Raw genomic sequence first — 144,179 nt, forward strand, 5'->3', positions numbered from 1 at the left:
TCAGAGCCCACGTCATTAGCTGTATGATGTGTTTCCTTACTTGGACAATATATCGATGGGTACTGTCAAAGATAACAATCCACTTGGTTGTAAGGCAGCTCTGTTTTACTGAGCATAATACAGCCATATGGAGAAAGTCCTACAGACAAAGAACTTCTCAACTGGCAGTGTGAAAAGCAGGTATATTTATACATAGTAGCATCTTAGCCAATTAGCAGTTAGCAAAGTTCTAAAGCAAAACAAAGACAGATCAAAGAAAACTTCAATAAACCTTATCAAAAGATGGCCCATAACTCTTCTGGAAATGTCAGGTTGACCTGGATTATCAAGCTAGTTTGCTTGTCTTCTACTATATCAAGAGGTCTTGACAGTTAGAAATTCCAGTTAAGCATTTCCTGGTGATATAACAGTTTTAGCATTTACAGCACATTCAGGCACATATAGTACATTATTCCAATCCCATCATGCAGTTCACTTGAACCAAACTACATACAAAGGCCTACATACAGAGCAGGTATATCAAGCCTTTCTGGCCTTGTTTTCTCAGTACAGATTTCAAAAACGCAAACACTGTGTAGACAAAAGGCCATGAAATGCAAGATGTACAGTCTATGACATTTTTATGCAACGCTCAAAGGTCTACAAAATGAGTAAAGTAACCATTTACCACAGTGGTAATGGACAATAACTCAATCTATTTAGCTTTCCTATGTTACTTTTCTAAATACAGCTGAAGTCTGAATGTGAAATTTCAAGTGATTTGACTCCCTTATCTTGCAAAATGTTTTATAGGAAGCCTGAAATGTGTTGAAAAAATTCTTAAGCCATTTATGGGACAGACTCTCTGCTATGCCTTGGGATGGGATAGAGTTACAACATTGCAGTCAATGGAAATTTGGATGCCTGCCAGTGTCATAAAAATCAAAGAGCTCCCCACTGAGCATATGTTATAGCTTGTTCACTCAATCTCTTCAGTGCACATTCTTAGGCCACAGAGTATGTTGTCACTCTAGAGCCGCCTTCCCAACTCGGTGCCCTCCATATGTTTTGGACTACAACTCCCATCAGCCGTAGCAGCATAGCCAATAGTCCACATTAAGAAAGGCTGCTCTCAAAGTTATTTCAGCATAAAATAGCCACCTTTCTCACCAGAAGAAAGAGGAAGGGTGTTTTAGGGCATGTCTAGACCCAGGAAGGGGATGGGCGTAGAGATGTGAAGGCCCAGAAAAAAAATGAAGAAAAAACGGATTATGGGATGTTTTATTTTAGCATGATGAATAAAATGTTTAAGACAAGGTGTTCAGATATTTACTTCTCCAAATGATTTCTAAAAACTGTACAGTATCAGATTATTACAATGTCTGTGCACCAAGGACAAGCAAGTCCTAGGTTGCAAACTGAGACTACAACTCTCAAATGCAAGAGGAAGATGCATTTCTGCCTCTAGGGGGCACTTCCATAGAAGCAGAGACTGAAACTAATAGTGATAGCTATAGGTCAGAAAATGAGTCTGATTAAATTTCATGCATATTCATTGAACCTTGGTGTGTGTCGTCCCCCCCAATTTTTCTCAGTTCTTTTTATGGGAATGGGGGCTTTATGTCTTGACACTGAAGGACTAGCGGAGACATAAATAATTTTCTTTGTTACTAATGTTGGTGGTTTCTTCTGTTGTTTTTTAAAATTGTTTTTTGCCTGCTCCTCATAAACTGGCAGAACCAAAGAGGTTCCTTACAGTTCAAGTGTTAACAGTTCAGGAGCTTGTAGCTCCATTTGTTACCAAAAAAAAAAAAAAAAAAAGTAAAAAAAGTAAATTAAATTTGTAATAATTGCTTGAACACACTACTTTTAATACCATATTTCTTCGATTCTAAGACGCCATCGATTCTAAGATGCACCCCATTTTTAGAGATGTTTATTTGGGGAAAAAGGGCATCTTAGAATCAAAGAAATACTTCCCTCACCGCCCAGCCAACCTCCTCCCCCCCCTCCGCGCTTTCTTCTAATGGTTGTGTCCTTTTCTTTTTTCCCTCTGTGAGAGAAGAAACTGCCGTTTTCACGGGAAGAAGGGGGGCGTTGAAACAAAGAGCAAACTTAACTCTCCAGTCCCGCTCTTTACTTGTCTGTGCACCAGGGGACGACGGCACGTGAGTAAGTCCCATGGAAATCAATGGGACTTACGAATAAATTTGCCTAACAAAAAACCAGGCGCTTACCCAACCAGCTCCTCGCTCGCATGGCTCAAGGCTGCTGCAGGAGCTTCCTCTTTTCCTCTTACCGTATTGCTTCGATTCTAAGATGCCATCGATTCTAAGATGCAGTCCATTTTTAGAGCTGTTTATTTAGGGAAAAAAGAGCGTCTTAGAAACGAAGAAATACGGTATACCAAATGCAATAATTTTATGCCAAACCAACTTTGACATAATTACATTTTATGTTCCTAAAGTAACAAAGTGACTTTCAATCTGTAAAAAGTGCTTTATTTCAATTTTTCCGAAAATTTTCATTTTTTTCTGGGAGAAAAGGGGGGGGGGACATTTTTTTTCCATGGCTTCAAAATTTCCGGAAACTTTACATCTCTAGATGGGAGGGGGAGAATCTTGCGATATGGTGACTGCGAGATCCTCCTCCTCAGTCTACATGCAGCGCGCGACATCCTGGGAGGAAGAGGACCTTGCGACTGCCATTTTGGGGGTGTGTTTTTTATCGAAAATGAGTGCTCCATCACTAAAGGTAGGTTTATTATTTTTTTAAAAAACAATATCCCGCTCCCCCTCCCACCCCTGGCTCCTCACGTGTACTTGTGAGGAGCCAGGAAGAAACTGGGATGGCTGCCCACACCTCCTGCGGTCTTGGGATGATCCTGAGACTGTGGGAAAAGTCAGGATTAAAGCCGTCCTGGCTATCCTGAGGAAAGGGAGGGATCATCCATCCCTGCCCCTGGGATAGTGCCCCATCTAGACATGCCCTTAGAATACAGGCAGTTTGTGCTGTTCCTTTGATATTAACGATCTCATCCTTGGTGCTGAATCATTAAGGACATTTCCTCATTCAACAATCTGTGTTGATGTAGTTGAGTTGGCAACAATCATTTTGCCAAATGGGGCATAGCAACATCATAAGATGCTCATTATGTGGCACTGTAGGGATTGCTTTATTGGATCAGATGAATCGAAGGTCCATGTAAACCAACACTTGGCCTGTTCAGACAAAACACTAAGCGATGGTTAGGCCGCTAAACCCTATTGTAGCAAATGGTTATGAGTGTGTTTAAACTGTGGTTATGTAGCCACCATGGTTAGGAATGGTTTGCACAACACACTAAGTCATGGTTCATATGACATCCTAAGCCATAATATTTACTTCAAAATGCTTACAAATAAATTGTTCAAAGTTAGAAACGATGTTGTTTAATTACAGCAAAGTAGAAGAGAAAGAATGGGGGGAAAGGAAATAAAAATTAAATTAAAAGAAACAATTAAATATTTAGGAATTAAGATTACAAAAAATTGGGAAGATATGGAAGAGAAAAAATTTAATAGTTTAAAGTAAGAAGTAAGAGGAAAGTTAGAGGAATATAAAAAGATAAAATTATCTTGGTTTGGGAGAATAGCGTTGATAAAAATGAGGATTTTACCAAAAATTATTTTTTTGTTTAGAATGTTACCAATTAAGATATCGGAAAAGGAAATAAAGAGCTGGCAAATTATGGGTAACAATTTTTGTAATGGAGATAGAAAAGCAAGAATTAATAAGAAAATATGGTACAAAATGCAGAGAACAGGGGGATTAGGGCTCCCAAACATTAAATTATATTATGTAGCAAATCAGTTGAGATATGTAATAGAGAGTATAATAGGAATAGGAGATTTAAATTGGTTAGAGGAAAAAAAGGGAAAAGAGTTAGATTGGAAGTTAGAAATAAGGACCATAATTCAAAGTGGAGGAGGAGAATTGAGAACCCTCTTTTAAAGAATGTGTTAGAAATATGGCGAATATATAAAAGGAAATTGTTTCCAGTAATTTCCCCAATAACACTGGTGGTGGTAATGAGAGAGTTTCCTGAAAATTTAAAAGAGGGGTTGGTAAAGAAATTAAAAGATGAGAAAGTACTTAAAATAAGAGATTGGATGGAGAAGATGGGAACTAAGGAAGAAATAAAAGAAAAATTAAAAGGAGGAAATATATCATGGTTCAATTGTGTCCAAATGGAACAATGGACCAACAAATGGCTAAAGGATAATAGAGATTGCAGAAAGAATACTAAATTTGAGGATTTGATCTTACAAAAAGAGAAAGAAAAAGAAGAAAATAAATCAATAAAAGGATTAATGAGTGAAATATATAAGATATTATTGGAAATGGAAACTCAAGAAGAGTCTGTTAGGATGGTATGGGAAACAGATTTGAATGAGAAAATAGAGCAACAGGACTGGGGGAGGTGGAATGGAAACAAAGAGTGTTGAAAAATATGTCTGTAAGGATAAAAGAAAATTATTATAAGGTAATTTGGAGGTGGTATCTAACGCCAATAAAATTAAACTTAATAAATAAAGAGAACTCGATACTTTGTTGGAGAGGATGTCAGGAGAAAAGAACGTATATACATATGTGGTGGAATTGTGAACATGTACAAAAATTATGGAAAATGGTGTATAGAGAAATAAATGAAATAACTGGAATGGATTTAGAAGAAACACCAAGTGTAGCATTATTATCAATGTATGGAAATCTCAAATGTAATCAGAAGGAAAAAGAATTAATAACGAACCTGTTAACAGCTGCAAGGTTAACGATATCCAGAAACTGGAAGGTTCAAGAAGATTATGATATAGAAGATTGTTATAAAGAAATATGGGATATTGCTATAAATGATAAATTAACATGTAATATTAGATTTAGAAGGGGAATAACAAAAAACAATGATTTTGAAGAGATATGGAAATTGTTCCTAGAACATGTACTGTTGAAAGGGAGAGGAAGAACACCTCCAGAAGGCTCAATGCAATTTTGGAAACTAGAATAAGATCCCGAAGGTGATGTAAGTGAGTTAAGAAGTAGAATGTATAGCTAAGAAATAAGAGGAATGTTATGTTATGTATGTATATGATTTATTATGTGTTGTTAAATAATAATAATAATAATAATAATAATAATAATAATAATAATAATAATAATAATATTTTTAAAAAAGCAGGAGGACTTTGTTGACTCATGTCATACTTGTAGGTTTCCCATAGACAAGTGGTTGGCCACTGTGTGTGAGCAGAATGGTGGATTAGATAGGCCCCTGGTCTGATCCATCATGGCTCTTACGTTCTTATGTAACCTATCTAGGTCTGCAATTTATATCCATTACTGTTTTTAGACTCTGTAGCCAAATCAAGTTCTGTCTTGCTTTACACATTAGAAACATGTTTCCATATGTTCCTTCTCCACAGCACAGCCTTTTTTTTTTTTGGCTTGGCAGTAAAGTTACTTTTATTTCCTGTTTTAAAATAATAGGGTTTCATTCCTCTCGTCTTTCTTTTTTTCTTTCAGTTATGAACATCACATGGCTGATCTGTGGATGACAAAGGAATTCTTAAGGATCTGTGTAACCTAAAATATTATATTACAATTGCAACAAGTGGCCAAACTTTCCAAAACAGCACTGGGCTGGCACTCAGGAACATTTATAATTGAAATAACATCTTGGCTTCTCCATTCTGGACCTTGTGATTTCCTCCAGAGTTGGGCCTTCCTGTTCAACAAGTAATAGGTTATAGCAATGCCTATGAGTCTGTAATTTACATGCTTTGTTTTAGTTTTGGTCTTTGGTCTGTAAAAATGTATTTCTTCCACTCTGTAATGATAGGATAACTTTCCCCCTCTTCTCATCAGTAGCCAAAAAGTGACTTCTTTTTTTCCTCTGGGGTTCTACCACATTTGCTTGTAAAAGCCATTGTATGCAAAAAGTCAAACCTGCAGTGTGTTTTATGTCTTGCATATCCTAACTGCAAGACATAAAACTTCTCACTCAGCACTTTTATTTGATGACAATTCTCCTCTTTGAGGAGCCCCTAGGTCTTCCCAAAGAGCTCAAGTCTCTTCTCTATAGTTATTTAAATGAACAAAGTCAAAAGGAGTATGATTTAAATTCCACAGTGCCATGTGTGGAATTTAATCAATCAATCAATCAATCAATTTAATATCTATAGCACCCAATAGCTAAACCTCACCGGCTGGTTCACAAAACAAGACTTCAAACCATAAAATATAATAAAGCAATAAAGCATAAAGTATAAAAATGAATTATATTTAAATTATAAAAATTTAAACCAGAATAAAACTAGAGTAAAAAACATAGTAAAAGCCAGCAGTAGTGCAAAGAACTTAAAACATACTAAGAGCACAATTCTACCCATCCTGGAGCCTTCCAACTACCCTATGGTAGTTGATGGTCTTTCTAGTCACTCCAAACTCTTTTCTCTCTGAATCCTCTAGCTGATGCATGTGGGTGTGGATGGAGGTCAAGAGGCTTGTGGATCCAGCAGATCCACATCCTTTTACCTCCCTGCCCACAGTCCCACCACCCAAATTTCCATTTCCCCTCCTCCCGAGGTCATGACACTGACCTCAGGAAAGGCAGCCACTGTAGAGGTTTCTGTAGTGACCGGGAAGAGTGTGTGTTTTTCTATCAATGCCAAAATCCACACCCTTTGATACCAACTTCCAAAGGAATGTGGTTGGTCTTCCATAAACACCATTTCCTGTCACCAAGGAGAAAATCAGACCTTTATGCAGAATGTCCTTATTTTGGCCATCAAAAAAGATCAACAGCATCAATGGAGGAGCAAGAGTCCCTTGATGCTTTGTTATGAGAACAATCTCTACTAGCTCCCCCAAATTATTCACCAGTGTATAAACCCACCACATGTGTAACTATGACCCATGGTTCACACAATCTCTCCAACAAACAAATGAACTATTTTTTACAAATATAATGCAGCCTTAAGAACATAAGAAGAGCCCTGCAGAATCAGATCCAATGTCTATCTAGTCCAAAGTTCTGTTTCCATAATGGCCGAAAGCCACCATGACTACTACTGTTGTTTACACCTTGCTAAGCCAGGAGAGAAGGTAGTAATGCATTATTTGTTTACACCGTTGACAGGCAAATTAACAGAAGATATTATCTACACAATGTTGGTGACTTGAGGCAATCTACTTCTGTTTTGGCAGTGTTAATTGAACTCTGGTTTAAATTTATGTGCCCAGACTTTACATACCTTCTGATCCAACATGTTTAAATATGTGTGTGTGTACAAAGTACTTTAGTAGTTTTCCTATTTGCTTTAAATTCTTTGCTGGCCTGAGCATCTTAAGGTAAAGTGCACAAATCCAAACACATACGTAAGTGTACATCTTCTAGGGAATAGAAAACTCGCAGGCTGCTCGCCCCGTGAGTTTGCCGAGCCCTGCTCACCCGGCCCTGCTCCATTAGCGCAGTCGAGGGAATTGCACACTTTCTGGAGGACCCGAAAAGTACGCTTTGGCTCCCTCCCACACGCCAATCGAGGCTTTAAAGGCCTTCTTAATGCAAGGTTAAATGGGCCTTCAAGGCCCCAAATGGCGCGGAGGGGGGCGCCATTAAAGTGGAATGGAAAAGTGGATGCATGTCAGAGTGGAACCGCGTCTGACTGCTCTTGAGCCTGTCCTGGTGCTGGGCATGTACGCCTGGGCTTGTGAGGGCTGGACACGGAAGCGCCCGCTGTCCTTGAGGGCCCAGGCGGATTTTCACCCCAACGCTAATGTATTCTATCTTACTTTGGAGGCACATTTGAATAAAAATATTTTTATTGCAAAGTTCATTTCCTAGATGCTTACGGACAAGAACAAAATTACTGTGAAAAATAAAAGAGGAGTCTTATCTTTTGCTCATACTAAGGTCAAGCTACATGGTACACTGCATGTCCCGTCCCCCATCCACGCTTGGAGTTCTAAACCCATGCTTGGAAGGGAAACTGGTTTGGAGTACTGGTAAGGAGGAAAATCACGTAGGGAGGGAAAGACTTCTAGAGGGTCTGTATGCATAACAGCTGGGGCTTTGCATGTGTAATCCTGTTAAGGAAGCTGGAATTATGGTGAGCAGTAGTTCAGTAGAGAGGAACAATCCAGAGGGGTGTGTTCTCTTGCCCTATTTTGGTGAGATGCATTTCCTCTTTTTTGGAAATGAGTAAGTGGCCACCCTAGCTGTTGAGCTAATGTTATATTTGTCTGCAGTGTAACAGGTAGTTTAGCCATCAGGCTTGAATAAATCCCCATGACTATGGAACAGCTGTTGACAGCACTTTTTTATGTGACTTGGATCCAACTAGTCCAGCATTCTGTTCACACAGTGGCCAACCAACTGTCCATGAGAAACCGACAAGCAGGACATGAGTTCAACAGCACACTCCTACCCATCTTCCCCAGCAACTAGTGCACACAGGCTTACTGCCTCTGTTACTGGAGGTAGCACATAGCCATCAGGACTAGAAACCTTTGATAGCTTTATTTCCAGGAATTTGTCCAATCCCCTTCTAAACCCATCCACAGTAGTGGCATTCACTACATGTTGTGGTAGTGAATTCCATAGTTTAACCATGTGCTGTGTGAAGAAGTCCTTCCTTTCATCTGTCCCGAATCTCCCACTCATGCCCTCTCAGAGGTCAAGAGAGCCCCAGGCCACTTCCATAATGTCACTTTAGAATTTTAGAATTTTCAATAAAACAGAGTATTTTACCAGTTATGGTTTGAATGATTGAAATGACCCTGTTCAGACAGCACACAAAGCCACAGTGGTTAAGCATTTTGAGCTAAACTTTATGGCTTAGCATGTTGTGTGAACCATTCCTAACCATGGTGGCTACATAACCATTGTTTAAACACACTTAGGCCATTTCTTCATCTGGCTTTTTCCTGGGATCATCCCATGATCATCCCTGTGCATGCAAATGACACACAGGGGATCCTGGGAGCAGGCAAGGATGATCCCTCCATTTTCCTGGGATAATCCTTAGCTGTAGAAAGGGAATCACTAACCATTTACTGCAAAAGCATTAGCAGCCTAACCATGGCTTAGGGTGTTGTCTGAACAGGCCCAGTGTGTTACATGTAGTCTATAGACTTAATTCTGCTTTAAATGTTCCACCACAGATGGCAATGTCCTACAATATAATTGTGCTATTCACAAGATTATAAAAAACCAATTCATCGTGCACCCTGTAATAGGACACATGTTTAAAGTTGAATGATGAATGTCTTCTTTTTTCAGTCCTGTCAGTTTATATCAGTGTCTGTATGTATAACCTCATTTGTAGATAATGTCAAGTCTAAATTTGAGGTCCTCTGTGAATGTGAGGTCTGGGCCAAATGCCCCCTCACCCCCTATGATAGGTCCAGCTCCTACCAATCAGCTTCCTGGGATGACCCCAGGAAGTAGTATTATGAAAGAGGGAGAAAATGTTTCTCTATTCACTCTCTATTCACTTTCCCATACCATGGCAGTGCATTGGAATTACTGTCAAGTCAAGTAAGACTCACCAATCACAATGGGCAATAGAAAACAAGCTAGCTCTGCTAATAGTCTGCCTCAGAGGAGGCTGGTGGCTCTTATTTCAGTGGGGCTGTGAATTCGCTCTGGGTTTCAGTCAGAACCAGTCAGAATTCTAAAGGAGCTACCCAAAGTGCTGAGCCCTATTCCCAAAATGGGATCAGCAGCTTGGATAGCTCCTTTAGAGTTCTGATGGGTTCTCACTGAGTAGATTTATAGCCCCACTGAAATAAGAGTCACCAGTCTCCACTGGTCTTCATCCATAGCAGCTGGGGCTTTGCATGTGTAATACTATAAAAGAAGCTGGAATTATGGAGAACAATAGTTCAGTAGAGATAAACAATCCAGCACACTCACCTAGAAAGTGGATTGGGATGATTCACAGGCATTGGGGTGGTGATAAATAGTCAAAATTATAAAATCATGACGATCATGGGAGGATATCTACATACTGAAATTGCTCTTCATTCTGTTTATCAATTGTATATGTTTTTGTATTCTTTTAATACAATCATTATATTATATTATATTATATTATATAGGGTTTTTCATTTTCTTTTGTTATAACTCAGTCAGGCAACAAATACTGGTTAATTTTTCATAGTCCTACAAGGCCCTCTTGTGGGCAAAATCCAGGCAGCGGTATTAGGAGTTGTGTCCTGTCAGCAGCGGTGGCAAGGTTAATATTGCAAGGACATAAATGTAATAAAACGTGCAAAATAAAAAGAATGCTGGGTCCCCCCCCCCCAATTATGTTGCAGATATTGGAAAAGAAACGAACAAAGAGTTTCATTGTCAAGGTTCATCTCATTTCTAAAAATTGCAGAACTATTCAGGGGAACTGAAGTAAATGCATCATTTTAAGGACTAAAATAACCATGAGATGCCTTTCTATTGTTATAACTTGGGTAAAACGCATATAAAAAGACAATTACCTGGCCAATCAGATTAATGGCTTCAAAGCATAGCTTTACAGCAATTTAAATTTTGTGCGTGGGTGAATTCAGCGTGTCACTGTGTTAGTGTTGTTCCTGTTAAGAGCCTTGTGACATCTTAAAGACCCTCTTCAGACAACACGCTAAGCTACAGTGGCTAAACATTTTGAGCTAAATGTTATGACTTAGCGTGTCGTGTGAACCATTCCTAACCATGGTAGCTACATAACCACGGCTTAAATACGCTCATGAACCATTTGCTGCAAAAGGATTAGCAGCCTGACCACGGCTTAGCATGTTGTTTGAACAGGCCTATTGAGTAACAGGTTTTTCCTGGCTTGAGCCAGGGGTGGACAACACATGCCCTGTAGCCACCCCGGCCATTTTTTTGTGGGCATGGCTGGAAAATTTGCCACCAACATTCGACAACGTAGCGACTGAGGGCAGAAAAGAGCAGCTTCTGAATTTTGCTTCTGAATGAGGTGCATGGGGAACAACCACTTTGTTTGGAAGTAGCATCGCATCACGGAAGCCCTCTGGGAGCGCAAGTTTGCTTCCAAAGAAGGTGTGTGCTTTGCTTTGAAGTAAAATGGCTGCTTCTTGGCTGCCTTTCAGCAGCAAATTTGGCATCACAGTAGCAGCACTGGGGGTTAGTGGTCCAGCCCCTGGTGGGACCAACCATGGCATAAGCATTGGTGGGCATTAGTTTACAAAAACGTATGTGATAATAAATCATGCCAAGCACCTTGGATAGCTCCTTTAAAGTTCCAACTGAAACGCAGAGCTGATTCACACACGCCCCCACTGACATTGGAGTCACCAACCTCCACGATTAGTCTTTAAGGTGCCTTCCTTTTCTTGCCACAAACTAATAAGGCTGTCTCTCAGGAAATTGTTATTGCTTTGATTACTATTACCCTTAAAGGCAGCCTAAAAATAATTTTAAATAAATACATATTCGTTTATTATTTATATCATACCTTAAAATACACGGAGTACAGTTGCAGGAAGTCATGTACATTTTTAGTAAGGTATACAGAAGGAAATCAGGACACGATGAAATAAGATCCTTACTGGAGGGAACAAAGTAAATCTAGTCCAGCATTTTGATCTTTCAAAAAAAGCTTACAAGCAAGTCTTGAAGATTGTACCCTCTACAGTGATAAATTTTGATAGCTGCCATAGCCTTCTGGATAAGGAGAATCCAAAGATGATCCTATCTTTCTCTCTCACCTCATATATAACCACCCCCACATATAGATTGCACAAACGCAATACAAGAACTTCAATACCCAATTTATTAGGATCAGCTGTCAGGAATGGAATAGTGAGCTGCCCCCCTTCTCTGGCTTCGTCTATGCTAATGTCACCAATATTTATTTATTTATTACATTTATATACCACCCCACAGCTGAAGCTCTCTGGGCGGTTCACAAAAGTTAAAACAGTAAACATTAAAAAGTATACAAAATTTAAAAACCATCAGAGACATAAAAAACAACAGTATAAAAACAATAATAGTAAAGTCTGAAAGCTAGTTATCCCCCCCTCCCGCACACACACACATTTTACTTGCCAGAGTAAGGAGAATTTGTCAATTACCCCGGCACTGTGGCAGAAGATGTCATCACTCCTGCTCTGAAAAAATCCTGGAGCTGGGCTTCCCCCATGTTCCTTCTCCACTCCATCATTGCCCCTTTCCTGGATCTCAGTTGGCCCAACTTCTTTTCATTTCTTATATTTCTATACTACCCAATAACTAACGCTCTCTGGGTGGTTTACAAGGGTGATTTACATGCGAGGTGGTTTACACATTAAGCCATGGTGAGGGCTACTAATCCTTTTGCAGCAAGTGGTTAGCGAGCATGGTTAAATTGTGGTTATGTAGCCATCATGGTTAGGAAAACGCCATAATGACACACTAAGCCATTATGGTTAACTCAAAATCTTTAACTATCATGGCTTAGCTTGTTGTCTAAACAGGGCCACAGATTAAAACTGTAAAAATACAATATTGTACATAATCAAACACATATCCAAACAATTTTAATAATGGACAATAAAAAAATCCCATGACTTGATTAAAAAACTTATACTATCAAATATCTGAGAATAGAGGAAGGTCTCAGTGGTGCCCCCCCCCAATTATGAAATGATCTCCCCAATGAGGCTCTCCTGGCACCAACATTGTTATTCGGCCTCAGGTTAAGACTTTTCTCTTCTCCCAGGCACTTAACATATGCTGAGTTTTTTTTAACTGACCCCAGAATAGTTGTTTTAAATGGATATTGCTGTTTTTATGCTTGATGGTTTTGATGGTTTTAAATCTCTGTATATTTGTTTTTAATGTTCACTGTTTTTAACTTTTGTAAATCACCCAGAGAGCTTTGGCTATGGGGCGGTATATAAATGTAATAAATAAATAAATGCCATCTAGAACAGATAATAATATTGGTGCCAAATGATCCTCGTCGGAAAGATCATTCCATAATGGAGGGGGGGCACCACCGAGAAGGCCCTCTCCATTGTTGCTTTCATGGCTTATCACAACGTGCTGAGAAAGGTGCCCTTCCATACTTAATGCAATGGAGAGTATCTTATATCTCATATCTGTATCTGAGTAAAATGTGAGAAGCAGGCCATCTACGCTGGAGGTACACGGAACATAGGGTACATCTAGAGCAGCAGTTTCCCACACAATCTGCTATCAGTCATTACCTGAGGAGGTGGCACAGTCGGTCCTCAGCTCACCCTGGATCTGTCACTCCAGTGTTTATGTTCCATTATCATGCTCAAAGGCAGCACCCTGCCAAATACAAGGTGCTGGGCACAAATCTTGGAGTTGGTCTTCCTCATGCTCCCCCTCTACTCCATCACTGGTCCTTTTCTGTTATTTCCTTCAAGCAGGAGGAAAGTCAGATCCAAAAGCACTCCATTATTTATTTATTTATTTATTACATTTCTATACCGCCCAATAGCTGAAGCTCTCTGGGCGGTTCACAAAAATTAAAACCATAATAAAACAACCAACATGTTAAAAGCACAATTACAAAATACAGTATAAAAAGCACAACCAGGATAAAACCACCCAACAAAATTGATATAAGATTAAAATACAGAGTTAGAACAGTAAAATTTAAATTTAAGTTAAAATTAAGTGTTAAAATACTGAGAGAATAAAAAGGTCTTAAGCTGGCGACGAAAACAGTACAGTGTAGGTGCCAGGCGGACCTCTCTGGGGAGCTCATTCCACAACCGTGTGCCACAGCGGAGAAAGTGTTGTGCCATAATGCTATCTTTCAGGAGAGTTGGATCCTATCTAGAAAGGGTAAATCCACAACTTCCAGGGTTGCTTGGCCCTATTATTATTATTATTATTATTATTATTATTATTATTATCAATAATCATTCATGTTAGAAATATGGCAGGTTCTTGTCCCTGACCTTAGGTACGAAAGATGAGCGTAGAAAACACTGCAGAGGACACCACGTATCAGTATACTGAGGTGCGACTCGAACAGGGTCGGACCCCGATCGGAGCTTGCACACTACTTTTATTCACATAGGGTCAGCTGACAACAAACAGAAAAGGGGGTGGGATAAAGGGGGTGGGATACATTTACACAATCTGTGTACGAGAGGAGTGGGATACATTTCTAAACAGGATACCTTTACCTAGTCCCATCCCCCTTCCCTGCCATTCCACATCTCTCTGGAATGTGTAAGTCAGCTACTTCCTCTTGCAGGGTCTACAGAAAGCACAAAGGGCATCTTAAAACTCAATTAACCCTTTCATTTCTTACAATCCCCCCTTTGAGACTCACTTCCTCTTTAAAATGATGTGAAGTCTCACTTATTTCTTTTACTCTCACGGGGGTATTGCAGTGTATTCTTCTCATGTATTATTGTCTATAAGTACAGATTTTAAGCTTAGCCTTCTCAAGATGTTTCGAGGTATATGCTTTTTCTTTGCTGGCTTCTTGTGTGGGACCCCTGTCGGCTTCTGGTACTGCGGCAGGGGGACCTACGTTGGTGTCCTCAGGGATGTATGGTTTTAATCTATTACAATGTGTCTATTCATTTGACTCAATGAGTTTTACACAAGCATGTGTGACCAGTCCAACTACATATGGCCCTTCCCAAGACGACCCTAAAGTTGTTTTATTCCACTTTTTCAGCCACACTTGGTCTCCGGGCTGGAACCGATGCAGTGGGGCGTCTAAGGGAAGCGTCTGCCGGGTCACTGCGTATTCTCGAAGCTGTAAAAGACATAACTGAAGGCCAGTTAAATGTTCTCGTAATTGGCTGTCTCTTATCTCTTATGTAACTCTAAATGAATGTGGCTGGGGAATGGGGGTGGAAATCTAAAAAGCATCTCAAAGGGTGACACTCCAATTCTTCTTCGTGGCATAACCCGTGCTTTGGTGAGGGCTATAGGTAATGCATCTACCCAAGACATCTGAAGTTCTATTTGTAATTTTTGCAACGTGCTCTTCAGGGTCCTATTCATTCTCTCAACCTGCCCTGAGGCCTGAGGCCTCCAGGGTGCATGCAACTTCCACTCAATTTGCAAAGCTTGTGCAAAAGCCTGTGTTACTTCTGAAGTAAAATGAAACCTTAAGTCACTCTCTAAACATTCAGATACTCCATACCTGGGGACAATCTCTTGTAACAGTTTAACAACCACAATGTACAGTTTCTACAAGGAAATGCTTCTACCCACCCCGTAAGCTGGCAAACAATAACCAAAAGATATTTATATCCCTTGGAGGGCGGGAGCTCAGCAAAATCAATTTGCACTCGTTGGAAAGGGTAATATGCAAGCGGCTGACCACCTGGTGGCACTTCTTTTGCAGAAGGTCCAGCCTTCTGACATACTTGACAACTCTGGGTGACCCGCTTCGCTGCTATGGTGATCCCTGGGCAAAACATTTGCCTTTTAACATATTCAATCAGGGCTGTCATTCCCGGGTGCCTCAACTGGGCATGAATCATTACAGCAAGGGCGTGTACTAAGGCCTCTGGGATACAAATTCTTCTATCTGGGAGCCCCTTCCATCCTTCTGGGAGCTCCGTCACAGTCAGCTCTTTTTCTAGCGGCCTCCTGCGCCGCCTCATCTGCTAGCTGGTTTCCTTTTCGAAGGTATGGATCAGTGCTCTTCTCGTGTGCCTGCACATGCATTATGGAGACTTTTTCTGGAAGCTTAACAGCCAAAAGCAGTTGTTCCAGCAAACTCTGGTGTTGTACAGGCTGTCCATTTGAAGACACAAACCCCCGAGTGGACCAAAGTCTAGCATGGGCATGGCAAACCCCAAATACATACAAACTGTCTGTATAAATGTTCACTTCTTGCCCTTTTCCAAGTTCGAGGGCTTTCATTAATGCCACTAACTCAGCTGCTTGAGCTGAATATTTACTGGGCAATTTCTCCAGGTACCTTCGAGCGGGTTTAATCATGATTACAGCACATCTGGTATATCTCTGTCCATCTTTAACAAAGCTGGATCCATCCACAAACATCTCAAGATCTGGCTTCACAAGGGGTACGTCTGACAGGTCGGGGCGAAGTTTGGTATCTATCTCAAGGACTTCTTCACAATTCACCTGGTCCCTTCTTCTGCCCTTCTCCCTCCTTCTAAAATGCTGCTATAATCTTCACAGTTCTCTTCTCTCAGACACCCCCCTTGCTATCTCTAGTAAGGCCAGCAGGGGCAATCTCAGAGCTCCTGGAGTCTTTTGGAGCTTTCTCCAAATATCTGGGGCAGCCTGCCCGATAAATTGCATAGTCATTAAACGCAAATTCTCTGGTAAGCTCATATCAAGGTCCATATTCTTCTTCGAACCCTGTCTTCAGCCTTTCCAAAAAGGCAGCTGGAGTCTCATTCTTCTCCTGCCTGATATCAAGGGCCTTACTGAGATTCGGGGCTTTCCTGGCTGACTTTCGCATTCCTTCTAGTAGCAGAGAAAAATATCTCTGGTGCCTTTCTCTTCTTGCATCACTATTCACGTCCCAACCAAGGTCTTGTGTAGGAAGGGCAGCTGTAATTACATTTTCAGTGGCCCCAGGCTTCCCGGACAGAAACTGCACTCTTGCTCTTGCCAATATCGTGGACTTAATCTCCAGCAGGCAAGAATTAAGGAGCATTTGGGAGTCATGCCATGTGGGGCAGTGGGTACTAGCGAGAGATTCACTCTCCTGACGCGGATGCCATGGGGCCGTGGGCATGGTATATGGAGGAGGCACAAGATCATCATCTTCCCCTTGCTGAAACACTTCCTTTTTCACAGAATGTTTCAGTGATTCTTCCTGAGGTTTTATTCTACGGATCACCATGACAGGGTTGCAGGCAAACACCCATTTGGGTGGTGGCTTAGAGGTGACCACAGTCTGCCAAGGAAACTGATCTAATCTCTCTGTGTCTGTCACTATAACATGAACAGCGCTAACAAGGGGAGAAAGAACCCCCTTTTGGCCAAGATGTACTGTCCATTCTCTAGTACACAGTTGTTCTAACCTATCCTTTTTCATCTTTACTCCATAATCACCACACAAGTGCTTTAAAATTCTTCAAACAGCACTGTAAGGGCGTGGGTTCCCCTCCTTGACGGGACTGTGAACCACCCATCCTTTTATAGGGGTCCTAGAACTCACACAAACACTCACACAGAAGTGTCAATCACTTCGTTCTCTGCCGGCCTCAATCCGTCATTCAGCTTGTAATTGAGGAACCGCGGCTCGGAACTCCACCTTCAGGCGGACCGTGGGACTTTCTCCGAAAAGTCCTCCTTTTGTCCTTCATACACACACCACACAAGTGAGTTCCCCCCCTTCTCTAGGTGCTCTGGTGTTTCTAACCAAACACACTCACCGGGCATATTGTTCACTCCATCCATCTGGGACCGACCCTTAAGGTGCGTCTGCAGTGGCTCAAGCCTAGCCCATCTCCGACCAGCGGGTTCTACGGAGCTCCAAAGCACGGTCCCATGTTGGAGAGACAGCTGAACTCAGCGGGTCGCGACTTCTCTTCCACCGTGCCTTCGCAGCTTTGAACTACCGCAGCCCGCTCAGGGACGGAGATCCGAGTCACGGCACCAGAAATTGTTAGAAATATGGCAGGTTCTTGTCCCTGTCCTTAGGTATGAAAGACGAGCGTAGAAAACACTGCAGAGGACACCACGTATCAGTATACTGAGGTGCAACTCGAACAGGGTCGGACCCCGATCGAAGCTTGCACACCACTTTTATTCACATAGGGTCAGCTGACAACAAACAGAAAAGGGGGTGGGATACATTTACACAATCTGTGTACGAGAGGAGTGGGATACATTTCTAAACAGGATACCTTTACCTAGTCCCATCCCCCTTCCCTGCCATTCCACATCTCTCTGGAATGTGTGAGTCAGCTACTTCCTCTTGCAGGGTCTACAGAAAGCACAAAGGGCATCTTAAAACTCAATTAACCCTTTCATTTCTTACAATTCATATCCCACCTTTTTTCCTCCAAAGAACCCAAGGCGGTATGCATAATCCTCTTCCCCTCCATGTTATCCTCACAACAACAACCCTGTGAGGTAGGTTGGGCTGAGAGTCTGTGACTGGCCCAAAGTCACCCAGTGGGTTTCCATGGCCGACTGGGGACTAGAACCCAGATCACCTGACTCCCAGTCCAACACCTTAGCCACTACACCACACTGGCTCTCAGTGTGGGAGAGAACAGAAAAAGTCCATTCATACATCAAAGGTATCAGGCTGGCACAGTTGATGCTTACCTACCAAAAAATGGGAGGTTTGAGTTTCCTTAAATTTGGGCTTAGACATATTTATCCATATCTAAGAGAAGAGCAGAAGTTGATTTGCAGCTTCTTGACAGGGAATGGGAATGGCAAACACACACAGATCTCCTCCAATTTAAACCAACCCACTCTCCTTTATCCATATCTTTTTCTACCCCTGACTGACTTGCAAATAAGAAGGTAATGAGTGAAAGAAAAGTTTACATTTGCCATGCTATTAAAACTCATACTTTCATTTGGGGTTAATTTAATGTTTTATGTTTTGATCCTTTTTCTTTTCTTTTTTTTTAAAAAAATATCATTATGTCATTTGCATACAATAGATTACAATGGGAAAGTAACATGATCTTTTCAGGATTTGTTCCTCATAAAGCCTTGTTTTGAGCTTCAAGAGCAGGGCAGGCAATCTGTTGTCCTCCAGATGTTTTGGACTACAGCTCCCAGAATCCTTGACCATTGGTCATTCTGGCTGTGTTTATGGGAGTTGTCGTCCAAAACATCTGAAGGGCACTAGGTTGCCTGCCCTGTTCTGGAGTATTTGAATCCCAAAACAATGCTGCAGTTGTAACTGCAAGCCTTTAAGTGTCTACTTGGAAGGAAGTCCAATGAGTTCAATGGGACTTACTCCCAGGTAAATGCATATAGGATTGCAGCCATGCAGTGCAGGCCTGTACATGACTTATCATAAATAAGCCCTACTGAGGTATGATGTGCGTACAGGATTGCATGCAATTTCTCCCTACTCTTTTGTATGTGTAAAGTCTGGTCGGTGACTGCAATAAAGTTGATGATGATGACAACTGCAGCCTAAGGAAACTAAATTGTTCATCTTGTTTTTTCTTCCATGTTGAAAAAGGTAACACCAAAAATGTAAATAATAATAATTGCTGTAAAATAATTTGTACTTGCCACTTTTCCCCTTTCCATTTGTTGGAAATTGGTAATCTGTCAGTTTGATAGGATCTTGCCCTTGCACTCTCAAAAGTATCTGAATTGCCAATTGATGGTCTGTATAGATTTCTAAGATTAGGGATACTGTAGCCCTTTAAAAAATAGGAGAGAGAGAAGGAAGGAAGGAAGGGGGAGCTAGAGACTTTGCTGCATTAAATTAGTTTAGATAGGCTGAGGCTGCAGCAGCAGTGATCATGTCTGGCTCCACAAAAACAGCTGATTTTACCAAAGGCAGGCACTCCTCTTAAGTGGTAGATGCAGTCAAGTAGAAACCGCTGATGGAAGAAATGGTATAACTCTCTGGCCAGTGTGTGGATGCTGTTTAGAGAGAAATAGTCAGTGTGGCTGACCTGGGCTGGCTGTTCATCTGCTAATGTAAGTACCGGCTGGGTAGTAAACTGCTCAGTCACTGCAGTTGCTTGAGTGAGATTTTATAGGACGCACCATGCTGTTAGCTTCCATTGTCCTTAAGGCAATGACAATCGCTTTTGGTTCAAGCAAGCCATCCACTGATTTGTCTGCCCATCTTGGAGGATATTTTTTTTAAAGTCTGGGGGGGTATGTTTAGGGGTGGATGAAATATGTGTTTTGCTGGCTTGCTTTTGGTCTTTATTGCACTCTCAATTGGGGAAAATAGGAATGTTACTGCAGGCTTAGGAACAGGCTTGTTGTAGGACTGTGGGGCTCGACCCATCAGGCACCCCTAGCCCTGTGCAACCTCTATTAATTTTAGTGGGGCTTGGATGGAGACACAGTAGGGGTGTCTGAACAGCTGTGCCCTTGGACAGTAGCTCTTGAACACTGATTTCACGATGCGCCCTTTGTTTGAAATGACACTCACTGACATCATTAGAGGCTAAAAATATTCCTGATGCAGTTGGACAGAACTACAGGCATTTCTTCCACTGCTTTCAGTAACGAGTATTTTTTTTTCTTGCGCAGTGGAGCTATGAATCAGTTTATTTATTTATTTATTTTTACATCTTGGCAGATTTCTTAAAGTCTCCACAAAGCCAAGCAGATGTCAAGTATGACTGATGTGACAAGAGTGCCTGAGTCTTGGATCTTTAAAAAACATTATTTTAAAAGCTAATGGTTGTATTTTGGACAATAACCATTCTTCCTATGGCAACCTCGTACGGTGTATTTTGGCAGCTGCTTTTCAGTGAATGCATTTCCTCTGTCTGGATATAGGCATGAAATTAGGTGTTCTTGGTAACAGGTGAAAAACGGATAGGCTTTCTAGAGCATATGGAGACAATGGCTCGGTGATGAGTATTTTGATTGCAGCTTGACCCATTCATTCCCACACTGTGTCAAATTGATTGTTAAAGGATACAGATGGGCCAACAGCAAAGTTATTTAATAAGCAATGAAACAAAGGCCAGCATCTTTCATTCCCATGTAAGATTTTTATTTTTTTTAGTATCAGGAGCTCCATCTGGTCCTTGCTGAAATTTACTGGTAATTCTAGAGACAGAAAGATGAAGTTGATTCAGTTTTGCTATGTGCTTTTTCAATAGACATTATAGGTCTTTATGCAGAGTATTGGGAGGGCCTTATGTCCATTAACAATAGGTGTTGGGAAATGGCTGAATTCTAATACATTCACCTTATTCAAGGACACCACAGCTCCAAAAAACTTATTTAAAAGGCTGCTTCTCCAAAGAATTCTGTGGAACATCAAACCCTTGCAATTTAATTTAATTTATAGTTTGGCTGTCTGTCACTGTTCATTGACTTATGCTTCTTATGAGTAAACAATTGCAGAAGAAATTGGATTTCAGTAGAATATGCTTGACTACAGGTTGAGTATATATAAAGCGTCTTTGTGTTTTCTGATGTCTGTGAGTTCTGCTTCCAGCTAATTCCTTGTCACAGGAGTTCTTTGAGGAAGGTAGAAACCCAGATGCCAGCTCTGTAAGTCTGCCCTGATGAGGGATCCAGTATGGTGTAGTGGCTACAAAGCTGGCTTTTGATCAGATCTGAGTTCAAGTCTATACCCAGCCACAAAGCTGGGTCTGTCACTCTCTCAGCCTAGCCTTACCTCACAGGGTTGGTGTGAAGTTAAACAATTAATTTATTATCCAACTCTTTAATCTTTGGAGCTCCAGAGCAGCTTAGAGTTTAAAAACATAAATAGAATCAAACATAATTTAAAAGCAGCAGCAGCACAATCTCAGGAAATAAAATGCATAAAACTCTCATGTAAAAACAGGCCTTAAAAAGCTTGCATGAAGAGTGGGGTGGGTTTTTTTACTCCCCCATGAAAAATGACTGAAAAAGCCCTGTAATGAAATAAGGATGCAAGTAGTGTGAAAGTGTGATGAGTATATAGCAAAAGTACTAAATATTTTCATAGACTGAGCAATATAAATAAATTTTGAAATGCAGTATTTGGGGGGCCTGGGAGAAAACTTGGGTAAATATAAAAGTCTTTGCATGATGGGGGAACCTTAAGGTTTGTGTCAGACACACCTTCTTACCGAGATCAGTCCACAGTTAGGGTACAACAGAAAAGGTGCTTTTCCCAATTATCACCCACTCTGCCTTAGATGGCAGACAAACCTGTTAAAACACAGGTAGATCCGTGTGGGAGAAGATGTGTCATGTACTGGGGAGCTATGCCATTTAGGGCTTTTAAGAGGGGGTGGGGAGAGACGGAAACAGTCATGTCCATTGCCCTGAAACCATTGGAGGAAGGATGGGATAAAAAATATGAGTAATTTTTTTGTGGATGCATCTTATGTTTTGCTCCCAGGAGCACTTCAGTTCTCAGCATCCCTGTTTGCACAACACATATTTTCAGAGCCTCCTGTCAAAAACTATAGGAGAATGTTGCTCACAAATTCTAGAACTGTATAGCTGGAAGAGTCAGTCTAGCAGTAAGCCTGTGTGCACCAGTTGCTGGGGGAACATGGGTGTGAGGGTGCTGTTGCACTGTGTCCTGTTTGTGGGTCGACAGCTTGTTGGCCACTTGTGTGAACAGACTGCTGGATTAGATGGACCCTTGGTCTGATCCAGCAGGGCTCTACTTATGTTCTCCACCAACTCTGTACTGAAGCATTGTCCATACTTAAACACCCCTTGCCAGGCTTGCTGGTAGGGATACGCGCTGGGGAGCGCCATTTCTGAAGCCCTGCCAAGGAATGTTTTATGACCTTTGATGCAGAAATCTGTTCTAGATCACCTTGCTCATCTTGAGCGGGTTCCAGATTTAAGATAGATCAACTGCACTGGTGGGGGTTGATTTCCTCATAAGCTCCTTGCTTCAGCAGCCCCTCCAGGCTCCTGCAAATGCTACACAGAGGACCAGGAGATGCTGAATGAGGAGAAGGAGGGATCCTCAAAAATCAGATGGAGTAGAAGCCTTTCTCTTCAGGAAGGCAGTTCTTGGATCCAAGCCCTTATATAAATACGGGTGGGTGCTGCATATACTTCAATTTTAAGAATGGGTTTAAAGTTTTTCTATCCCAATTGTTACAAAGTACATTTCTAAAGGAACACACAGTTGTCATTTGTACTGCTCTTTTCCTTCCCCCATCCTTTCTCTACCCCCTCTTCCTGAAGTGCTGGCTGTGATCCTGTCCCTAACTTATTTAACTCACATTGTTCAGACTGGTTCTACAAAGAAGAGTCCTGTGGCATCTTAAAGACTAACAGATTTATTGTGGCATAAGACATAATAAACCTGCTGATCTTTAAAGTGCAATGGGACTCTTCTTTATGTCTCCTGTAGTGAACTGACACAGCTACCCCTCTGGTACTGTTCAGTGTTTAACAAAATGCAAGCCCAAAGAAGTTGAGGAGTGCCAGAGGGTTGTGCAAGATCAGGTAAGGAATAAGTGTTTTTGTTTCAACAAGTGGTAGCCTCTGAAAATCAAACGCAAAGCGAAGATAGCTGTGTTGGCCCTTAGGAAAATAAATACATCCAAAATCCATATTCATGCAATTCTTTGTTTTTTAGGCTTACCCAAAGGCCACCAAATAGTGTGCAAGCTTTTGAGTTCCCCAGAACTCTTTGTCAGGCTAGACAGTAATTTAAGCAAAAAAGTAGGAAGGATAGGAAAATGTTGGCTGATGTTGAAACTATAGAGTCTGCATTCAGTCACAGGCTTAAGGTGGAATGTGAGAAGAGGTCCCACACATTTAGATTAGCCCCCCGCCCCAGGTGCTCTTATGGTATCTGGTTGCACTTAGGATTGTCCTTATAGCTGTTGGGGGAGGGCAATGGTTGATTATTCCCCCGCCCATTTCTGAAAATATAAAATCCAGCTGTTACCAAGATCTGCCCATCTGTGTGTCACTTACATCTAAGGAACCATCCAGCAAGGACAACATTCTCTTACTTCCCAACTTCCATAACAGTCAGCATGTTCACATGATCCATGAGTCCATTATAGAGTCTTTGATTGGATCCCACTGGTGTTTCCAGACAGAGGGCTTGTAGCATTACCAATCAGGAGGTAGATCGTCTGCGGTAAGAGAAGAAGTGGAAGGTAGGAAAATATGGGAGGGTTACGAGTTGAAGATGGCAGTGTCTGCCTCTCGCCCCCATCTCTGGTAAAATTCTCTGAATGAGGCATGGTGATGGTGCCATAAAAGGTTCCTCTGGAAGGCTTTTCCCCAGGAAGAGAGACCTTACCAGTGTCTCTATGTTACGTTACCAAAGTTCTTACATAGGCCATATTACGTTACGTTGCTCCCAGCTCAACTGTTAATTCTGCATCCTCCTTGAACCTTGAAGGGGTCTAGGAAGCAGTCAAAAATATAAAGCTCAGTGTGAAAAAGCACATGCTTTGCATGCAGAAGGTCCCAGGTTCAATCCCCGGCTTCTCCAGGTAGGGAAAGGATCTTGCCTGAAACCCTGTAGAGCTGCTGCCGGTCAGTGTTGACAATACTGGACTAGATGGAGCAATTTATTTATTTATTTATTTATTTAAGTATTTTTATGCCGCCATTCAGCCAAAAGGCTCTCATGGCGGCTTACAAAAGTATTTCTTGACAGTCCCTGCCCACAGGCTTACAATCTAAAAGACATGACACAAAAGGAAAGGGGATTGGGAGGGAGGAGGAGGAGGGGGAAAAGGAAAGCAAATTCAGGCACTACAATCTTAGTTGGAAAGTTCAGCAGTTACAGGGGACAGCAGGAGGGAGGGGGCTCTCAGCTGGAGCTGGACCCAGGCACGGTGGAGAAATGCCTGGCTGCTGCTTCCTCCCTCATGGTGGCCTCTGCAGTGGCAGTTGGTAGCAGGAGGGAGGGGGCTCTCAGCTGGAGCTGGACCCAGGCACGGTGGAGAAATGCCTGGCTGCTGCTTCCTCCCTCATGGTGGCCTCTGCAGTGGCAGTTGGTAGCAGGAGGGAGGGGGCTCTCAGCTGGAGCTGGACCAATGGTCTGACTTGCTATAAGGCTGCTTCCTCAGTTCCTATATTCCAAAGCGTTTTGGATCTCTAAGAATGAGCCTCCATCATGCATCTCTAAGGTTTCAATCCTATGCATGTTAAGGCAGAAAAAAGCTCTTCAACTCCCAGGATGCCCCAGCTAGTTGGGAGTTGTAGGACTTTTTTTTCTGTCTACACATGCATAGGATTGCACCTTAAAGCTCTTTAAGAGGACGAGATACGAGTTTGCCTTTTCTTCTGGTTATAGAGTGAGTGCTGCATCTGCCCCACTGGTGGCCTTCCAGAGAGTAAATCATACGTTCTTAAATTGTTGGGCTTTTGGTGATTGTAATGGTTTGCCAGCACCAGGCACTGTGATTCTGTGTGCCTTCCATGCACAAAAGTGATTATAGTAGCTATGGCAAGCAGCCATCAAGAGAGTATTATTCTTAATCATTAAAAAAAATATTGGTGCCAAGTGCCATATTTGATGAGGTATTCTCTCCCTGGTGTGGAAGAAGGGAGAGAATGGGGTTTGCCATTCCTTCCTCTCAGAACGTCCACCAGAATGATGCCTCCTCATGGCATTGAGTCATTCCAGGGGCATTCTGCGAGGGGAAAGATGGTGGTTGGCATCTGCCGAGAATAGCTTTATTACTGCTCTCTGCCATAGGAAGAGTAAAAAATGAAGTGGGAAAGGGGGAGTGAAAAATACTGCTATTGCCAATGGTAATCCTGCCCCTTCCCCCACAAACTTGAAAAAATAGCTCCCCCTGAAAAATGGCTGAAAGGGCCCTGTATTTTCACAACCTGTGACGGGGCATTGACTGGCAAAGGTGGTAAAGCATTTTAATTCAGTCCTGTGCGTGAAGCCTGGAATGTTGAGGGGGTTCCTCACTCTCTTCTGTGAGAAAGGGGGACACTTTTAATATGTGGTGCTCATTTAGAATGTTTTCCTCTCAAGAGAATATGAAATAGATGGATACCAAGAGCTTCTTCAGACCGGGGTGGGGTGGGGAATCGCGTTTCCCTCCCATCACGTTGAATCATGCTTCTGTTCCACAATAGGATCGAGCAGCTTCCTCTTTCTTCAGATGCTGAAGAAAGAGAAAGTCAACAAAGGTCTCATAGCCCATTCAGTGGGCGGGGTTTTTTGCGCTGCTTTTCCTACACACAGCAGGAAATGGGAGCATGTTTCGCTACATGAAAAAAAAAAGGATTTTCCTGGGTCTTCTTTGAGATGGGAATACGTTCAGAAGGAGTGGGAGATGGGCGGGAGGCAGATGGCGTTGTGAATAGGACCTGCGAAAATCCATGAGTGCCCAGTAACGAGCGTGCTATAAAACGCTCGTCTGATAACGCTCCAAGAGATCTGGATTGCCGCCAATGTGTTTAAACACTAAATAAATGGATGCAGGATTGCACACTCTTTGTGATCACATACTCAGGTTTCCTCTAGCTTACCATGAGCAAGATGTATTTCTGTGTGAGAAAGAAAATAATATGCCAGAAACAGAAATAAGGTCATATTCTGGCCTTTTTTTTTCTTTTTAAAGCAACCCTTTTTAGAACTCCAAGGTAATGAGTTGAGAGCACACATACACAATTATCAATCAATTATTTATTCGCTGGCTGAAGAACAAAAGGAGATATGCACACTAATTTGTTAAATGGCCTTCCTCTGCTGGAGACTTGTCTACAAATTCTTCCCACCAGTTTATTTTTAGTGCTTTAATAATGCTAGTGCCTGACTGGCCTTCCCAAAGGGAGAAGAGTGAAGTTCAGTTCTTTCGCTTTTAACCAAGAAAGGCTAGCTTTAGTCCCCACATGCTACAGTTGTGTTAAAGGTAAATTTCAGCCACGTTCCAAAGATCTGGCCATGGTTGGAATGTGGCTTTTGGATTATGTGGGTGGCGGACCCACATACATCCTCATAAAAATAATGCAGAGGTAACTTGTGTGGTGGAACCCGAAACCACGGGTCCCTGTGGTTCGCTGAGTGGTGGTCACAGACTCTCAAGACACAATTTCTCTCTCTTTAGAAGGTTTATTACGAGCAGCCTGCAGTGCTGCAAGGTGACAGTCCCAGAAGACCTGAGGAACTGCCCAACAATTTCAGGAAAGGTTAACCTTTCCTGAAATTGTTGGGCAGTTCCTCAGACTGTCACCCTGCAGCACTGCTTGTAATAAATCTTCTAAGGAGAGAGAAATTGTGTCTTGAGGGTCTGTGACCACCACTCAGCGAACCACAGGGACCCGTGGTTTCGGGTTCCACCACAATTGGGGCTCTTCGCTCTTTTACCAGGGTGTTCAGATTAAAAAATGGTTATGCATTGTCTATCAGATAAGAACATAAGAGCTATGCTGGATCAGACCAAGGGTCCACCCTATAAAGCATTATGGTCACACAGTGGCCAAATGGCAGCCCATAGAAACTCACAGCAGGACATGAGTGATACAACATCCTCCCGTTCATGTTCCCCAGTAACTGGTATATATAAGCATACTGCTTCTGATACTGGAGGGGGCATTTAGCCATCAGGACGAATAGCCTTTGATAGCTTTATCCTCCATGAATTTGTCCAATCCCTTTTTGAAGCCATCCAAAGTGATGGCCATCACTGTATCTTGTGATAGTGAATTCCACAGTTTAACTATGCATTGTGTGAAGAAGTACTACCTTTCATCTGTCCTGAATCTCCTACCAATCAGCTGCATGGAATGGCCCCACTGGGTCCTAGTATTATGAGGGAGAAAAATAAATATCTCCCCCTATCCACTTCCTCTACACCTACATTGAGCATGGCGTCGGGCTCGACGGCCTTATAGGCCCCTTCCAACTCTGCTATTCTATGATTCTAATTTTGTACACCTCTATTATTTGCCATTTTTCTTAGCTAAACTATCCCACCTGTTGTAACCTTCCCTCATAAGGGAGTTTCTTCAGGCTCCTGATCATTTGAGTTGCCCCTTTCTGCACTTTTCCCAACACTACAAGTTCCCATACATTATGGAACAGGTGGTTATCTTCCCCCCACCGCCCTAACTAGGAGCTTAGCTGATTGAATGTATTAGTCAAACTGGATAAATTGTATTTTTGTTATTGTATTTTAACCTGAATGGGTCATAGGACCATAATAAAGACTGGTTGGTTTTTGCTGTCCTATGCTCTAAAGATGGTGCCGTATGGTGAGTCTAATCAGTATGTGAACACCTGAGCTTGGAGTACCTGACAAATCTCCATGCAATCATGTGATGCTCCACGGGATGCCCTTCAAATGTGTTAGATGATTACTCCCTGCATTCTCGACTACTGGCCATGGTGCCTAGGGTTATAGTCCAACAAATCATAGGAACATAGGAAGCTGCCTCATACTGTGTTAGACCATTGGTCCATCTAGCCCAGTATTGTCGACACTGACTGGCAGTGGCTCTCCAGGGTTTCAGGTAGAAATCTGTCCACACCCAGCCTGGAGAAGCCGGAGATTGAACCTGGGACCTACTGCATGCAAAGCAGGTGCTCTGTCACACTTAGCTACGACCTCAGAAGAACACCAGATTGGGTAAGGCTGATGTAGACTCTGATGCCCAGTCTCTTAGCACCATTGTATAATGAATTAAAAGTAAAATACTATGCCCTTATAATTAAATAGAAAAAATTAGAGACACGTGATCAGTTTCTATTGAGAGGTTGAAAACAGAGGCTTCTGGTTGTCAGAATGTAACATTGTGTAAAGCAGCATTCCCCAACCAGACGTGTTCGGCTAAAACAGGAAACATGCAACTAGAAGTAGAAACAGCAGGTTAGACAGCCTTGTCTAGAAAATCCTCTTAATCCCTGTGCCAGCTAATTATGGAAAACCAATGCCTCTGCTGCACTAAAGAACTCTAACATGTAAACAACCCAGAAAGATAGCATCTCTCTCAGTGGCCCCATTCAGGCAACACACTAAACCATGCTGCTTAACCACAAAATGGTTAACAGAATGCATTGACCTTAATGCATTCCGTTAACTATTTTGTGGTTAGCAGCATAGTTTAGCATGTTGTCTGAACCAGGCCCCCCTCTCGCTTTTTTTACAGCCATAACTTTTAAGACACCATTTCAGTTGCTGTCAGCAAATCCAAATTCTGCTGCATTTAAAGCTGCATGCAAAATTAATGTGCACCACTTTGAACATTTTTTCATTATTTATTTATGTTCATGCATCCTGGTATGGCTACATAGAAGAGATCTCAAAAAGGAACTGTAAATAAGTATGATCAAAACCAAGACCCTCTTTCTTTTGTCCTGGACAGGTGATTTCCTGGTTTGCTTATAATGTCTGTTTACCTATCTTCTGATTATTTTAACTGACGCAGCTTACACCATCCCAAACATCTAGTGCATCCAATAAAACATTTATAGCTTGCTCCTCTTTCCCTCTCCAAATTTAGGTTGAATGGTAAGCTTGAACTTACCCATAGATGAGTAAATGCAGCTCATTGGGATTGATGGCACTGAGTTCATAGAAAGGTGAGGAAGGAAGAGATGAACTAGTAACCTTAAGAGGAAGCATCTGGCTGGTGCATCTGGAGGAGGGGGAGGGGGAGGGGGAGGGGGAGGATGAGACCTCAATGGGACACAAAACACGACAGGCCCAGATATTTTTTGCTGGGTGTGACAGTTCTGCGATGTGGAGGCAGGGCTGGATTCTATCTAGACTGCCTAAGGGCGTAATCCTATGCTTATTGTCAATAATAATAATAATAACAACAACAACAATAAATCCTACAACTCCCAGCACTCCCTAGCCAGCATGGCTGGTTTGGGAATGCTGTGAGTTGTAGGACTTTTTCTGTCTAAACGTGCATAGGATTGAGCCCTGAATGACCTGTCTAGTTTTCTCCAACCTGACGTCCTCCAGATGAACTCCCATAATCCCTAGACAGCATGGCTGGATTTTGGGTACAAGGGGAAATAAGGGCTCATTACTTGCATATTTTTGAAATACTTGTGGAAAGCCCATGTCCCTCACTCCCACCGTGTCAGTCCTCCAGAAGCTGTATGGGGTTTACTTTCCTTTGACGCAACTGAGAACTTTTGGCCCTCACTTCCTCACGCTGAACAACATTCTCTTCTTCCACTCAGGCCTCAAGCCCAACTCCTTCCCTCTTCCCCCACATTTTAAAACCTGGCTTTTCCTAGGCTGCTCCTTTTCCTCTGCCACCATTTCCTCAGAAAGTTTGCCACCATCTCCACCACCAATATGGCCTCTCCCGCTGGCTTGACTCGCAAAGCCCAAGGCCTTCTCTCCATCCCCGCTTTTGTGTTTTTCTACTGCACCATCAAAGACATTTAAAGCTGACGCTAAGAGAGCAACTCTGGGAAGAGCACTCTGAACACAAGGTGCCACACCTGAGACAGCCTTAACCTCTGATGGTAAAAAAGGAAGGGTATGTGAGGATGACCATAAGATATGGTGGCCAATTATGAATCACCATAAAAAAAGGGGGGGAATGCATCACTAAACCAGAGTATAGTGATTTGCATAACACCAGCATATGCTAATTTGTATGTATAGATGCAACTTTAGAAATAATTCTAATTCAAATAGAAATACACTACTTCTCTCCATACTGTGGAAGACTGGCTAGGTGACAGGTGTGTTAACCGTTGAGGGGCAACAGACTGAACAGACTGCTGTTCAGTGTGATGTCCAGGTGCTAACCGTTGATGGGCAACAGTTCTTACAGTCTGTTATTTTTAAACCAGGTTTGGACTGGACAAGCCTTTAAATAGAGGCCAATCCTCTGGCAGCCCTTCAAACAGAGGATTGTTCTCTGTAAAAGAGGACTCTATTATTATTATTATTATTTATTTATTTATATAGCACCATCAATGTACATGGTGCTGACACATGGCCACATGGCTGACACATGGCCACCCTGCTATACGACTGAGGCAGATATGTGACAGATGGTGGCCTTTCAAGTAGCTAGATCCTTCTCACAATGGCCTTGTTCAGACAACACCTTAAACCATGATGGTTAAGTGTGATGGTCATAGCTTAGCGTGTCATATGAACCATGACTTAGTGTGTTTTGTGAACCATTCCTAACCATGGTGGCTACATAACCATGGTTTAAACATGCTCACTAACCACTTCCTGAAAAAGGGTTAACTTTTTAACCACTGCTTGGAGTGCTGTCTGAACAGGCTCTGGGAGGAGTAGGGTAGCCATGTGTCCTATTTTACAGAGGAAATTCCTCTATTTGAAGGGCTGTCAGAAGAAGAGAAGGAAACGGCCTGAAGTTGCTCAACAGCGCTGAACACCTGGGCAATAGACCGAGCAGGCACACAAGTTACCTGCTCATAATCTGCCCCATTATAGTGAGATGTATTGTATTTCTATTTAAATAATAGTAATTTCTTAATGTGCACATCTCTGTCTAAATTATGTAAATTTTATACTTAATGTTATTTTATTATTTATTACATTTATATCCCGCCTTTTTTCCTCCAAGGCGGCGTACATAATCCTCCTCCTCCTCTCTGTTTTATCCTCACAACAACAACCCTATGAGGTAGGTTGGGCTGAGAGGCTGTGACTGGCCCAAAGTCACCCAGTGGGTTCCCATGGCCAAGTGGGGACTAGAATCAGGATCTCCCGACTTCCAGTCCATCACCTTAGCTACTACACCAACACTGTTGTCCTCTCTTTTGACCATGCATAAGTAACGACCCTAATGCAGAGGGTGCCTGAGCATTTGAGGCCTGTTTCAGATCTCGGTGACTGTAGAATTCCGCGAAACAATGAACAACTGAACAGGCCTTGTGTCTCTATTTATTCATTTATTTATTGCATTTTTATACCTCACAATAGCCGAAGCCCTCTAAAAGTAATACCATCACCATTTACAAACCTAAAAAACAAAGCTCAAAGTGAGGCCCCATTGTACAGCCAGAGTTCCTTTAAGACTCTTGAAAATACCACACAGATTCAGTTGCTGTCATTAATACCATCTGTTCGACATGCAGCCTGACATTCTTGGGATGAGGCTTAATAACACAAGGAAATAAATTGAATAGTCTCGTCTTTGAGAGGGGGTAGTGGTCTCTCTTTAAAAAAATGCTTCTCAAGTGTACAGCAAAATCACAATCCTAATCTTCATTCTTTTGCAATATTCCTAGAGAGATTTTTTTTCCAACATGGTGTCAGTTTCAGATGGGATATGGAATTCATACATCAAAAGGAGAGAGCCACTCAGCTAAATTTCCTGGCTAAATATGTACACCCTGTGGTCACATCATGTTTCTTGCATGCCATACCCCTTACGTCGGCAAATGGTGTACAGCTGGGAATCTACTGGGCCCCATATGGCTTATTAAGATAGAGCAACTTTATATTGTACTTTCCTGAGTCCTACTTAATTATTTGCAAGCTTGGGGAAATTTTGATAAAATATGTGTTACCTCTGATTTGTAATATGCATCTTGAAGTACTCTGCGACTTTGTTTGAATGTTCATGGCAACCCAGGGTTTAAACAAACCCTGGGTACCTGTGAATGAGTGAGAACAAGGGAGGTTACGGGCTCCTAACTGTCTGTCCGCTTCTGCTGAGTTAAATAACCAGGAATACTCCATCTATGGGCTGCTTATTCTGATGTCTGAACCCAGAATTGGAGATTGTTGGAGGAAGAATAATCCAGGCTTCTAAACTTGGGTTACAAGTCTGGGTTATTCTTTTCCCCAACAATCTCCAATTCCAGGTTTGGACATCACAATGAACAACCCAAAAAACAGAGCATACCTGGGTTCTTTAACTCAGCAGAAGCAGCTAGGAACCAGTACAATTGCTAGCTCCTGCTTTACTACCAACAACCCATAGTTAACAAACTGTGGGTTGTTTTTCAGCATGCGAATCAGGTGTATTTCTTCACAGCAGTTAAGAATTGATCTTGTAGTATATTTAATCTGGCAACTGAAAAAGCTCTCAAATTTGTAAATAGGATGGATCCAGACAGGCAGCTTTCTCTGCTGCAGAACGTTTACAAGAGGAGATGGTCCAGTCGGCATTATGCACCGTGACCTGTCACCCATTGAACCTGTTTAGTCCTTCACTTTCTAGTTTTCTACTGTAAAAGCCTGTGCCTCATTCACTGTGAATGTACCTTTTTCACAACAGGTGGCTTACTGGGTCCATCCCCTTGGCCATTGCCCCTTATTTTCCCTTTGTCAAATCCTTTTGAAGATTGTTTTCTAATAGTGAATTTGTGTTATTGTGCCTGTGTTCCACCAACTTTTGCCACTGCTACTGTATTTTATAACAGAAGCTAAAGTTAATTATGTTCTAAGGAGCTGGCTACAATCCCTTCTCAGGGTTCTCTTGATGGGTTCTCTTGATATGTGCATAACTGCAGCAGCAGAGTGGTATATAAGCTATAAAACTTTCTTATGGTGCAGATGTGAGGGACTTGCAGATGTGAGCTCAGTTGCAAATCACATGCTTTGCATGGAAAAGGTCCCACGTTCAATCTCTGTGCATCTCTTATTTAAAGAAGCAAGTAGTAGGTTTTGGGAAAAACTTTTGCATGACACCCCAAAGGGCTTTTGCCAGTCACAGTAGAAATCACTGGCCTAGATCAGTTCATGGTTCCACTGGAGTCATCTTTGGAGAAGGAGCCAGAATCTTCAGAGAAGGAGCTAGAAACTTCAGAGCCAGTTGGTCCCTAAGAATATCTTGGCACTACTCAAGGTTGTCTGGGAGCCTCAGGGGTGATGCCTTTGCATATGCCTTTTGGAGAGGCAGAGGAGAATGTTGGGCCATCACCTAATCCCTGAGAATGCTGGTGCCTTATAATGTATACTAGGATGGTGGCCAGATGAAGGAGTGCTTGCTTATTGAAGATGGCTACTCATGAGACAGGCTCTCCACATGAGGAGGACATCTGACAAGCTTCTAACATGATGCAGCTGATCATTAAGTGGCGCTCTAATAGCTCTAGCTATGTCTGGTCTCACTTGTAAATTGAGAGCTGCTAGAAACAATGTCTGAATTTCAGATCTGTATTCTGTTTTCTCCCTAACTTTGCTGTGTGCTTGGACCTCCATGCTACTGACCTCTGGACTTATACTCGACTCTGCTTTTGGACTGTGTTTTTACTTGATTGATCACCTGGCATTTGACCTTGGCTGTGCCTCAGACCTCGCTCTGGAAAATGTGTCTGGTAAACCTATGCTTGGCCATTTGCCTGCTAAATTGAGTTCTCTACTGTATCCATCCCTGTAGTTGCTTAGCAAAGAGCCAGGACTCTGTTTAGAGCAGGACAATCAGGAGTGTTGAATCTCTTTCAGCCTGAGGGATGAATTAAATTTCAGAGGAGCTCTTGGAAGCTGCATTCCAGTGGTAGGTGGAGCTGAAGGCAAAACAGGGTGGGCCAAAGACGAAAGGGCTCAAAATGCCAAAAATAGCAGCATATTTTAGCTTAAAGCTCTTACTGCCAGTGACTAAGTCTTAGGAGAGGGTTCTCAACTTTGTACAATGGGGAGGGGGAGGAGGGGAAAAGCTGGGAAACTACCAAATGATTGGTGGGTTGTGGGGAGAAGGACTAAGGGGAGGGGTGTGGACATCTGAAGAATCCCTGAGAGAGCTGGATTGGGACACCAGAGAGAGCCGGATTGGGACCTCATGTGGGCCAGATCTAGCATGTGGACCTGAGGTTTGCACTGCTGGCCTAGATGGTCTGGCGCAGTATAATGCAGATTCCTATGTGTGGTCATTTATGCTTCCTGGAAGGTTATACAGAACTTATTTATTTTTAAATTCTATTGAAAATCAGTTGCAGGAAACCATCCAACTTGTGAATCTAATACCGGGTCTGTTCAGACAACACACTAAGCCATGGTTAGGCCGCTAACCCTTTTGCAGCAAATAGTTCATGAGTGTGTTTAAACCATGGTTACGTAGCCATGATGGTTAGGAATGGTTCACATGACATGCTAAGTCATGGGTCACATGACATGCTAAGACATAATGTTTAGCTCAAAATGCTTAACCACTGTGGCTTAACGTGTTGTCTGAACAGGGTCACAGTCTTTATACCAAACTGAATTGTGTAAAAGAGACAGCTTGCTTTTGTCTCCAGCCTTCTTTGTTCCTCTTGTCTTCAGTATGGCTCTTTCTTGATAAGTTTTATTTTAAATAGATTCCTCCGGAGGGAAATTATGGTAAAACAAATACATTTCTTACCCTCTCTAAAAACCTCATTTTGGTCTTCTCATTATTGGGTCATCTCTCTTTGGTGCATGCAGTAATAGAGAGTAAGGTTTCATTGCTAAAGGCTACTTGGCTGGTAGCCAGATCATTATGAGAGAGAGACATGGAGAGGTGATTCACCAGCCCATGAATGAATGGTATACTCATTACTGTTGGCAACTGTGTGAGTCCTATGTTTCTTTGGTCTGACCCAGGGGTTCTCGCGGAAGTTTTAATGAGCAGCGTAGTTTTATCCAAAGTTTCAGAAAATATATGAATTCTTAATGGCTGGTATAATTCTCTTTAAAGATTAAAAAAAAACCTTCAAAGACACACAATTATCTTCTTTTAAGACCATCCAATAAAATGTTTTTTTCCAACAGTGTTGTGAAGGTAGTGTGGCATATCAAACCTTTGGGCAAAATTATCTCTGGGCAACAGGCCACTCAAATGGTTCTAACACTTTTTGGTCTTCACAGGCTGGGGCAAGTGCATATCAGAAAGTTGTCAACCAACATTTCTCTAATTCGTGGTTCATATTTTCTCTCTAATTTAGCACACTTTCATTCCACACTTTCTCCAATGAAATCAGAGCGGTGTACACGGTCCATTATTTTCTCTGCACAACAACCATGTGAAGTAGAAAATATTATAGCACCATGTAAAGTAGGATAAGCTGAGAGATAGTGGGCCTGTTCAGAAAACACGCTAAGCCATGGTTAGGCCACTAACCCTTTTGCAGCAAGTGGTTAGTGAGCATGTTTAAAACATGGTTATGTAGCCACCATGGTTAGGAATGGTTCACACAACACAGTAATTCAAGCCATAATGTTTAGCTCAAAACACTTAACTATCACGGTTTAGTGTGTTGTCTGAACAATGCCACTGTTTCTTACAGAAAACTCTAGATTCATTTCAAACATAAGGCAGAAATGGATGACGCCAATCAGCAGCCTCACACAGAATTAACTCCTTTCATTTTTTTTTCTTTTTAAAGGAAAAGTGATTACAAACTTTAATCTAAACTACCTACAAGTGACAGAGCACTAAATAATGGGCTTGAGTTGTTTTGAAGGTAGATGAGAATTCCCTGGAAAGTGGTTTGGATGGTAAACTTACATCTTTTGTCTGCATGGCTGCTTAGCGCACCTCAAACCTGGCTCACATCATTTGTGCCACATTTTATCTCATCCTCTGCTATTCTGAATGCTGCTGAATTTGAAGTCAACCCTGTATTTATCTGGCACTTGGTAATCTTGATCCGAAAAGGCTGTCTGCAGGGTTTGTTTTTGTATAATCTGTGCATGGGTGTGGGTGTGTGGGTCCATGCATAAAAAGAAAATGAAGTTTCATCACTAAAGTTATTTAGCACAACATTATCTTATTGGGAGTCAGTTGTCTAAAAGCTGCTGTAATAAAAATGGCCTGAATTAATGCTTAGCAAACGTTTAGAATTTGTGTATGGTTTAGTATTTATTTTTCAATGCAATGGTGTTGAATAGATTGTATTTTCCTTGTTTAGGACTATAGTCTTAAGCATGCTCATTTGGGGCTTAACTTCCAAGTAGACAGGGTGCCATCAGGCTGGAAGTCTACAATCCATTTTCTTTCCTGCAAGAATATACTGTATATATATTCCTCCTCAAGAACTAATCTGCTCAAAGAATCTTTCAGCTAGGTAGCAGAACTTCAGCAAGGGTCTAACAGCCTATCTGGGACAATATGAAAGTGAAACTCTAGCTTTTGACTAATACAGATCCATTTTTACAGAAAGCAGATAGCTTACTTTGTCCTGTAATTTACTCCATAAGGGGAAAAGAAAAGTTCTTAACTCTTTTCTTGCTCTCCCTGTGCTTGCAAGCACAACAACGCACAGAGGAATTTATAATTAGAAACATGAGTCATAATAGCCAGCAAATGCAGCTATGTCTTCAGAGGAAATGACTTTTCCATACCCTTCAGTGCAGTTTCTCCTTGCATTCATGTCAGACCTCCTGCCTTATTCATTTTCTTTTTTTACCCTTTAGGAGCACAGATGTGATGTTAAGTTGTGGCAATTAGCAGATTCAGGGAAGAAAACAGGGTGGACTTGACCTCCAACGTTGCCCCTTGCATCCCAAGAAACAAGAAAATAACTTCCACATTTCCACTGGCTCTCGTTCACCTACAGAAAAGAGAAAATGGTGTGACTTTCTTTGAAGCTGCGGTGCCAATCCCTATCATGTTGCTGTTGTGGTACCGCTCTGTTAATCGGTAGCCAAAACCAAGAAAAGCCAAGCTCCCTGAAGAGATACAGACAAAGATTTGAAAGACGCCAGATAAGGAACCGGCAGTGAGAAATACAGCATTCTTTTCAAGATAAGAGATTAAGAAACGAGTGAGGTGTTCCAGATGGTCAGTGAGAGCTGGATTTTTTTTGAGATGAGAGGCTGAAATACAATCACAGAAGTTAAAACACACACACACACAAAACAGTTGCGGCATCTATGTCTGCTTCGTGTTCCTAGCAGGGAGAAATCACGACCACAAGAAGGATGGAGACCAAGGCTGACCTCAGGTAAATTAGTTAAGCAGCGTAATCATCAGGATGAAACTGTATTTTTGAGAATGACCTAATCTTTCTAGTGCTCCCCTGCTTTCAATGGGGAAGATATTAAAACAGCCCCACAAAAGTAACGTTTGAAGTGCAGATGTTCATCGTAATTGTCCCCAAAGCCACACCCCCAAGGAGAATCCAACATTCAGGCAACTGTGCTGATCCATATCAACAAACCGGTTTTAGTGGCTTTCATTTCCACTAGGAGCAGGTGTTTTGTAAGGCTATTAGGTCTAAATGGCCCATTGAAGACCAAGGCAGGATCTACACTACTGCTTTAAAGCGCTTTATAACAGTTTTGACAACTGTTGAGGCCCAGGACACACTGCATATACAGTTTTCAAAACGTTTTCAAAGTGCTTTAAAGCGCTTTAAAAGCAGTAGTGTAGATCCCCTCCAAGAGGCTGCCTTGATGGTGCTGGGTTGCCACCGCTTTTAGGAAACTCCTGTGCTGTCGCTGCTGTGGGGTGGCGGCAGGTAATCCCAACGCAGGAGGCAGCATGGGCTCTTCAGCAGCCATACAGCTTGCCATGCCTGCCCTCTGCATGGGCTTCCAGCAACCAATCAAGGGCCCAGGAATGCCTCTGCCTCAATGACGAAGCGAGGTCAAATGGCGGAAGAGCTGTGGTCACCTCGCTCCAGTGTAAAAAGTCAGGGTAAATGCCTGGCTTTTTAAATATGCAGCTTTGTGGGAAAGTCCTGCGGTGGCTGTGAGGTTGCTGCTGTGTTATGTAACCAACGCAGTGCCACTGCATGGCTTTTAAAATTTATAGACAGCCCCAAAGCGCTTTCCATTACAACAAGGAACACTATATTGTTGCTGGGAAATTCATTTCCCCCCAGCTACTGTGAGGATTGCAGCTAGGCTAAGAGGGTACATGGAAGTCTCTGACATTGTGCTAGTGTAAACAATCACGTGTGCAATGTAACTAGTGCTTGCTAGGGCAATGGGAAAAAGTGGTAGAAATCCATCATTAGCACTAGTGCCATATTGTTAGTGTTAGCACAGTTGGATTCTGTGCTATGGTTTGTTGTTTTTGTTGTTTTCCTTGCTAAACTTATGAAAAAAAATCTGTGGGAAAAGACTGGCTGGTGTCAAAGAGATTTGGGAGAAATGGTACCTTCCATGGCTATGTTGTTTTGTATGCAGAGGTCACCCTGCTATTTACTTTGAGCTGAAGTATGGTCCGCATGCGCAATGGCTAATGTTTGCACATATGCAGAATGTTTCTTTCAGAGAAGAAAACCCAAACCACGCATGAGCACAGACTTTGGGAAATCACACATGTGACTGTCCTGGGGGGAATCCGCACGTTGTTCTCAGGCCGCTTCTAAGCGACCCCAGTGCGCCCCCAAAGCGATAATGTAACTTACCTGGAGAAGAGCCGAGGAAGAGACGTCCTCGCCGCTACCACCACCCAACTCTCTCCTCGCCAGCCAGCGAGGAGAGCTCAGGGGAAGAAGGCTGGGTGGAGAGCTCTCCACTCCGCCTTCTTCCCCCGAGCTCTCCTCGCCGGCCAGCGAGGAGGGAGTTGGGTGGCGGCGGCGGCAAGGACGTCTCTTCCTCAGCTCTTCTCCAGGTAAGTTACATTATCGCTTTGGGGCCGCACTGGGGTCGCTTAGAAGCGGCCTGAGAACGACGTGCGGATTCCCCCCTGGAAGAAGTGGTCTACCCTGCAGTCAGTAGCCCCCACAGTAATGTCACTGTATAACTGGTGGGTATTGGTGTCTTCCCAGGTCCAGGAATGGCATAGCTACACTAGGAAGTCCTGTCTGTGTTGCTCTCAGCTTTCCAGCTCCAGCTTTCCTGTCCCACCTGAGCACAACCTGGCTCCTACATAAACCTAGGAGCTTCCATTATGGTAGTGGTGCAAGAGCATTCTTTGGTTTTTGTAGGCAAATACATCTTTTTAGGATTGTGGTGCTAGACATCTAACAGATGACAATGAACTGTCGCCTTCTATCATACATATTCTTCCCCTATTGCCTTTGCCTTTCTCTTTCCTCCCATCCCATTTGTCTCTTCCCCTTTGTCGCAATTTAGATTGTATGCAAACTCCTTGAGATAGGGACCTTTTGGCTTATGATGGCCTGCTTCCATCCATGCACATCGATGATACTATATCAATAAGAAGAATCGCTAATAATGGCAGTTCAACGTTTTCCATAAAAGTGCTGAATGCAAGACAAATCTATTACTCTGTCCATAGAGTTCTTTGCAAGATCTCTGGTCCAATGGCAATAACATCTTAGGGTGGTATCCAACTTATGTCCCTGTGGAAGGCATGTCTCAGTGGAATGAAAAGGGAGAGTCTTTTTGGTGGTTCTCCTTCCCTTGTAGCCTTTCTGACCCTCTCCCCTCAGTCTGCTCTGGAGAGTCCCCCAACCCTTTGGTGCAGATGGAGGGGGGCATAGGGGCTACAATGGGGAAGTGAAATCTCCAAAAGCCATCACCTCCCCATTTCAGATGCCTTCCATCAGCAGAGGGTCACTACTTGTAAGTTCCCTTGTTCTTTCCACACCATTTTTGTTATACAGAGCTGTGAACAGGGTACCTCAGCAAGCATTCCTTATAAACTTCAATAATTGGATTACTTGCAGCTTTATGCAGGATTTGAGTATTTCACCGTATCAGTAACTTTTTTGTTTTCCATGAACAAGAATCAGATAATCTTATTAGTACATTCTTATAAATTGTGTTCCCAAAGGCAGGTAAGCTGGAAAAATCTTTATAATACTTACTCTAGAGTAGCCACCTTAGACATCTGTGGGGCTGTGCGAAGACGTTTGATGAGAACACTTAAATTGTAAATAGCATTGCCTTGTTAAGAGGACCTTTTCTGGGGCTGCTCCTAGGCTGTGGAACTCACTCCCAAGGGAGGCTAGTTTTCCTCCCTCTCTGCTGTCCTTCTGCCAGCAGATAAAGACTGCTTTATTTAAGAAGGCCTTTACTCTGTAAATAGCCTCGTGTGGCGCAGAGTGGTAAGCGGCAGTTACTGCAGCCAAAACTCTCCCCACGGCCTGAGTTCGACCCCAGCGGAAGCTGGTTCTCAGGCAGCCGGCTCAGGTCGACTCAGCCTTCCATCCTTCCAAGGTCGGTAAAATGAGTACCCAGCTAGCTGGGGGAAAGGGAACTGCGACTGGGGAAGGCAATGGCAAACCACCCCGCTACAAAGTCTGCCAAGAAAACATCCGTGAAAGCAGGTGTCCCTCTAGGAGTCAGCAATGACTCAAGTGCTTGCACGAGAGGTTCCTTTCTTTACTCTGTCAATAGGTCTGTTGGGTTGGGTGCTGTTTTAAATATCTATCTATCTACCTATCATCTGTCTATTTCTGTAACTGTTGTGTTTTATTTTATTTTAATGTATTGTTTTCATTAATTTTATTTGTTCTGTAAGCCAATTGGTATAAAGGTGGGGTACAAATAAAATAAATAATAATATTAATCTGTTCTGTCTAGATGGCCATCCCCATTATGCTGCTATAGAGCAGGGATGTGGAATGTGTGGCCTTCACATGTTGCTGAACTGCAGTTCCCATCATCCCTCACTATTGGTTATGGTGGCTAGGGCTCATGGGAGTTGCAGTCCAACAACATCTAGAGCACCACACGTTCCTTACCATTGCTCTAGATGATATTGAATTGCTTGAAATTTTGAATGGAAATAAAGATTCAGATCACTGAGTCTTGGGCAAGTATCTCAGTCTAATCTTTGTTACTTGAATGACTCTGGCTTGGAATCAGGCAGGGTTTAGAGAAGAAATCTTGCACCTCATGAGCAGGATTATGCAGACAAACTCTAGGTAGACAGCAGAATTATAGGATATACAAACGCCGTCTCCCAAGGTTTCCTAGCTGGCTCCCTTAGGACTGTTTTGAAGATCTGTCTAATCTCAGGCACCTCTTCTTCACAACGAGGGTCTTCTTTTCCAATGTTTCATAAGTCAAGTGGTCTTCTGGAAAAGTGGCTCTGATTTATATGGCAAGATTCATTTCAATTCCCCTATGCACAGACAGGGCTTCTGTCTGGCTCCAAATAAGGCCCTGCCTACTGGTTAGCTCCTGATAGTTTGACCTCCAAACTTGGCCTTCCTTGACTTCTATGGCTAGGTAAGGCTTAGGCAACGTGTCCATCCAGATGGTTTGGGCTACAACTCCCATGATTCTTCACCATTGGCTAGGTTGGGTAGGGCTGATGGGAACTGTAGGACAAAACAAACAAACAAACCCTAGACGGCCACAAGTTTTCCACCCCTCCAAATTCTGCCACACCCTTGTTTTTTCCACTGTCCACTAGCTGTTCACCAGCATTATTGGTGGAGCATGGCACTGCTTCTTCTCCATGTTGGCAGTGTTGTCATACAGCATGACAGCAGAAAGAATGACAGAAGGTCAGTGCGTTATCTATACAAGCATTTCTCCTTCTAGAGAACACTCATATGAAGGTTGACTGGTTACCCAGAAAGAGGTTAATGAGGGAAACTGCAAACAAATCTAGGCCAGGCTACCACATGTGTGATGACATTGATCTGATTTTAGAAGGTATTGATCTCAAGCCCCGTCTCTTGTGCTGTGATTGGCCTGATTCCTCTGCAGTGAAACTACTACCTGCCCTATCCCGCCAAACAAGGATTTAATTTTCCTTGCACAAAAGCTTCATTGCATTAGAAATGTGTTCACTCTTTTAGCATCTTTAAGGATTCTCCAATTTGAGGGGATGGCTGAAAAGTATATTTGTGACTCCTGTTCCATTCAAAATCATGTTGCTGGCATATTTTTACATAATATATATCATGAATAACTCCATCCCTGTTGCCTGCCAGCCAAATATTCACATTGCTAATAATAGTAAATTTTATTCAAGGATTTGATGTATATAATGAAAACCAATAAACCAATAAATTACTATTGTGTTACCACGTCTGGATAGTGAGAAGTTTCAGGGCTTCCAGTGCTTACCCAGGTTTCTATTTCCTTAGAAAGAGGTCACTGGAGACTTACTTTTTCTGTGACGTGTGTGTGTGTGTGTGTGTGTGTATAGTGCCATAGGATTTCCTGCTAAGAGCAAATTCAGCTTTCTGCCTCCTTTTCAGATCCAGTTCCAGCACTACCTGACACAGACTTCACTCCTCCCTCTCCTTCACTAGTGGGGGAAAGGAAGATTTGGGACTGTTCTTTGATTTGGGAAATGGTACAAGGGGGAAAGGGTTAAACATCTCCCCCAGCATGGTGCTCTGATTAAACTGAGAGTGCCCCACAACTGCATGTGATTAAAAAGATAAATAATCTAATCACCGATCTCCCACATAATGTCTAGTTTAGCTCTTAGTCATTGACTAAAGTAGAAGCTGGGCGTGGAAACTGGAATCCATGGTGTAGGATCAAAGGAGAGAAACTGGGACCTGTGGAAAGGTCAGTGAGGTTTCTGAGGGTGGTTCACACAATGGAAACTTTCATTCCCCCCCTCCCTCCACCATGAGCACTAGAATGTTGTGGTACTTACCCCCTCCTTTCTGCCCATCCCACCCCCTTCGGCAGAACTGTGAGATTTTCAGGATTCCATTGGAACTATCTAATTTGGTTCATTATAGCCACATAGATTTAACACCTTCCTCATGAATAATCTGTGTAGCAAGTTTTGGCATCTGTGTAGCAAGTTTTGGCATCTGTGGAAACTGTAACCAAATATTTTTACTCTGCTCTTCAGCCAAAAAGTCTTCCAGAATGGTTTACATAAGATCAATAAAAAATAAGACAATCCCTGATTACAGCTATAAAAGGCACGACAGAAATGGAAAGGTGGATAAGGAGAGAAGAGTACAACAAGCAATTTCAGGCATCAGTTCTTAATGTTATCAAGATCTAGCCCAAAAGGAAACAGTTCAGGGAGAGGAGAAGGCTGAGAGAGTGGTCTCCCAGCCGAGCTGCTGGAAATGGCACCACTTCCCATTTCTCAGCCTACAGCAACCTTATGAAATGGCTGCTGCTAGGTGACAGTTAGTGGACATGGCTCATACCTTGACATACTGGAGCCATAAAATGAGAGTATGTGGATGGCAAATTGATTCCAGACCACTATCATATAATTTTGTGACATTATTGGGGAGTGGGGGGAACATGTTCATGAGCAAAACTTTTCTTATTGAACCAAAATGTTTTCCAAGTCTTCTAGAAAGTCTACATGCCACTTACATACAAAACTCCTGTTGTCTGGGACATAGATTGTCTCCTTAGTTTGTACATATGGTATGTATATAATGCATATGATTCATAGATAAATCATTATTTCTCTTATGTGAATATGATTATTCTGAACAGGTTTCCTAGTAGAAAACATGAAGGGTTTGCAGCCAGAATCTAGATCTATGTAATTCAATGAGTAGTGCAGGAAATTATTATAGGAAAACTTGGGCAGGATCTACACTACTGATTTATAATGATATTGACAACTGTTGGGGCCCAGTTGAAAACCATATAATGTTTTCAAAGTGTTATATCCTGCTTGGTGTAGCTCTGGCCAATGTCTATAAAGTGCGTTTAGTTGGCTCTGAGTCTTCAAATCAACCTGGGCAAATCAGATTTTGTCTCATACCATTTCACTGAAAAGATTGCATTGAAATCTAGCATGCATAAGTTAATTTCATTCATTCTGTGTTGCTCTGAAAGGCAACTGGTAGGTTTAAGAACATAAGAAAAGCTCCATGGGACAAGACCCATGGATCATCCATCTAGTATAGTATCCTGTTGTGACAGTGGCCAACGAGAGATGCTTATGGGACATTTAGTAGATAGTGCCTCTGAACCTGAAGGTTACACATAGCCATTCTATCCTTTGCTGACCAGTATGTACATGCTTTGTGATTCAAATAGTGACTTAAGTCATCAAAAATGTCTTCTACTCCTACGGACAGGAAATCTTAAAAATAGTGGCATTAAAAATCCATTAGAGTACATAAAGCACCTGGTTTCGATATAAAAGTCTGAAACGTATGCATTGCTTACTGTAGTACAAAAAGTTCCATAATAGCAGTGCATTGTCTCACATTTAAATGTGGTTGCTGAGTCATTGGCATTTTCCTGCCAGCACTGCAGAATCTTAGCAGCTGCAGTTGTAGGTCTCTTACTGCAGTAGATGTTCTGTTGCATTAGTAAGCCCCAATTGTTTGTTCATAATGCTCACATTTATGCAACTCTTCCCCTGGCCTTTTCCAATCTGTTTATTTGTAGGCATGTCCAGCAACATCTAAGATACAGCCGCTGATTATTACCATGCATGGTTGTCCCAGAAAATACAAATGACCCTAGTCATTCAGAATCAGAGTTATTACTAACTCCAACAAAAGGTCATTGGTCTCTTGGTTTTATGATAAAGGCCTAAAAATTGCACAGAACTCTATTCCTGCAGTTCTTGGTTGCGGTTCAAGAAAGCAATTCAAGACGGGTTTTTCCCCGCAATAGTTGCCAAACAGAATTTAATTCAAACCATTCCAGTCTTAAAAGAGCAGCTCACTAAATGGTTATTGGATTGGAATGTAGTGTTACTTTGAAAAAGGTATTCAGTAAAAGTGGCACAGAGTGTTGAAAAAAAGGGAAATCTTGCTATGAGAGTATTTGTGTGGAAGTTATTTTGCCCCTTAAATTCTAAATTTCTGCAAAATCACAATTCCACAGTGTTAAACTGGAGTATTAAATTCATTTTATAATGAGGGATGTCTGTCTTTTCAGCATTAAGGCTCCTGTACCTTTTAACAGTAGTGTTAATAAGGGAATTTTGGTACGTACTTTTTCACATCACACAGCACTATAATAATTTGCACCAGCTGAAATGCTGCTAAACAGCTGTTCAAGAGAATGGAACCTTAAAAATTTGGCCATCCTTGTAATAGTGTTTTCCATAGATTTCCAATCACTGTGAAGAATGTAGGACACAACCCATAGAAACTATGCGGATGTAGATGCCTGAACAGCTGAAGCTTTCATTGTAGCAGTAGTTCCTACTTCTGAAGTGCCACACTACAGTCCTTGAGATTAATCAGTTTGTTGTGGCATGAGATTTTAGAAGCAGCAACTGATTTTCTGTGGAAATTCATGCCACATTCCATTTAATCTGTAAGTACTTTTTGAGTTTGCATTTGAAATAATTATTTTTTAAAGATGCATTCTTTCATATTAATCACACTTGTATAAATTACTTTAGTTCAAGGAGTCTGTGTTCCTGGTACTTGAAAAAAAATTCTTTACAGCAAGAACAAACACATATTGTTTCAATAGCATTTAAAAAAAAACTCTTTAAGTAGGCTAAAAATTTCTGAATACAAGCAGTTATTCCATATAATCCATATGATGGCCTATCGTATCTTATTTTTGGCCTAAAATATTGAGTTATTTACAAGTTTCCAGCAAGTGTGATCTGCTAAAGCGCTCCTTGTGTGAGGCACTTGGGTTGTAACTATTTTGCTCGCACATTGTCTACAGCCAATCTGCTAGTCGGGGGTGGGGGGAACAGATGTCCAAGTCAGTTCAGATGCCCCTTCCCTACCTCTCCCTCGAATGCCTGGGTAATCAGCCCCATCCAAGCTGATAAGATCTTAGGTAAGGGGAGGAAGTGGGGCTCCATGAGAACATTGACAGGCAGGCTTACAGGGTATGGCTATGCCCTTGGTTTTGTCTTGATCAGGGACTTTGCACAGGAAGTTATACCATTTTCACTATGGCACAGGCTACTGGTGGTTGAGCTAAGAAGAGAAATTGTGGTCACTGACTCATTTATTCCTGAATGGGTAGATTAGCCTGTGTCACTTGTCCAAAGCTACAGAATAAGTTTCATGGCTGAACAGGGTTTGAAGTGTGACATGTTGCTCACTACATGACACTGAACATTCTAGGTTGCATCCAAAGCTCTTCTATCTTAAGTTCCATTCATTTCAATGGTTCTACTCTAAGTTGGACTAACATTGGCTATACTTTACTTAACGTAATAGAGTCCAGCTGGCCATTCTATTTAGAAAATTTCTTGGTCCACTTAATTCCCTTGTATCCTTTGAAACAGGGATGTGTCTTTGGTGGGGGGCAACCGGGGGGGCACCATGGGTGCCAAATTCTGGGGGTGTCAAAACAACCCCCTAAAGGTGGCAGTGGCATTCCCGCTCTTACACCGTGGCACTCTGTCTCCTCCCCCTTGCCGGCCACCCATCCAGCTGTGGTGTCTGGAGAGCCTGAATGCTTGCCCAGTCTCTTGCTCTGAGGACTCTCCCAGAATGAGAGATCCAGTAAGGCAGGTGGGCTTTCCGGGGAGCTGGCCAGGCTCATTCTAGGTGAGTTGGCTATGAAAATTGCTTATGCAGAGGCAGCCTCTAGGAGCACCTTTCCCAGAATGCCTCACTTTAAGGAAGGACCTCTCGAAGTGCGGCATAGAGGGGGAGGCAGGCAGTGATGAGAGTAAAGAAGAGGATAGTGGTGGCTGAAGAAGAAGAGGTTGGAGCGAGGGTGCTGGTGGTGGCAGTGGTTGAGGGGGAGAAAGAAGAGAAGGCAGCAGGGTTGGTGACATATCCACCAGGATCCCCAAATACCCAGAGATAGGCCTGCTTTGAAAGATTGCTTATGTACTGAAGAACTGGTTGATAACCTTTTTATAAAACATGAGTTTTACAACTGTGTTTATTCAAGACCACACTGAGATGCTTGGCTATTTTTGTTTATGGTAAACCCAGTGGCAATTTGTTTCCCTTTTATTTAGTAACTTGAAAAAATACCAGCTAAGGAAATCACATTCTACTTACTTAAATTCCCTTGAGGTTCCTGTTAGAATCTAATTTAAATTAGGCTTAAACTATTATTTTGTGAGAAGGTGCTTCACTGTAAAAACATACACAATTAAAAATAAATTTACAATCTGTTTCTAGGGCTATAAATAGATTTTGAAACTAGCCTGACTTTATTTGTGAAAAATAAAATGTTAGTAAAAAAAAGAAAAAGTAAGAAGAGCCTTAGTTGTTTTGTTTTTTAAAAAATGGAAACAAAAATAACGAAAGGATCAATACTGTAGTATTCTGTATCAGCATTGTTCTCATTCCATTCTGCTTGAGATGTTATTTTTTTTTAACAAATAAGGAATAACTTATTCCTTAGGGGGCATTCTGAGAGTTGTATGACTTTTTGCTGTCTACACATGCATGGGATTGCGCTGTAAAGAACAACCACATACTGCATTGAAACATCAGTCTTTTCCACTGAGGAATAGACTTGAAGTTCTCCCCTAAGATGAAAAAGAGGTATTGGTGAGATGCTAGTAGGATGAGCTATTTCTATGTGCTCCATGAAAAGTAGATAGTTTTTGGGTGCAATCCTATCCATATTTAGACAGAAAAAAGTCCCACATCTCCCAGCATAGCTGTCTGGGGCATGCTGGGACATGTAGAACTTGTATTGTGTATTTGTTGTGGTTAAGAGTTGTTAGACCGGGAGTGGGCAGATCTAGGATCTAGTCCCTGCTCAGCCATGAAGCTCACCTGTTGACTTTGGGCCACTGAGACTCTCAGCCCAGCCTACCTCACAGGGTTGTTGTTGTTGGGACTTGGGAGACGAAAATGGAGGAGGAATAGACACTTGTGAGAGGAACACGGGCAGAAAGTCTTAATTGAGCGCACTTAGGAAAACGTTCATGCTCTATGAGGGAAACGGGCATTTACACTTAAATTCAGGAACGATTAACGCGATGCAGCACAAGACGGTGATCTTGTATACCGCTGGCAGCGTTGGAGGGAGAATGGCCGCCTCACGACCGTGCCCGTGTGAAGCCATCCACGGCAGAGCGACGCAGCGACGGCTTGTGCGGCGTTTCGCACACCCCGAGCGGCTTGTGCCTACGCTGCAGTTGTTGCCGCAGTCGGAAAGAAGCGAGGGTTCGCCCTGCCTGCCTGCCTGCCTGCCTGCCTTCCACGCCGCCGGCCCCTTGACGCTTCGCGGGCTTGCGCTCGGCAGCCGCCGGCTTCCTCCCTCCCCTCCTTCGTCCCGCCCCCCGCTGCGGAGAATCGCCTCACGCCTCCCTCTGCCGTGGGCAGCGCTGACCGGCTTCCTCAGGGCAGCCCCACCCCTTCCCCATGTGCGGAACCGGCCGCGCGCCGGGTGCTGCTGGGTGGGTTGGTGGGAGGAGGAGAGCGCTGAGGCGAGGCCTGGCGGGTGCCGCAGCTAACGGTCTTTTTTTAATCTGTCGGGCGGGAGCGCGCGGCGGCGGCGGCGGCTTCGAACTGCCTGTCACGGAGAGGGGGCTTGGCCCGTGGCGGGGGCTTCTGGAAGGGCATGTGAGTGAGGTCGTGGGGGGGGGGGGGAGCGCCGGCGGCGGCGGGGTGGTGGTGGTGGAAAGGGCGGGCTGTGCAACGCGGGGAGGGATGCCCTGGGAGGGGTCTTGAATACGGCTGGCTACGGCCCACTCCCCTCCTCCCCTCCCCAGAATGAGCGGTCTTGCTAAGCTGTAATTCCAGCCCCACAGAACTCTGTTGAGGTTCCTTCCGAGTAAAAGCGTATAATATGGGGCTACACACGTCTCTTGCAACCCCCCCCCCCACTCCACCCGAAAGAAAGAAAGAGTCTTGTGGCACCTTCAGGTCTTTCAGCTTAATTGTGGCGTGAGCTTTCATGGAAGCGGGCTTTGGCGTTGGGGTGGTATAGAAATTCAGTCAATCAGAGCTCTGTTGCGGACAATGAAGGTGCTGTGTCTCTTTCTCCCTCTCCCGTGTCTCAATGTTTATGGATCTGCCTTCCTCATCTTTGCTACCCGGTTCATGAATCTTAAGTTAGGTTTATTTATTTATAAGATTTTAACCCACTTTTCAGGGTCTTAGAACCCTTATCCCACCACAAAGATGGCAAACTTTAAAATGGCACAAAAAGACTTATTTTCCCCCCAGCGTGTCCTATCCCCCAGTTAGCGGAAAGGAGGGTGTGCATGTGTCCCGTCCTCTTTCCTTTGTTGCTCAGCTGTCTGAGGTACTGTTAGTGTCAACACATGTCAGCACAGATTGCAGAGAGTGAAGGAGGCGACCCCTCCAAGAGAATATTGAGGATAATAGTGATGCCTGTCTAAAAGAAGGGTTTTGAAAGGAATTAAGGGACATAGGGAGAATATCTCTAGTTTTTACAAGAAAATTCTTATCAGAAAGAAGCAGAAATGGTTTCTGGGGGGTGGGGAATGCATATTCCTGATAAATTAATCCGCTCTATCTGCATTATGATAACCTGCAGTTGGGTTTATGAAAATTTTTTGTGAACCGCCCAGAGAGCTTCGGCTATTGGGCGGTATAAAAATGTAATAAATAAATAAATAAATAAACCTGCAGTTGGATTTCCCTTGAAAATGTATTACTGCCCTCTGCCCCCCAAATGCATACTTTACTTGGGTATTTTTACAACAATTAGTGTTCAGATTTGACTATTTTATGCATGGTTGGGTATTCTGCAAGCCTCTGATAAGCACGTTTTGGGGCCAATTGAGACTTGAGAACAAAGGTGCACTCATAAACTTTGATGGAGAACCTATCTCTGAAAGTCCACAGTGGACATTGGTGAGGTGTCTTGATTTGTATTTTCGGCACATGCCACAGGCAAATGCCTTCCTTCCATTTTTACTCAGTAAACCACAAGTTACATGATGGACAAGCAGCAGATATATCTTCCATGTAAATTATGAGTTATCTCTTATTCACAATGATTCCACTGGTCCTCACTACAGTCCAATACTATCTCATTTTCATTGTTTGCTTTCCCTTCACCACCTCTCTGATATATTTTACTTTCATCTCATCTCACTGTTCACAATCACTTCTTTTTTCTCCAGAATGGCTTATATTTCAGACTGTCTGAAATTGGTTTGGGGCCCTATTGCAGCCTTGTAAATAAGTTCACAGACGTTACTACCCTGTGTGGGTCAGGGAAAGACCAACAGAGCAGGGACATCCCTCCTGTTGTAGCCCACTGCATTTCTGTGCTGGGCATGGAAGAGGGGTCTTCCCACCTCTGGTTTCTATGGTTTCTATGCTTGGCGCAGATAAAGGATGTAACACTCTGTCCCTCCTCTGTCAGCCTGCTCCCTTGCCTGCATGGAATTTCTTCATGGCTGTGGCTACCAGGCTAGTGCTTAAATACAAGGCTGCCCCACTGGTGCATGCTATATGACTTTTGTGAGTAGCCAGGAAAGAGATCTTGGGGGTTATACATGAAATTCACTGAGAATGTCAGCTCAATGTACTGTGGCAATGGAAAGGGCAAATTAAGTGTTAGGCATAACTAATCAAGAGAGTTGAAATTAAACAACAAGTGTCATAATTATATTATATATATCCATGGTGCAGCAGGTGCACTACAATTAGAATACTAGGAAGAGTACTGGTTGCCATGTTTCAAAAAGGTTTTAACAGAACTGAAGAGCATGTAAAAAGAGCAACTAAAATGATCAAGGTGTTGTAGCATGACTCTTCCCTACAAAGAAAGGCAAAAGATGTTGGGGCTTTTTAATTCAGTCTGCAAACAAGTGTACAGTTGGATAGTTTCATTGGCTTATTACTGTATGAATATTTGGAAGTGTAAATAAAGAAGTATTTTCCTTTTTCTCACAATATTAGAACATAAGACCGTTCAAACGAAATTGATTGAAAATAAGTTTAGGTTAGGTAAAAATAGGGTTAGGACAGGTAAAAAGAGCGACATCTTCACACTGCATACTTAATTTAACTCCATTGCCACAAAATGTGGTGAGGAAAACTACTTAAGCCAGTTTTAAAGAATCATAGGGTGTAGTATGATGGATATGGTCTGAGAGCCAAATGCTAGGGGCAACAATTTGTGAAGGTCTTAGAAGTGCTTGGTTGCCCCTTGTAAAGAATGCTGGACTCGGTGGGCCTTTGATCTGATTGAGGGAGGCAATTCTTATGTAATTTTATAGCCTACAGAACTTTTCTAGATTTGAAGAATTGTCTGAGATTTGATAGTCCCTAAGGTAACTAACATAATTTGATAAAATAAAAAGTGTCTCTCTCCTTGCATTTGTGTTTCTGTTTTCATTTTGCTGCTTAGTTAAATAAGACTCTCTTTGCTTTATTTTTGGCATAGGTCAGCCACGGTGACTGTGCTTCATGATTATGTGGGCTGCAGGACATATGAGGTGCCGTCTTCAGTTTCTGTGGGAGCCATAAAAGAGTTAATTTATCCAGACACGGGTTTTCCTGTAGCTGAGCAGTGTCTGTACCACCAGGGAAGACAGGTAAGGAGCCTCAGTCTCTTGGAAATTTTCTTTCTGGCACCCTTTAAATTATGCTTTTCCTTAAGAGCAATACATGATTGATGCAATTAAAGATCAATTTACAGAATAATTACTAAAATTATTGCACTAGTAAGGAGGACATTTCCATTGTGCTTGTCATTGCAAGGTCAAATCAATGAGTTTATAAGTTTATTATGCAATGATAAAGATTATCCTCCTAATATAATTCAGTGTATTGATTTTGAGATATAGCTCCCTAAATGACTTGAACCCAGCATGCCGCCTTCTTCTCTCATACTGATTGACTATGGACTATTAAGGTTAGACACTGTGCTCCTGTTCAGCAAGATATTCATCAGGGATTGTGTGTGCTGCAGAGCCCCTTGTACTGTTGAGAGTGTTTCAGTGCCCTTCATCTGTAATAAGCAGGATTTCACAGTGAGCAGCAGGGCAATCACCAGGAGAATCTTAAAGGCAGGAGGAGAGTTCTACAAATCTCAAATTGTAGAGGGTGAAGAACTGGACTTCTAGAAGTGATGATTGGGAGCTGGGGCCTCCTATAGCAAGAAAGCATGAATTTGGTTTAAAATTCTCTAAAAATGAATCAATGTAGTCTACTGTTTCAAATGGTCTCTGTTCCGTATATAGAGATATACGTGGATACATTACTCATTTTATTGAAGCAACTGATATGAGGAAGCTTTTCTTCCAATACAGAACCCTTTGTCAAGGAGAACTGAAGACTGCTAATTCTCAGCTGTACAATAAAAAAATGGTTGTATGTCAAAGTATCATAACTCACTTTGTACAGATAGTGGCCCAATTTCTTAAAAAAGTTTTTGTGTCAGACATACACAACTCATTGGCCTGGTTTGCACATAGTGCTAAGCCAGGATTTAGTGCTACACAGGTGAATCTCTGTGAGCCACTTGACTGGGAGGAAGACTGAGTTAGTCCCACTTTCCTTGCTGTTGTTACATACGAACCAGGAATCATGGTTTAAAGTATAGTTGTGCAGAGCCCCTTTGATTCGACTCAGAGGCCAATTTGGGGGTCCCGGCTGCCTCATTTTGGCTTCAGTTCTGAAGTTGAAGCAGGGGCGGCTGCTGCAGTTTCCTAAGCATGAGGCCGACCAAGAGTCCATTGGACTCCCCCCTCCCAGCCACTCCCCCCCAGCCACTCCCCTCCCTACTTTCCCACCCGACGACCCATGGGACTCACTTGAGTCCACCGGTCTCCACATGCTGGTGAACTGCTCGGCCTCCTCTATGGGCTGCAGTAGATTTAGTGTTGTAAACTACGGCAGCTGGAAATGGCCATTTTTGGTTACTGTAGTTTATAACACTATAGAGAGAGGCCAGGTGACTCGCCGGTGTGTCTGGAGGTTCAGGTTAGTCTTGCGAGCAGGTGGGGGGCAGCGGCTAGCCATTGGGCTGAATCGTCCAGAAGCGGTTCAGCTGCTTCAGGTCGAGGCAACCCAAACTGATCTCGAAGCATGTCAAGCCAGCTCATGGATCCACAAACTGGCGGCTGCAGGGCTGAACTGGGAAAAACTCGCTGAGCTTTACCCTCACACAAGATACCTCAAACATCCCTACTGAACATATACAGCAAAGAATTAATTCAATTCATTTTTATATTTCCATCGCTACTATGACTGGTCAGTTTCTTGTCATCAGGATGCAATCTATATTTTGTTGAATTTTTGAAGCAACGTTTATGGTCATTTGTTGTGACTGGTGTAGTAAAATTTTTATTTTCTTTTGATATGTATTCAAGAAAGCACAATATTAAAAACAATCTCTTTTCCTTTCAGTTATTAGACTGTGTCAAGGTTGGAGATCTTCAGGCTTCTCAGAATCATGTATTTCTAAACCTTTGGTCAAAGGGCCTAAAAGGAGGAGGTATAGTAAATGAATATAAATCATTCTCTCGTCCCTTTATCATTATATCTCCAATTTCTTCCATTATTATTATTCATCTCCATATATATTCATTTTAAATTATTCAGATTACAAAAACGGAATTCCCCCTAATGAAATAGAATTGCAGTATTCATCCCCACATATTATAAATGAAATCCATTTATCTAATAGTTAGACTGATGTGATAAATCTGTTTCTGTTTCAAATTCTGTTAGTAACGCTATCTATTTCAGTAAGCTTCAATCAGCCATTTTTTTTAGTGATGGTATTGTTGCCCATTTCAAATATCTAGCGACAACAATATTTGAAGTAACCAGTGATGTATTGCTGAGCACACTTATTAAGAAATAAAACCCATTGAACTCAGTGGGCCATTGTGGGTTAATTAATCCATGGGCTTTGTGATGCATGCCAGCTGCCATTTTGAATATGCAAGTCGTGGTACATGGGCATTGTGGCTTGTCATGTCATGCAAACCCAGGTGGCATGGATTATGGAAGGGCTAAATGGAATAAGGAGACCAAGTCAAAGGATGTTGAAAAATATATATGCGGTTTTATTCCAAGAAGTATCCCTGCATGTTTTGGCCCTGAGTATTGGTCTTCTTCAGGGGACAGTTTTTATAAAAAAATGCCTGCAGAAATCTCCAAGATGAATCCTGTGACTGGCGACCAAACCAGTCCATAATGTGAGTCAGATGAGTGTCCTATTTGTATATTCAAGAAACCTGATTAGTCTTGGGGAGTCCACAGTTACCATGACAAGTGTGGAGTTAATCCTTGACTGACATTTTCTGACCCTTCGAGTCTTACACAATTTGTTGACTGTGGTACTGAACTTTATATGAGGTAGCACTAAATAGGTGTATTACATGTAGTCCAATCCTATCTCCATTTACTCAGAAATAACTCTCACTGAGTTGAGTGGGACTTACTTTGAAGTAGGATTGCCCCTTAGCCTGTAAACTGCAAATTATAGACCTGTAAGAATCTAAAGCCATTAAAACAATTGTGTACGAAAGGATAGTAATTCCATGTGTTTCTATTGAAAGAAGAGAATATATACAGTTGTGCTTCTTCCACGTTTCTAGGTCGTTTTGGTCAAACAACTCCACCGCTTGTAGATTTCCTTAAAGATATTTTAAGAAGATATCCCGAAGGAGGGCAAATTCTTAAGGTAGAATATGAAATATTATAAGTAAATAATATTAATGATTGTTAGGATGTTAAATGTCTGTTTATCTTTTATTCCAGTTTCCTGTGTTTTATCTCTTTGTCACTCTGAGAAAGTGATAACACTTTTTCTCTTTTTCTATGTCACATAAATGAAATAAATGCAACTTGTTTGTGGAAGGATGGGTTGAGGCAATATGTTGAAGACATATTCCCTTGCCTGTTCTCTTATTACTGAATGATCCAGTTCAGATGTTACGAAAACCATGGTTATTGTGACAGTGAGCCTTGACCTTGCATAGTCTTCCTCTTCCTCCTCCTCTTCCCCAGCTGCGAGGAGGAGATAGGAACTTTTGTTTCTGCTTATGATAAAGCACAGCTCTACCATTTAAACCTGGCAAACTGTGGCTCATCTTAACTGTGACTTCTTTGAAGTAAGGCAACTTCAAACTATGGGTTATGAAAATGACTTGTTTCAACAAGACATAGTTAAGATTAACCATAGTTTAGGGTTTGAACATAACACTAAACTGCAGTTAATCAAAATGGAAGAAAAAGCTTCTGATTTTCTTGTGACTATGCTGGGGGTGGAGGGAGGAGTGGAGAAGTGCATCAACTCAAGGCTCTCTGTAGCTAATTCTTGCCCCAAAAAACATGGTTTATCGTGATGGCAGAACCAGTTCTTTAAATGCACAAAGACAGGACCTGAAGAGACGGGAAAGCTCATATGCCTTTATAAAGGGTTTTCCCCACCATAGAGCTAGCTTCATATCTAGTATTTGGTAATAAGTTGTCATAACAGGATTTCGCAACTGAGGGCTCATCTACTCCAAACAGGATATTCCACTATGAAAGCAGTATATAAAAGGCAGGAGCCACACTACTACTTTATAGTGGTATTGAAGTGCACTGCAGGATCTACACTACTGCTTTATAGTGGTAATGAAGTGTACTGACAACTGTTGGGGCCCATGACACATCTGCACCAAGCAGGATATAACACTATGAAAATGGTATGAAAGCGGCATATGGTATCTGTCAGTGGGCTCCAACAGTTGTCAGTGCACTTCAATTCCGCTATAAAGCAGTAGTGTGGCTCCTGCCTTTTATATACCGCTTTCATAGTGGAATATCCTGCTTGATGTAGATGAGCCCTTTTAGCCCAGTGGGATATTCCTGTATTACTTGGCTTATAAAGGATATTGCTATCTAATCTATAACTTTTAAATGTATATATAGAAACAGAATTATGAATAAAAAGTGTAAAATAAATTCTATCTTCCACGGCTCATGCATTTCCAAAATTAAAGAAAAAAGAAAAGAAAACTGGGATCTTCCTATGCATGCAGTGATTTGTGCACTATTTCAGTTGGGATTTTGTATTGAATAACGTAATTGGTTTTATTTTTTCTCATGCCTGATTCAGAGGCAACAGCAAACCATGGCTTGTAATTACATGTACGAGCTGTGGTGAGGCTCCTTCTGTCCTTCCCCCTCTTTTGCACATGAGGGAAGGAGGTTAGAAACTTCCATTCTCCGATCGCAATAAACCAGTTTCCCATTTTGTCCAAATATGGGAAGTTCTGGTTTGTGAAAAAGAGCTGCAAAGTTTGTTTGTTTGTTTACAAATTACGATATTGGACCAGGATTTGTTGCAAACAACAAATTAAGCTTGCAATCTCCTCTCCTTGTGGTTAAGAGAAGGAAGGAGCTTGCAAGCTTGAGGTTTGTTGGATCTGATTTGGGCTACAATCTGGACTATGATTTGGATGACAAATTTGGTTACTTGCCATTGTAGTTTTGGGAGATGTTGTCATATGGGTTAATATAGGAAAATAAACCCAGAAGAATTTGAAGAGGTGATAATAAAATATATCATAACATTTTCTGTGTCTCGGTATGTTGGATCAGCATGGTAATAATGCATTTTGCCAAAAAAAGGTGATTTAAACATTTGCAATTTTAATGGGATATAAATGCATTGGTGTTCTGCAACATTAAACATTAGTCTTTAAAAATAATCACATAGCAGCTATGATTATAGTAGTCAAATAAGATTTGTGACTTAATCACTTTTTAAGTTATTCATTACATAACAGACTTGTTTTGTTTTCAGGAATTAATTCAGAATGCAGAAGATGCAGGAGCCACAGAAGTTAGGTTCCTATATGATGAGACACAGTATGGAACAGAGTCTCTCTGGTCTAAGGACATGGGTCAATACCAGGGTAACATATCTTCTTTGTACCTAATTTTGTTCCTCAATTACTTGTTTTCTTGTGAAAACAGTATATTACTGTTTTCAGTAATATACTGAGGTGCATAATCAATACTAAAACTACACTTAGAACTAACATTTTTCTTACAGGGAACAGTTATTTGGTGTGTATTCCCGTTACATCAATCTGCTTATCAAGATGACCAGCTGCAGGCTTGCACTTCCAGCTAATCAATCTGTGTTGTTGTTTGACTAGTTTTACATTGTGGAAGTGAGTTAGAAACAAGTGATTGGATCATTCAAACTTCAGATTTATAAGACCCATATAGAACTATGAGGTTAGCTGGGAACAAAGTCCTTTTACATTTCAGTAATTTCTTTCTACCTAAAACAAAACATCTATGCTATGTTTCCTAGTGAGTTCATATGTTTAAATTTACTTCACTTTTCCCCCTTAGGTCCTGCACTTTATGTATACAATAATGCAGTTTTTACCCCGGAGGACTGGCATGGCATTCAGGAGATAGCAAGAAGTAGAAAGAAAGATGATCCTCTTAAAGTTGGAAGATTTGGAATTGGTTTTAATTCAGTTTATCACATTACAGGTATTTGCAATGATGTTTTTTTAACTATTAATTAAATATTGTGTTCCTAGGAGGCAAGTGCATGCACTTGAAAATTGCTGTGAGTTTAAAAAATACTTTGTTTTGGATATTAGCAATTTAATATGAAAAAAGTTTTCCACCAGTAGTGGTTTCCCTTTAAAAATCTATTGGGCATTTTGCAGAGTTTGATTCCTCAAGGCATTAGAAGGGGAATGTGATTTCTTTAGTATTGAATCTTACAGTTGTTAGCAGTTTTTTCTTAGTGTGTATGTTAGTTTACTGTATAAATAATGTTGAATGGCTTTTAAGGACTTTCTTTGTCTCTGCAGAGTTGTATTGTAAATGCGCTGTTCTAATGCTGTACATATTTTTGGCTTTTATTTTGTAGATGTTCCTAGTATATTCAGTGGTGACCAAATTGGAATGCTGGACCCTCATCAAACACTTTTTGGACCCCATGAATCAGGTCAATGTTGGAATCTAAAAGATGACATCAAAGAAATTAGTGAGCTGACAGACCAATTTACACCTTTCGTTGGTGTGTTTGGAAGCACTAAGGAAACCTTCAAAAACGGACATTTTCCGGGTACATTCTTTCGTTTTCCTCTTCGCCAGCAGCCTTCTCAACTAAGTAGCAATCTGTATAACAAGGAAAAGGTTCTGGAATTGTTTGAATCATTCAGAGCAGATGCAGACACAGTTCTTTTGTTCCTTAAAAGTGTGCAAGATGTCTCTTTACATGTTCGGGAAGCTGATGGGACTGAGCGACTAATTTTTAGAGTTACTGCCAGTGAGAACAAAGCTTTGAAGCATGAAAGGCCCAACTCTATCAAGATTTTGGGAAGTGCAATAAACCAGTATTGTAAAGGCATTCCAAGTAACAGCGCAACATGTGTGACATACCATGTAAACATTGTTTTAGAAGATGAGAGTATTAAAGATGCACAGAAGACATCTTGGCTGGTATGCAACAGTATTGGAGGACGAGGAATATGTAATGAATTGGATTGTTTGGCTGATGACTTGAAATATATCCCATCTATTGGTATAGCTATGTCTTTATCGAGCAATGGAGAAGACAAAGGAGCCGCAGCACAGTTTTCAGGAAGAGCATTTTGTTTTCTTCCATTACCTCCTGGTGAGGAAAGTAAAACAGGGCTCCCGGTTCATGTTAGTGGTTTTTTTGGACTTACAGATAACAGAAGAAGTATCAAATGGAGAGAGCTTGATCAGTGGCGAGATCCAGCAGCCTTGTGGAATGAGCTTCTTGTGGCCAACATGGTCCCCAAAGCCTATGCAGCCCTCATATTAGAAGCAATTAAACGGATGGAAACAGAGAAGGATTCCGATTTCCCTCTGTCAGTTGAGAGAATTTACAGATTATGGCCACAAAAGAACAACATAAAAGTTCACTGGCAGCCAATTATAGAACCTCTTTTGAAAGAGTTGTTCCAAAATGAAATTATTTACTCCGTCAGTGATAACTGGATAAAGGTGGAGGATGTGTATTTTTCAGAAATTGATGACAGCTTGGAATACACCCAAGCTGTGCTAAACTACCTCCAGGACTCAGGGAAAGAGGTTGCTAAAGTACCAGAGAATATTGCTAATGCAGTTGACCTTATTGTTTCTAGTACAAAACCTGTGAAAAAAGTGACTCCTACTACGGTGCGGCAAGTGTTCAGAAAATCTGGACATAAGGGACTTGCTGATGAAAAGCTTTGTATCTTAGACTTTGTGCTTAGTGATGGCAACTATAATGAGCTTATAGGACTGGAGCTTTTGCCCTTACAAAATGGAAATTTTATTCCATTCTCTTCATCAGCATCAGATCAAGATGCAATTTACATAACTTCAGAAAGTTACCCAAGGTATGACATGCATTTTATAGTGTATTTTATAGTGACAGGTTTTTTAAAAAATAAATAAATAAATGCTGGGCTGTATAGTTTAATCCTATATAACAATGTCACACAGCTCTGTATTCTGCTCCAGAATAACTTTGCCTGTGTAGGCTGGGGGACAGTGCTGACGCCTAGGAGGGGAAGGTGAAACCTACAACTTTGCATCTAGAAGAAAGCCTTCATAAATGCCCCTTCTCCCTTGGAACTGTAAATGGGATTTGCACTGAATTTCCCTTTTTGCGGGAGACACCAGTGCTTTTGTGACATTGGCTTGTTGCTCTAATTTCCATCCAGTCTCAGGCTTTCTGTAAACCGCCCAGAGAGCCCTGGCTATGGGGGCGGTATATAAGTGTAATAAATAAATAAATTATTGTTTGCATGCCATGCAATTGGTAAACTAAGAGGGTGGGTTTTTTCCATATTTAGCAAGCCTGAAAACAAAGAGCCAAGAATTAATGTGGGCATACTGAGGTGACAAACAACAGCACACTGTCTGGATGCAAGTGAGTGACAGCAGAGGTACATTGTTCAGGTTTCTGCAAACAAAATCGTTTGCTTGTATGTAATATGAAGACACCCCAGCCCCACCCTGGCCATTTCTTGGCTTTGTTTCCATGAACGTTGTTGTTATTTGGGAAGCATCACACTAACATGGTGAAACATGGACTGCTGCTGAATAGGATTGAAGAGAAGTGTGTGGGGAGGCAATTGAGGTAGTGGACACAGGTGAGGGTTCCAAGGGCCAAGTACAATAGCAAGGGGAAAAGAGAGAAAGATGGGACAAGGACAGCTGGAAAGGGAAATGGGGGTTGGCACTTGCCTCCCCACTCAGTTACATCCCATCTGTACGGCTACATGTCCGTACACTGTCCCACCATTTGGTGTGCAGCTCGCTAGTACATTTACTCAGCTACTCAGGGCCAAACTAGATGATAAGAGAAATGCAGTATTCTTTCCCACAGTATGGGAAAGAATCTGCATTGGAACCATGGTCTGTGAGGGTAGGGGCCTGTTAATCATTTTCCACTGTACTGTGGTCCCCAGCTGGAGCGGACGGTGAATTTAATTGGGACCTTGGCTGCAGGGATGGGAAAAAATGCATGACAGTCCTGATCTTGATTGGGCTGTAAAATATTGAATAACGTTTAAAATACTTTCATGATTTTTTCCTGTTGTCTAGATTAGCCCTCACTTATATATTTATTGCCACCATTTGTGGAGCATCTCAGTAGTCATTTATTTTATTCATACAAATTTATATAGTGATAGTCATAAAAGAATGCCACAGCAATGTGCAACTTAAAAACCACCACAATCAAATCATTCACAATCAGAATACAGGCTTAAAACAAACACTTGCATGATCAATAAAACCAATATATATAGCTGGGTCACACTTCAGGGAAAATATTTATTATGAATCCAGAAATTATAGTTGTTAATGGATTTGAGTGCATTGTGGGGATTGGGTTAGGTTCTGTCAAGTATAATCCCATTTTGCCTGCGAACTGCAGCAATTTGCATGTTACCTGATAGTCACATAATTCACAATAATTGGCAGAGGAATTTCTGGATCACTTACCTGATGGAGAAGGTGATTGGTGTGAGCATGGAGAGGAACACAGCTTTTTATTGGTTCAAAATTATATGAAAAAAATCAGTATTAATATAATTGCAGTTTTTGTGCCTTTGAAAAATAACACAAATTATTTAGATGATCAACTCTGTTTTTAATGACATACTAGGTCCCTCTTCCCAGGTCTTGAAGGAAGATTGCTTGCTGATGACTTGAAACCTCAAGTTCTGACTGCTTTGAAAGAAGCTGCCAAAAGCAGAGGTAAAATATATGTGCCCTCTTATGAGAAAAGGATAATAGACTGAGCTGAAGTACATGCACTGTCAACTGATTAGGACCCCATAATTACACGAGGATGGGTATGACTAAAAGAAAAAGGAATAAAATTATTCAAAAAAAATTGTTTTAAGTCATCTCAAATCACTGAATGCAGCATGGACTGATTGAAATCTAAATTATTTCCCAGACTTACGTTTGCAAATGTGTCCTTGAAAAATGCACAGCTTTCTCAAAATGCACATTTTTAAAAGAAATTAAAGTGCACAACTTTTAAATCACCTGCACTTTAGCCTATGAGGAAAATTTGCACAAATGGGAAAATTTGTGCAAATTTGGGATATTTTTGCGTAACTTTCATGTCTGGTAGCTGTTCATTTCCCACAATTTCCCCATTTCTGCAAAATAAACAGCAATTGTATTGCGAGCAAAAATCAGAGACGAGCAGCGAGCTGATGTTTGGAGAATCTTGACGAGCTTGAAGATCCCTTGTTCATCCATCCCTTGGTTAAAACACAGTAACTATAATAATGCACATGATCAAAATATACAATAAATAAATAAATAACAGTAGAGTTTTCAGAGACAGGAATGAATTTCATCAGGGCCTAGTTGGAACACAAGGTTTTTGCCTTCCTCATACCAAGATATTTCCTCTAATTGTGTTTGAAAGGATGGTTTTGTCACCTCTGGTGCTGGGACATCTGGCCATGACTATGACACTTATGTGAGCATTGGTGGGCTCATCACAAACCTTTTATGGTGCCTCCTTAAGGCAAGTTCAGAGATTTGGTTATAGCGATCAGTACACCATGTCCTGGCTATCAGCTGCACCCCCATATTGAGGGTGGTGGGGTAGAATGTGCAGTTTATGTTCTACTTCTCCCTGTCTTTTCTGGATGGTCAGTAGAAAAATTAGAAAATGTTCTGTCAGCAGTTGAGTTCATGGAACATCATGGTATCTCCACCCTATCTTACTACAAAATATACTGAATGCTGCCTGTTTCAATGAAGTCATGACTTTTTGTACCCAGTTAGTGTGTGTATGTGAATGCTATTGTATATATATTTTATTATATAAGAGGTAGTGTTAGGTGTTACTTTTAGCATGATTTAAATATTTAACTATGAGCACCTTATTAGGGCAAATGATGTACCAACATGAGCATTAATAAATTAAAGCACCTTGTATACAACTCTTATTGAGAAAGTTATACATGTGTTTCAGAACCAGGTAAAAGCATTCTAAATCCCGAGCTAATCCCTGAGCATTGCAATTGTACTTATATTCTTACACATAGAGTGACTAACCTGTAAGCACATGTTTTGGAGGACGGGACTTGGAGAAGCAGGCTGTGTGCATGCAGGGAGAGTCCCCTTAGTTGCAGACAGCTGGCATCTCAAAGTTTACTTATCCAAGGCCCTCTTTTCTACCCTTTTGCTTCTGCAACTATGCTGCTCAAGATGGTTGCCAGAAATGTCAACCCCTTCATGTGATTGCATCCTCATGGTCCCATCAGCTCCTTATCAGCTTCTTTCACCCTCATCGAGGCTCAGCTCACACAGTTTTCATCCTGTGATCATGTAGTTTCAGATCTTTGTTCCTGCTTCTTTATGTCCTTGTGAGTGCCTTGCTGTTTCAGAATGTTCAGTATATCTGGGGATTGCCTTGTGCAGTTAAGCCTCCGAGCCAGTCCCATTATCTTGTGTTTGTAGACCTTGCAACAGTACTTTCTTGTTTATCAGCTTCCTTCATTGGTTTGTCTTCCACCTTTTCACTCTCATTCATGCCATTCATTCTTTAAAAACAAGCTAACTATATTGCTTAACTTGACACAAGCTACAAGCCTCAAGCTTACCATGGACTGGGTTATATATGAGCTAAATATCTTCTGTGTACTGCTGACACTTCAGCCCAAAATTCCAGATGATGTCTCCTAAATATTTCATTTACATGGTAAAAAGCATGGGAGATGAGATTGAATCTTTTGGCACCCCAAAGGCCATGTTGTGAACAGAAATTGCCCCAGCACCACTTTCTGATATAACTTATCCAGGAAAAACTGGAACCATTCCTCCTAAGATGAATCCAGATAAATGATCTAGAAGGGGTATTGATGGGGGCCAAGCGGTTAATTCATATGATGTTTAGATGGTTGCCAGTGTGTTTCTGAACTCAGAAATTCTGCTTTTAACCTTTAAAATTTGCAGGGCCACCTAAATGCTTTGGTGCTAAATTACTTGAAGTACTGCCTTGACTAGTATCAGCCTGTCTGTGTTGGAGGCCCTTTTAATTTCTTCACCATTGAGGGCAGTTGGGTTGGCAAGGAGAAGGGAAAAGTCTTTCTGTAGTGGCCACACGCCCCTGGGATGAGTTGGCATCAGGGCTCCATCAGACTCCATCATTGCAGGCCTTTAGGAAAGCTCTGAAGACTCATTGGTTTTCTTTTGCTTTCTCTTGACTTTGTTTTGTGACTATGTTTTTTAGCTGCAATGGTTTTAGTGTTTTCTGGGCTGGATGTTTGTTTATTATTATTGTTGATATTTATTGATTTTTGTTTTATTGTTGGATTGTGTTATGTAAGCTGCCTTGAGAGGTTTGTAGCCATAAAGGCACCCTAAACGTATTTTAAAATAGATAAAATGTTGCATATTGCAGTACGCCACCTCATCTAATATGCTTAACAATCATCTTATGTATACTTATTCAGAAAGTAGAAGTTAAGCACCAGTAAGTAGGCAATCTAAATTACAACCAACTTTTTTGATAATTGTTACATATATACACTTTATAAATAAATTTCTTCATTCATATAGGAAGATATTTAAGGCATGTATGCGAGAATCCCTGCTATCCAATTAAAGCATTTCCTTATAGAAGAGAATGGGAACATTTTGAATTTACAGGGAACTCTGGCACACATCAGAGCCATTGCAGCCGTTACGTGTCATCCTTATTAAGTAGCAAATGCAGATTTTCCTCCCCCACTTAAAATATATTTCATTATATTTTAGCCCAACAGCTCCTCTGGGGATTTTCAGGTAGGACTATTGTCTGAATAATTGCTGAACTGAAGCCCAGCATTTGTGTGTGTTTGATTATTTGTTGGTCTGATTGTCTTGTATTCCAAATTGGTAATAGTTATTGCCCTGGTTCATTTGTGCTTCTTAAATTTTGATTTCCTTATAATAATATTAGTTAAAGCATATTTTGAAAAAAAAATCACATTGCTGACTTACGTGGCATTATATAATGTCCAGGAATCAGATTAATGCTATAAAATAGGTGGTTTATAAACATCAATTTTCTTTCTTTTTTTAAAAATTGATATAAACATCAATTTTCATTATGAACAAAATTGAAAAAACTGAATTCATTAATGAGTTGAACTAAATGTTTCTGTGAGGAATGTACACTTTAGGAACTGTGGATAGATTTAGTCCTGCTCAAAACATTACAACCATCAGTAGCATGAAGACACTGTAAAGCACATTACAAGTTGAGCTTAATTTAAAAATCATATTACAGGTACAGGCTAGAAAGCAAAGCAATGCATATCTAGCTTCATACACATTTCAAGTTATCTAGAGAACTTATGCTAGCTAACATTTCAAGAGGAATAAAGTTAATGCAGAAAAGTGATATGCAAACAGGTAGGAACGGAGGATACCCTTCAAACCTCTCAAAGTCAAAATAAAATGTAGAGGTACTTTTATCGCAAACTCTTAAGTGTAGTTTCCATGGGTAGTGTAGGTGATAGTGTCAAAATCAAATTTTAAAACATTCATTTTCTCTCCTTGCACCTCTTACCTATGTATCAAGGCAGAGAAACTAATGAAAATATTGGTCAGGAGCAAATGGAGTGGAATAAATGTACCCTGAAAAGGTGATTTATCTCCACTGTTAAAAATTTAGAAGACACAAATCTCCTGTAGAAATGTCTTTTCCTCTCTTCAGGTTTTAAATTTCACAAGGAATGTCAAATGGCATGCAGGTGTGTAGTGATACATTGAGTTCAACGATCTGTTGAAAAGAGGAGTTGTATATGTGTATTTGCATGATTGGAGTGATGGCTGCATGCTGGGTACAAAAAGTAGAAAAAGTATTTCTACTTCTGTGAATTTCTTAGATAAAAATAGGAAGAGATTCCATTGGTCCATGCAGTAGGAAATTGTATACCTTGAATGGCCTTTATTAATTGTAACCTATATTGTTAATTTCAATCAGATATAAGTAAAAATAATTTATTTTGATTCTTTTTGTGTTGCCTGAATTTTGCTTGTGTTTCTTGTACTGATCCTAACCATCAGTCTGAACTAGGTCAATATTTCAGGTGTTTATTACCTGGCTACAACATTTGGAAATTGACTGGATTGTACATGCTTTTGCTAGCTGAGTGCCAAACTAGATGCAATGATAGAGATTCATGATCAGATTGTCCATTTCCTTAAATCTTATCAAGTATCTGTGAGGAACCCAGCCCAGATTGGGACCATCATGCTGGAAAAGAATGATTGAACCTTTTTACCTCCACCATTTTCCCCAAAGAAAATTCCCCTGCCCCAGCTGCTATTTGAAATGTTTGGGAAAACATATGTGTACACACTAAATATATGTATAAAAGGGAAAATAGCAGCAGTAGTAGGGGTTTTTCTTTTTAATTTTCATAGGAAAGCAATACAAGTTGAAAAGGATTAAACTCACTCGCTCTGTATTTTGGTTCTGGTAAGGGTCTCTTACTGCCTCCCTCCCCTCCCGCAGTTACTGACCCAAATGGAAAGAGATGGGAGATCCAATCACAGATCTTTTTTATCCATCTGTTATTGCCCTGATACTTTGCTATTATTCTGCTGAATTTGTTCAATATATTACTAAATTATTATAAAGTACCTCAACACAGTCATATGTGCATATATTTGTACATGTAATCAGGGACCTTGCTTTTTGTGCCTATGCATTTTTGAAGGTACAAATAAGTTTTATGTCTTAGTATATAATTTGTATTCCACAGGTAGGTACATAGGGAGATTGTGAGAATTATTGATAGCATTTCCTGAACCTTTAACAGGAAAATCTAAAATTATTGAATTGCTTTTGCTTGGGTACTGGGTCCAGATAATTTTGTAGGTATCTTTGTACAGTACATTATAGGTATCAGGTCAAAATAGTCATCTGTTTTAGAGCATTAGCTTGTGTGGAAGGTTTTGTATTTAATTTTTGTTTTGTTTTGTTTGTATTTATCTTTTGCCCCCATTACCTGTGCTGTCCGCTGCATCCTCTAAAGATCCTCATACAGATCACTTGAGTGTGTGTGTGTATGCATGTATATGTGTTTGTGTGTGCATGTGCGTCTGTGCGTGTATGTGTAGGCACATATGTGTGCATTTCCCAACCTCTGAGCCAGTATCGTATGCAGCTCTCCGGATCAAAAAAGTTGTGCAACTCTGGTTTGGTGCCTAGTTTGTTTTAGGCACTTAATAAGTAATAATAGTCATTATTACAACATTTGGACTAAAGATACTTAAATGATTCTAACTAGTATTCTGCATCTCATTCTGTCACCATGACAAATCATTTAATTTCTCTGTCTTACTCATTTGTAAAATGGACTGATCATACAATCCTATAGGTGTCTACTGAGAAGTAAATCCCATTGATTTCAGTATTACTTCCTAGCTAAGTGGGCATAGGATTACATCCTAGAGCATATAAGAGGGACACTCTATATTTTAATTCTTTAGTGACTATTAAGATTGCACAAATATTCATAAAATATTGTTACAGCAGAATATCTTTCTGAAAAATCTATTCTTTTACACAAAGTGATGTTGAAGCTGATAACTTCCAGAGGGGTACCTGTGTTAGTCTGTTGCCAAAAAAACCAATGAGTCTTGTGGGAACTTACTAATTTTTTATTTAATGTATGTTTTTTGTTTGTTTGTTTAAAAAAAGGTCCTGCAGTGATTGAGTTCTGGCGGTGCTTGGGTTCTGTCATGTGCACCTGCCATTTTCATAACCCCCACGATGCAGCATGGGTTGGCATGTTTTCTGAAACTGGCACGAGGCGCAGTGGGGGTGGCTTCATACTCACTTTACTGGCAGTAGAGGTTGCAGGGAGGGTACAAAGCCACCTCCGCTGCCCAAGTTCGGATGACATGCCAACTCCTACAGCGTTGTGAGAAATTATGCAAATAGCAGTCATGATTATCTTTTCCCTTCTCGCAGTCATCGGAGCACACCCAGTAGGTTAGAGTCTCCCGATATGAATCTGATGAACTGGCCTTTAGTCCATGAAAGCTTTATGACCTAATAACTTGGTTAGTCTTTAAGGTGCCCCAAGACTGATATTTACAGTGCTACTCTATGTGGGTTCAGTGGCACTTAAAGCTCCATCCGATGAGCGTTTTATTGCACACTTGTTACTGGGCACTCACGGAGTTTGCTCAGGTCCCTCACATGATGTTGTCTCCTTCCCGCGCCCCTTCTGGCCTTCCTTTCACAACACAAACCCCCTCCTTAAGTCTGATGTATTTTTAAACACTGAATCGCTGCTCTCCCTTCTGCTGTGTGCAGGAGAAGCAGCACCATTAGAACAGTGGACTCAATGGGCCTTGTGCTCGTTGTATACTTCCTCTTTTGAAAGAGGAGGTAACTGAGGGACGAAAACGCAAGCGGAAAAGTGACAGTGTGATGGAGTTCTTAGTTCCAGGCAAGGGTATATAGGATTGATCATTCTTAACTTGTGAGTAAATATCATTGAACTCAGTGGGACTTCTGAGTAGACATGTGTAGGACTGCACTGTAAATATCAGAGTCCTATGGCAGCTTAAAGACAAAGTTATTATGGCCTAGTAACAAACCTAGGCTGCAATGCTATATGTACTTATCTGAGAATAAGTCTCTTTGAACTTAGTGATTGGAACCTGAGTTTGCTCCCACTGGCAGGAGGATCCCCTGAATGGAGTTCCACTTATGGGATGCTCCTGCCAGCAAAAGGAGGAAAAGTGAATTTCATTTATTTCCCTTTGCCTTTGTGCCTCCTGAAAATTTGGTTAGAAGGACTGGGGGTACCCTCTGTAACAGTTGTGGGGAGGGGGTATGGAATGAGTCAGCACAAGTTACTTCTAATGGCACGATTCTCTGCTGGATCTCAGTCCTGTTGGTAAATGTGAAAGCCCAGATATTGGAATTTACTTCTGAGTAAATTCCATTCATAGCTTTCCAGTGTCTGTTCTGAATATGCCCTTACTTGAACCTGTTTTTTACTATAAGTTCAGACTGTAGATCAAATGCAGAATAGTGACACATGCTGTATGCTTAAAAAATGAAATGGGTGAAGTGGTTCTCCTATGGCAGGGATGGGGCGTCAGATGAGAACGCCAACTCCTGAGTAGTAGTGGGGGAGAGGAATCCCACTTGGTATATCCAATCAGTGATCTGCGGGGATTCTGCTGCATGCCTCTGCCCCTGCCAGTTGGAACAAGAGTGGCCTGCTCAGTGCTTTGCCTGCCCCAAGTACTCCCCCAATTGGGGAAGGTGCAGGAAGGCACTTCCCCAGCAAGTGCCTCAGTTGGGACTGGCTCTGCCTAGCACAGGCTTTCTCTAGCCAGGGATTGATCTAGCCTACAGAGGGCTCAGTAGGGGATCATCCAGACCCCCACCAACAAATGGTTAAAAAATGCTGTCATATGGGCTAGTTACCCTGTTGTCTGCCATTAATTGTAAAGGGCATCTCGTGACAGCAGCTGCCTTCTTCCCTAGCTGCAATAAAGGTGTGCTACATAAGGGCAATTAAGTTTGTTTGATCAGAAAGAGGAATGGATTTTCCTCTAGAGACCTGCACACTATCTCGTGGCCCTTTATGGATCATAATAGCCACTGGCCTCTAATGAAGCCAAGCATGGGAGTTACTAACACACATTTAGAACAAGATGGTTGTGTTCTAGTACACAAGAATAGAATTGAATTCTGTCCAAATTCTGCTTTTGACGCTGCAGCTGAAGATGATCCACAGTGATCAAGCTGCCCAAATGTATATCAGTCCATGCTTCTTTGTAAAATGATCCTAATAACTGGAAAATTCAAAACAAAACAAATTGGGCTCTATTTTTCTTTTGACTGTAATTTACTGTTCTACAAAGGTCTTTCTGATTTTTCTTCAGTTTTAATTGCTTTTATTTTTATTTCAGGAAGACCATGCACTCAGCTTCAGCTTCTGAACCCTGAACGATTTACACGGCTCATCAAAGAAGTTATGAATATTTTATGGCCTAGTAGAGAGATTGTGGTGCAATGGTTTCCACTTTCTGAAGATAAAAATCAGCCACCTGTTTCATGGCTTAAAATGGTATGGAAGAACCTGTATATACATTTTTCCGAAGACTTGTCTGTGTTTGATGACATGCCACTTATCCCAAAAACGGTACTAGATGAAGATAAAGAAGTAGTGGAACTTATTAGATTAAGGACTCCATCACCAATTATTCTTGATGATGGATGTGAAACGCAGCTTCCAGAATTGTTACCAGACATCATTGAGCAACTTGGTGGAATTGTGCTTAAGAAACTAGATCCTTCTATACAACATCCGCTTTTAAAAAAATATATACACGCTCCACTGCCAAGTGTAGTTTTGCAGATAGTGGAAAAACTTCCCTCTCAGAAATTGAAAGGTCAGGTCACATCATTCCCCACATCATACAAAAACGCCCTTAGAAGCTTCCTTGCTAGTTTAACTGATATTACTGAAAAAGAGAAAAAAGTGGTTCATGAGTTAATAATATTTAATAGAGTTAAACAGTCGTTTGATGAAGTCATTGCTTTTACTGCATTGAAAGGCTGTAAAGTACTGCATCACACTGCCAAACTTCCACCTGACATAAAACTCTCTGTTTCACTAGTTGACAGCAGTGATGAAGCTACCATTCGTTTAGTAAACATACTGAAAGCAGAACAACTCAAGAGCACAGACTGCATGAAGTTTATTTTAAAAGATATTCAAAGTGGCTTTTATTGTAGCGATGAAGCAACAAAAATTATGCTATGGATTCTGGAGAATCTGACTTTTCTCAAAAATGAAAATGCAGAAGTGTTGGATTGGCTGACACAATTACAATTTATACAAATTTCAGAAGGAAAAATGGTGTCAGCCAGTGAACTTTTTGATCCTGAAGTAGAAGTATTACAAAATCTGTTCTATGGAGAAGAACACTGCTTTCCACCTACTGTTTTTAAAACCTCTCCAGACATTCTTCATTCTTTAAGATTAATAGGCCTCAAAAGTGAGAGCAACTTGGAAGAGAGAGACATTTTGAGTGTGGCTCATAAAATTGAGAACTTGAAGGACTCTGCTAGTACAAATCACGAAGCACTCACAAGAAAAGCCAGAACTTTGTTAATGATTTTGAACAAAAGTTGTTCATTACTGCATTCACCTGAAATAAAAGCAATGTTGAAAAAGATTAAATGGATTCCAGCATGCAAGGAAAGACCTCCAAATTATCCAAGTTCATTAATTTGGAAAGGTGATCACTGCAATCTGTGCTCCCCACCTGAAATGTGTGACTTATCTCAAGCAACCTTAGTAGGTTCCTCTGTTCCCCTTGTGGAAAATGTCCAACCAGGTGTTGAAAAAGCATTAGGAATTTCTCTCAAACCTAGCATAAAATCAGTGTTAAAACACTTTAAAGTAGTAGTAGACTGGCACAGTTCAAAAAAAATTAGTGATGAAGGTTACTATCAGTTTCAGCACATCTTGCTTGAGATTTATGGCTTCATGCATGATCATTTAGATGAAGGAAAAGAACCTTTTAAAGCCTTGAAATTTCCCTGGGTCTGGACGGGTAAAACATTTTGTTCACTTTCTCAAGCAGTGATAAAATCAGCACATGATCTTGATCTCCAGCCATATCTGCATAATGTGCCCAAAACCATGGCTAAATTCCACCAGTTGTTCAAATGTTGTGGGTCAATTGAGCAGTTGACCCCAGACCATGTTTCTATGGTAATTCAGAAAATATACCTCAAAAGTGATCAATCTCTTACTGAAGAAGAGAGTAAGCAAAATCTTCAAATTATGTTGAATATTATAAGGTGGTTATACAGCTGTCAGATCCCAGCCAGTTTAAATACACCTGTTCCGGTACATTGTAGTAAAAAACCTTACAGACTTACAATGAAACCAATCCATGAGTGCTGCTACTGTGATATCAAGGTTGATGACTTAAATGACTTGCTTGAAGATGCTGTAGAACCAATAATTTTAGTTCATGAAGACATACCCATGAAAACAGCAGAATGGTTGAATGTACCATGTCTCAGTACTAGGTTGATTAATCCAGAAAATATGGGATTTGAGCAATCAGGTCAAAGAGAGCCCCTCACAGTAAGAATTAAAAACATTTTGGAGGAATACCCATCTGTGTCTGATATCTTCAAAGAGCTGCTTCAAAATGCTGATGATGCAAATGCAACAGAGTGTAATTTTTTGATTGACATGAGGAGAAATAATGACATAAGAGAAAATCTTTTGGATCCAGGTATGGCAGCTTGTCATGGACCCGCTCTGTGGTCTTTCAATAATTCTGAATTCTCTGACTCTGACTTCCTAAATATAACCCGATTGGGCGAGTCCCTAAAAAGAGCAGAAGTTGACAAAGTTGGAAAATTTGGCTTGGGGTTTAACTCTGTTTATCACATCACTGATATCCCCATCATTATGAGCAGAGAATTTATGATCATGTTTGATCCAAACATCAACCATCTCAGTAAACATATAAGAGATAAATCTAACCCTGGAATCAAGATTAATTGGAGTAAGCAACAGAAAAGACTTAGGAAGTTTCCTAATCAGTTCAAGCCATTCATAGGTGTGTTTGGTTGTCAACTCCCATTGACTGTGGAGGCGCCTTACAGTTATAAAGGGACACTTTTCAGACTCTCTTTTAGAACTCAACAGGAGTCTAAAGTTAGTGAAGTCAGCAGTACTTGCTACAATACTGCCGACATCTATTCTCTTGTGGATGAGTTTAGCATTTGTGGGCATAGACTGATAATCTTTACTCAGTGTGTAAATTCTATGGTTTTGAAGTATTTGAAAACTGAGGAATCAAATCCCAGTACAGCTCAAGAGACCGTAACTATTAAAAAACACCTGTGTTTGTCCAAAGCAATAACTACACCTGTTACAAGTGTTCTAAAGGAAGCTGCTAAACTCATGAAGTCCTGCAGCAGTAGCACAAAAAAACTGCCTACTGAATCACCAAAGTCCTCATGCATATTGCAAATAACAGTAGAAGAATTTCATCATGTATTCAGGCGGATTGCTGACTTGCATTCCCCAGTTTTTAGAGGGCCAGAAGATGACACAGTTTCTTTCTTTGAAATGGCTAAATCCGGGCAGACAAAAAGGCCTGCTGATGAACTACCACAAAAGACAGTAGACTCTACAACATGGCTCATATGTTCTTGCATGGATACTGGAGAGGCCTTAAAATTCTCACTACAGGAAAGTGGACGAAGGCTGGGACTTGTCCCATGTGGTTCAGTAGGGGTTATGTTGTCTGAAACGCAAGATCAAAAATGGACAGTGAAACCCTGTTGCAGCAACTTAGGAGAAGTATTCTGCTATTTACCTCTTCGAATCAAAACAGGTCTGCCTGTTCATATCAATGGCTCTTTTGCTGTTACATCAAATCGGAAAGAAATCTGGAAAACTGACACGAAAGGACGGTGGAATACAGTATTCATGCGGCATGTCATAGTAAAAGCCTATTTGGAAGCTCTTGTGGTTTTACGTAACATGGCTGTTTGTGGTGAGCTAGAGAATTACAATTACTGTGCAGTCTGGCCTGATCCTGACTTAGTGCATGATGATTTTTCAGTGATATGTCAAGGATTTTATGAGGAAATAGCTCACACAAAAGGCAAAGAAGGGATCCAAGTGTTCTCTGATGGTTCATCTTGGGTGTCCATGAAGAATGTGAGATTCTTAGATGACTCACTTTTGAAACGTCCAGACATCGGAACTGCAGCTTTTAAGATTTTTCTCAAATACCTTAAAAAAACTGGCTCAAAAAATCTCTGTGCTGTAGACCTACCTTCTTGGGTCAAAGCAGGCTTTGAAGAAGCGGGATGTAAACAAGTGTTATTAGAGAATACTTTTTCAGAGAGACAATTTTTTTCTGAAGTATTTTTTCCAAATATTCAAGAAATTGAGGCAGAACTCCGTGATCCTTTAATGCACTATGTTCTGAATGAAAAAGTTAGTGAGTTCTCAGAAATTCTTTGTGCTACTCCATGTATTCCTTGTTCTTTGATTGAACATCCTCTGGTGGAACCTTCCAGACTGATCCATCCTGAAGGCAGAGTTGCAAAGTTGTACGATAAAGAAGATGGAAGATTTCCCCATGGCACTAGTCAAGATTACCTTAATCCAGTAATTTTGGTCAAATTAGTTCAGTTAGGAATGGCTAAAGATGATATTGTATGGGAAGACTTGATTGAACGTGCAGAATCTGTAGCAGAAATCAACAAGACTGATCATGCCTCAGCTTGTCTCAGAAGCAGTATATTATTAAATCTCATAGATGAAAAACTTAAATGTAGAGACCCTAGAGCAAAAGAATTCACTGCAAAATTTCAATCCATACCTTTTCTTCCATTTCTCACAAAACCAGCAGGCTTCTCCTTGAACTGGAAGGGTACTGATTTTGGACTTGAAACAATGTTTTCAGCAATGGACCTTTTCACTGCTGATTACCAAGATATAGTTTGTCTGTTAAAACCAATTCTTAATGAAAATTCCCATTCCTTTAAAGGTTGTGGGACCATTTCCCTGGCAGTCAAAGATTTTTTAGGCTTGCTTAAGAAACCAACTGTCACTATGGTAATAAACCAGTTGAAAGAAGTTGCAAAGTATTTTGATGGAATTACTTTATATCAGGAAAACATCACCAATGCTTGCTATAAATATCTCCATGAAGCACTGCTACAAAATGGAGCAACAAAAGCACTCATCATAGAGGAGTTAAAAACTTGCAGTTTCATTCTGGTTGAAAATGGCTATGTTGATCCCACAAAGGTGTCTTTTCATCTGAACTTTGAGGCAGCACCATTTCTCCATCAACTGTCAAATAAATACAGAAATAGTTTTCGTGAGCTGTTCGAAAGTGTAGGTGTGCGTCATGCTTTTACAGTGGAAGATTTTGCTCTAGTTCTTGAGTCAGTCAATCAGGAAAGAGGAACTAAACCACTGACTGAAGAAAATTTTCAGCTTTGTAGGAGAATCATCAGTGAAGGAATATGGAGTCTCATTAGAGAGAAAAAACAAGAACTTTGTGAAAAAAAGTATGGGGAGATTTTGTTGCCAGATACTCACCTTGCCCTTCTATCTGCTAATTCTTTGTGTTACAATGACTGTCCCTGGATAAAAGTGAAAGATACAACTGTAAAATACTGCCATGCTGACATCCCTAGAGAAGTAGCAGTAAAGCTTGGGGCTGTACCTAAGCGACATAAAGCCTTAGAACGATATGCATCAAACATCTGTTTCACTACTCTTGGGACTGAGTTTGGGCAGAAAGAAAAATTGACAAGCAGAATTAAAAGTATTCTTAATGCATATCCATCAGAAAAAGAAATGCTGAAAGAGCTCCTTCAGAATGCTGATGATGCAAAAGCTACGGAAGTCTGCTTTGTGTTTGATCCTCGACAACATCCCATTGATAGAATATTTGATGAAAAATGGTCTCCACTTCAAGGGCCTGCACTGTGTGTCTTCAACAATCAACCATTTACTGAAGATGACATTAGAGGAATTCAGAACCTTGGAAAAGGCACTAAAGAAGGCAATCCATGTAAAACTGGCCAGTATGGCATAGGGTTCAATTCTGTGTATCACATAACTGACTGTCCTTCTTTCATTTCTGGTAATGATATACTTTGTATCTTTGATCCTCATGCTAGATATGCACCAGGTGCAACATCAATTAGTCCTGGACGCATGTTTAGGGACCTGGATTCTGATTTCAGAACGCAGTTCTCTGATGTTTTAGATCTATATTTAGGAGATCACTTTAAACTGGAAAATTGTACTATGTTTAGGTTTCCACTTCGAAATGGAGAAATGGCAAAAGTTTCAGAAATCTCCCCAGTGCCATGCTCCGACAGAATGGTACAAAATCTTCTAGATAAGTTGCGTACAGATGGAGCAGAACTCTTGATGTTTTTGAACCACATGGAGAAAATTTCTATTTGTGAAATAGAGAAAACAACGGGAGCGCTTAATGTGTTGTATTCTGTAACTGGCAAAGTAACTGATGGAGATAGACTGAAACGAAAGCAATTCCACGCTTCTGTAATTGACAGTGTAACTAAGAAGAAACAGCTTAGAGAGATACCTGTGCAGCAAATCACTTATACTATGGATACTGAAGATTCTGAAGGTAACCTTACAACCTGGTTAATTTGCAACAGGTCAGGTTTTTCAGCCATTGAAAAGGTATCTAAGAGTGTTGTTTCAGCACATAAGAATGAGGACATTACTCTTTTTCCCCGAGGGGGAGTTGCTGCATGTATTACTCACAACTACAAAAAACCACATCGGGCATTTTGTTTTTTACCTTTGTCTTTAGAGACTGGGTTACCATTTCATGTGAATGGGCACTTTGCCCTGGATTCTGCCAGACGAAATCTGTGGCGTGATGATAATGGAGTTGGAGTACGAAGTGACTGGAATAATAGTTTAATGACAGCACTGATAGCACCAGCCTATGTTGAACTTCTTATTCAGCTGAAAAAACGTTATTTTCAAGGGGCCGATCCAACAGTGTCAGTGCTACAAAACACATCTATGCATTCTGTGAAAGACACTCTGAAAAAGTTTCTATCATTTTTCCCAGTTAACAGACTTGATTTGCAGCCAGATTGGTATTGCTTGGTGAAAGCAGTCTACAGCTGCATTCATGAGGACTCAAAACGCCTCCTACCTGTTGTGCGAGCTCCAAACGTTGATGGCTCTGATTTGCATTCTGCAGTTATCATTACTTGGGTCAATATGTCTACCTCAAACAAAGCTAGGCCATTCTTCGACAATTTGTTACAAGATGAGTTGCAGCACCTCAAAAATGTAGAATACAACATTACAACGCGTAAATCTGTAGCAGAAAATGTGTATAGACTCAAACATCTCCTTTTAGAAATTGGCTTTAATTTGATCTATAGCTGTGATGAAACGGCAAACCTTTATCATTGTCTTGTGGATGCAGACATTCCTGTGAGCTATGTGACTCCTGCTGATGTCCGATCATTTTTGATGACATTTTCCTCTCCAGATTCTAATTGCCACATTGGGAAGTTGCCTTGTCGTCTTCAACAAACAAATTTAAAACTTTTCCACAGTCTAAAACTTCTTGTTGACTATTGTTTTAAAGATGCAGAAGAAGATGAAATCAACATTGAAGGATTACCTCTGCTCATTACACTTGATAGTGTGCTGCACATTTTTGAATCGAAACGTCCAAAGTTCTTAACAACCTATCATGAATTGATTCCGTCTCGTAAAGATCTGTTTATGAATACACTCTATTTGCGGTACAGCAATATATTGCTTAAATGCAGTGTAGCAAAAGTATTTGATATCACCAGCTTTGCTGATTTGTTGTCATCTGTGTTGCCAAGAGAATACAAAGCCAGAGGTTGTATGAGATGGAAGGAGAACTTTGCGAGTGAATCCTGGCTTAAGAACACATGGCATTTTATTAGTGAATCTCTAAATGTCAAGGATGAACAGCAAGATGCAAAACCATCATTTGATGTTGTTGTTGACACTTTGAAGGACTGGGCATTGCTTCCAGGTACAAAATTCACCGTCTCTTCCAATCAGCTTGTCGTACCGGACTGTGATGTCTTGCTTCCTCTCAGTCTTATGCATATAGCTCTCTTCCCAAATTCTCAAACTGATAAAGTTTTTCATGCTTTAATGAAAACTGGTTGCATTCAACTTGCTTTGAACAAAATTTGCTCCAAGGATAATGCTCTAGTGCCTCTGTTGTCAGGTCATGCAGCAAATATAGATAATCCTTCAAGCATTTTAAGAGCTATACATTACATGGTTCAAACATCAACATTTAAGACGGAAAAATTAGCTGAGAATGACTTTGAAGCACTCTTGATGTACTTCAGTTGCAACCTAAATCATTTAACATCTCAGGATGACATTAAAATATTGAAGTCCCTTCCATGCTATAAATCTATCAGTGGACGATATATAAGCATTTCAAAATGTGGAGCATGTTACGTACTCACAAGGAGTATTCCCTCAGTTGAAGTGGATAGGTGGACACAGTCAACTTCAACAGCCTTTCTTGAGGAAAAAATCCATTTACAAGATTTGTACTCTGTGCTAGGTTGTGTTCCAGTAGATGACCTTGAAGTTTATTTGAAGCACCTTTTACCAAAGATTGAAAGTCTGTCTTACGATGCAAAACTAGAACATCTGATTTACTTAAAGAACAGGCTCTCTAGCATTGAAGAATCATCAGAAATAAAGGATCAGCTATTTGAGAAGTTAGAGAGCTTTTTGATAATTCATGATGCATGCAATAGACTAAAACCTGCAAAGCATTTTTATGATAGGACTGTAAAAGTCTTTGAAGTTATGCTTCCTGAAAAACTTTTCATACCTCCAGATTTTTTTAAGAAACTGGAGCAGCTCACAAAACCAAAAAATCGTGCTGCATTCCTTACATCATGGGTAGCATTTCTCCGAAATATGGGACTAAAGTATGTCATTTCTCAGCAGCAGTTATTGCAATTTGCTAAAGAGATTAGTATGAGAGCTAACACTGAAAACTGGACTAAGGATACACTGCAGAATACAGTGGATGTCCTCCTCCATCATATATTTCAAGAAAGAACTGATTTACTCTCTGGAAACTTCCTTAAAGAATTATCTTTAATTGCATTTTTATGTCCGGAACGTGCTCCTGCAGAAATTGTAAGATTCCATCCACAATATCAAGAAGTTAATGGAACGCTTCCTCTTATAAAGTTCAGTGGAGCCCAGGTAAATCCTAAATTCAAACAGACGGATGTTTTGCAGCTTCTTTGGACTTCGTGCCCTATCCTCCCAGAGAAAGCAACACCTTTAACTATCAAAGAACAAGAAGGAAGCAGTCTGGGTCCACAAGAGCAACTTGAGCAGGTTTTGACTATGCTTAATGTCAACTTGGATCCTCCTCTAGAAAAAGTTATAAATAACTGCAGAAATATATGTAATATAACAACTTTGGATGAGGATATGATAAAAACAAGGGCTAAAGTCCTAAGAAGCATCTATGAATTTCTTAGTGCAGAGAAAAGAGAATTCCGGTTTCAACTTCGAGGAGTTGCTTTCGTGATGGTTGAAGAAGGCTGGAAACTGTTGAAGCCTGAGGAAGTGGTAATAAATCTTGAGTATGAATCTGACTTTAAACCTTACTTGTACAAGCTTCCATTAGAACTTGGTACTTTCCACCAGTTATTTAAAAACTTAGGCACTGAAGATGTTATTTCGACAAAGCAGTTTGTTGAGGTTCTGAGTCGTATATTCAAGAACTCTGAGGGGAAACAGCTTGATCCTAATGAAATGCGCACTGTTAAACGAGTTGTTTCTGGCCTGTTTAAAAGCCTTCAAAATGAGTCTGTTAAAGTTAGAAATGACCTTGAGAATGTGCGAGATCTGGCTCTTTACCTGCCAAGTCAAGATGGTAGATTGGTAAAATCAAGCATCTTAGTTTTTGATGATGCACCACATTACAAAAGTAGAATACAAGGAAATATTGGTGTGCAAATGCTTGTTGATCTTAGCCAGTGTTACTTAGGAAAAGATCATGGTTTTCACACGAAACTGATAATGCTGTTTCCTCAGAAGCTGCGACCTCGTCTTCTCAGCAGTATTCTTGAAGAGCAGTTGGATGAAGAGTCACCCAAAATCTGTCAATTTGGAGCACTTTGTTCTCTTCAGGGAAGGCTCCAGTTACTGCTGTCTTCTGAACAGTTCATCACAGGACTTATTAGAATTATGAAGCATGAAAATGACAATGCATTCTTAGCTAATGAAGACAAAGCCATAAAACTTTGCAAGACCTTGAGAGAAGGTTTGAAAGTTTCTTGTTTTGAGAAGTTGCAAACAACATTGAGGGTTAAAGGTTTTGCTCCTATTCCTCACAGTAAAAGTGAGACATTTGCTTTTTTAAAGAGATATGGAAATGCAGTAATATTGCTCTATATACAACACTCAGATAGCAAAGACATAAATTTCCTTCTGGCATTAGCAATGACTCTGAAATCAGCAACTGATAATCTGATTTCTGATACTTCCTATTTAATTGCTATGTTGGGCTGCAATGATATTTATAGAATTAGTGAGAAGCTTGATAGTTTAGGTGTGAAGTATGACTCTTCAGAACCATCAAAACTTGAACTACCTATGCCTGGCACGCCTATACCATCTGAAATACATTACACTCTTCTTATGGATCCAATGAATGTTTTTTATCCAGGTGAATATGTTGGTTATCTTGTTGATGCTGAAGGGGGAGATATCTATGGATCTTACCATCCAACCTATACATATGCTATTATAGTGCAAGAAGTAGAAAGGGAAGATGATGAAACTTCTAGTTTCCTAGGCAAGATTTATCAGATTGACATTGGATACAGTGAATACAAGATCGTAAGCTCTCTTGACTTATACAAATTTTCAAGACCTGATGAGAATTCTCAGAGCAGGGACAGTGCACCATCTACTCCGACTAGTCCTACAGAATTCCCAGCCCAAGGACCAAGGACAATTCCTCCTCTTTTTCCTGGAAGGGAGAGTCACAAATCATCATCATCATCATCAAAACATCATTCTCCCAAAAAAGTTAAAGCAAATTCTCTGTCGGAAATTTTAAGGGAAGTTACATCAGTGGTGGAACAAGCTTGGAAGCTTCCAGAATCTGAAAGGAAAAAGATTATAAGGCGGCTTTATCTTAAGTGGCATCCAGACAAAAATGCAGAGAACCTTGATATAGCCAATGAAGTTTTTAAGCATTTGCAAAATGAGATCAACAGGTTAGAAAAGCAGGCTTTTCTAGACCAAAATACAGATAGGGCTTCCAGACGAACATTTTCATCCTCAGCTTCTCGATTTCAATCGGACAAATTTTCATTTCAAAGATTTTATACTTCATGGAATCAGGAAGCAACAAGTCATAAATCTGAAAGACAACAATCTAAAGAAAAATGCCCATCTTCTACAGGTCCTTCATACTCCCAGCGATTTTTTGTGCCACCTACATTCAAGTCTGTTGGAAATCCTGTTGAGGCACGTAGGTGGTTGAGGCAAGCTAGAGCAAACTTTTCAGCTGCAAGAAACGACCTTCATAAAAATGCCAATGAATGGGTGTGTTTTAAATGTTATTTGTCTACCAAGTTAGCTTTGATTGCTGCTGACTATGCAGTAAGGGGTAAGTCAGATAAAGATGTGAAACCAACTGCACTAGCACAGAAAATTGAGGAATACAGCCAGCAACTTGAAGGCCTTACAAATGATGTCCACACGCTGGAAGCATATGGAGTAGATAGCTTAAAAACACGCTATCCAGACCTCCTTCCTTTCCCACAGATCCCAAATGACAGGTTCACTTCTGAAGTTGCCATGAGAGTGATGGAGTGTACAGCATGTATTATTATAAAACTTGAAAACTTTATTCAGCAAAAGGTTTGAGAGAGGTTAAAAGACATGGTGAATTCATATATGCCATGTCTCCAACCAGTTTTTCTCCAAGCTACCTTTTGGTGGCATGTTACTGTTGGTGTGTCATGCGCTCAGCCATATGCCTTTGTGTGATTGGAGTGGAAGTTGTCCTCTAGCTTAGAGGATCTCAGCCACAGAGGTGATAAGAGCATGTCTGAGTTCACCTTTGCTAGCCAGAGCTATATACTAAATGTGATGGAATAAAATGTGATTTACTTGTGCAGTTACTGTACTTCAGAGGCTATTGTTTCTAGCAGCTTATAATGCAATGTGTATATTTCAGTGGTGATTGGGGCCAAACTAGATGTTCCATGACAGGCCTGGATTTGGGAATCTGGATCATTGCTGAACATGTTTTGGTGAACAGCTGCAAAGCAGGAGAGGAGAGTATGGTTTGTAGCAGGGATGGTTTGGGCAGGAGAGGAGTTTTGAACTCTTCTTGGTCTCTCACTTTTCTCCTGCAGCCTCCAGCTCCTCTACTTCTCTGTGTCACAGCAATGACTGTCTGGGACCTACCTGACTCTGGGGAATTGGCTTGGGGAAGGTGTCATTGCAGGGAGAATGTGGCAAACAAGAGAAGGGCTTAGAAACTCAACATTTGTCCACTGCAGATTGTGCCCTCCTGCTGCTGCTGCTTTGCAACTGTTTGTTGACAGCCCTGGGTCTGTTAGTGAAATCTTGTTCAGCCTTCAGGTATGTAGGATCGAAATTTAATTTACATAGATTTTTTTTTTAAAAAAACTGAGCCTATTAGCAAAACCTTAGAACATATATTTAAAGATTTGCAGGGAGACTGAGCTGTAAAATGTGGTTATGTACACAGGACAGTGATAAAATCCCCACAGGTTGAACTGCACTTTATGTAACCAAAGCTTAGGACTATGATAGGTGAAATCTGTTTATTATGTGTGTGTATATATCCTTGGATTGCATCCATTTAGCTATGTTTCCAAGAGGTGTCATTTTTCAGTGTACTAATAATATAAGACTGGGCATATTACTCTCTTAAGAAGTTCAAAATTCTTGGGAGAGAAGTCACTCCAGAGTATTCTGTGTACTTGTTTGTCATAGACGTTAATTTCACTCTGAGCAATACTGTCTGCAGAATCTCTATAGATTTGATGCTGTGTTGCATCAAAAGTTACATCAGAGGTTATCAAGGGACCTTTGACACAGCACAGTATTTTAATTCTAAGCGTTTATTAAGTTCAACAGAAGACATATTTCTTTATAACCTACTTTGTATTCTATCTTTTGTTGAAATGAGAATTGCATGTGCATTGCGTAGCAAATACTTCAGTTTCTGTACGGTTTTTGAAACTGCACACCAAAACTCATCTTTTTCCAGAAGTTGCCTTGCTTCAGTTTTTTATTTGTTTATATATATTTTCATGAGCCACCATTGGAAATAGTATAACATGGTAATGTATTTTGGTATACAGTGGGATATTTTTTTTATTACATATTAAATGGTGCTGCAATATTATGCTTCCTTATTTTGTCTCACACCGTGTGGCACATGAAATGTCTGATTTTTAGTTCATACTCTTTCATTTATAAATTGTAATACTTTTGATAATGCCATGTAAATTATTCAATATTTGTAAAAAGATCATGAAAACTTGTACAATAAATCTGCTAGTATTATGTTCCATTATTATCTGATTGTCATAATTACTTGATTAGTACACTGAAACTGTAATTTTACTTATGTAAAATAAAGAGTAAGGTGAGCTTAGAAGAGACTACAACCAAAATTATTGCAATATAAAAAGATAAAAAATGTTGAAAAAAGCTCTTCAGTTAAATGTAAATAATTAAGGGCTTTCAGCGTGGAAAATACTTAAACAAATCTTAGGCTTTGAAATCTTTTATTACTCTTGATTGCAAAGCCATGTGATTATTTCTGCTGTTAAGTGCCATAAAATAATTTTAATAATAAACTTGAAAGTTCTCCAGACTGGTGTGTTGATTTTTAAATGAGACTTCTTTCACCAGTAATTATCAGCACGGGTAGGGGAACATATTTTTTTTGTTCAGTTCATTGGTTAAATTGATGAGTCAGCCACAAAAGCTGTGCTCATTGCTTTACTATTGCAGTTTCTTTTGGAGGGTGGGGGAAGTACCATTGCAGTAACTTCTTGATTTTCATGTGGAGGCCATAGAATGGCACTGGAAGGAAACAAATAATTCAAATGTATTCATACTGCTTCCCCCTTCATTTTTAAACATAAAGTTAATTCCATTTCATTGGAATTATCCTTAAATAATTAATTCCCAATTATTTAAGATCTATGCTGCCTTTCTGTTAAAAACTTGGTGCTCAAAGTGGCTAACAATAATTAGATTAACCAGATTAACAAAATCTTAATTAAAACATAGCATAAAATCAGTTGTTAAAAATAATTAAAACAAAGTAAACAGCACCAACCAATTAACCTCCACTCCATCAACAGATTATATGCCAAAAGCCTGCCTGAATAAAAATGTCTGCCTGATGGCAGAAGGACTATAGAGAGGGGTCAGCCAACCTCACCTCTCTTGAAAGGGAGTTCCGGAGCCTGGGAGTAGCCATCGAGAAGGCCCTCGCTCATTTCCCACCAAATGCAACTCTGATGGCGGCAGTACCCAGAGAAGGACCTCCTCTGAAGATCTTAAAACTCGGGCGGGGGTGGCTGGGTGTACAAAAGAAGGTATTCTTTCAGATAGCCTGGTCCCAAGCCTTTGGACCAGGCTACCTCAATATTTTATGCTGTTTTAATTAATTAATTAATATATTTCTTACTCGCCTCTCCCTCTGGATCAAGGTGGGGAACAGCATTAGATACAAATACCATAAAATACATAAAACTGATTAAAACAGATAAAACTAATAGATTTTGTTAATATGGATTTTACTTTTAGCTACCCTCGTACCAAGCCATATAGGGCTATATAAGTCAGAATCAGCACTTTGAAAAAGTTTGGCAGCCAGCAAAACTGTAACAAGGGAGTCATGTGCTTCTTGTAACAGTCTGGTTGCAGCCTTCTGGACCAGCTGAAGTTTCCAAACAGATTTCAAAGGCAGCCTCACATAGAGCACATTACAGTGGTTGAAACAGGACGTATCTAAGGAATGCGTGACCAGATGAGACATCCCCAGGAACAGACCCAGATGGTGCACTACCCTCACCTGGCCACTGCCGAAACCTTCGGTTGCCATACCATATAACTTTGTGTATTTGGCCATCGCTGAGCAGCAAAGGAAGGGTGCAGGAAAGAATAGGCCAACTCAGCTGCCTTCCTCCTCTCTACCTCCTTCACTTGTCTGCACCTTAGCTTCTGCATGCTGAACAGAACTGCATGATTTAGATTATTGCAGGAATACGTGAAAAAGCAGTGCACTATTTTCATACTTGAGTAAATAAATTCTTTATGTATGAAGGTAGCGCAGTTTTTCAGGTACTCTAGCAATAATGTAAATCAGTGGTGCTTTCCAAACTGAATTAAAATGCATACGCCAAATGACAAATGGCTTGCTAGCCCTCACAAAATATTTTTATTACTAAAAATATTTTAGTACTGACAAGAATATATATACAAGAGCACTATATTAATAGTAGATATACATTTGGGAAGGAAGTGTTTAAGCTTTCAGTGTAGCTGCTTATTTTTAATGTAAATATATACATATTTGGCACAAGGATTTTGAATATAAATTTTAAGTTGCATTTCTCTGTTCAATCACAACAGCTGAGGCATAGATTTCCTTGTTATCAGTTCAGTGCTATGAAACCTTGCAAAAATGGCCAGAAAATAATGTATGTTCAGGGTGCTTTATTGACAATCACGACTATATTTTACGCAATTAGAGTCCTTAGCAGCCTCTGTTAAGTAGAGCTTTCCATCTTGGCAAACGCAGACTTCATAGAGTCCTTGAGATTCGCCAGATTCTCCGGTTGTTCCTGCAGGCAATTTGGACAATCGTAAAGTTTCGGCATCAAGCCTAAGCTGAATGAAAGAAAAGAAACATCAATTTGTGTAGCAGTAACTTAGTACAAGAAATGTCCAGCTGGTCAGTGTTTGTCAGGTATATGCTCTATTCAACTACGTCTCCTAAATTTTTTTTAGTCTACATAGGAGAGGGTTCCAATCAACTGAGCCTATTTTAGAACATTTATTAAAAGTTTTGCAACCCACCCACCCCCACAAACATTCCTGTGGTACCTTTATTGAACAAAGTAATGGAAGTTGTATCAGTTTGCAAGTTCAAAAATGAACTTCATCTTCAACATGCAACATCTTTAGCAAGAAAAATATTTACATGTAGCTGGGGAAAGCCACTCTGAAGACAGTATCATTGTGCAAAAGAAAATTCTGAGAGTGGTTGGATAGACTGAACTAGAATATTATTATTTTCTGCTCGTTTGGTGTCTTAAAACCTAGGAAGGCTTGCTGTCTGAATTAACCCATTCCTGTGAACATGGGATAGGTTTCCAAAATTGAAACACTACCACTTTCTGCTGCCATCAATTATTTAACTCCTGCAAGGAGTTCACGGTGGCGTACATGATTTTACCTTCATACACATCTTTGAGTTAAATTAGGCTGAGTGGAGATTTGAGCCTGGGTTTCCCCATTCATGTCCACTGCAGTAAGCACTGTTACAGCACTGTTTAATACATGAGTGAATTATGTGGGTTGCATGATATACCCATGCTTTAATCCACTAAGGAAAATTGTTTTTGCACATGAAACAGATGTGCATATACTGCAATGCTCATCTAGGTCCCGCTGAATGAGGGCCTGCATCACATCTTTGAACCGTAGCACTGCTGACACTTCCTGGTGCCTCCCTTAATTTCCCCGGTATAGCACTTAGAGCAGTGCAGAGTGCCTATATATACTGTAGCTGCCATTTTAACTTCCCACAATGCTCTCAACTTAGCATTGCTCTGTAGCATTGTGAGGAATTGTCCAGTTGCCTGAGGTAATTTTTGTGTGTGGGGGGGAGGCATTTTGTCTATACAAGCAATTTTGTTAAGATATCCTGAATATACATTTATCTAAAATGGAATCACAGAAACTGCAAATAAGCAGTTAGCTCTTCGTAACAATTCCAGACTATTTAGGGTCAGCTATATCCTCATATTCGCTGAAACTAAAATCAGCAGGAACACAACTCAAGCCCAAATGGCAACCTTATCACTCCAATACCAACTAGAAACAGTATTGAATGATGCTAAATAAATAAAGTATTAACAAGTTACCACGCCATTGCTACTGTGAAGCTTGATATCCAAAAGAGAAACAGCCTTAAAAGCTCCATTTTGGGCTTTAATGTGAATCCCTCGCGGAGCATCCATGCTGAGAGACCGAGTTGGTGATTCAAGTCTGAAAGCAATGAGAAGAAAGCAATGAGAAGAAATCTTAACATTTCATTAAAGTAGCTTTATAACTGCTACTTCAGTGCAAGTGGAATTGATTTGAATGGGAATTATGTCCAAGTGAGTGTTTACAACCACAACCTGGTAGCCAATGCCTCTAGATGGTAGTGCAAGCTATCTAGTCAACATTATGTGATCTGTGGTGGCCGGAGTTGGTTGCAAGACAACATGGGATACAGGCTCTGTAGAGTAGCCACTTGTATGTACGTAGCCGCAACAAGACTACATTCCAAATATAGAACCCAACCCAACTGGCAGTTAGTTGAAACTTATGTCAACACTGCCAATGGGATAGTGTCCACCACCACCACCACACCTCAGAGAGAGAGAGAGAGAGTGCAGGACAGGCTGTGCGCTGCATACATGATACCCAACTCTATCTTTCCTTTTCATCAAACCCAGGTGAGGCAGTGGCTGTTCTGAACCAGTGTCTGGGCATGGTAATGGACTGGATGAGGGCTAATAAACTGAAACTCAATCCAGACAAGATGGAGGTACTGTTAGCGGGTGGTTCATCTGTCCAGCAAGGTGATGTTTGCCCTGTCCTGGACTGGGTTGCACTCCCCCTAAAGGATCGGGTCCATAGTTTGGGGGTGCTCTTGGATCCAGAACTGTCATTTGAGGCACAGGTGAACTCAGTGGCAAAGAGCACCTTTTATCAGCTTAGGCTGATATACCAGCTGCGCCCTTATCTGGACAGAGATAGCCTAGCTACAGTTATCCATGCTCTGATAACCTCTTGTTTGGATTACTGCAATGCGTTATACGTGGGGCTGCCTTTGAAAACGGTCCGGAAACTTCAACTGGTACAAAACAGGGCAGCACGTTTACTAACAGGGACTGGCCGACGAGACCACATCACGCCAGTCCTTTTCCAGCTTCATTGGCTGCCAGTCCAGGTCCGGGCCTGATTCAAAGTGCTGGTATTAACATTTAAAGCCCTAAACAGCTTGAGGCCAGGCTATCTGAAGGAACGCCTCCTCCCATATGTACTTGCCCGGACCCTAAGGTCATCCTCAGGGGTCCTTCTCCGTGAGCCCCTGCCAAAGGAAGTGAGGCAGGTGGCTACCAGGAGGGCCTTCTCTGCTGTGGCACCCCGGCTGTGGAATGAGCTCCCTAAGGAGGTTCGCTTGGCACCTACGTTATATGCTTTTAGATGCCAGGTGAAGACCTTTTTATTCTCCCAGCATTTTAACAGTCTATAAATAAATTTTAACTTGGTGTTTTAAATTTGTAATTTCGCATTGCTGCTGTTTTTATCTGGTTGAACTTTTATATTGTATTTTATATTATGGTTTTATACTGTTGTTTTATACTTTGAATGGTTTTAATTTCTGTGAACCGCCCAGAGAGCTCCGGCTATTGGGCGGTATAGAAATGTAATAAATAAATAAATACAATAAATACAGCTCTGTAAGCCAAGTGGCTCAGGACGAATGGCTGGTGGGGCTGCTACTGCTGGCCACCCCACCCCAGCATCTGCCACCTGAAGTGGTTGCCTCACTCTAGTCGAATGGTAGGGGTGGCCCTGCCAATTCAATTGGAAAATAAGTATGAGGTCCTTGAAGCTAAATTTTGTCAGATAAAAGCATTTTCAGAAATGCTACCAGTTCCGTGTCCAGGTCCAATAACCACACAGAACTGGGAGTAGGATCTTAATACGTGGATGAGATGATAGAGATGGCAAGAAGGGTTTAGGATTGTTTAGCCTTGGAGAACATTTTGGAACACTCTGAGCCTTCCTGTATAAAAAGGGATCCACTTGAACTAAAGTGGAACCAGCTGGCATTTAACATTGGAAAGGTCATAGAGTAACTTTTAAGCTGACTTCTGGAGGAAAGCCAACAGGAACTGTCAAACATCTACTTTTAGATAACTGATTTCTTAGGGAAGACAAATGCTTAATAAAGAAATATTCTTGTTTCCTAAATTTTCAGTTCACATAGTGCATCTCAAGAAAGGGGTTGGGATCCTAGAAATCGTGCCAATACTTATCAAAGGTTGGCCAAATATAGACTAACGTAGTAACACGGCTTGAAACACATTAAATAAAACTGAGTAATTGTTAAGAATTAAAAAAAAATACTAGTCTTTTTAAAAGAGATACTGCCAATTAATTCAATTTATAAGCCTTAAACAAAAATAAAGCAATTTGCTTTCAGAAGCAAATTATTCAGGCAAATCCCATGAAAATCTGTAGTGCCACAAGGTGGCAGAAAAGGTCTGCAAACCTTTCACTTGATACCAACACAGAAAGTGCATCAATCCTAAATGAAAATGTACACAATCCAGCCAAAGTTAAGCATCTCTGTCCCATGGATTCGTAAGGGAGAGTTAAGCACCTGCTTACATTTTAAGAGAAAGAGGTAACTTCTAAAACTAGCATGTTTTACAAATTCAAAAAGGTGTGTTTGATTCTTTAATATGACTATCATTCTGGAACTTCCATCACATTCTTTTGAACAATATTTACCACTCTTTTCTACTGATTCCAGCTGGAAAACAAAGAGGTCTGTGTTAATGCAAATAGTACTGGCGGATTTTTCTTCCTAACTACACCCACCCTTGCCTTATAGCTGACTGTTCTCGAGAAACCTCTGATTTTGAGGGTTGTAAGAGACTACTGCCAGAATAGAACGTGTATGGAGGTTTAGACCAGCAGTCGGAAAGAGATGGGGCCCAGGGGAAGGGTGATCTAGATGGATGGATTGGGACCCCAGGCAGGCTGGATTTCGACTGAGGTTCAACACTCCTGATTCACACTCTCCCTCTTTCCCTTTTGAAAGGAAAAATCCAGCACAATTTCAATGATTTCACACTCTGTCTTCATTATTGTAACTTCTTACTGGGAGACTAGGAACAGAAGAATTTCTAAAAAGTGGGGTATAAATCCACACGGTTGTATCCAATTGTGTTCCTCTGCTGATGGAAGGCTATTTGATCCAGTAGAGGCGTCCATGAATGAAATGGGGGAGGCAATTTTCACTCATTTCCCCTTTCCCTCTGCAGCTCCCTATTTCTCCTTCCCCTTCTGCTCCAGATGGCCAGGGGAATTTTTCAACTGCATGGGAGGTGGTGTGAGGAGCTGCAGGAGAAAGGAGGGATTTGTAAAGAACAGCTGCCTCCCCCCTTCTGCTCATGGAAGCCTCCAGTGGATCAAAGAGCCATGTGCCTGCAGAGAGACACAATTAGATACAGCCTATAAAATAATGAGGAGAAGGAGAAGAAGAGAGACAAATGACAGAGGAAGACACTGTGGAAAACAATGTCTTTTCAAGAGTAGAAAATAAGTGCATTTACAGTGAAACCCCTGTTTTCTGCTTAGCTGAAGAAGCTAGAAAATCTCTATGCATTGCAAAACTAGAGTGTAACTGGTGCTTCAGATTCCAGCATACTCAAGGCTATTTGTGTCAAGGCTGAAGTCCTGTACATTTAGGACGCCATGATTTGTGCACTTAATATTTTGAATGTCCATGGTGTTCAGTATGTGGAGCACTGTACATTTTGGCATGGCAAGAGTGAAGCTACTTTGTTGAAAATAAAGTATACAAACTGCCCCTATGGCAAAGCAAATCAGTTAAATACTTTCTAAGTAAAAGAGATATTTTTTTTTTAAAAAAAAAGCTTAATATGTAGTGTAGGAGTAACCCACCTCCTTCTATTTCTGGAGCATTTGCGCACAACCTCCTTCCTAATAAATCAGTCTTTCATGAAATTCCACACTAGGCCTTAAAGAGACTTCACAACAGAAAAGCCCTTTGTATCAGCCTTGTGCTCTTATGCTCTCTGTTAGAATGACTCACACACGTTCAACAATTAATATCATAGTACATAAAATAGCGCAATGCATGAGACTCAACTGCTGTGTAATTGATTTTCCTTGAAAGAAAAAGCCCTAGCAATTGTGGGATCTGGGGCACCAGTTACAGTTTTGTTTTCAATACATAGATGACAGTTTTGAGCTTCTTAATGTAAGAAGATATGGATTTAACTTTGGAAGAATAGTTTAATATTTTGCTATATCTTCATTGCTTTAGAGTAAAACTCTGTAACCTCAGTTTATCCCCTGAATTCCACTCAATGGACAGAACTAGACTTAGGAACAAGCAATCCCATATCAAGTTCTCCTATAAAGTGTAGTTGTAGAAACATGTGACCTATAATGTGCCACTAATGTGGAGTTGGGCCAGGGACGTGCACAGCATGGTGTACAGCATGTCACACATTCCCATAATTAAACATCATGGTCAGAAGAAAGGAACTCAACTTGGGTTTAACCATATTTTATGGTAAAACCAATTTGTCATCTTGTCTACCTCGGCACAAACCTTCAAACAACCTTCAGGCATGTCCCAACATAGGTTAATATGAATTACCAAATTTCCTTCGAATCCCTTGAACTGATGGCAACGCACCAAGAGTTTTTTAAAAAGACAGATTCTGAAAGAATAACCAGTTATCATAACTTCAAATATTAAAGATGGGAAGTTTGACAAATTTTTAGTAATCCCTCTAGGCCTGGCAGTGCCTTAGCATTGAGTACTTTTTCTTTCTTTTTTTTTACTTCAGCTGTCCCATTATATTATCTAGTTAAATGGTTACTGGATAATGGCCCAGTTGATGCATCACGAATATTTACTCGTACAGACTATACCTGCCAGTATTAAAATTTCCACAATTATTAATTTTGACAAATTGTATAATATATAAAACAAATTTTTACTATGCTGTGCAGTTCCATTCCCCACATTATTGGCACTTTATATGCCACAGTGAATTATATATAATATAAAAGGTTATATTAAAACTAAGAAACTAAGGGTGCAATCGCATGTATGTTTAGGCAGAAAGACAATGGAGCTAATGACCTAGGGAGGTGGTGGGCTCTCCCACACTAGAAGCCTTCAAGAGGCAGCTGGACAACCATCTTTCAGGTATGCTTTGAGGTGGATTCCTGCATTGAGCAGGAGGTTGGACTCAATGGCCTTATAGGCCCCTTCCAACTCTACTATTCTATGAAACAGCACCCCCCCCACTCATCCATGTTCCCCAGCAACTGGTGTATATACTGCCTTTGATACTGGAGGTAGCACATAGCCATTAGGACTAGTAGCCACTGCTAGCCTTCTCCTCCAAGAATGTATCTAACCCCCTTTTAAAGCCATGCAAATTGGTTGCCATTACTACATCTTTGGGCTAGTGAACTCCATAATTTAACTATGCTCTTTGTGAAGAAGAACTTCCTTTTATCTGTCCTGAATCTTCCACCAATCAGCTTCATGGGATGACTCTGGGTTAAAATGGGGTTAAAATGCTTTAAATAAATATTTACCTTTGAGACACATTCTTACCTTAGCTCTTTATCACCTTTTGCATCTTTAATACCTTTGATAAGGGGTGTTTCTATAGAATGTTCGCAAAGAGCTCCTTCTGGCCCTGAAATACAGGAAAGAAACTTGTTGTGGCCATTAGGTATCAAAGGAAAAAGACAACCCAGCCTCCCATTATGGGGTGGGGCGGGGGACGACGACGACAACAACCCTTTCCTAATTACACAGTTAACAGATCCCAACAATGGTCCTGCAAAATCACCAGTTCAGAAGACACAAACCATGGCTTTAGCCATGGTAGTGAAGCCAGAAAGCCAGGCTGTGTTCAGAAGACACCTTAAACCACAGTGAATAAGGCTTTTTGCTTTATTCACCATGGTTAAAGCCATGGTTTAAGGTGTCTTCTGAACAGGGTCAACAGCTCCCACATTTCCCACGCCATTCCCCAATTCTCAGCAGCAGCTTTGAGGGGCTGCAGGGGGCTTCATATGGAAAAGGCCTAATCTGTGAACTTTGTTCTGTACACATAAGGGAAATTAGGTCACAGGCCAATGAGAAACTCCCATATAGAGTTATTGGATTTTAGGGTCCTATGTAGATTTCCCATCATTTGAAGCTGGTGTGGCCAGAGGGTGAGCTCCTGACACAAAACATGATGTTCTGTAATATCATGGGGATAAATGCTGCTGCGGATTCTTAGAAGAATTGGAGGACATAGTTGTTTCTAGTAATGTCGGCATACTGAAGCTTAATTGAATAACTGTCTTGCTTTTGTTTTGCCAACTAATACAATTAAAATAAATATGTTAATACATGAATATAGATGCGCTTTGGAAGATATTTAATGAATGACACTTTAACTAAAACAGCAACCAGCAGTAAATTAAATACTATAGAAAGATCTCATATTAAGGGCACAATCCCATCTATGGCACTCTCGATGATCAGAAGCCCCCAAACTTGGTGTCCGATCATCCAATGCAGGGTGGGAGGAGTGGCAGGGGTGAGCTGTGCCTCCGGGTCCTCTGCTCTGCAGATTTTAGCCCACCTAGTGAGGGCGAGAAGGATGCTGGAAGTGGATCAGGTTAACTTGTATCCAGCCTTCTGCAGTCTCCTCCGCTCCCCACCCACCAGAATGTCCCCTTTCCACCTCCTCCGACCTCAGAGGGGAGCTGGCGCAGTTCTCTCTGCGCAGGCTGCAAGGATGCGGGGGGGGGGGGCATATCTCTGACTCAGGGCCGGCGCTACCATTAAGGCCAACTAGGCAGCCGCCTAGGACGCAGACATCAGAGGTGCCACTCCTGGGGTCAGAGGTTTTGGGGGGTGGGGGCTTGGCTTGTGTGCTGTGTGGGTTTTTTTTTTCCTTGCTTGTTTCAAAACCCTTGGAGACGGGAAAGGAGCAGGCTGGGGGACAGCTGAAGGCTCTGTGGGCTGGGGAGGCGGGCGAAGAGGACGCAGAGACAGGCAGCCCCCGCGGAGCAGCAGCAGTGGTGGCGCGCTGCCTTCCCTGTTGGGGGCTGCAGCCACTGGAGACCAAGCAGAGACTGTGGGCAGAGGCCACCACCCCCGCAGCCAGCCAGGGCTCATTCGCAGCCCCTCCTCGCAGGGCGCGCAGAGGCACAGGAGCAGTTTGCATAGTTGGGGGCAGAAGTGGCGTGCCCAGCCTTGCTGCTGTGCCCCAAAGGAGGCTCGGACGGGCTGCCCTTCCAGAGCCGGGCGTGGAAGAAGTGGCGCCCATGGGCTGCCCCTCAGAATAAGGGGCGGTGCTGCACCCCAATAAGATTTGGGACAGTGCAAGTGATACCCCCTGACACACACCACCGTGAGGTAGCCCCACTCCCTGTCTGCACCCAGAGCTCACCTTGCCTAGGGCGCAAAATAGTCTGGCTCTGAGGTTGGAGTGCTGTCTTCAGTCTTGGAAGGGAGCTCCAAATATTCCTATGGTCCCAGGGATGCTTGCCCAGGGATCACAGAACTGCTCCCTATACCTATGATCAATGAGTTCATTAATCAATACCAACTGACTGTTTTCTGCAGTAAAGCTTTTATTTCCTTTTCACGTGAAACTTTTACTTCTAAAATAATGTTTTGTGCTCTTTTTAGACTTGTATGCAAACCTGTTACTCGAAGTTTATCTGGACCAACTATAACTTCATTTTCATCCACAGTAAAAAGAGGGTTTCCATCCATAGAGTTGATCTGAAATTCCTGACCATCGAATTGTACCATGTCAGGACCTAAAAAGTACACAAGCATTCTTAAAATCCATATCTAAACAACTGTCTTGTTCTACTGATTGCATGTAAGCCACACTAGGTGCCTTTCTGGCTGAGGAATGGGATACAAATATTTCAACTAATTAACTAAATAAAATCCCAATCAATAGAACTATTTTGAACATCATATAAAATGGTTCTGTAAATTAGATGCTGATATCTTGCTGAAAAAAATTGTAAATGGAAACACAAAGATAAAAGCAAATAGTCTAAATTTTGGTTTTCAAGTAAAATCATAACATCTTTTGGTTTCTTTAGGGAGCAATCCTGTGTCCCCTAGACAGTGTCTGGAGGGACATTGGATTGTGCGGTTTCCTGGCTCTGAGCTTGTAACCAGGGCTCCAAGCTTGGAACCGAGAAACTGCACTTCCCCCACCCTTCCCCCTTGTAGCTGAAGAGGTATCTCTAGCCGTCCCCAGCCTCCTTCCTTCCCCATTTCTGAAACCTCTGCTAGATGGCCAAAATCACGCATCTAGCTAAAATGCAAAGCGGGTGAAATCACCAATCTAGCTAAAATGCAGAGTGGGCGAAATCACCCATCTAACTAAAATGCAGAGTGGGCAAAATTACCCATCTAGCTAAAATACAGAGCGGGGCGAAATCACCCATCTAGCTAAAATGCAGAGTGGGGAGCACCTTGCTCTGCATAGGATACTCATAAGCTTCCTGGTTCGGAGGCTTACGAGTAGCCAGGATACATCCCATACAATTGTGGCCTTAGTTAATTTGACATTCTGGATTATTTGTATGGCATCTCAATGATATATGAGATCACAACAATGAATGTGTGCAACTCTTTGCATATTCAAAACTCTCAAAATGCAAATTAAAGAAACATAGATTAAACCTACCTACACTTAATCTGCCTGTGACGTTCCCATCACTATTGCGTGCGTTTAAAGTCACATTATGGGTAGATTGTAATAATAGCGATGAGTCCTAGAGTTTAGAAAAAAGAAATGCAAATTTAGAAAACTTTCAGATAGCCTTTGGCTAAGTATCATGGTTCCTTACATATTCCCAATAGCCGATGATAATCTTGGCAGTGTTGTGGGGAAAGTTAGCTGCATGACTGGAATTCCTAATTATTATTATTATTATTATTTATTTATATAGCACCATCAATGTACATGGTGCTGTACAGAGTAAAACAGTAAATAGCAAGACCCTGCCGCATAGGCTTACAATCTAATAAAATCATAGTAAAACAATAAGGAGGGGAAGAGAATGCCAACAGGTACAGGGAAGGGTAAGCAGGCACAGGGTAGGGAAAAACTAACAGTAGAAAGTAACAGTAGAAGTCTGCACAACATCAAGTTTTAAAAGCTTTAGGAAAAAGAAAAGTTTTTAGTTGAGCTTTAAAAGCTGTGGTTGAACTTGTAGTTCTCAAATGTTCTGGAAGAGCGTTCCAGGCGTAAGGGGCAGCAGACGAAAATGGACGAAGCCGAGCAAGGGAAGTAGAGGCCCTTGGGCAGGCGAGAAACATGGCATCAGAGGAGCGAAGAGCACGAGCGGGGCAATAGTGTGAGATGAGAGAGGAGAGATAGGAAGGAGCTAGACCGTGAAAAGCTTTGAAGGTTAACAGGAGAAGTTTATATTGGATTCTGAAGTGAATTGGAAGCCAATGAAGAGATTTCAGAAGCGGAGTAACATGGTCGGAGCGGCGTGCTAAGAAGATGATCTTTGCGGCAGAGTGGTGAACAGAAACCAACGGGCTGATGTGAGAAGAAGGAAGGCCAGAGAGAAGAAGGTTGCAGTAGTCCAACCGTGAAATAACCAGTGCATGAACAAGCGTCTTGGCAGAAGAGACAGACAAAAATGATCGAATCCTGGCAATATTATACAGGAAAAATCGACAAGATTTAGCTACTGCCTCAATATGAGGAATAAAGGAGAGCGAGGAGTCGAAGATAAAGCCAAGGCTACGAGCTTCCTTGACCGGAGTAAGCGTAACATCATTGACAATAAGAGAGAATGAGAGATGAGGAGAAGGTTTAGGAGGAAAAACAAGCAATTCAGTCTTTGCCATGTTAAGCTTCAAGCGACGATGAAGCAGCCAAGCTGAGATATCTGAAAGACATGCCGAGATACGATCGTGAACATCAGGAGAAAGTTCCGGAGATGACAGATATAGTTGTGTATCATCGGCGTACAGATGATATTGGAGACCATGAGATTGAATAAGCTTGCCCAAGGGCAACATGTATAAGGAAAACAACAACGGGCCAAGCACCGAGCCTTGCGGAACCCCTACTGAAAGGGGAAAGGAGGAAGACGAGCTGCCATTAGTCAACACGCTGAAAGAGCGACCCGCTAGATAGGAGGCAAACCAGTTATAGACAGAGCCACAAAATCCAAGGTCATGAAGGGAATCTAAGAGAAGATCATGATCAACCGTGTCAAAGGCTGCAGTTAGATCAAGGAGAATAAGAACGGAATAATGGCCTTTAGACTTGGCAGTAAGGAGATCATTGGTGATCTTAGTAAGGGCTGTTTCGGTGGAATGCAGAGGACGGAATCCAGATTGAAATGGATCCAAAGCAGAGTTACTAGAAAGAAAGTCAAGACAGCGAGAGTAGACCGCACGCTCCAGGATCTTTGAAACAAACGGCAACAAAGAGACAGGTCGGTAGTTAGACAGAGAGAGCCTATCAAGAGTAGGTTTCTTGAGAATGGGAGAGACTGTAGCATGTTTAAAAGCAGAAGGAAATGAACCAGAGGACAGAGAAAGATTAATAATATGTAGCAAGGAAGGGAGGATAGCAGGAATAAGATTAATAAAGACGCGAGAAGGAATCGGATCACGAGAACAAGTGGAAGGCTTCGAAGAGCGCAGTATTGTAGACAGTTCATCCGCAGAGACCGAAGGAAACGCAGAGAAATTTGCAGGAGGAGCTGACAGATGAGGAACAGGAACTGGAAGAGGAGCAGAGCTGGCCAGATCAGAGCGGATAGTTTGGATCCTGCCTTTGTTTTCACCCACTGCAATCTGTCTCTATTTATCTTCCTGCATTTACTTAGCCCTTAGTTGTTGACCCTATTTCAACCCCCTATCTCCCACTCCAGGAGTGCTGCCAACATTTGAATAGGACAGGGGCATGTGCAAAAGCTAAAAGCTCTGTTCGAATGCTTGCAGCATCCCCCCCTGCCCAAATGCCCAGTAAGACATTTACCCTTGGAGGGTTTTCTCCCTGGCAGAAATTATGCACTTGACATTAGTATCCCACTGGGGATTCTGGGACTGGCAGGAAAGGATGCTCTGACAGGGCCTGGGGAATGCCCCCCACTACTTTGTTTCTATGTTCTACCCAAAGGTACAGTAACCCCAAAGAGTTACTGGTCTTTGAGGTAGGGAAAAGGGGCAGGGGCAGCAGAGGACCCTTTGTGGGTGCCTTTAAGCTTGGAACATCCCTACCCAACTTGTTAGTTCTGCCCTCATGTAGCTTGAGTGGTCACTTCCTTCAATGCCAGTGATGCATACTTCAAAGACCACAGTACAACCACTCTTGGTCCTAGCCTATGTACTACCTGGTGTGGCTAGATTTGTAGAAAACACAAATCCACATTTATTCCAACTCTCTCTCTGGTTCCCCTCTCTGAAGGGAGACATGATAGCACTCTTCAAATACTTGAAAGGTTGTCACACAGAGGACAGCCAGGATCTCTTCTCGATCCTCTCAGAGTGCAGGACACAGAATAATGGGCTCAAGTTACAGGAAACCAGATTCCGGCTGGACATCAGGAAAAACTTCCTGACTGTTAGAGAAGTATGACAATAGAACCAATGACCTAGGGAGGCTGTGGGCTCTCTCACACTAGAGGCATTCAAGAAGCAGCTGGACAACCATCTGTCAGGGATGCTTTAAGGTAGATTCCTGCATTGACCAGGGGGTTGGACTGGATAGCCTTATAGGCCCCTTCCAACTCTACTATTCTATGATTCTATGAATATGCTGCCGAGTTTAACCTGTATGAGGGTGCAATTCTATGGATGTTTAGGCAGAAAAAAATCCTACAATTCCCAGGATTCCCCAAGCAGCATGGCTGGCTAGGGAATGCTGGATTTGTAAGACTTTTTTAAACGTCTAATCATGCATAGTTTTGCACCCTAAATCTTGTATATGATCATTTGTAAACATATTTCTTTTCAAAGCCCAATTTTGTGAATGAGTACCCAGAAGTATGTCTCAATGAATTCAATGGGTCTTACGACTAAATATGTGTGTACAATATTGCAGCCCTACTTACCTGTCTAGAGTGAACTTCTCTGGCATATAAAGGATATAAAAATTCTGACTCCCCTTCTAGACGAAGCCCCTCACTTTGAACTTCTAGGTATCCCATTCCAGTCTGTAATGATAAAAACCGTAAGCTTTAACAACACTGTATTTCTCACACAAGTGATTTTAAAATTCTCTGCACAGTGTCGCTTCCATGAGGAGCATCTTCTTTAAAAAAAACAAATAAAAATAAAAAAGAAGGGAAGAATGCTTCAAATTATACAGTGGAACAGGCGTTATTAACCTCAAGAATGGATTACTGCAATGTGCTCTATGTGGAGCTGTTCCGGAAGCTGGAGCTAGTGCAGAATGCAGCCGCTTGGCTGTTGTCAAGAGCTGCCTCTTTTCAGCATATAACTCCTGTGCTAAGGGAACTGCAAAGGCTGCCTAGTGGCTACTGGGCCAGGTTTAAGGTTCTTGCACTAGTGTTCAAAGCCCTAAACAACTTGGACCAGGATACACGCCTGGTGGGAATGCAGGAGAGGGCCTTCTCGGTGGCTGCTCCTGTACTCTGGAACTCTCTTCCCAGGGAAGCTAGATTGGCTCCCTCCCTGATGTGCTTTGGGAGACAGGCAAAGACTTTTCTGTTCCGGCAGGCCTTTGGTGAATGAACTGGACCTCCATCTGTGCCAAGGACTTTTTAAAATTGTCATTTTAAATGTTTACATGTTTTAATATTGGAATATGTTTAATATACTTTTAACTTTTTTATATCTCTATTTATAGGTTTTTAATGTATATGTTTTAAATTTTGTGATGCCACCTTGAGGCCCACCTGAGCAAAAGGCAGGATATAAATATAACAAAACAACAACAACAACAACAACAATACCTGAGAGAGCGTCTTCTCCCTTATCAACCTGCCTGGTGACTGAGGTCATTAGAGGGTATGCTCCTAGTGGTTCCACAAAGACCTATGGCCCAATTGGAATCCACCAGGAGAAGAGCCTTTAGTGTGGTGGCCCCTTCCATTTGGAACTCCCTGTCTATGGAAGTCAGACAGGTGCCAATACTGTGCTGTTTCTGGTGCCTCCTTGAAAACAATTCTTTTCCAGGAAGAAATCCTCAAGTGACCAGCCACTGCTTTTATTGGTACTTTGTTTTTAATTGAACAATTTTAATTTGCTGTTTTAATCTTTTCATCTTTTTACTGTTTTATTCCTATGTTCACCACTCTGGAATCTATTTTAGATATGAAGCGGTATATAGATGTTGTAAATAATAATAAAATATACAACACAATGACAAGATTAGCATTGGATGGCTGTAACAGGAATCTTCCAGTAATGGGGTTCAGAACAAAATGTCACACCTGATCCGACTATCATAGGAGCGCAGAAGCAGACATCTGCATACATATCCCTACCTGGATAAGGTACTTTAACCACAAGTGGGTGCTGCACAGAGGGATCCCTTCCCTAATCTACACATCAGTGTTGCACGCACAGAGCCCTTTTCAAAAAGCAGTAATTGCATCTCACCCTACCCTTTAATCCCAGTTTTTCCCACGGTCTCGGGATGATTCCGAGACCACGGGACATGTGGCCATCCATACCAGCGTAACTGCAAGGAGTGGGGTGGGGTGAAAAAGGATTTTTTTTTATAAAAAAGTATCTTTGCGTAGGAGCTCTCCTGTGCTCATTTGTAATAAAAAAAAATGGTGGGCACAATGTCCTCCGTCCTCCCGGAAAGTCGCGCGCTGCGTGTAGACAGAGGGGGAGAATCCCACAATCACCATATTGCGAGATCCCTCCCCTTCCCTCCCGGAAAGCTGGGAGGTCTAGACATGCCTTTAGTCTCTATGCTTTTCCTCTACTTCCTGAAAATGCAATCAGTGCATTACTGCTGAGCAAAGAGGGCTTCATCTACCCACAACTGCTTTACATGCACATGAATTTATATGCTTTCTCCTCAATGAAAGGATTTAGATCTTTCACCAACACACAGTAACACTTTGCTAAATGAGGCACTTCAACAATTTAACCTGTGGAGATATGACAACGATTACTTAAGGATTAAAGAGTGAATTTAAAGGAATGCAAGCAAAATCATGTTTGCTCAGAAGTACAACACACAGTAACACTTTGCTACATGAAACACCTCGACAATTTAATCTATTGAAATATGATGATCATCATCACTTAAGAATTAAAGAATGAATTTAAAGGAATGTAAGCGAAATTATGTTGACTCAGAAGTATACTGAGTTCAATGAGGCTTACGGTCTTATTGAACTCAGTGTACTTAGGATTGCAGCCTTAAAGTAAGATAGTATAGGATAGGATAAAATAATAGGAAAATGTTAGATTTGCTGCTAATAAGTATGGTGCAAACCAGATAAATAGATCAGGTGAAGACATAAATAATTTTAAAAATGACACTTGAACAAATTATACACTGCCCTTGAATAAAGCCATTTCAGAGCAAATGAAATAAAAGCACAATACACAACAAAGCAAAAATGACACCAAAAGATAGTAGCAAGAAACTCCATGAATAAAACTGAGAATTAAAAGGCCTGGTGGAAAGTAGCTCTTGAGGCTGAAAAGACTTCTGAGTAGGAGCCTGATGTGGGGAGAGGATTCCACAATTGGGATCGTGGTGGTGGTGTAATTCTATAATCAGGTGAAACATTCCTCAGGATTTGAGAAGGCCCTAGATAAGGGAGTATATGAGTACACGTCCCCTGCCCGACCAAAAAATGACTAATAAAAGAAGACACTTACTGGAGAAAACCACATCACTTTAAGAATCCAAATTGTCAAAGCAAGATTCACAACTAAGAGGATGATCAGGAGGAGGACAAATAGGTAAAGGCAACGCTTTCTCCAGCCATAGATGCCAACATTGTAGACATACTCAGTTTCTGGTCTCTGTAGATTAGTACCTGGTGTTGTTGTAGTATACTGTTCACGTACCATCTGCTAAAGAATAAAGTAAGTTAGATAATCATGAAAAATATTTCAGTTGCAAAGACAAACCAAATAATCAGGTTAATTATTTTTAAAAATAATAATAATCAGCTAATCAATTAACTGGGCAGCAAATTATCATTATCATTAAAAACCCAAGTTGTTATACAAACTGCAGATGGTAAGCATCATTTAAAAACACACACACCATGTACACCCTTTTGGTTGGAAATGGCTCCTCTAAGATGATATTTGGTATGACAATGCATGTAAATATCTGAAAATTTAATCAATTTATCAGTCCATTAATTGACTGAATGCGGGGAGGTGGGGGAGCGAAGGAATGTGGTTGAGTGACTGATGAGTGCACCTCCTAATCCTGGGACATGTTTTACCAGGAGTCCCAATTACTATGTTTTGAGGAAGGGCAAGGATGGCCATTCTTCCAATGCCACCAAGCCTCACTATTTATTTGATTGATTGATTGACTGATTTCCTTTATATCCCGCCCTTTTTCCTCCAAGGAACCCAAGGTGGTGAACATAATCCTCCTCCTCCTCCTCCTCTCCATTTTATCCTCACAACAACAATCCTGTGAAGTAGGTTGGGCTGAGAGTCTGTGACTGGCCCAAAGTCACCCAGTGGGTGTCCATTTTTGAGTGGGGACTAGAACCCGGATCTCCTGACTCCCAGTCTGACACTTTATTTATTTATTTATTTATTTATTTATTTAATTACATTTATATACCGCCCCACAGCCGAAGCTCTCTGGGCGGTTTACAACATTTAAAAATAGTAAACATTAAAAGTATACAATTTAAAAACACACACACACACACACACACACACACACACACACACATAAAAACAGTATAAAAACAACAGTATCCATTTAAAAACAACAATTGTGGGGTCCATTAAAAACAAACTTAACGTTGTTAAATGCTGTTAAAATGCTGTTAAAAATGCCTGGGAGAAGAGAAAAGTCTTGACTTGGCGCCGAAAAGATAACAATGTTGGCGCCAGGCGAGCCTCATCGGGGAGATCATTCCACAGTCGGGGGGCCACCACTGAAAAGGCCCTCTCCCTTGTTGCCATCCTCCGAGCTTCCCTTGGAGTAGGCACTCGGAGGAGGACCTTAGATGTTGAGCGCAGTGTACGGGTAGGTTCATGTCGGGAGAGGCGTTCCGTCAGGTATTGTGGTCCCAAGCCATGTAGGGCTTTATAGGTTAAGACCAGCACCTTGAATTGGGCTCGGAAACATATAGGCAGCCAATGCAAGCGGGCCAGAATCGGTGTTACATGCTCAAACCTCCCTGCACCAGTTATCAATCTGGCCGCTGCATTTTGCACAAGCTGCAGCTTCCGAACCGTCTTCAAAGGCAGCCCCATGTAGAGGGCATTGCAGTAATCTAATTTGGAAGTTACCAGAGTATGGACAACTGAAGCTAGGTTATCCCTGTCCAGATAGGGGCGTAGCTGGGCCACCAACCGAAGTTGGTAGAAAGCACTCCGTGCCACCGAGGCCACCTGAGCCTCAAGTGACAAAGATGGTTCTAGGAGAACCCCCAAGCTACGAACCTGCTCCTTCAGGGGGAGTGCAACCCCATCCAGAACCGGTTGAACACCCCCCATCCGATCAGAGGAACCACCCACCAGCAGTATCTCAGTCTTGTCTGGATTGAGCTTCAGTTTATTAGCCCTCATCCAGTCCATTGTCGCAGCCAAGCACCGGTTCAGCACATCCACAGCCACACCTGATGAGGATGAAAAGGAGCAGTAGAGCTGCGTGTCGTCAGCGTACTGATGACAGCGCACTCCAAAACTCCGGATGACCGCACCCAACGGTTTCATGTACATGTTAAACAGCATGGGGGACAAGACCGATCCCTGCAGAACTCCATACTGAAGAGTCCACGGGGCCGAGCAATGTCCCCCAAGCACCACCTTCTGGAGCCGTCCCGCGAAGTAGGAACGGAACCACTGCAATGCAGTGCCCCCCACTCCCAACTCAGCCAGACGTTCCAGAAGGATACCATGGTCGATGGTATCGAAAGCCACTGAGAGATCAAGGAGAATCAACAAAGTCACACTCCCCCTGTCCTTCTCCCGACACAGGTCATCATACAGGGCGACCAAGGCTGTTTCCATGCCAAAGCCGGGCCTGAAACCCGACTGAAATGGATCCAGATAATCAGTCTCATCCAAGAGTGTCTGGAGCTGGCCCGCCACCACCCGCTCAAGGACCTTGCCCAGGAATGGAACATTTGCTACCGGCCTGTAGTTACTAAGATTTTCCGGGTCCAAGGAAGTTTTCTTCAGGAGTGGTCTCACTACCGCCTCTTTCAGACGGTCTGGGACCACTCCCTCTCATAGAGAGGCATTAATCACCTCCTTGGCCCAGCCGGCTGTTCCATCCCTACTAGCTTTTATTAGCCAAGAGGGGCAAGGATCCAGTACAGAGGTGGTTGTGTGGACCTGTCCAAGCACCTTGTCCACATCCTCGAGCTGTACCAACTGAAACTCATCCAAGATTACATGACAAGACTGTACTCTGGACACCTCACTAGATTCACCTGCTATAACACTGGAGTCTAAGTCCTGGCGGATGCAAAAGATTTTATTCTAGAAGTGCCTAGCAAATTCATTACAGTGGGCCTCAGATGATTCTACCGTGTCCTTGGGACCAGCATGTAATAGCCCCCGGACAACTCTAAAAAGCTCCGCTGGGCGGCAAATTGAAGATTTAATAGTGGCAGCAAAGTATTGTTTTTTTGCTGCCCTCAGTGCCCCTGAATATGCCTTACTATAGGCACTTACCAATATTTGATTGCATCCACCAGGAGTTCGTCTCCACCTGCCTTTAGCCACTACACCACACTGGCTCTCACTATGAGGGTGTTCAGATGACCACATTAGTAAAAGAAGCCGCCGTGGCTTCTTCCTCATCTCCCTCGCGTGTTGTGCAAGCACCCATCATTTGCAGTTACCCATGATGCAGCACAGGTTGCTGTGTTGTCTGAACCCAGTGCAGTGGGGATGGCTTCTTGCCCACCCTAAAACCCCTACTGTAAGTCAGTGAAAAGCCTTAAAACTTGTTTTTCTTTAGCCCCTGCAACTATCCTTCTGAAACCTTGCAGGTCTCTTGCCTGGGGACACCTCTATGATATGTACCATTTCAATACAAGTTGCAAAAACAACCACCAAACTTTGGAGGGAGGGAAGGGGGAGAAAAAGTTTCTCACTCCCCTCCACCCCACAAATTGAGGATTCCCCTTGCACATGAACTGCTGGTTCTATACTTCCAAGACTTTGCAGGTTTCTTACTTAGGGACACCTCTAGGTTGCCTGTCATTTTCAGAGCAATGGTCCACAAGGAACATGGGGGCGGGGAGTGCATCCTCTTTTGGTGACCCTCAAAATGTCAGGGCTGCTCCTGAACAAAACCCTCTGAAGCTTGGATGGCTTGATACCCTCAGAAGCTGATTCCAGCAATTTTCATCCAGTACTACATAGAAATTTTAAAGTCATCATCAGTTTTCTTCAGCAAAAATACAAACTATAAAGGTGAATAGTACAAAAAACACTGCATCTATTTTTATGACATCTAGCAGATGTAATTTCCTTCTAAGGGGCTACTATGTTTGCAAATATCCAATTCTGTGAAAAGAAAAAACTAGTCATTTTTTGATATCCCATGATAGTCACAATGGGATGCACAAAGCCTCCCATTGATTATCAAAGAGGATGGACTCTAAATTCATATTAGCTAAATTGGACCATCTCTCAACCTCTGAATTGGAGTCCAAGCTGGGTGTCAGTGCACACTTCTAATGAAAATATTCAGCCATTCATAATACGATCCCAGATGAAAGAAGATACATTTATTTATATAAGAGACATTCATGGGTATTCACCCCAGATTTCATATTTACTTATTATTGCTATTCTCAGCAGTTTTCAAAATAAAACATCCAAGTAAGGTTTGAAGTATCTTTTCTATAAAAAGCAAGTGGCTTTAACTGCTACCAAATTTTAGAAACAATAATCTTTTGCCTTTTCGCTAAGCCATGGGCAAAAATAATGTAGGGTAGGGCTTTCAATTAAATTAAACTTATGCTCAACCCTATATCACGTAATACTAAAATTTTAAGGTAACTTATATTGTATTCATGCAAACATACATACAGAGTGAAGTCCCCCTGCACAAGTCCCATTGCAATAAATGGGAATAGTACAAGAATTTGCTACTACTTTACTTCTACCCTATTTCTTCGACTCTAAGACACACTTTTTTCCCCATATAAACATCCCTTAAAATGGGGTGCGTCTTAGGATCGCGGGTGTGTCTTAGGTTTTTTTTTCCCCTGTTGTTGCTACTGAAATTAGTGTGCGTCTTACAATCGATGGCGTCTTACAATTGAAGAAATACGGTATTTTCATATGAACAGCATATGTAGGAACACATCCTTACACGTCATTGCTAATAATCTCTACCAGCATATATGCCTGTACTACACGAGTAAAAATCTGCAAACCTAGTGTAACGTTATTTGTTACACTGAGCTGGAACAGCTATTGTTAGCTCACTGATTCCACAACTCCTGTGATTAAAAGTTTATTTTACAACCTGTCTATAAAACTGGACTGAAATTTAATGTCAGCCTGTGGTCATGTATAACATGTATCTTTTAGACACTTGCATTCCATTGTGAATTTTGGCTTGCCCACATCTTTAAAAAGCATGGGTTTAATTTAATTTTATTCAACATAAATGAACTAATATTCATTATATTTGTTTTAATTTCAAGCTTGGAAATTGAACAACTAATAATTAAAAGTACATTAATAGCTGATAAGTAGTCACAGCAATGGGTCTGTCAACCCTCTGAGAAAATAGCCAGGCAACATTGCTGGTTAATAATAGTTGCAGCAGCTGTTACACATTTTGAATTAACAAGAGTCTTTACTATTTAAAGTGTGTCCTGATAAACTATCAGCGACAGAATACAAGGAAATAGGGTTTCAAAGTATTTGGTCAAAGGCTTCGGAGAAAAACAAAGAGAAATAATTGGGTTTGGTTGCTGATAAAGAAAAAAGCAATGCAAAGTTCATTATATTTGTTCATTAAGATTCTTTGTTTATTTACTCAGTTCTCTCACATGTCTCAGCGGAGCACTTTCATTGTACGGACGGTACAGAAATCCCAGCTACTACCAGATGCCCAATTATTCCCATAACAGTCTTTTCTAACAAACTTTACAAAGACCAAGATGATCTTTACCTTGCAGTTGCTGCTGTTAAAAGCAGCAGTGAATTTTTGCACAGCCTGTATTGCTACTACGATATAAAAAAATGATGAAGATGGGAAAAAGCTTGCTATGAGAACATATTTTTATTGTATTTATTTACAATATTTATATACCACTCCATCTCCAAAAGATTTTGGAGTGGTGAACAACAAATAGAATAAAAGAATAAAAACACCATATTAAAATTTACTATTTTTCAAAGAACAAAGTTCTGATACGGCGAAGTTAAGAAATGCATATGGGATATGAAATATTTCCACACAACCATGCTTTTGAACATTTGAAGTGATATTTTCGGTCATCTAAAAGAAAGTCAGCTTCAGTAAATGAAACCTCTGGCAGGATCTACAATACTGCTTTATAATGGCACTGAAATGCACTGACAACTGTTGGGGCCCATGACACATTCCATATACCGCTTTCAAAGTGTTATATCCTGCTTGGTGTAGATCTGGACTCTGGCTTTTAAGTCCTACATCACATTGGGCCAGCTTGCACGGTTTGGCCCAACCGCTCCCCTGATCATGTTTATGTAGCTCCCCCTGCTTACCTGGCATAATGTCTCTACATGAAGTTGCAGGGTCTGATTTCAACTATGAGGTTCATCAGACAGTGGAGAAATCGCGGGAAATCGTGTTTCCTTACCATGGGCTCTCTTGCTGGTTCTCTTCCGCTTTTGAAATGAGGACTTTTCACGGAGAAGAGACCAGCAATGTGGCCTGTAGATTTCAATGGGGACAGCACCCTCTAGTGGGCATTTTATAGCACAAGTTCAGAAGGATCGGATTAAAACAGGTTTATTTTGTGATCCTAAAACTAACAAAAGAGTCGAGAGACATGCAGGAGGCAGGCAGCGTCATCAAAAGGACCAGGTAACATATGTGAGTGGCCAGTAATGAACGTGCTATAAAGCGCTCATCTGATGAGGCTCTATATGTACATACAAAGCAAGTACATCATGTGAATGAGTTTCCTTTATGTGTAAACAGAAACTGAATGATCTATCCACGTGCATACAGATGAGGAAATCACACTAGGTTGGTAGAGAGAGGACTTAGCTAGACCTACCTTATAGTCCGCGATGCAGGAGGGAAGATCTCACATTGTGATTAAATCCCTCCTCCGTTTACACGTGAGGCACGATGACCTCAGGAAGAGAGGTGTCATGCCTGCCATTTTATATTTTTAAAAAGGAAGGAGCACACGAATGGTCGTGCGCTAAAGGTAAGGTTTTTTTTTTTAAAAAAAATAAACTATTTTTCCAGCTCCCCCCACCCAAACCACAATGGGCACAGCTCCCGGCTCCGCGCAAGTAATCACGTGAAGTCGGTTCAAACCGCGGCAACGGACCACACATTCCACGGTCTTGGGCTCAGCCCTAGACCGTGGAAAATGCGGGCCCAAAGGGGAGGGCTCTATTGTGGGGCAAGGGAGGGATCATCCCTCCCTGATCCTGGGATCCCCTGTGCGTCATGTGGATGCACAGGGATGATCATGGGGTTCACCCTGTGATAAAGCCCGGTCTAACTAAGGCCAGAGACTCTGTTTGCCCCACTTCTCTCCACGCACTGAGCCGGTCAAGTGGAGTTCAGAAGCAAAGTATTATTTGAACAGGTCTATGGTCACCTTGAGAACATCCAAATACAAACAAATAACTATTTGTACTAATAAATAAAAGCCAAACCAGATGCACATTGTGCCAAAGGGGTCACATGATACATGGACGTATTTTTAATTTCAACAAACTAAGGATTTAGGAAAAGCGATGCAACAATATCACCACCACAGTTATTTGTGGCATCATTCAGAAAAACCATTTCACCATATACTCATTTCCATCAGATGGGATTGTATGTTTTCAATGGCACAGAGGCATGAGCACTTTGCAAATTGTAATGGAAGCTCTGAATGGTTTAATCCCATTTGCAACGTTATAAGTTATGCACATTGGGTATTGTCATTCATAGCTGCGATTAAAAAAAAGTAATAATACTGCCACATCTCCATGAGAGCTTAGCCCAAGAGGATATTGCCCTACAGGAGCACCAAAGTGCTGCTTTCTAGTCCATCTCGGTAGTTTGCATCAGGAAGAGCTCACCTCATTCTTGGCAGTGCTCCTGTCCTAATGAGTTATAGGGAGTGCCCCAAAGCCATCCGCTTTCTGTTCTAGTTCTCCAAGGGCAGAATTGCCACATGTGATGCCCCTCATGCTTTGGAATTGAGTGCCAGCCCAACCCTTAGAATCACAGAATCATAGAATAGCAGAGTTGGAAGGGGCCTACAAGGCCATCGAGTCCAACCCCCTGCTCAATGCAGGAATCCACCCTAAAGCATCCCTGGCAGATGGTTGTCCAGCTGCCTCTTGAAGACCTCTAGTGTGGGAGAGCCCACAACCTCCCTAGGTAACTGATTCCACCGTCGCACTGCTCTAACAGTCAGGAAGTTTTTCCTGATGTCCAGCTGGAATCTGGCTTCCTTTAACTTGAGCCCGTTATTCCGTGTCCTGCACTCTGGGAGGATCGAGAAGATATCCTTGCAAAGTTCCAGTACGAATCCACCAGACTCTTGAGGCTGGTGGGATGTTTCCTCCTTGCTTCCCTCTCCTTGCAACCATCTTCTACTTTACCTTCCTGCCAAGCCTCATTTTCACTGCAGCTTATATAGGGGACTCACCCAGCTGTGCCAGGGCACTGAAGGCCGGGCATCAGTGATTCTGTGTCACTTCTGTCAACACTCTTGCTCTAGGTTAGACCACCCCTCTCAGGCTCTGTTCTCTTCCTAAAGAGTAGAGGGCCTTAAAAGGGTAGTTCTTTGGCCCGAAGCCTAGCGCTCCATCTCCTCTTTATCCATTCCCTCTGGGAGCATCGCCTGTACTGGCAAGAAAGCACTGGGGAGCACAAGGCCCAGATATAGAGAGATCCGATCCCTGAGAGGAATCTGGCCCAGGTGTTCCATTTCTTGGTCACACTTCAGAATAGACATGCATAGGATTAGGCTGTTACTTGGCTTTTTTTTTAATCCAGTATATCACCTGCAGCACTTTTTACTAGACAGATGTGGCAAAAATATTTTAAACAAATGACTGTCAGTAGCAGTGACATAACTAAGGATCAACCTAGAGGTTCACCAGAACTTGATTATGAACATTTTCAAAATGCAAAGCTAGAATTTAATTGGACTGCTAGTGTCAAGAAACACCCAAGAGGGAGCCTTGGGGAGCCCTTTTCTGAAAAAGTTTTAAGAGAAGAGCCAAATGATGGAGTACAACCCCACCCTAACCCAGTTACCAGAGCAAACAAATGTTCCTCTTTCCTTATTCCATTACTCCTTAGATTGTTTCCTTGATCCAAGAGTTATCCATCCATGAAAGAAAGCTTCCATAAACCAATTCTGTCTTTACACACAGGAGATATGCAAAAAACCAAAAAACACACACATCATGTGTTATTTGTTTAGACAGTTTAGGACAGGGGAGATCAAATGTGTTTGATATGTCAGATACAATGTAGCAAATGTGGCTGATAAACATGTGCATATATTCAGAAACACATAATTGAAAATTCAAGATTTTATAACCATGTCCATATATAACAAATGTAACTAAAAATCCATGATTAAGTAAGGTGATCATATTTGCTCAATATGCCGTCATAGTCATTGGGGTGGGGGTCAGGAAAACTGGCACGCAAAAGAATCCAGTGTCTTCTAGCAAAGCAAAGAGACAATTCATACTATGTAACTCAGTCTGTTGCAAAGAGAATAAAAGAACACTTCTTATTTTGATATTACCATACTATGCAGCAACATGTAATGTAATGAAACAAAGTTAGTTAGCTAAAGCTTTTACCATGTTTAAATAGTTATTAATGATATATAATTATAATGCTATGTATAATTATAAATCATGCATTTATTAAGTGCTTGAAGTTAGGGCAGCAACAGTCCAATGGCGGAAAAAAGGCAGGTTAATAGAACTGAAAGCAGTGTCACAAATAAAAACCCCCCAACCCTGTTAATGTACTATATTGAATATGTTACAATTCATAACATTTATACAGCCAAGCATACCTAAAAGACTTACCTTAGAAGATTTAAAAACCAGCACAAATTGCTGAACTAACTAGGACCAGATTCTTTCTGACTTAGAGAATTATTTTCTCCACTTGTATCCAGAGTGGAAGATATTTTAGGCGCGGCTGAACTTGTTTACATGTTTGGCAACATCTCAAATTCCTCTGCCTTTCACTGGCAACTCAGACTGGGCTAATTTTAATCTATGACAAACTAGCTTGTGGTGTAGTAATGCTTCAAAGGGTGAAAAGCTTAACATAATTCTTATTTTCAACTATTTTCCAGGTGCTATAAACCACATAAGTGGTACTTGAATAGGCACCTTATTGAGCAAGTTAAAGTATATAAATATCTGGGAATAGTATTTCAATGTTCTGGAACATGGAAAGCTCAGCAAGATTATGTAATTGAAAAAGCTACAAGTATTAGAATTCTACTGCATTTTTATCGAATGAAGGGGCGTAAATTTATTCCTGCAGCTCTTGAAGTCTTTAAAGCCAAAGCTCTAAAATCATTGGAGTTAGTGCAGTCCAAATTTCTTAGACAAATTTTCGCAGTACCTAATTGTGTTCCCAATGCTGCTTTGCGGCTTGAAATTGGTGTTATTTCTATCCATATACAGGCCTGGATGAGAACACTTACTTACTGTTTGGGGCTGCTAACTGCCATGGGTCTTTTCTCCCGATACTGAGAGACTCCCACAAAAGTAGCTGGATGAAAGCTGCTAATAAGAAGCTAAATTTAATTGGCTTTACAGGTTTTTTTCATAGCTAAAGAAATATTGGAACAGTGTTTATTTAAAAAAGTGTTTTAAAAAGGCGGGATACAAATGCAATAAATAAATAAATAAATAATAAATTTATTTGTTGAATAAACAAATTTATTTGCTGAAGCTCTCTGGACATTGAACGACAAAATAGCTTGTCCATAATGAGGAAATTGAGTCCTTATCTCAAACAGTCCTCATTCAGTTCCTTGGATAATACACCGGTATATTTACAACAGTTTACGCACCCTAAACATAGAACAGTGTTTTCAAGCTCACGTTTTAACATGCTTCCTTCTGCAGTACTTGAAGGCCGCTCTTGAACTCCTTATCAAAATTGGGTGTTTGTGGAGATGGAAATATCAAAACCATTGCCCGTGTGCTGCTATTTTGTTCTTTGTACAGAAATGCTCATGAAGAGTTAATTACCCCCTCCCTTATTGCTGCCTTATCCAGGGCGTCCAACTGATTATTATGTGAACTTTCTTCTTGAGGACTGCGATAGGTTGGTTACAGCAAAAGCTCTGAAATTTTAGCAACTACCATTAAAATGAGGGCTGCAATTGCATCCTGAGTTTTAAATTGTATAATTTTAGTCCTAACTGTATTCAATGTTTTTATTTGCTTGGTGATATATGTTAAGGGGTGGTGGGTTTTTCTGGAACACTGGGCATTTTACTGTCTGTTTTATGTATTATGCTTATTTTACTGCTATAAATTGCAATGGCCATTGGCTTGGTGCAAATAAGATTTGATTTGGTTCTTATTTTCAAGGAAATTTACACTTATTTTCTTGGGTTTTTTTCTCACCATAACCTGAAGGAGTAAAAAATAATCAAAAACACTTAATCATTAACTAGATTCCCTTTTCATCAACAATACACATTTTATAATAAAATTGATGTCAAAATGTGTGTGTGAAAAGCCACGTGAATATGGTTTAGATACACTACAAGCACTATCGACTCCTACCAATTAAAAGTTTATCAGATTCTGTGGTTTCTTTTTCTGTAACTACAAACTGGTAGGCCAAGATGAGGCTTCTTTCTTTCTAACATCAAACAGCTGCAGAGCATAAATTTAGGACCAACTAATCCCTGACCAAACATGGAATTATGAGACATTTCTTTCCTTTTATGGATTCAGTCATGATTCTTCTGTTTAGAATACAATGAATTAATCTCATTTCAGCTCTTTTCCTCCATGTTTCATTTCTTTTTGGAGTACAGAAAGTCTGGATTATTCTCCCTCCCCAAGAAATAAATGCTCTCCTCCCTCCTGTGTATTTCTGTGGTTGTGCTCTATCGACCATCACGTTCTTTGTTGGGGGCGTGTGTGTCTAAGGTCGGTCTCGCTAACAAAAGAGGAGGGCGGTGCAATTCTCCACTCTACAGTGAAGGGGGAGGCAGAGAGGTCCCATTTAACTCTATGTTCTTTACTCTTGAGTAGGCATGCCCAGGGGTACATTTTCACCTTGAAACAAATGTGGAAAATTTATTTATTTATTACATTTTTATACAGCCCAATAGCCGAAGCTCTCTGGGCGGTTTACAAAAATTAAAAGCATGAAAAACATAATAAAACAACCAACAGTCTAAAAACACAAATACAAAATACAATATAAAAAGCACAACCAGGATAAAACCACACAGCAGAAATTGATATAGATTAAAATATGGAATTAAAACAACAAAGTTTAAATTTAAGTTAAATTAAGTGTTAAAATGCTGAGAAATACACCCTCCTTGCCCACAGCTACCTCATTTTTAAAGATAAAGAGATCAAAATTGGCACAGTGATAGTAGAGTTTTCAGCATGCTAAGTTTGAATGAGATCGGTCCACCCCCTTAATTTTTTCGAATTTTTTAAAATCCCCCCTTAAAACCCTTTTCCGGGTGGTCCACAAGTGCAAAGGATCAATCCTTTGATCATGCTAAGCTGTGCATTTCCAAGTTTATAAATAGTGATCTGCTGTTCCCTTACTCAAGAGTAAATCCCACTAATTTCAACTGTATTTACATCCAATTCATACTAAAATGCCATGCATGCTTACCTTTGAATAAACCTCATTTTAGTAAGTCTCTCTCTTTTCAATGGGGTTTACTCGAAGGTAAGCATGCATTGGATTTTAGTATGAATTGGATGTAAATGTAGTTGAAAACAATGGGATTTACACAACCCTGCAACCCTCTCCAGTTCATGCTCCAAAGCCTCCAGGCAGGGTGAGGGGAACGGGTGTAGCCTAGGCAACAGGGAATAACCATTAAAGTATGTAGGAGAGAGACAGAGGCCACAGCTAGACCTAAGGTTTATCCTGGGATCATCCAGGGTTCTCCCCTGCCTGAGCACTGGATCCCCTGTGTGTCACCTAGATGAACAGGTTTGACCCCTGCACGATCCAGGGATAAACCTTAGGTCTAGCTATGGCCAGAGTTTTCCCAAAGTGAGTTCAGTAACAAGAGAAGCTACTTCCTAGGAAAAAGTAGTGCAAGTCCAGGAGTGCCCCAAATCAATTACTAGGGAGGGCAAGGTGTCCCACTACCACCAACTAATGAACTGTAGGGGGAGGTACAAAGGAGATCTGAGAGTGCATCTCAACGGACAACAGTGATACGCTGGTGCACAGGAGAGGACAGGTGTAAAGATGAATGAAACGTAAAAGAGCAAAGGTGTAAGTGATCAGGCTTTCATACGCTATGGAAATGAAGGCAGATAATTCGAGGGCAAACCAGGGCAAATGTGTAGGTGTGATGGAGCTCTAAGTGAGCCATGACTAACTTAATTCTCATTCTTTTCAATGGGTGTACTCTAGGTATGACTACGTCTGGATCCAACTTAATATAAATAAATTCAAAACTTTCTTAAACTTCCCTAATACATTTTCTCCACTGCATTCAATCTGATGTATCCCAATGTCTTCAGGTTCATTCTTGGAGAAAGCAACTGTGTTTATATGTATGTAAATAATGAACCTGTGGTTATGTTTATATATCCTGTTATATCTCTGTAATTTATAGTGAGTTTCTATAGAATAAGAGTGAGATGAGAGACAGGAAGAGTGTTGGATTAGCATATGTGTGATGATTTGCTGAGTGAGTGAGGTGAAGTAGGTGTGATATATAAGCTTTGAGCCAGATAGGGTTTGTAAAAGAAATGGGATAAGGTAAGAGATAGGGAATTGATGATAGAGGGTTTAGATAAGATAGGATTTTAGAACGGAGAGGGAGAGGGAGGTGATTGATTGAGAGAGTGATTAGGTGTATTGTGTATGAGAGAACATATATGGATAGGACCATTAAAAGTTACTTATTTTACTGCTCAACAGCTTAATGCTGTAATTAATAACGTTTTTCTTTGTTTATAAAAATCCTACACCTTCTGCTCTTGGCTACATAAGAGGGAAGGAATAAAGGGAACATTACAGGTGATAATAAAAGTCTGTGTATCTTCGTAGATAGAGGACTCAGTGTGGTTTGGATCTGTGCCTAAAGATCCTGGTGGCAGCAGAACCAAATGTGTGTGTGGGAAGGTGTTTCCTGCTGGGGTGAGAAACGCCTTAAAGAAGGGGAATATTTACTGGGAATAGGCAGGAACACCACAACAAATATATATCATTTTATAATATATTGAAGATAAGGACTGAGCCATCTGTCACTTTCATATGCATGCTTTTTAATTTGTGGTATAAAATATTTTATACAGATATATCTACATCTCTCTAAATACTATATCCCACCACTATTAAAAGCACAGAAGCCCTGCCTCCTTTAACCAGATAAGGCAATTGGTTAACCTGGATCAAACGGGAATTATTATTATTATTATTATTTTAATGGCTTAACCAGCCCAGTCTGAAATCATATTAGGGTGCTTCCAGAGGAGGGGTCCTAGCACTATCTATTAAAAGGCATTGTGCTTTATTCTACCTTTTGTTCTTTATCAGATTTTCAGCACTGCGAAAACAGAGGAAGGTTTCAAGTGGAAGACAACGTCTGAACACCCCTTAAAAATCCATGATTGAGACAGGGCAATAGTGCCATAAAACCCTCCACTGAAAGCACGTTTGGAGCAGTTTGCTTCTGTCATGAATTCAGAAAAACAGGTGTAATGCTATACTTAGGAGAAAGTCCCATTGTACTCAATGGGACTTACATCTGAGTAGACATGTGTAGGATTGTGCTGTAGACCAAGGAGTTAAAAGGTACTTGTAGTACTGGTATATGAAGAAAAGAATGGGAAATGTCCACGTGAAGTTTATATGGGTGAGGCAGTAGTAATACATGACAGGAAGCATAGATGTTTGGAAGAAGAGGGCTTGCTATATAGTAAAAGAACTTGCCTTGGGGCTGGAGAGAACATAAAGAAAAGGTTGTGTATCTTGGCGAATGCTTGTAAGATGAGATGTGTGTACATATGGAAGGAAATCATGTTTCCTTTCTGTAGCATCTCTGCCCGCACTTTTGTCCTTCATTACTTCCTCTTTTCAAAGAGAAAGTAAACAATGTGAACATGGCCCATTCAGTGGGCCATTTTGATTGCACTGCTTCTACTGCACAGCAGGAGATAGTGGCAAGTTCTAGCTCAAAAATAATTTGGATTTACCAGGTCTTTTTTGTTGCATGAAGAAGGCCAGAAGAGTTGGGAGGTGGGTGGGAAGATGTGAATAGGACCTGTGAAAATCTGTGAGTGCCCAGTAACAAGTGTGCAATAAAAACACTTGTCTGATGGCGTCCATAGACTGAGTGGGTAATAGGCAGGCTATTTAGAAAGGGTGCCTGAAACTACTCCATGTCTGTGGTTAGTGGAAGAGGATAAATAGAAGAAAGTTGCCTCCTGGGGATGTGGGGTAGCAGGATATGTTTGTATACCCAGCAAGGATGTGTAACTACGAGATAGCATAAAGGGAAGGGCTGATAGATGGACACTGTGTGTACCATGGGAATATTGACAAATTAAGGGATGATGCTTCCAAAGGAAAGATGAATGCTTAGACCAGTGGTGGGGAGAAGATAGATCTGGATCTACAGGTAGAGCTCAGAGTGATTTGCAGTAGATTGGCAAAGAACACCCAATTGTTCAGTATTTTGCTGAAATGAAGGGAGCTTGGGTGACACGGAGTGGATTTTTGCATGGAAAAACTGTCAAGTCAGGTCACTTCTAAAACTCAAAAGGAATTCCTAGGCTCAGAAGTCTTTAATTTTAAGTGTGTCTCTTTTGCACCAGGATGGCAGGGTTCTAGTAAAAAGCAAAATAGATCTCACAAACTTGATGTCTGCCCACCCGCTGGCTTAGAAGAATGAATACTACATTTTCCATAGAGACTGAGTATGGTGAATGGCCAAAGGAATGCAGGGGAAATAGCAGTGCCTGGGATACAGGAATCAGATGCCAAAGGATAAACTGAATATTTAGAAGATTTGCTGTGAGGATAAAATGGAGACGGGGGTGGGGGGTGGAGAGAAGAACCATAGACACTGCTCTGAGCAATTGGTTTGGGGCTGCTGGATGCTGAGGGCTAGTTGCATGCAATACAGGCAAGATATGAAGTGGTGGGAATGAGTCGATGTATCTGGGAGCGTCTGCCTTGAAGAGCAGGGGAGGACCCCCGTGCTGGGAAAAGGGGCGGCTGCATGCACGTAACGTAAGAATGCACAGGCGTGCAAGGCAATCCAAAACAGGTTTACTCAGAAGTAAGCCCTACTGAGCTCATAGAGTCTTATTACTCCCTAGTACGTTTGCTTGGGATTGCCTTGCCAGGAGAGCCGAGTGTGACGGCCAAGGTCGGGCATAGAGCAAGCGACCCGGGTTTACCTGCTGTTCCTACTGGTGCCTTCCTGGGCGGGGCGAGGTGGGCAGAGGAGTCCTCAAATCCCCCTCGTCTTGGTCAAGGAGACTGCCGAGCGCGCCCAGCGCCACCAGCCTTCATCCGGTGGCCTCACTCGGCGGACGGCGGCTTCCCGTGCCCGCCAAAACACGCGCCGCCCCCCGGGTTGCCTTGTCCCGCCGCCGCCCGCGGCGTGTGGAGCTGTGCGACGCTCCCTCGCAGCGTCCCTTTGGCCCGCCCAGCAGCGAGCAGACCACCTTCCTTCAGTCCCGGCGGGAGACTCAACGAACGCCTTGTTCGCCTCACGGCTCTAGCGCGCCTTTTTCTCGCAGGAATACGCACAGGCACGCACAAAGCTCGGCTACTCAGCGCAAGCTCCGCCACAAGGCAGGCGGGCTGTGAGGTGTGCCAGGCCCACCTCTCCTTCCCCACGTTGTGGAAAGGAGGGAACGGGCACCCCCGCGGTTGTACATCGTATCAGTCCTGCATAGAATAGACACAGTGAAATGAAGAGTGTACAATCCTGGGCATGTTTAGAGAGAGAGAAAAAGACCCACAACTCCAAGCGTTTTATTTATTTATTTACATTTATATACCGCCCCACAGCCGAAGCTCTCTGGGCGGTTTACAACAATTAAAAATAGTAAACATTAAAAGTATACAAAAATTTAAAAAAAACATAAAAACAGTATAAAAACAAGAGTATCCATTTAAAAACAACAATTCTGGGGTCCATTAAAAACAAACTTAACGTTGTTAAATGCTGTTGAAATGCCTGGGAGAAGAGAAAAGTCTTGACCTGGCGCCGAAAAGATAACGTTTTCCAGCCAGCCAAGTCCCATTCATTTCACTGTGCCTGTTTTATGAAGGACTGTCATTCGACTCAGATTTTTTCCAGGCAATGTACCCTGGATCCAAGTTTCACTAAAAAAACAAAACACTTTATTGATAACAAAAGTATATTTAAGGCGCAATCTTATGCATGTTTGGAGAGAAAAAAGCCCTATGGCTCCATGCTGGGACTTGGAGGACCCTTTTCTGTCTAAACATACTTAGGATTGCAACTTTAGTATATTTATTATTTCTAAAAAATTATAAAGCAGTCTTCATCCACAAGAGATCCCGTTGCAATGTACACATCATGAAAAGCAAACAAATCCAAGATAAAAAACATACAATTACATATTAAAAGATGAATTAAAACAGCAACCAGCAAGCCAAACAAACTGTAACAATTCCAGAAGCATTTAAAGTATGGCAAACGGAACGACTCTTCCTACCATTCATTCTTTCTTTATGCCATTATCTTATCTGTGTCCTTTCTTTCTTCAGTAATAGGCAGCAGACATGATGGCCAAGTAAGGCATTTTCATCATGTGTCTTCAGACCTGTTACAGTCTACTTCCTCAGATGCAGAAGGCGCAGCACTTTCATGCTTCAAGTGAACGAATGAATGAATTTAAGCCAGCAGTATTTTCCCAAGGAACTGAAAGAGTTACCTGGGCTAACCTTAGAATTGCTAGCTATCTTACCTGAAAACTCATGGAATGCTTTTGTGCACTCAGAAGCCAGGAGGCGCAGACAGAAGCTGTGACTCAGAGCCACCCAGGGACACATTTGCATGCACACCTGATTTTCTTAAGAATATATTCCTTACATGCTTCCCCCTCCACTGTATTTCAGACCTGCCTGGATTTCTAGCGATCACCCGCTTTACCTCTAGATGCAAACTATTTAATTTTCTTTTTTTCCCATTTTAATTTTTCAAACTACTTTCCAGAAACTGAGTTATGCACACTGATTTCTTGTGGTGTGTGTGTGTGTGCAAATCTCCCATCCATTCATTCTTAGTCACTGGGGATTTACACGGTCCTGCAAAGATTTTCAAGTACAGTTGCTAACGGTTCAGATGCCTTCATTGCTGCTCCTGCAGCACCCTGAGGTGTGATTCATCAGTCATCAGCCTGCTGTTTTAAAATAATTCAAATTGGCCAAATATTTTTTGTTCTGCTTTGTTTCTGTCATAAAGTGTACCCCATTCCCTCCAACTCACAAAGCTTGAAGCACCCCCATCCCCACTCAGCCTCTTCTGCAGCCTCCCCCAATACAGCTCCCTCCAAATGTGTTGGACTACAACTCCCATCCTTCCAAGTGACCGTGGGGATGATGGGAATTTTGGTCTAACGCATCAGATGGCACCAGGTCGGGGAAACTGCTCTGCTGCATCTATCTTAAATGAATATATATTCAGCAACACATCTTTGAGTTTAATTTCCCCCCCCACAAAATGAATTAGTATTTCTCAGTGGAAACCAGCAGAAAGGAACAGGAATATGAAAAATGCAAATTTATTTTTTGCCTTGGTATTAAAGGACCATGATCAGGCATGATAGTTTCAATTTCGATTTCGGGCAATATTAAAGTTTCTCTTGAGTGCACTTTTTTGAAGGTTTTCTGCTTCACTCAATTATAATTGATGAAAACTAATAGTTTTACCTATCACCTTTCCTCAAAGATCCAGCCAATATGAATGCAGAATTCACTATTAGCCAAACATTTACAATCCTCACTTTTACAGACTTTGGGCTCATCTACACCAAGCAGGATATTCCACTATGAAAGTGGTATGTGGTATGTGTCAATCGGCCCCAACAGTTGTCTGTGCACTTCAATACCGCTATAAAGCAGGAGTGTGGCTCCTGCCTTTTATGTACCACTTTCATAGTGGAATATTCTGCTTGGTGTAGATGAGCCCTATGTTTCTCAAACCAGTTGGACTGTGCAATCACCTGTTATTTTATGATTGATTCTGCAATCCAATGCATACATACTCAGAAGTAAGTTCCATTGAGTTCTATGGGAATTACAGAGAAGTACATGCAGCATTGCAGCCTGATCTCTCTCTCTCTCTCTCTCTCTCTCTCTCTCTCTCTCTCTCTCTCTCTCTCTCTCTAAAAAAACCCAATAGAAAAGGAGTCTGATAAACAGTTGTACGATTATTCTGAAATCTTGGGCTGGATTCCATGCACACTTGCTCACTCACTTTGCAGTAGCCCTCTGATTGTTCTTGATGACCTGCCATCCCCAGTTCTAAGCTACATGAATTCCACTGAAGGCTTTAACAGAGCCCATGCATAGTCAAGCTGCACATCATAGGTTCTCTCAGTGTTTTCAGGAACCATACAGAAGACAGAGTTCCCAACTGCACGTACAAAGCCTACATACATATAGTTGTACATGCAATTGGGAACTGTACTTTTGCAGGATAGCCATGGCGCCCAGTCATATAGAGAACAGCCCCCTGCATACAACTTGTCTTCAAATAAGCATTAATTATATTAGATATTACCAATAACTAAAAGAAGTCTGACAAAGGCATTTAGCCATTTTCCTTTGAGATAGTTTCATACATTCCTTAAGCAATAACAAATTGAAATTAGTATGATTAATTCTATAATTAATGGACAGGTAATTTGGTTCATTAACATATATTTGAACAAATAGTAAAATATCCCAGTCCTATGAAACATTAATGTTTCTGCATTAAAATCCATAAGGGCACAAATCTATGGAGATAGTTGTCAGACTCTGAATTTGGAAGCTGATGACTACCAGCTGGAGCAGGGAAGCGAACCTCAACTCTGTGCTCCGTCTGCCCTGCAGTTTTGGCTACACAGATAATTGGGTGAGTAGACCTGGTCTCCAGCAGATGACTGGGCCAGTTGAGTGGACCACCTAGCACCTAGGAGACCTGGCTTCAAGAATTTTTCCCACCTAGGGCTGAAGCACAGACTCCCACACACACCCATCCTTCAGCCTGCTTACCTGCCTCTAGCCATGGGCGCACTCCCACGAGCCCTGCTTGCACTCTGCTTGCCAGACTGCTGGTGGTTGCCCAAACCCGGCATGCATGCGGTGTGAGCTGCCAGACGACCAGCGAATAACCAGCAAGAGCTCATGTCTTTATTAGCTGCGATTTCCACAAATTTGTGGCTAGGAATATTTATGGAAATCACGATTTGCACAAAACCACAGCCATAACTAGCACAATTTGCATAAAAATGCAGGCATAAAAGACCATTTATGCCTGCAGGTGCTGAGTCAAGCCAGCTCAGGGATCTGTGAATCTGGGAGCCGAGCTGGTAAAAACTCACTGAGCTCTATCCCCAAACTGGATTCCTCCAACATACCTACCTGCCTCCATCCCATCCTTGATCCTGGGCAAGGTCCTTGAGCGGGTGGTTGCGGGCCAGCTCCAGACACTCTTGGATGAGACTGATTATCTGGATCCATTTCAGTCGGGCTTCAGGCCTGGTTTTGGCACAGAAACAGCCTTGGTCGCCCTGTATGATGACCTATGTTGGGAGAAAGACAGGAGAGGGAGTGTGACTCTGTTGATTCTCCTCGACCATGGTATTCTTCTGGGACGACTCGCTGAGCTGGGAGTGGGAGGTACTGCTCTGCAGTGGTTCCGCTCTTATTTGGCGGGTCGGTTACAGAAGGTGGTACTTGGGGAACATTACTCGGCCCCGTGGACTCTCAAGTATGGGGTCCCGCAGGGGTCGGTTTTGTCCCCCATGTTGTTTAACATTTACATGAAGCCGCTGGGTGCGGTCATCGGAGCTTTGGAGTGTGCTGTCATCAGTATGCTGACGACACGCAGCTCTATTTCTCCTTTTCATCTTCAGCAGGAGAGGCTGTGGATGTGTTGAATCGGTGACTGGCTGCGACAATGGACTGGATGAGGGCTAATAAACTGAGACTCAATCCAGACAAGACTGAGATGCTGTTAGTAGGTGATTCCACTGACAGGATGGGGGGTGTTCTACCAGTTCTGGATGGGATTGCACTCACCCTGAAGGAGCAGATTCGTAGCTTGGGGGTTCTTTTAGACCCATCATTGTCACTGGAGGCTCAGGTGACCTCAGTGGCATGGAGTGCCTTCTACAAACTCCGGTTGGTGGCCCAGCTACGCCCCTATCTAGACTGGGATAACCTGGCTTCAGTTGTCCATGCTCTGGTAACCTCCAAGTTAGATTACTGCAATGCGCTCTACGTAGGGCTGCCTTTGAAGACGGTTCGGAAGCTGCAGCTCGTGCAAAATGCAGTGGCCAGATTGATTTCGGGAACCAGAAGGTTTGACCATATAACACCTGCTCTGGTCCGCTTGCACTGGCTGCCTGTATGTTTCCGAGCCCAATTCAAGGTGCTGGTTTTGACCTATAAAGCCTTACACGGCTTGGGACCACAATACCTGACGGAACGCCTCTCCTGACGTGAATATACCCGGTCACTACGTTCAACATCTAAGGTCCTCCTCCGGGTGCCTACTCCGAGAGAGGCAACGAGGGACAGGGCCTTTTCAGTGGTGGCCCCCAGACTGTGGAATGATCTCCCTGATGAGGCTCGCCTGGCACCAACGCTGCTATCTTTCCGGCGCCAGGTTAAGACTTTCCTCTTTACTCAGGCATATGGCGGCACATCCTAATTACCCACATGTATAGTTTTTAATCAGTTTTTAATGCTTTATGTGTGTATGTTCTGTGTTTTAGAGTTTTAAATTTTGTATACTTGTTTTTACCTCAATTTTAGAATTTCTGTAAACCGCCCAGAGAGCCCTGGCTATGGGAGCGGTATATAAGTGTAATAAATAAATAAATAAATAAATAAATAAATCTTGCTTGTGAACCCAACCTCCGTAACCACTCTTTCCAAGACAACTATACTCATGAAAAGATACCCCTGTCTTCAGACTCAACTCCGGCCACTTAATCTTTATTAAGTCTGCACATAGAAGGAATGCTTAAGCCTGCAACTGTGGGTTCATTCTGACAAAGCCAATTTAAGCAACGAACTGTAGGTGACCCTGGTACTCTAAGCAAGATGCTGCCTTCAGTACTAAATGCCATTTAAGGAATAAGGTCTTTCACAGCTTGACGTCTGTCTCTTCATGTTTGTAGAAGAGGGAGAGAAAGCAAAGCAAGGTCATGAGCTAAAGGACACTTTTCCATTGACCTGAAGCTTTAGTTCCTTTGAGAAAGTTTGTCCATAGGAAGTCAAACAGACCTGTAACAAAAGTATTACAGTAAAGGTATGCAATATCTCTGAGGCCCAGATGAGAGGCTACAGCCGACAGTGGCTTTGCACCTTCTCTTCTTCATTTAACAAGGCTGTTGAACCTCTTTCAACCCAAGGGCTAAATTCCATTTTGGAGAAGCTCCTGGGGGCCACATTCCAGTGGTGGGTGGGGCTAAAGGCAGAAGGGGGTGAAGCCCAGGCAAAAGGGGCAGGGCTAAAATGACAAAAAATATCAGCACATTTTAGCTTAATGCTCTCACTGTTGGTAACTAAGCATTTAGGGGAGGCATTGCAACCCTTTCAAATGGGGAAACAGTATGTTCAGAAGCTAGGAAACTAGTAAACAATTGGTAGTAGGGGGAATGGGCTGGGGCTGGGTGAAAGGAGGCATGACCACCTGGGGAACCCTCGAGTGCCAGATTGGTATCCCGAGTGGGACAGCTTGGCCCATGATTTAATTGTATTAATTGTGACATTGTATGTGAGTTTCCCTGCTCCTGCCACATTTCATTGGCTGCCACTTGAACCGGAGGCAGAAAAGCTAAAAAATAATAATGGCATTGCTGCTTTCAAAGATAAGAGTGAACATTTGAAGGGTGCTCTGAGTCAGCATAGGGTCCACTGCCTGAACAAGGCTACTTTTCTAATTTCATTTCATTTCCGTCTGACCTCACAGCATACAACACGCACACACCAACCAGGTACGTAACTCAGAATAACACTTCAAGCATCTGATGAAGTGGTCTGTAGTCCACGAAAGCTTCTGCCATGATAAATAAGTTATTTATTTATTTATTAAACTTTTTATACCACCCAATAGCCAAAGCTCTCTGGGTGGTTCACAACAATTAAAACCATGAAATACAAGAAGATAAAATACAACATAAAATTTGAAACATTTAAAACTACAGTATAAAATAATAATCACTAAATAGAACCTTTGTTAGTCTTTAAGATGCTATAAACTCTTTGCTGTTTTTGCTGCAAGATATTAACCCACTGGAAATAATTACATTTTAAGTTAGTTAACCAATGGAATCCCCCCTCATTTATATTAATGCTGTTATGTCAGGTTTGTGTCTCTATGGCAGAAAGCAAGAAAAGCTATTCAGGTACTCTGTATAGGAAAGCCAGATGTAACAAAACCCAGATGCCTTTTGTTTCAGAGAAAAGTAATTTCTTGGGAGGGTGATTTGGAGGAGGGAGGTGGGGGGATTTAGCCCTCCTTCACCCACTGGTTCTATGATCTAAATATCCCTAACTCACTTGTATACTTGAAAACTTGCTGTTATAAGCTCACGGGGCGGGGGGAGTAACTTGAGGATGTAGTTTGGAGTGGGAAAGTGTTGGGTTGGAAATGCGCTAAGCACTGGCTCTGCTTCTGTGCTTCAAATAATCTAGTTCTGAAGCCCAACATCACTTTGAAGAAGACCCTAGTTTAGATGGGTCACTGGTCACCCCACTTCAGCACCCACCTTCTAACCTTTCCTTGCTTGAGGACATAGCCCTCTCATCAAAATCTGACTTGGATGATAACTCCAATGCAGTTATTCCTATTCTTCAGCCACACACGTGCAGGAGGTTACCAAAACAGCCACAGGCTCTTTAAGACCACAGTCAGCATCCAACAGAGAACCCTCGGAAGACTTTTAAAGACTTCAGTGAATTACAGTTCTTGGCTGAGACAACAACTCTCTTTGTGGCAGAATACTCTAGTCAGCACCTCCTGCAGTGTGCTGTCCAAGGTCCCGATAGCCTCTGTTTTACCTGACATGACCTAGAACAACCAGTAAATGCTTCTGCTGTAGTTTGCTTCCCCTGAGACTCAAGCTAGGAAAGGACAATCCCCTTCGAAAGTAGCTTTTGTGTAAAGTAAAATAAGAAAAGAAAAGCTGTTAGGTTCATTACTTGTGATTTTGGTTAACATTTAATTAGGCCCTAAGTTGCCACCCCAATGCTTCTTTTGGCCAAGGCCTGATTTATACCTGTCCTGGGTAAAAGTTCTTACTTACGTAAGCATTTCACATACAACTGGACATGTGTAATTGCATTTACCATGTAGATTGGTCCATTCGCTTGTAATATTAGCCCACTGGCATGCTAATGTTATCCACAAATGTGCTAAGTACCTTTAAATGTGTCTGGCTCCATGTGCTTGCCTCTATATATCAGGTGGGTTGATAGGGAACCCTTCGTTGGCATGGCTAACTAGCCAGACACTTGCTGTCAGCCAGAGCCAGCTCCAGGTTGGAGAGGGCCCCTGGTAAAGTGCTTTCTGGGCCCACTCCAATATGAGGAGGCAGCCCCAGCCTGCCAGTGTGCTCATTATCAGTAAGCAAGCAGCAATAATTAACCATTTTAATTATCCACAACACCCACATATAGTGTCACTCCAAGGCAGGGTAGGAAAATTGAAATGGCAAGTGGCTCGCAGTTGGCTGCTACAGCCATTTCTTGAACCCAAACTGGGAGAGGGAGGAAGGAGGGCCCAGACCAGGCATTAGTGCCAGTATGCCCTGCCAGGGCATTGGAAGACCCAGCAGCTGCCCAAAGCCTGGCATCGTACATCCAGTTTATTCAAGCCATCAAGTTTATTTCATGCTGACTTTCCTGTTTCTTCACTGGTGCCAATGGTCGACTGAAATTGCTTGGTAGCCCATATGCATGTCCTAACAACCCTCCCAACTTTTATAGATCTTGACAATAGTCAGACTTGTGGGAACTAGACACTAAGCAAGTTTGGAGGATTATGGTGAGTCTTCTATAACAAGGAAGGAGGGGGGAATCTTAGAAGACGTTAGATGGCTATTCTCTGGATCCTGGTTTAAAGTCTTCTCGGAAGACCTCTTCCATACCTAGAAGAGCAACTATACTCCTCCTGTAAGCAGCTTGCATAGGAAGCCTGTGCAAAGAACATCAACTCTATCCAGAGAAATATACTGCTTATGTTGAACATGTGATTTGCCTAGCTCAGGCTGATATACCAGCTGTGCCCTTATCTGGACAGAGATAACTTAGCTACAGTTATCCATGCTCTGATAACCTCTCGTTTGGATTACTGCAATGCGTTATACGTGGGGCTGCCTTTGAAATCGGTCCGGAAACTTCAACTGGTACAAAACAGGGCAGCACGCTTACTAACAGGGACTGGCCGACGAGACCACATTACGCCAGTCCTTTTCCAGCTTCATTGGCTGCCAGTCCAGGTCCGGGCCCGATTCAAAGTGCTGGTATTAACATTTAAAGCCCTAAACGGCTTGGGCCAGGTTATCTGAAGGAACGCCTCCTCCCATATGTACCTGCCCGGACCCTAAGGTCATCCTCAGGGGTCCTTCTCCGTGAGCCCCTGCCAAAGGAGGTGAGGCAAGTGGCTACCAGGAGGAGGGCCTTCTCTGCTGTGGCACCCCGGCTGTGGAATGAGCTCCCTAAGGAGGTTCGCTTGGCACCTACATTATATGCTTTTAGACGCCAGGTGAAGACCTTTTTATTCTCCCAACATTTTAACAATCTATAAATTTTAAATAACATGGTTTTAAATTTGTAATTTTGCATTGCTGCTGTTTTTATCTGGTTGAGCTTTTATATTGTATTTTATATTATGGTTTTATACTGTTGTTTTATACTTTGAATGGTTTTAATTTTTGTGAACCGCCCAGAGAGCTCCGGCTATTGGGCGGTATAGAAATGTAATAAATAAATAAATAAATAAATAAATAAATGAGCACATAGCTTGTATGTCTTTCAATGGAATTTCATCAGCAGTACCTTGTTTTTTCTTGCAGACACTTTGAATCATGGCCAGTCACTGAGAAGATATGTGTGTTTCGAGCCAGGTGCAGCATCAATATATTTGCTTATGTGTTAATTCACTCATCAATTATATATCAGGATTATTTATTTATTTAGCTATTTATTGCATTTTATTAAAATAGCCGTAGCTTTCTGGGCAGTTAACAAAAAATCAAAAATTAATTATTTGCCAGTGTGAGACCCTGCTCTCGCAAAATCCAACTTATATTGGCTACCATGAATGCTGATGCAAACAGCTAATTTATGTTTGTACACACACACATGAGTGAAGTCAATAATGTTCCTGCAGCTTTACAGAAAAGCATCACCTTCAATTTATCATTAACTATCTGATATGTCTCTATTGTGCAATGGTTAATGCACCCATTAAGGTTTTTTATACTTAACTTCAGAGCTCTTTTGAAATTGAGCATAGAAATAAACAGCATGCGTACCAATTAACATAAAATAATAGGGTCGTTGCAGAAAACAAGCTGTTATAAAAATGAAACAAAGAACATTAAGTAGAAAAAAGATCAATCTATTCTCATGTATGCATAAAATAAACCAATAGAAGCCCATTTGCAGGTAAACTATAACTTAAATGTGTCTGGGTAGAGAAGTGTGCATTGTGTTTTTATAACCATATAAAACAAGTTTAGAGAAAGGGAGTAAGACACACTGTTTCACTTAGCAAAGTAAAACACAAGAGAATAACCATGACAGAACTCAGTGAATGCATTATCCTAAATACACAGGGAAACATATAAAAGACCCTCATAAAACTATTGTTCAGATTAAGGAAAGTATATAAATTTTAAAGCTCTAGAGTGAGAAGAGATTAGTGATATGTGTATGTGTGTATGAAAGGAAGAAAACTATGATTGTAGTCTAGTATATCTGGAGGGCACCAGGTTGGGGAAGGTTACATTATGTAAACAACCTTGGCAGTCTAGGCCTTGGAAACGTGCAGCACAAAATGGTGGCTAAGGGTGGGGTATTGGCAGTCACCACATCCATTGGCTCTGATATCCCTGGGGTGGCATCTTGGATGATAAATCAGATCTACCCATTAAAGAAATATCGCATTGATTTACAACTAAGTACAGTTGCCAGAGGCAAATGACAGGACCAAACTTATGTCTGAGTGGATTGCTTTTAAATAAAATTATTGTGTATAAAACACTAATCTGCATTAACGTACTGAGGAATTTTAGTTATATTGTTCTATACAAATAGCAAAGAAAATTATTTGGAAGGATTTATTTTCCATGTTAGTTTTTTCTTAGGATTATGTTCTTTGAGGGGAACAAATGGTTCATATAAAGAAACCTTTTGCTTTTCAGAAAAGGTTTTGCCCTTGGTCTCTCACTTCAAAATAAGATGTTAAATCTGTACAGTTAACACAATTAAATAATTAACTTCTTTAGGTATTTCCAAAAAGGCAAAGACTCCTATTGTTTCTGCATGTGTTATTGAAGTTGCATGATCTCATTTATCAAAGTTCCTGTATCATGTCCTACTTTTGCACTGCGGTGAGTTCCATTGAAGATAAACTGTTTCTTTTGCCAAATATTTGTCACTCTACAGAATTATCATTAAGGGCACAATCCTATCCATGTTTAGAGAGAAAAAAGTCCTACAACTCCAGTATTCTCCAGGAAACATTTAATATAATGTCTGGCTGGAGAATGCTGCGAGTTGTAGGACTTTTTTCTGTCTAAACATGCATACAATTGTGCCCTGATGGAATGTCCGGCACTGTGACTGATCACATTTTAGAGAACACACAACTTTACAAACAAATAAACAAAAAAATATTCTGTCAAATTATTTCAGTCCGAAATTATCCAAAAAGGATTAATTGAAACTAGGCCTATTGCAAAACTGCCTGTTCTGTGTTGCTTTTGTTGTATTTATTTATTTACACAATTTGTATAATCCTCCATATCTGAAACAGATTCTGGAGTGGTGAACATAAGAATTAAAACAGTAAAAGATACCAAAAAATGCCAGATTCTTCCATCCCTAATGGAAGATCAGCTCACAACATCAAAAGAACGCCATGGTGAGTTGTGATACTGTATTATGGTAGTTCCACATGTGTATCGGTAGAAGTGGGCAGGGCTAGGCAGATGGCTATGGGGCACAGGATTCTTGTTTAAATTACTCCAGAGAGATGTGCCCCAGCGCAGATGTACAGCAACACATGGGGGAAGGGCATAGGAACTCTGACAAATATGCACTCCTGTGCAGAGATATGTTTGTTCGTTTCTTTTAAAAATCCTCAGCAGTGAAACACACTGATACCCATGCACCTCACAGCTAATTGGCTGTTTGCTGAGCCTGGAACTTGTGGTGAACAGCAATGACCTTGCAAACGGGGGGGGGGGGGCACACCACAAACGTTCTTTGCAATGGAAGTGAGAGAGCCAGAAAAACCATCACAAAAGCAGTCAGGGATATTCCGGAAAACTGAGAGGTGGAGCCGTGATCACCGTGGGAACAGGTGAATATCATGTGGCCCGTTAGCGACGACCATGATACAATCCTGCAATAAACAGCTGGTGTAGACTCCCCCTGAGATTGCAAATTAAACTGCTGGAACAGTTCCACTTAATTTTCTTTTTCTAGTATTCCAAGTCATTTCAGTGGGCACGGTCCAGATGCAAACAAGCCTATATTCCTTTAGGATAAACACTTTAATAAATGAAATGAACCCCATTCTGAAGAATGGCAAGCTTCAAATATTCCCATATTGATGAACAATATATGTAAGCCCTTTGTATTGTTATGTGGCTCTTATCTTAAATAATTTTCAGCTGACCTCTTATAGAAGCAGTTGTGCTTATTGTAATTTACTTGAGGAACACCTGAGCTCTTGTAAGGAGTTCTTTTTGATGCACTCAGATTCTGATAAGTTGTGCTCATTATTATCTTTGTAGACTCCACAGTAGAAATGGGGAAGAGAAGGAGAAAGTCCCTTGTCATTAAAGTGGCCTCTATCATAATATCTTCCCATGGTAGTTTGGGGATGATTGTGATATGTAAAAGTGCATTTAATAGTCAGAGAGAAAGAAAAGGAGCTGATGAGCCATGTTTTCAAGCAGCAATATGAATTGAGAAGTCAGAAAAGTTTGGTGATTTCCCTTCCATTTCAGGATTTATGTCATCCTTCCAGCCTGTTTGAAATTAAAAAAAAAAAAAAAAAAAAAAAAAAAACAGCCTAAAACATTTGGGGTTGTCCTGAAGCAGTGATTCAGTTCAGACATGCTACAATATGCAATCAAAATATCAAACCAGAGGAACACTGATTGACAGCACTTGCAGTTTATGGCTGCAAAAGCTAAGCTAGATTTACCAAGTGAATTAGTTCGTGGAATTGTTGGCTTTTAATTGGCTCTTTTGTCCGAGATTGTGATTTAAGAATACAAAGTACAAAGGTAGTGAAAGACAATCAATGTAATAATTCCTGTATGTAATCAACAAATGATTCATTCTGCTCACCACTGAGATGCAATAAGAAAGAGGAGCCATAGCACTGTAAGTAATTTCAGTTATGGATGTTCAAATAAAAAGGAATACAATGTTATATCCAGAATGTTCTCAGTATTTATGTTTTGTACTAAGATGGAATAGCCAGGGATTGCTTGTTTCCATCATGGCAAGGCCTCCTTCATTGACATATGGTTGTATTACAGGAAAAACAAGAGCTATAATGAGTTGGCTCTCTGGATTCTACACGATTGAAGGCTAAAGAGATTCGCCTGGCGCCTATGTTGTACTCTTTCTGGTGCCAGGTGAAGACCTCTTGATTTCCCCAGTATTTTAGCAATCCTAGTAGGGAATCCTGACAGAATTCTTCAAAGGAATGAACTACTCCCATTTATACTGGGGTTAAGATGTGATGTTAATCTGAATTTACATCTATTTAATGTAGGCCTACACTGATTGATGTCTCACACCTGTAGGGTGATGACTTTCATGTCACCAAAAAAGAGGGCACCATTTTGCATAAAATGGGAATATGACATTCTCTAATGAATTTGTGACCTTTTAAAAATATTCTTGCCCCCCCTCCCCAGTGGCAAACAATTCCATGTGCAGCAGTGCTTAATTCATTTATTCTAGATTTAAACAGCTGTAGTTGACATCAAAATGTGGGGTTCTCTTCCCCAATCCCCTGTTATTTTTCGATACTCTCTTTTGCACAATAAACCTATTTTATGATTACGGCAGTGTCATTGCTCCACTTTATCTTAGGGAATTGACCAGGCATTGTGTTTACAATGCATGCCTTCGGCCTTTCTGGAGGGAAGATTTGACAATACTTCAGTATTTGTGGGTCTGGGGAAGTTGAGAACGTTTCTCACTACTTACTAAGATGTCCACTCTAAGATCATCCTAGGCATAAATTTCTTGCTATCATTTTCCAGTGCCTGTCAAACAGTCCCCTCTTAGAACAGATATGTGCTCTTCTTTCTGCCACTGATGTCTTTATCACTGCCCAGGTAGCAAAATTTGCCTTGGCAGCAAGGAAAATACATGCCACACCCCATACAGCTTAAAGGTGTGTGTGATTCTGATCTTGTGGGATATGTGTGTTCACGTATCTATAAACATGTGATTGTATTGTACTGTTGTTGTTTTTCCTGTTGTCTCTTTATGTATATTGTGGTGGCCTATAGCTCTAAACAATAAAATTACTACCATCGCTACTACTACCACATTTTTTCATGACAATTTTTCAAAAGTACACATTTTTTCATGCACATTTTTCAAATGTGCTGAACCCTCTTTCTTTGGATGCAAATTACATTGTAAGCTCAGAAACGTATGGAGATTGCATTTAATTCTGTGTTCAGTCTGGAAGCTGTGAACTGGGTAAATCCTGGTGAAAACCAAACTAAAATGAATTTCTCATGCATCCCTAATTCTCACATATCTGGTCATGGCCTTAAAGAATAAAAACTTCTCAGGCCATGGTAAAGTCATTATGAGTTTGTTAAAAATATGATAGATTTTGCCATAGCTTTCTGAATTTCCAGTTCAGGCTTCAGATTTACCAGAATGCTCTTGGGCTGAATTTTAGGGGCAAGTCTATGTTTTAAAGATTAAAAGTTCTGAAACCTTGTTAAGTGGATCAGCTAAAAAAGAGCCGGCACCCCACTGAACAGTTAGATGTTGTTACGGCACTGCTGACTGTATACAATTTAAAAACTAGTGGGCAGGGTGCCATTTCCTTGCTTGGAGCATGGGGTAATATTTACCTCAGCAGTTCATAGCCTGCTGTGAACTCTGACTAGCAGAATAAGTAAACCTGGCTGGAGTCTGAAATAATCACTGCCAATCAGGGAGCCTGGTCTGCCTCTCTATTACTTCTAATGGAAAAACATGGGATGTTTTCTGAAGGAAGATGAGGCATGCAATTTTTTAAAAGATAGTTTGCAAAGCAAGGATCAAAGGGATGTTTTTTTTCAACAGATATTCAGCTTTTGAGATAATGGGCTGCTACTAATTTACAAAACAACACTGCCTTTTCACTTCAGCAGTTTGTTTTCCATGACTGATAATGGTTTGGCAAATGGCACACAAGCAGATGTAAATAAACAAACAGGTTTCTTTTCAGTCTTTTGCAACAGGGTCACACAAACTAATTTGCTTGAGGGATTAAGTTTCTTTAACCAGCTTCCAGAACTTGTGACTCAAGAAATCCCTTTTCTTGGTGAAAGCTGTCTGGGATGTTTGGGAAATGACTGCAGCACCAGTACATCTCTCCATGTGTATTACTCATTAACCATTTCCTTTAGAGTCATCATAATTTCGCAGGGGCTATTATTATCAGCTTACAGAAAATTGTACAGAGAAAATCATCACCCCTTGAAACTGGGAGTTCATAATAAGCAAGACATTTAAACTTTCACTAGATTTGTGGAAAGGGAGTTCTTCGGTTACAAGATGGAGGATACTTGGCTCAGCAATACTGTTGCCCAAGGGACAGAGAGGTTCGTTCCCCTGGAGGACCGTGCTCAATTTGTCCTTCAGAGAAGAATCAGACGCGTAGACCTTTGGCGGATACAACCCAGTTTCATTTCTCGAGAAAGGCAAGAAACCAGCAAGCTAACGCCCTGCAGGATCTGACCCCGAACAATCTAAAGGTATATCCTTATATTAGCATACAAACAAAGGAGATGAGTCACAATCATGTGAGGTTACTTCAGAGTCACGAGTTTAAATGCCACGTCGCTGTTGCTGGGCAGAGTTTGCACTCGGCACTCAAAGTCTGCGCCCTGCCCGCTGTTCTTGCACTCTTTACTCCGGAGCTGACAGTCCTTATATGGCCATTCTTTGCACTCAGAACTCGAAGCTAAGCTCCCAGCCTACTACCTTAGGCGCGGCTGTGTATACAGGGTCTTGTAATTAGCTGATTCAAGCAGGCATTTTGCAATTTATTCAACAATGCTACATATGAGAAGGATCTTGGAATTATTGTAGATCACAAGCTGAATATGAGCCAACAGTGTGATGTGGCTGCAAAAAAAGCAAATGCTATTTTGGGCTGCATTAATAGAAGTATAGCTTCCAAATTGCACGAGGTACTGGTTCTCCTCTATTTGGCCCTGGTTAGGCCTCATCTTGAGTATTGTGTCCAGCTCTGGGCACCACACTTCAAGAAGGACGCAGACAAGCTAGAGTGTGTTCAGAGGAGGGCAACCAGGATGATCAGGGGTCTGGAAACAAAGCCCTACGAAGAGAGACTGAGGGCCTTACTCCTCGCGAGTAAGCGAGGAGCCGCGAAAAGCTGAGGAAGTCCCTGAGGCCAGAGCTGGGGAAAAGGAGCACCATAAGCGAATTCGCTTATGGCGCATTGGAGGAGGCCTCAGCGCGGCCTGTCTCCGGATTCCCCTGTGCGTCATCTGGATGCACAGCAGGGAAGCCGGGACAGAAGGCGCGCTAAGGCCTCGTCTAGGAAGGCCCCTAGTTCAACATGAGTAATACCCTCATGCTTTTATTCCCCAGCAGCTGGTGTCCAGAGGCTTTCCAGCTCTGATATGGAGGTAACATATATGCCTACTTCAGATGACATCTTGAACAAGTCATATCTGTTTGCAGTTGCGCTAGTAGGAGCCAAGCAGGAGTGAATGTGTGTAGCAGTTGTGCTAGTAGAAGCCAAGATCCTGGCTTACTTTCCTATGGAATGCAGCCAATATGCTCTATATTACTTTAGTTCTTAAGCTGTGTTTATTGTTAGGTCTTTCCTTACCAGTGGAGGCTGGTGGGTCCAATGCCAGTTGGCTGGTGGCTTGCCAGCAAGTAGGGCTCTGGCCCCAGAACAGGACAATACGCATGAAAAACAAAATCATGCTCTCAATCTGATACAGATTCAGGGTGGAATGAGCTTCAAGAAGTTGAACTAGGGGTGCATTGAGCAGGGGGTTGGACTCAATGGCCTTATAAGGCCCCTTCCAACTCTACTATTCTATATGATTCTAAGTGATTTTGAGAATTTTGGCTTGCTTGAATTTTGCTGATTCTCAGATTCCTAGGCATAGCAGGTGTTCCTGATAAAATCATTCCATTCTGAAAAAAACCCTCAATGGGCTGATGAGATCTGTCCTGAATATATTTATTTGTTCTGTATTCACCTATTTTGGGTAATCTAGAAACACATGCAGCTATTGGGATCAATTTCATTACCAACAGTATTTTGAAGTCTATTCTACCCATGAAAGATACATGACTAAGTTAAATGTTTTACACATACTGGAAATATTTTGACATTAAAAAATAGAGCACCAGTGCTCCCTGGTGGTGATAAAATCCAACGTCATTTCTTCAACAAATATATCCGATCGTTGGGAAAGCGTTACATGAAAGTAAGTCTTACTTACATGGAAGACGCATTTCTGTAAAGGGGTTGGGGGTGGGAGGTGACAGACATTTTCACAGATAATTTATATTTAAATATTCAATTGAACAAATTACAAAACTTTTTTTTTTTTTAGGGTAAAAGCATTCTGAAGTGGACAAGCCTCAATGCCAGTTTCAAATGAAAAACAACATCTAGTGATGAGCTGAGAAGGAGGTCTTTTTTCCACAAATATTTTCATGCTTCCACCCTGCAAACACTCAAAAAGCAACCCTCCAGGACATGTTTTGGGTATGATGTGTTTGGATGGAATGGTCCTTTGCCTTCAGTGATGTCACCGTGTAGTCAATCATATGAACAAGAGTAAATGAAGGGAACTAAACTGATATCCCTGTATTGCCACATTGTGGTGTTAAGCAAAGAAACCATCTTGGCACTGGGGACATGTTTCCTCTCCCCCCCTCCATCCCCATCCCTATCCCCATCACGAGTAAAGGCAGTAAGAAGCCTTTATTTGCTCTCAATGATGACACCTGCCAGCCTGCTTTCTTTGCTCATGTGGTGCCATGAGATAATCACACTGGTTACATATCACTGACTAGAGCAGTGGTTCTCAACCTTTTTTGCTCCATTCCCCCCTTTCACCATTGTTCAGAATATAATTCCCCCCTTCCCAAAATAGTCTAACTCAAAAGGTGCATTCCAAATAATATGCATATAATATTGAAAATCTTTTCTTTTTTCCCTATATTAGTACATATGCATTTATTTGGATTATTTTTATAGTAGAATTTCACTATAAAACTATTTATAGTAAATAAATTTACTATTTAGCTCCCATGCTTTGCGTTGCTCCTTTAAATGGGAAGCTTGAAACTTCTAGGATTGAGAGGGAGGGAGGGAAAAGAGAGCAAAGGCCTGGCTTTTGCAGATGACATGACACTTTTCTGAGACGTTTTTAATAACATGTGTAGGAAGACATAATCTACAGGACATCATACTTAGCTGAATAGTGGTCCCAATTCCACCACCCTGGAACCCTAAAATACCCCCAGGGGGGAATTCCCCCTCTTTTGAGAACCCATGGACTAGAGAATTGCACAACCAGCAAGTAGTAGACACAATTCTGCAAAAAAATACCTCAAGAAGGGGCTGTAAGTAGATATCAAACATGAAGAAGTGACCAAGAGTGATTCTTCAGGGGTCATTTGCTCTCTTTGACAGCCCCTTTTTTTGGCAACAAAATGGTTCACTTGCAAACATTTAGTACTTTACTACATTTCTCTTTATTCTTCATGTGCAGTCCCCCATTTGTGTTGATCATTTGTGTCTTGGAGAAATTCCGAGTCCATTGTGTTCAAAATTAAAAATATTTTGCCACAGGGTGGCTACATATCTATTTGTATTAGAGCCTTGTTCTCTAATGTCATTCAGCCACTCGCTCATTCACTCACTTATTATTTATTATTTCTTAAAATGTCAACATAATAGAAACAGTAATATACAAAACAGTGATATACAAATGCATGGGATAATTAAATTAAAACCACATCTAGATAAATCATTTGGGTAGCGAAAAAACAATATTTGCTGCATTTGACTCAACATTAAAATGATACGCTTCTACCCAGAGTTCAAATTAATTAACACGAGCTCATAATATCAAAATACCACTCAGCTTTCAGTAACTTTGCCACTCAGATGATATATTTTCCTATGATAGAGCATTTCCATGTCAATAATCAATATCTCACATTTTAAACGTTTGAAATATATTCTAGTAACTCCTTCATATTCCAAATTCTAGCATTCTACAATCAAGATATTGCTCCTTTCAAGGGCTTGAGAAAATGAAGCAAGTCCTTTCTACATTATTAAATGGAGAATGTAATAATTGTGAAGGGTAAGAAAAAGTAGGATGGTTACCCATTGGCCACTGTAAGAACAGAATGATGGACTAGGGAGGTCTTTAGTCTGATCCAGGAGCGCTCTTCTTATGTTTTTTAAATGAAGCCTTCATAGGCACAAGGGGTGTGCCAGGTGTGCCCAGGCACACACTAATGTCTCAAGCAGTAAGTGCCAAATTGAGGGGGCCATTGAGATGTCTAATGCATAGTCTACCTTCCCAAAGAACACCCAAGTTCTGAAGTAGGCAGCTTTTTGGGTTCATAGGCACATTAAGAAACTGCCCTGGGCACCACCACAAAATGGCTGATGTTGGAAGTATGGCTAGTTACAATGGACAAGTAACCTGCCTACAAGGCAGAGGTGGGGCTTAAGCCCCAACACACTAAACAACTCCTTTGAACCTATCATTTACAGTGCCAACAGAAACCTATTTCAAGGAAGCCCAACACTTTTTCTCTCTGCCTCTCCTCTGCTTGTCAACTCATTGTCATCTGCCAATAAGAAAAACTGTCAATAGAAAATGATGATGATGATGATGATGAAGAAGAAGAATCATAGGGCCCATTCAGAAGACACCTTAAACCATGGCTTTAACCGCGGTGAATAAGGCTTTTTGCTTTATTCACCGTGGTTAAAGCTGTGTTTAAGGTGACTTCTGAACACAATCATAGAAGAGTAGGGTTGGAAGGGCCCTATGAGGCCATTGAGTCCAAGCCCCTACTCGATGCAGGAATCCACCTTAAAGCATATCTGACAGATGGCTGTCCATCTGCCTCTTGAATGCCTCTAGTGTGGGAGAGCCCACAACCTCCCTAGGTCATTGGTTCCATTGTCATACTGCTCTAACAGTCAGGAAGTTTTTCCTGATGTCCAGCTGGAATCTGGCTTCCTGTAACCTCCTCTGTGTGACAATTTTTTTTAAGTCTGTGAAGAGTGCTATCATGTCTCCCCTCAGCCTTCTCTTTTCCAGGTTAAACATGCCCAGTTCTTTCAGTCTCTTCTCATAGGGCTTTGTTTCCAGATCCCTGATCATCCTTGTTGCCCTCCTCTGAACCCCCTCCAGCTTGTCTGCACCCTTCTTGAAGTGTGGTGCCCAGAATTGGATGCAATACTCAAGATGAGGGCTAACCAGTTCTGAATATAGGGGAACCAGTATTTCTCACGATTTGGAAGCTATGCTTCTATTAATGCAGCCCAAAACAGCATTTGCTTTTTTTGCAGCCAAGAAGAAGACGTGCATGTGTAGGGGCTTAGCACTCCTTGGTGGGCACAAAGAAAGATGTTTGGGTGTGCATGTTGCCTACTACTTCCCAAGGCGGCATGCAGGTAAATTGCACATGTGGCAGTGGTCAATGTTTCTGTATGCTAGGACTGCATTGTACACACTTCTTTTTTTAACAAGCAAAAACTCCATTTAAAGGGACCTCCCCCACAACATCTTCTCAACCCACTATACATTATCCAAATCTTCAAAGAGGATTTTGACAAAAGTCACCCAGACTAAAAGGGAATATTTCTCCCACAACAGCTGTAGGACCATGTGTGTGCGCACATGCCCATGTGCTTGTGTGTGGTCTGTCTGAGAGAACACTGTTTGCAGACATACCGTGGGAGGCAGTAGGCATTGTATTATTACGAGAATTTCCAGCAATATTCTACAGGGTCTTTTTGTATGAAGGATGGAGGTATCTAAAGATCTAATCTTTGTTTTGTCTGCATACATTCTTTGTAGCTTTAGCTGAAACTGAGGGCCCGAGGAAAGTGAGGCCCAAGTCAGTTTAGCAATGTTCAGCTAGAAAGACGGAAAGCCCATGAGAGCTTCCCACATGTATACAAATCTAAAGTCTGTCCCAGAGAACAACACCATGACATTTTGGCATTTCATACAACTTTCTAAGAATATCTCATGCAACTGTTATCCTTTAAAAGATGCTAGCTGATAAGGATGGGTGAATTGGTTAATTTCAGCGTCTCTCCATTTCCCTTGTTTCTAATCCTTTGTTCATTTCATCCTGCTTCTGTATCAGTTTGTGAGTTGTTGTTGTTGCTGCTGCTGCTGCAGCCATTTTTACAACCTGCACGAAATTCATCACCATTTCTGTTCACACTTCTCTTAATATTTTCACCAAGTTTTCACCAGGATTTTTCTTATTGTTGATTATTTAAAATTGTTTTAGATATAGGTGTGTCTCCCTGTGTGCTGTCTGTTGATATGTTTGCATGTAAATGGATTTTAAAATTTATTTTAAAGATTTTTATCTTTGTAAACCACCCATAAAGCTTTGGGCATTGGGTGATACAGAAATGTAATAAAAGAATGAATGGATAATGTATGCATTTTATATACATTTTTACCTAACATATGCAATTTTTTGCAAGCTGTTTTGCCCTACATAATGTTGTTCTGTACATTTCCCCCTAATATGCACATGCCTCTATGAGTTTTTGTTTGAAGAATTGCATCACAAAATTCTGAGAAATGCAAATACTGAATGATAATAGCATTCCAGTTGGCATATTGATTCAAGAAGTGCAAATTTGGCAAGTTTATATCAAAATGTGAACAAAATTCTTTTCCTATATGACAGAGATGGAAGTCACCCTTCTTCTTGTGTGGCATGATCCCAAATAACCTTTATTATATTTATATTCACCTTTCCTCCAATGAGTACAAGGTAGCATACATCATTTAATGTGGGATAACATCCCCAACATGCCTTCAGAATGGACCCTCAGGCCATGGCTAGACCAGGCCTATATCCCGGGATTGTCCTGGGATCATCCCTGTGCATCCAAATGACACATAGGGGATCCTGGGAGCAGGCAGGGACGACCCCTCCATTTGCCTGGGATAATCCTTAGGTCAAGCTAAAGCCTCAGAGTAACTACCTAAGCATTTCAAGAGCATCAGTCCTCCTGGAATCCTGAAGTTGGTGGGGAAAGCAGTGCAGATCCAAGACATTTTACTAAATCAGGGCTCAGATGGTGCCCAAGGCAAATATCTAAAAAGTTTTGCTGTATTATATAGACAGCAATTCATGCTTTCATCTATTCCTTACTACCACCCCATCATAGTACTGCCTGGATTGATTCCCTGAGCACTGTTGGGCATGCAAACCTGTTCTGCATGCAAACACAGAACTAGACGAAGTAACTGAAGCTAAATAACTGAGCCCTCCTGAAACAGAAACCAAATTGTTTACAAGATGAAGGGTTGGTTTTTTGTTTTTTGTTTTTTTAAAAAACACCTCTGCTTTGTTTTACCAAATATCTGGAATTCTTTGTCGAAGGACTAAAGCAGTGGGAGAGAAACACCCACAAAGAAAAGCAAGCTTTATAGACAACGTTAGAGTTCCCTTCAGAGATCATGTGATTTGGTAATGTCCTTGATTTACCAAACAGGTAACCCAGGGGGCCGTGCTTCAGACAGTTAAGTGGCTGGAACATGAATTCCTCTGGCAGGGGGGTTAAGGAGGAGCTAAGAAGCTTCATTTGTCTTTGGAGCACTTGCTGAAAATTTGTCCCATAATGCAGACCTGTATAATGATGGCTGCTGGGGCCTTTTTGATGTGGCAGAATGCTTGTCTTTCTCTGAAGAGAGTCCGTGACCCAGCTTTTCTTCTTTACGGGCAGAATGTGGGGGCATTCACTCAAGGAGCATTCCAGCTCTTTCCTGATATATGGCTACGCTGAACTCAGTTGCTTCTGAGCTGTGGGATCAAAACTCGGACCGAGCCTTTGTTCCGTTGTATGATGTCAGCAAGCGCTGGCGTAGGCAGTCTGTCGGCCGGCCAAGAAGAATGTCAGTGGAGAAGACAGATGTTTTAGTTGTAGCAACAAAGGTTTCACTTATGACTGAGTTGTTTCCCATGGTGTGTGTGTGTGTGTGTTTTCACTAGCGTATCAGTGGTAGCTGGTGGCTCCAATGTCAATGGGGTGGTAGGTCCACTCTAGGTTTTAGTCAGAACCAGTCAGAGTTCTGACTGGGGTGTTTCTACACTAGCCTGATAGTCCGGGCTGTTCACGGCTGAATCCCTGTGCATCCAAATGATACACAGGGACTCCCAGGGTCAGTGGGAGATGGGCATGTGTTTTCCCAGGGATAAAGAAACCCTGGGAAAACCCGATTCTTCCTGCAGTCTCAGGATCATCCTGAGACCACGGGAGGTGTGGGCGCCTGTCCCGACTAGTGCTGCGGCATCAGAAATGGGTATGGAGGCACGTGGTGCAGCTTTGTGCCCATCAGGGGAGGGGGATGGTAGCAATTTTGCCACCCCTGGCCTCGTTCTTCTGTGACCGGCCCTGCTCGGGGTGGGGTGGGAAACCCAGCACCCATGACATCTCTGCTTCCTCCCGGGACGTTGCCACCACATGTGCACTCTGGGGGAGGCTGTCACGATCAGGATATCGCGAGAGCTGCCCCCTCCCTCCCAGAATGCTGGGAGGTGTAGAAGGGGCCTGGTTCTGACTGATCCCTGGGACAGATTCACTGCTCCACTGACATCGGAGCTATCAGCTTCCACTGTGGGATATGTATCACTCTTGTACTAGTTGGTAGGTGGTGGTGGGAAGGAGTTTCCTAGCCTGGATTCTACATAGAATCTCTTTGTTTTTTATCTACAAAATTTTAACATTGCTTTGAAGGAAGAAAAAAAGAAAAAAAGGGGGGCAGGGGAAGCAGGAGTTATAATTCCAACAATGTTAACCATAGGAGAGTCTGACTGATTTTAATATTGTATTGGTTTTATATTGTAATATTGTATTACAATATAAATATTGTCTTGGTTTTATATGCTCTTTTAACTAATTTTATGTATTATATTTTATTTAGTGTTGTTGTTCCCTGCCTCGATCCAGAGGGAGAGGTGGGAGATATATATATATATATCTATATATCTATATCTATATCTATATCTATATCTTAGGGCTGTGCATGGACCCCCTGATCCTCTTCGCTCCCAATCTGCAAATTGCGGATCGGGTCCGCTCTGCCCTGCCTCAATCCGCCTAGGGTCCGCTCTACTCCACTGTGGAGCTCCAGTTCTGAATCAGAGCTCTGCAGCGGCGGGGAGCGGTGCCAGGTAAGGCCCCCCTCCCTCCTCCCCCTTACCTGTGTCTGTCCCGTCCCAGCTTCACTAGAGCTCATGGCTCAACCAGGAACTGTAGGCCCCGCTTGCGGCCTACATTTCCTGGTTGAGCCGCAGGCTCTAGTGAAGCTGGCAACGGGCCGCGACGGACGCAGGTAAGACCCCCCTCCCCCTTACCTGGCTCTGCCACCATCGCTGCATGAATGGTGGCGGTGGCATGCCCAGGTAAACCCCCCTCCCTCCTCCCCCTTATCTGTGTCCGTCTGCAGACCCGTGGCTGCTTCAACTGAGCCTGAGGACTCAAACAGGAAGATCAGGCCGCAGTTGCGGCCTAGTCTTCCTGTTTGAGTCTTCGGGCTCAGTTGAAGCAGCCGCGGGACCGCGGACGGATGCAGGTAAGATTCCCATCCCACAGGTGGCGGTGGCAGGGCCAGGTAAACTCCCTTCCTTCCTCTCCCTTACCTGTGTCTGTCCGCGGACCCGTGGCTCCTTCAACTGAGCCCGAGGACTCAAACAGGAAGACCAAGCTGAAGTTGTGGCCTAGTCTTCCTGTTTGAGTCCTTGGGCTCAGTTGAAGCAGCTGCGGGACTGTGGACGGATGCAGGTAAGACCCCCCTCCCCCTTACCTGGCTCTGCCGCCGTCGCCGCATGGGCAGCAGCGACAGGGCCAAGTAACCCCCCCTTACCTTGTTTGCGGAGCTCCGGATCGAGGCGAAGGATCCGCCTTCACCTCGATCTGCTCCACAACGCTCCGCTGCTCCCCCGATCCTCTTCACCTCCGCCTTAAGGGGAGGCGAAGCCCCCCGATCCGCTTCTGCTTCTCCGGTCCGAGGAGAAGCGGAGCACAGTCCTAATATCTATCTATCTATCTGTATCTATATCTATATATATAGAGAGAGAGTCATTCATTCATTATTATTTCATAAGTAGAAAATATACAGGCTATCACACAAATATTTTGTAACCCCCATTTTTAAAGACAAGCAGTGTTTGAAAACATGATCTTAAGCTAGGCTAGAATCCTATACACAACTTACTTGGGAGTAGGGATGTCAGAGAAATCCACCAGGCATCTAGATGGGTTTGGATTTCCATGAATCTGGCCAGTGGATTTGTTAGTGCACTGGCTTTTCCCCAAGTCTTGCAGATTCCATGGACTTTATGACCTGTTTTTCACTGGGGGTGGTGGCGATTTGCGCTAATTCACATTAGCTAATACATATTACTGCTAATTAATGTGAATTAGAGCAGGTAGAATGAAATTCTGGTAAAATAAAATTTGATGAGCAGATGATGGGATGAAAGACACCTCATAATCTACAAAATATAGAATGGACATAACAAAAGTGGTACATGCCTACCTGGGAGCAAGCCCCATTTATCACAAGAAGACTTTCTTCTGGGGAAACATGTGTAGGATCTCTGATGAAGCCATGTGACATCACAAAAACCTTCTTTGGGATACTTAAATTAGTACCATATGATTAATAATTAAGCCTTTCAATTGCATCAGTAACCCCCAAGAAATGTTTATTCATCACATTTCTCTCTCTCTCCATATCATGAACTTAAGGTACATCACAAGTCATTAGTTAAAACACTAATAAATAATTAAACTGACTGTGGTGAGCCATGCTGTTCTTTTCTATATGAGAAAGATGTATTGGTTTAATATAAAATAGGATATATTGGTTTACATAATCACTTTACATTATGTCAACTTTAATGTAAAGTGATGCACATTGGGACAATAAATCCCAACTTCAAGTATGACTTGATGCGATCTAAGCTGGCAGTTACTGACCAAGAAAGAGATCTTGGGGTTGTGGTGGACAGCTTGATGAAAATGTCAACTCCCAGTGTGCGGCAGCTGTAAAGAAGGCAAACTCCATTAGACATATTAGGAAAGGAATTGAGAATATAACTGTTAATACCAAACTTCCCTTATACAAATCTATCATGTGGTCACACTTGGAATACTGTGTACAGTTCTGATCACTACAACCAAAAAAAGGTATTATAGAGCTGGAAAAAGTGCAGAAAAGGGCAACTAAAATGAT

The 144,179-nt window shown here is 41.5% G+C and overlaps 2 protein-coding genes across 4 annotated transcripts; one reads left to right on the forward strand and one right to left on the reverse strand.

Annotated features, from left to right (window-relative positions):
* The first annotated feature begins 19,432 nt into the window (after positions 1-19,432).
* On the forward strand, positions 19,433-83,032 carry SACS (sacsin molecular chaperone). 2 transcript variants are annotated; one of them, XM_063127023.1, is made up of 9 exons: positions 19,433-19,633; positions 51,580-51,730; positions 53,547-53,634; positions 54,746-54,831; positions 56,944-57,055; positions 57,504-57,650; positions 58,039-59,521; positions 61,300-61,391; positions 69,597-83,032. In XM_063127023.1, coding segments are annotated over exons 1-9 (13,725 nt in total). In that variant the 5' UTR covers positions 19,433-19,631; the 3' UTR covers positions 81,161-83,032. The 2 variants fall into 2 exon arrangements, with proteins under 2 accessions (XP_062983093.1, XP_062983092.1); XM_063127022.1 differs by lacking the exon at positions 19,433-19,633 and adding an exon at positions 37,045-37,436.
* Positions 83,033-84,991: 1,959 nt separating this feature from the next.
* SGCG (sarcoglycan gamma) lies at positions 84,992-110,911 on the reverse strand. Of its 2 annotated transcripts, XM_063127020.1 has the most exons (9): positions 110,808-110,911; positions 106,699-106,754; positions 101,229-101,423; positions 98,471-98,572; positions 95,074-95,161; positions 94,064-94,183; positions 91,968-92,052; positions 86,440-86,563; positions 84,992-85,180 (listed from the first exon to the last, which is right to left on the reverse strand). In XM_063127020.1, the coding sequence occupies exons 3-9, from the start codon at positions 101,421-101,423 to the stop codon at positions 85,007-85,009; spliced, it is 888 nt and encodes a 295-aa protein (XP_062983090.1). In that variant the 5' UTR covers positions 106,699-106,754; positions 110,808-110,911; the 3' UTR covers positions 84,992-85,006. The 2 variants fall into 2 exon arrangements, with proteins under 2 accessions (XP_062983090.1, XP_062983089.1); XM_063127019.1 differs by lacking the exon at positions 106,699-106,754.
* Between the last annotated feature and the right edge of the window lie 33,268 nt (positions 110,912-144,179).

Source organism: Elgaria multicarinata, chromosome 5 (assembly GCF_023053635.1).
Source record: "Elgaria multicarinata webbii isolate HBS135686 ecotype San Diego chromosome 5, rElgMul1.1.pri, whole genome shotgun sequence".
Classification (NCBI taxonomy): Eukaryota; Metazoa; Chordata; class Lepidosauria; order Squamata; family Anguidae; genus Elgaria; species Elgaria multicarinata.

What these genes read in the sequence shown, in the direction of transcription:
- SGCG (XM_063127019.1), bottom strand. Translation starts at nt 101,423, where the DNA reads ATGGTACGTGAACAGTATACTACAACAACACCAGGTACTAATCTACAG. An exon ending in GAGAAGTTCACTCTAGACAG is followed by an intron (nt 95,162 to 98,470) that starts GTAAGTAGGGCT and finishes TCTAAACTCTAG; the next exon opens with GACTCATCGCTATTATTACA. An exon ending in AGATAAACTTCGAGTAACAG is followed by an intron (nt 92,053 to 94,063) that starts GTTTGCATACAA and finishes CCTGTATTTCAG; the next exon opens with GGCCAGAAGGAGCTCTTTGC.
- SACS (XM_063127022.1), top strand. Translation starts at nt 37,414, where the DNA reads ATGGAGACCAAGGCTGACCTCAG. An exon ending in GAGACCAAGGCTGACCTCAG is followed by an intron (nt 37,437 to 51,579) that starts GTAAATTAGTTA and finishes TTTTTGGCATAG; the next exon opens with GTCAGCCACGGTGACTGTGC. An exon ending in AGAAGCTGCCAAAAGCAGAG is followed by an intron (nt 61,392 to 69,596) that starts GTAAAATATATG and finishes TTTTTATTTCAG; the next exon opens with GAAGACCATGCACTCAGCTT.